The 144,179-nt window shown below is 42.7% G+C and overlaps 2 protein-coding genes and 1 long non-coding RNA gene across 4 annotated transcripts; 1 reads left to right on the top strand and 2 right to left on the bottom strand.

Moving 5' to 3' along the window:
- Positions 1-48,878: 48,878 nt before the first annotated feature.
- LOC121540639 (choline O-acetyltransferase-like) lies at positions 48,879-116,310 on the bottom strand. 2 transcript variants are annotated; one of them, XR_005995537.1, is made up of 3 exons: positions 115,655-115,798; positions 111,600-111,718; positions 48,879-49,008 (listed from the first exon to the last, which is right to left on the bottom strand). XR_005995537.1 is itself a non-coding variant. In XM_041849677.1 (3 exons), the coding sequence occupies exons 1-3, from the start codon at positions 116,308-116,310 to the stop codon at positions 48,960-48,962; spliced, it is 276 nt and encodes a 91-aa protein (XP_041705611.1). In that variant the 3' UTR covers positions 48,879-48,959. The 2 variants fall into 2 exon arrangements, 1 of the variants encoding a protein (XP_041705611.1); XM_041849677.1 differs by lacking the exon at positions 115,655-115,798 and adding an exon at positions 116,203-116,310.
- On the top strand, positions 114,843-140,032 carry LOC121540740. Its single transcript, XR_005995544.2, has 5 exons — positions 114,843-115,128; positions 116,233-116,319; positions 129,115-129,297; positions 137,147-137,343; positions 137,539-140,032. It is a non-coding gene; the product is annotated as an uncharacterized LOC121540740 (long non-coding RNA).
- LOC121540566 (probable vesicular acetylcholine transporter-A) lies at positions 119,636-122,200 on the bottom strand. Its single transcript, XM_041849577.2, has one exon. It carries the CDS (start codon positions 121,768-121,770, stop codon positions 120,196-120,198), a length of 1,575 nt encoding a protein of 524 aa, XP_041705511.1. The 5' UTR covers positions 121,771-122,200; the 3' UTR covers positions 119,636-120,195.
- Positions 140,033-144,179: the final 4,147 nt, after the last annotated feature.

The following is a 144,179-nucleotide window of genomic DNA, read 5'->3' as shown; positions in this document are numbered from 1 at the left end:
ACAGTTTAAATATGGCTCCCAATCAGAGATAACGAGCCGACAGCTGTCACTCGTTACCTCCGATTGGGAGTCACATGAATAATAACCACCACAACATAGAAATGAACACCTAGAAACCAACATAGAAATACACCCAAAAGAAAATGAACAACCCTGGCTCAATAATCAAAGTCCATGGAGCCAGAGTGTCACACCTATATTTTTTAACTTTCTTTTTAATCTATTTTAGTATTCCTCCTATTTATTTATTATTGTATTAGTATTTGTTTTTATTGTTAGACTATTTGTGCTTCTTTGATTATTGTTTGGTTAGAACTTATGTATTATTCATGAGAATTGACAGTCTCCTTATATCATAATAATATTTCCTGATGTCCACTTTTGTGTGGACACCTTATAAATCTTTCTCTTCCTCGTGTTTTTATCTTAGCTTTAAATCACTCAGCTATATTCTTTATGTAATAATAAAATGATTTATCCTGATGTCCACTTTTCCTTTGTGTGGACAACACATAAATCTTCCCTTCCTAGTGTTTTTTTCTTAGCTTTAAATCACTCAGCTATATTCTTTATGTAATAATAAAATGACTTATCCTGATGTCCACTTTTCTTTTGTGTAGACAACTCATAAATCTTTCCCTTCCTAGTGTTTTTTCTTAGCTTTAAATCACTCAGCTATATTCTTTATGTAATAATAAAATGACTTATCCTGATGTCCACTTATCTTTTGTGTGGACAACTCATAAATCTTTCCCTTCCTAGTACAGAGATTTTCACACTCACTTGCACTCTCACTCTTTCACTCTTGGTGTGAAACCGGGTGCGTCTTTCTTACCAGGTCACACTTAAGTAACGGTCCAGAAAAGGTGCGCCAACCTTTCTCCACCCAACACAGAGATTTTCACACTCACTTTCACTCTCACTCTTTCACTCTTTCACTCTCGGTGTGAGACCGGGTGCGTCCTTCCTACCAGGTCACACTTAAGTGACAGTCCAGAAAATGTGCGCCAACCTTTCTCCACCCAACACAGAGATTTTCACACTCACTTTCACTCTCACTCTTTCACTCTTTCACTCTCGGTGTGAGACCGGGTGCGTCCTTCCTACCAGGTCACACTTAAGTGACAGTCCAGAAAAGGTGTGCCAACCTTTCTCCACCCAACACAGAGATTTTCACACTCACTTTCACGCTCACTCTTTCACTCTTTCACTCTCGGTGTGAGACCGGGTGCGTCCTTCCTACCAGGTCACACTTAAGTGACAGTCCAGAAAAGGTGCGCCAACCTTTCTCCACCCAACACAGAGATTTTCACACTCACTTTCACTCTCACTCTTTCACTCTTTCACTCTCGGTGTGAGACCGGGTGCGTCCTTCCTACCAGGTCACACTTAAGTGACAGTCCAGAAAAGGTGCGCCAACCTTTCTCCACCCAACACAGAGATTTTCACACTCACTTTCACTCTCACTCTTTCACTCTTTCACTCTCGGTGTGAGACCGGGTGCGTCCTTCCTACCAGGTCACACTTAAGTGACAGTCCAGAAAAGGTGCGCCAACCTTTCTCCACCCAACACAGAGATTTTCACACTCACTTTCACTCTCACTCTTTCACTCTTTCACTCTCGGTGTGAGACCGGGTGCGTCCTTCCTACCAGGTCACACTTAAGTGACAGTCCAGAAAAGGTGCGCCAACCTTTCTCCACCCAACACAGAGATTTTCACACTCACTTCCACTCTCACTCTTTCACTCTTTCACTCTCGGTGTGAGACCGGGTGCGTCCTTCCTACCAGGTCACACTTAAGTGACAGTCCAGAAAAGGTGCGCCAACCTTTCTCCACCCAACACAGAGATTTTCACACTCACTTTCACTCTCACTCTTTCACTCTTTCACTCTCGGTGTGAGACCGGGTGCGTCCTTCCTACCAGGTCACACTTAAGTGACAGTCCAGAAAAGGTGCGCCAACCTTTCTCCACCCAACACAGAGATTTTCACACTCACTTTCACTCTCACTCTTTCACTCTTTCACTCTCGGTGTGAGACCGGGTGCGTCCTTCCTACCAGGTCACACTTAAGTGACAGTCCAGAAAAGGTGCGCCAACCTTTCTCCACCCAACACAGAGATTTTCACACTCACTTTCACTCTCACTCTTTCACTCTTTCACTCTCGGTGTGAGACCGGGTGCGTCCTTCCTACCAGGTCACACTTAAGTGACAGTCCAGAAAAGGTGCGCCAACCTTTCTCCACCCAACACAGAGATTTACACACTCACTCTCACTCTTTCACTCTTTCACTCTCTGTGTGAGACCGGGTGCGTCCTTCCTACCAGGTCACACTTAAGTGACAGTCCAGAAAAGGTGCGCCAACCTTTCTCCACCCAACACAGAGATTTTCACACTCACTTTCACTCTCACTCTTTCACTCTTTCACTCTCGGTGTGAGACCGGGTGCGTCCTTCCTACCAGGTCACACTTAAGTGACAGTCCAGAAAAGGTGCGCCAACCTTTCTCCACCCAACACAGAGATTTCAAACGACCTCAAACACAGCTTCTCTCCTCAACACAGAAAATGAGCTGTTATCTGCAGAATTTCTTATTATTCTCATTCATATAGATGAGCAGCCACTTGTGCCCAAATGAATCAGACAGTTGAATGACTCACAGCCGCCAAAGTAAACCACTCACTCACATAAGATGAGCAGACCTACTCTAACACTTTATCTAAATGTTTAAGCCCTTGTGACTATTTAACCCGTTCACCTACTCAGGATGACCAGTGTTACTCCAATTTATGGTGTCACCTACGCCGGATGACCTAACTTTTTTACCTGATCGACCCTACCTAATTTTGGCATCACCACAACACAGGATGATGCCCTACCTGCCCGTTCAGTCCTCTGGAATTTTAGCTCTCCAAAGCGTTATCCACAGGATTTATATTTATTTAGCCCCCTAGGTATTACACTTCCTCAACACACCTGGACTTCTACTACGCTTTCCTAAGCGACCTGTCAATTCTGCCCTATTTTTTCTGTTACACTATCTCAACACAGAAAAAGGAGCAGTATTATACAGGATTTCTGCCTACCAAAGCAGCCTATAAACGATACACTTTCGCTACATGTTCATAGCGGTATTCGAAGGACTTAACATGTTATTGTCTGATCACTCAACCAGCTGGACAGCCGCCCGTGTCGAAATGACCCAGACAGAGCGATCAGCAAAATGAATCAAATGAATCGACCGAATCGAACAGACGCATCAGATGAGCAACCGAGTGACCCCGGCGATTGAACACACGAGTTGAGCAGTCGAATCAAACAGATCAATCAGACTGTCCAACTCAGCAACCCGAATGAAACAGATTAATCATCCAACCTGTCCACAATCTATCAAATCTCAATGGATTAAACAGAATTAGTAGCAGGATGAACAATTGAATCAGATGTTTTGAAAAAACGGTTCAGACGAACAACCGAGTGTCATTGACAAGTATAAGACGTGTCAAACCGTCGGTTTAGTCAAACAGATGCATTCATACTGACCAAATGATCAATTCAAACGAGACAGATAAAAAAAAATAAAAAAAACATGCATACATTCCTAACTTTTTTTTTTAGTTCTGCACTCTGCACCACCCCTCTTTTTCAACGTCCAGCTGTTACACATTATCCACTCCAAAATGTCATGAATGCTTTTTTCTATAAGAAGCCTCTCATTCTATCATTCTATTGGCTGCGTGGCTTAGGCCCCTTCTTAAAAAACTAATGTAATGCACACTGTTTAAGAGCCTCTGTGAAAGAACTCATGCATTCATTTAAAACACAGCATATACTTCATGTCTATATTCCTTATTTAAGAATGTATCTGGATTATAAAATATCAAACATGTTTATTATATTTTACCTTTGGCATCTCCCTACATATGCCATAATGATACATAAAATAATCCTATACTCTACGACTGTGGCCTGTTGTCTACCAAACCAGTAAGTAGTCTTTACCAGAGATCTCCAACAGTGGCCTTTTCCCTACCAAACCTGTCACAATTGGTACCCTAACACTAGCATTGACTTGTCTACATAATTCAGTAAGTGCTACTTGTTGGGGTAGTTTGACGTGACTTATGCAACATCTCCTGATAATACTATCCTTCTTCTTTCGATTGAAACACACTCATTATTTCAAACAGAAGCGTTATTTGAATACATAGCGCATAAGTGCTTCTCTTTGCGGTAGTCGTAACTGTTTTACTTAGAGGTCATTTCCTTAGCTCTCTGCTTTCCAGAACATGCTGAATTCTACTTCAACTTGAGCACCTTTCTTTTATCAGGCCACAGAAAGTGCTATTAAGTTGGGGTCTGATTCTGCATTGAATTACAGCAACTACTTTTTAATGTGTCCCTACTTGTACCTACATGTCACAACAGCAACCCTAACAAAGCATTGACCAGTTATGTGTGCAGTAATTTTTTTTTGTTGGGGTAGTTGTTAATGGCCACTTGACGACAAGCATTTTGTGTTGCTTTTCTGAACAGGGGTTTTCTCCTAGCTTCATATTAATGTTACCTTAAATGGAAGCATACATTTTTTGCTGGATGAATAAGTGCTTCTCTTTGGGGTAGGCTTAACTGTGATTTGCCACTAGGATCTGCTCTTGAGTGCCAAGAACGACCACATGAACTGCTTTCAAGTGTTGTGTTCTTGTTAAGTTGGGGTCTGGTTCTGCACTGAATTACAGCAACTACTTTTTAACGCTTCCCTATATGTACCCACATGTCACAACAGCAACCCTAACAAAAACATTGACCGGTTTTGTAAAGTAAGTGCTTTTTGTTGGGGTAGGTGTTAATGGCCACAATCATTTTGTGTTGCTGAACTGGGGTTTTATACTAGCTTCACATTAAAGTTACCTTAAATGGAAGCATACCGTTTTTGCTGGACGAATAAGTGCTTCTCTTTGGGGTAGCCTTAACTGTGTTTTGCCACTAGGCTCTACTCTTGAGTGCCAAGAACGACCACATGAACTGCTTTCAAGTGTTGTGTTCTTGTTAAGTTGGGGTCTGATTCTGCATTGATTTACAGCAACTACTTTTTAATGTGTCCCTACATGTCACAACAGCAACCGTAACAAAAGCATTGACCGGTTTTGTGTGCAGTAAGTTCTTTTTGTTGGGGTAGCTGTTAATGGCCACTCGACTACAAGAATTTTGTGTTGCTTTTCTGAACAAGGGTTTTCTCCTAGCTTCACATTACAGTTACCTTAAATGGAAGCATACATTTTTTGCTGGATGAATAAGTGCTTCTCTTTGGGGTAGCCTTAACTGTGTTTTGCCACTAGGCTCTGCTCTTGAGTGCCAAGAACGACCACATAAAACCTAGCTTCATATGAATGTTACCTTAAATGGAAGCATATATTTTTTGCTGGAAGAATAAGTGCTTCTCTTTGGGGTAGCCTTAACTGTGTTTTGCCACTAGGATCTGCTCTTGAGTGTCAATAACGACAACATATGCTGCTTTCATGTGTTGTGTGCTTTGTTTGTACCTAATCACACACTTATTTTTCATATCAACAATTAGCTGACCATGTGGAATACGACTCATCAACCTTGAGCACCTCAGTCGTAAGCTGCATACTCACATTAGCATTTAGACCAATACTTATTTCACAATAGGTGTGGAAGGGGCTTGGCCGCAAATGGCACAGCTATCAGTTGTTGTCCAAGAATATTTAAAATGAGCACGTCTCAGAATAGAAAATCACTACTCCTTGGAGGACTGCCAAATCAATAAAGGGGCTCCAGTAAAGATAGGAATCAAGGAGTAAGCAGTAAGCAGTCTTTACCAGAGCTCTACGACTGTGGCCTGTTGTCTACCAAACCAGTAAGCAGTCTTTACCAGAGATCTCCAACTGTGGCCTTTTCCCTACCAAACCTATCACAATTGGTACCCTAACACTAGCATTGACTTGTCTACATAATTCAGTAAGTGCTACTTGTTGGGGTAGTTTGATGTGACTTATGCAACATCTCCTGATAATACTATCCTTCTTCTTTTGATTGAAACACAATCATTATTTCAAACAGAAGCGTTATTTGAATCCACAGCGCATAAGTGCTTCTCTTTGCTGTAGTCGTAACTGTTTTACACGAGGTCATTTCTTAGCTCTCTGCTTTCCAGAGCATGCTGAATTCTACTTCAACTTGAGCACCTTTCTTTTATCAGGCCACAGGAAGTGCTATTAAGTTGGGGTCTGATTCTTCATTGAATTACAGCAACTACTTTTTAATGTGTCCCTACATGTCACAACAGCAACCGTAACAAAAGCTTTGACCGGTTTTGTGTGCAGTATGTGCTTTTTTTTGGGGTAGCTGTTAATGGCCACTCGACTACAAGCATTTTTTGTTGCTTTTCTGAACAGGGGTTTTCTCCTAGCTTCATATTAATGTTACCTTAAATGGAAGCATACATTTTTTGCTGGATGAATAAGTGCTTCTCTTTGGGGTAGGCTTAACTGTGTTTTGCCACTAGGATCTGCTCTTGAGTGCCAAGAACAACCACATGTCTTTGTGGTAGCCTTAACTGTGTTTTGCCACTATGCTCGGCTCTTGAGTGCCAAGAACGACCACATATGCTGCTTTCATGTGTTGTGTGTATTGTTTTTACCTAATCACACACTTATTTTTCATATCAACAATTAGCTGACCATGTGGAATACGACTCATCAACCTTGAGCACCTCAGTCGTAAGCTGCATACTCACATTAGCATGAAGACCAATACTTATTTCACAATAGGTGTGGAAGGGGCTTGGCCGCAAATGGCACAGCTATCAGTTGGTGTCCAATAATATTTAAAATGAGCACGTCCCAGGACAGAAAATCACTTTAGTTGGACTCCTTGGAGGACTGCCAACTCAATAAAGGGGACTCCTTGGAGGACTGCCAACTCAATAAGGGGGATTCAAGGAGTAAGCAGTAAGCAGTCTTTACCAGAGCTCTACGACTGTGGCCTGTTGTCTACCAAACCAGTAAGTAGTCTTTACCAGAGATCTCCAACTATGGCCTTTTCCCTACCAAACCTGTCACAATTGGTACCCTAACACTAGCATTGACTTGTCTACATAATTCAGTAAGTGCTACTTGTTGGGGTAGTTTGACCTGACTTATGCAACATCTCCTGATAATACTATCCGTCTTCTTTCGATTGAAACACACCCATTATTTCAAACAGAAGCATTTTTTGAATCCGTAGCGCATAAGTACTTCTCTTTGCGGTAGTCGTAACTGTTTTACTTAGAGGTCATTTCCTTAGCTCTCTGCTTTCAAAACATGCTGAATTCTACTTCAACTTGAGCACCTTTCTCCACAGAAAGTGCTATTAAGTTGGGGTCTGATTCTGCATTGAATTACAGCAACTACTTTTTAATGAGTCCCTACATGTGCCTACATGTCACAACAGCAACCCTAACAAAAGCATTGACCGGTTTTGTGCAGCAAGTGCTTTTTGTTGGGGTAGGTGTTAATGGCCACAATCATTTTGTGTTGCTGAACTGGGGTTTTATACTAGCTTCACATTAAAGTTACCTTAAATGGAAGCATACAGTTTTTGCTGGACGAATAAGTGCTTCTCTTTGGGGTAGCCTTAACTGTGTTTTGCCACTAGGCTCTACTCTTGAGTGCCAAGAACGACAACATGAACTGCTTTCAAGTGTTGTGTTCTTGTTAAGTTGGGGTCTGATTCTGCATTGAATTACAGCAACTACTTTTTAATGTGTCCCTACATGTCACAACAGCAACCGTAACAAAAGCATTAACCGTTTTTGTGTGAAATAAGTGCTTTTTGGGTGATCAGGGGGCACGCGTAGACAAGATGGCGTATTGAATATTAATCGGTACAAAACACCTCAAGATAAAAACATAATATTCAAAATCAGTAAGTTAGACTAAATATTAGCATTTCATATATTCGCAGTTAATATAATTCAATCTGGATAATAACAGAAATAAGATCATAAGGCTAGAGAAATATATCGACAAATATTACTACAACAAGCAACACCCAAACATGACTGAAGACAAGCGTGGAGAGCCGATCCCCAAAAGGAAACGCGACTCATCGACTGATACAGATGATATATGCTTTTCACCACTGGGTATGGTAAGTGTGGAAAGCGACCTGTTGAAGTCGATAAATGACAAATTGGGCATATTAGAATTGGTCAGTAAAGACGTAAAAGAGTCTTCAAATGAGTGACGAAAAAGCTTTGGTAATGGAGAAAGAAACCAAAGAAATAAAAGTGACAGTCTCTAAAATGGAAACGGACGTTAGGGAATTAAAAAAGGAGAACAATCTTCTGAGAGAAGCCTTACTAGACATCCAAACTAGATCGATGAGGGAAAATCTAGTACTTACGGGTATTCAGGAAAAGGAGGGAGAAATAACAGAGAATATTATGAAGGACTTCCTGCATACAGCGCTACAAATCCCACTCGAGGCTGTCGATAAAATCCAACTCGAACGTGTACATCGTTTCGGAAAAAGAGGACAGAAATATGAGCGCCCAATCGTTGCCAAATTTGCTTTTTTTAAGGATAAAGCTATGGTGAAAAGCCTGGGAAAAAGACTTGCTGGCACGAAAATAGGCATGAATGATCAGTTCCCGAAGGAGATTGTAGAAAGGCGCAAAGTTCTGTATCCAATCTTCAAGGAAAACAGATTAAAAGGGAAACGTGTTGCACTAGTGGTGGATAAATTATATATTGACAACCAAATGTTCAGAGACACAAAGACTACTCCATGGCTATTCTAAAAGTTGTAATAGAGGAGTCAAATATTGGAGCACCTGATACTAGCAATGATAGGGATTGTAATATTAAATAACATTTATAGTAAGTATAGTATTTTATAAATGGATAAAACGATATAACAAGCAGAATAATACATCTTTAAATACAAATAATTAGAACATGGCTTTTTTTTTGTTGTTTTGGCGGATGGTTGTTGTGGTTGGTCCTGTGTTCTCTCTGGCGTCCTTTCCCCCTTGCGGCAGATGTGGATGCGGGTGCGTTTGCACGCTCGGCCCATTTCTTCCGCAGTCAACCATGTGGTGTGCATTTTTGTGTTTGAAAAGGTGCGGCGTTAAGTGAGTGAGAGGGGAAATGGTTGCATATCCCAGAGCCGACCGGGGGTCTATGAACAGGGGTAGTGAGAGAGAGAGCTTTCAATTTTGTGTAGATGAGGGATATACATTTTTAAATATAGTATACATCTAATCTAATTATTCATTGTCCTATCATGATGGAAAGATCCCTAACCCTATAACCTGGACACCCACCTGAGCGACCCATACACCAAAGAGAAGTTCCCATCTATTTTATGGACCTGCTGTGAATATGCAGCCTAAACAGAGAAATAAATGCGGTCAGAGACCTACTTGAGCAGCACCGCCCCCTCAAGATTCTGAGCCTGCCTGGCAGGGTTGGTCCTACAAAGCCAGAGCCCCCTGATGGGAGAGCATAATATACAAGGAAATTTTCAAAGCTGCTAATGAGAACCTTGACGACCTTTTACCTAGCCGGTGGGGATTCCGGTGGGGTACGCCCACCCAGGTAGTGGCAGTGCTGGCAACACTGGTTGCAGTAACCCATGGGGAGGGGGTCACACTCGGACAATCAGAGAGGGGGTTTATCATTGTGGCCCAGGTGGCACAAAATAATCAAAGGTCTGACCGCATGGAGATGCTTGGGAAAATGGTTACAACAGGGGATCAGAGTGTTTGTGTCTCAGGTGAAGAGGGTGGATCTGATCTCCATCACCTAGGACTTGACATAGATTAAGTAGATTAATCAAATCTCACATTGTTATCAATTTCTGCTCAATCTGCATGCTTTCTCAATCAGCTTTAACTGTATGTGCACTCGTAGATCAAGTTATTTCTCGAGTTGGGCTCTGGGATATAACAGCCGTTGAGTATCGGATTTTATGGTGGATTGTGGAGGAGGGGGGTTGAGTGTGTTGGAGTATGTGAGTATGTGCGTGTGTGCTTGTCTGGCATCTGTTGTGGAGGGTGGGGATGTTGGGGGGGTATGGGATGGACCGCAGGAATTATTTGCTAGGATAATAATTGCTTGTCAATGAATTAAATGTAATACAATGGCAATCCGGGTTATATGTTAGAATCCTATGCGTGAACTGCCGACATTATTACGCATATTAATTGATAATGATGGAAAATAGGATATGCATAATAAAAAATTTAAAAATAGTTATATAGATATATATATATAGAGGTGAAAGCATTGGAAATGCTTTTGGCGGTTAACCTGCTTCTGTTTTGTGGGTGGCACTGTGTGCTGTTTTCGATGGATGGGTCCTGGCCTCTCGGGGCCTTAGGGATACGGAGGGACGTGGGTGGGATGCTGATCACTGGGATGACGGCTCAACTTGGGATGGGGAGGGGCTTTAGCGGGGGAATTAGTGGAGAACAATTGAAGGGTTACTCCGTAGCAATGCAAATATCATGGTACAGCTATATGGACACTCAATCATTACGCTATTTTTTATTGGTAAATTTACAAACATATATAATGATAAATAGACTTGAAACTTGTATCTCATTATGGTGTATGGTGAAATAAGTATAGCCAGTTATAATTGTAATGGCTTAGCTGATAATAACAAAAGAAGAACAATATTTACATGGCTCAAAGAGAAGGAATATAATATCTATTGTATACAGGAAACTCATTCAACAATTCGAGATGAAGTAGCGTGGAAAAAAGAATGGGGGGGGGGAAATATACTTCTCCCATAGGCAAAGAAATTCAAAAGGGGTGATGATATTAATTAATAGTAATTTCGATCCGAATGTGCAAATTGTCCAAATAGATACGCAAGGTAGATGGATTATTTTAAATATGGTATTGGACCATAAACAGATATGGCTCATTAACCTTTACGGACCAAATAATGATGATCCACAATTCTTTGACAATATATATAATAAATTATCAAGCCTGCAAGCAACTCAAGACAATATTATTATGGTGGGGGATTTATAATACTGTTTTAAATAGCTCAATGGACCGAAAAGGAAATCACACCACAAACAATCACCCACGTGCTCTTAAGGAAATTGTGAATGTCATGGATACATTAGAACTAGTAGATATATGGAGGCTTAAATATGCTGATCTAGTGAGATATACATGGCGGAGACTGAATCAAGCTAGTCGTCTTGACTTCTTTCTTATCTCATTCTCGTTGGCACCAAAAGTAAAAAAAGTGTTGATAGGGGACAGAATGCGGTCGGACCATCATATAATAGGCATATACATTACTCTGACTGAATTTCCACGTGGGCGAGGATATTGGAAATTTAATCAAAGCCTATTGGATGATAATTTATTTATAATTAGAACAAAGGAATTTATAACTGACTTTTTCCAACATAACATAGGTACAGCGAATCCCCTTATTGTATGGGACACCTTTAAATGTGCCTTTAGAGGCCATGCAATTCAGTACTCATCTCAAAAACAAAAGCAATTTAGGTCAAAAGAGTTTATACTAAGAAAGGAAATAGAAAGTCTAACAGAACAGATAGATGGCAATAAAAACTGTAACATAGAGGCTCAGAATAAATTAGAGGAAAAACAAAAAGAAATGGAAAAACTTATTCAAGAAAGATCAAGTGTAATATAATATAAAAATAAAGCAAACTGGATGGAATATGGGGAAAAATGCACAAAATTATTTTTTAATCTTCAACATAGGAATGCTACCAAAAAGAACTTAATGAAACTGGTTACAATTGACGGAGTCACCCATAATTCACCTAATGATATTTTGAAGGAAGAAACAAAGTATTTTAAGCATATGTTTTCTTTTCAGTCGCCTCCATCTCCTCTAACTGAAGCTAATTGTAGAGATTTTTTTCTATTGATAATGTCAAATTAACAGCCACACAGAAAGACTCATGTGAAGGTGAAATTACAGAGGAGGAACTTCTGGATGCAATTAAAGACTTTAAGTCCGGGAAAACTCCAGGGTTGGATGGCATACCAATCGAGGTATACCAAACCTTTTTTGATATACTAAGAGGACTGTTATTAGCATGTTTTAACCACTCCTATGTAAATGGTAGATTATCTGACACTCAAGAAGAAGGTCTGATCTCATTATTACTGAAACAGGATACAAGTGGAAAATATAAAGATCCAGTCCATTTACAAAATTGGAGGCCCCTTACACTTCAGTGTTGTGATGCAAAAATCCTAGCAAAATGTATAGCGCATAGAATTAAAAAGGTATTGTCGGATATTATTCATTCTAATCAGACAGGTTTTTTACATGGAAGATACATTGGAGATAATATAAGGCAAGTATTGGAAACAATAGAACACTATGGAAAATATGGGAAACCAGGCCTGCTATTCATAGCAGACTTCGAAAAAGGCATTTGATAAAGTTCGACTGGAATTTATATATAAATGCCTGGAGCATTTCAATTTTGGAGAATCTCTTATAAAATGGGTCAAAATCATGTATAGTAACCCTAGGTGTAAAATAGTAAATAATGGCTATTTCTCCGAAAGTTTTAAACTGTCAAGAGGAGTGAAACAAGGTTGTCCACTATCGGCATATCTATTTATTGTGGCCATCGAGATGTTAGCTATTAAAATCAGATCCAATAATAATATCAGAGGATTAGAAATACAGGGCTTAAAAACAAAGGTGTCATTGTACGCAGATGATTCATGTTTTCTTTTAGATCCACAACTAGAATTCCTCCACAGCCTCATAGAGGATCTAGATACATTTTCTAACCTCTCTGGATTAAAACCAAATTATGACAAATGTACTATATTACGTATTGGATCACTAAAAAATAAAAATTTTACATTACCATGTAGTTTACCAATAAAATTGTCTGATGGTGATGTGGATATACTCGGAATACATATCCCAAAGGAAATAAATGATCTCACTTCAATAAATTTTAATAGAAAGTTAGCAAAAATAGATAAGATCTTACTACCATGGAAAGGAAAATACCTGTCAATTTGTGGAAAAATCACCCTGATTAACTCTTTAGTATTATCCCAGTTTACCTATTCGCTTATGGTCTTGCCTACGCCTAGCAAACAGTTTTTTAAATTATATGAGAAAAAAAGATTCAATTTTATTTGGAACGGCAAGCCAGACAAAATTAAAAGAGCATATTTATATAATGAATATGAATTCGGAGGACAGAAATTATTAAATATTAAAGCATTAGACCTATCACTAAAATCTTCAGTCATCCAAAAGTTATACTTAAATCCGAACTGGTTCTCAAGCAAATTAGTAAGATTGTCTCACCCACTGTTCAAGAAAGGCCTTTTTCCCTTTATTCAGATTACAACCTCTCACTTTCAGTTATTTGAAAAGGAAATAATCTCCCAAATGTCACTATTTCTAAAACAAGCCATAGAAAGTTGGTTGCAATTTCAATTTAATCCTCCAGAAACGACAGAACAAATAATGCAACAAATATTGTGGTTAAATTCAAATATACTAATTGACAAAAAACCTTTATTTTTTGACAGAATGTTTAAAAAAGGTATAATCTTCGTAAATGATATCATCGGTAGGACTGGTGGAGTTATGTCGCACATGCAGCTAACAAAAACATATGGAAATGTCTGCTCTACCCAAAATTACAACCAAATAATTGCAGCCTTACCGCAAAAGTGGAAGAGGAAAGTTGAAGGGGAGAAAGTAAGGAACTTGTCTGTCGGCCTTGCATTAAAGAACATAATTGGTTAAGGAAAACTGTGATAAATAAAAAAGTATATCAGTTTCACTTAAGGACCAAAGGATTGACAGCCGTCCCATATAGATTGCAAAATAGTTGGGAAGAGATCTTTGACGTACCGATCCCATGGCATAGTGTTTATGAACTGACACGCAAAACGACACCGGATTCAAAAATTAGAATCTTTCAATTTAAATTATTATATAACATTCTTGCTACCAATAGAATGTTATTTATATGGGGGATACAATCTTCCCAGCTCTGCAGATTTTGCTGTGAAGAGATAGAATCATTAGATCATTTGTTTTGGTTCTGTCCATTTGTAGCTTGTTTTTGGACACAGGTCCAGGAATGGCTAAAGGATTGCAATATTTACCTGGAACTAACCTTGCAGATAGCATTACTGGGTGATCTGAAAAGTCATAGTCAATCAATCAATAATATAATAATACTTTTAGCAAAAATGTTTATTTTTAATTCACAATCTGTAGAAGCAATGAGAATAGAAAGGTTCAGAACTTTTGTAAAACATCACAGTACGGTTGAAATATATATGGCAAATAGAAATCCTATATGGATGGTGTTAAGAGATAGATGGGAGGTATTGAATAGAGTTGAAGGATGGGACTAATAACAAATAACAACAAATAATAACAAAGATAGCTAATAATGTAAGCATACTGTGTCCATAATAAGTATATAGGTTGTATGTTGGGAGCTTTTGGGAAAGAGCACAGTTAGAAAGATATGGCATTTAGAAGCAAACCGGATGGACATCATGAAAATGATCGGAGAGGTTGAGAGTAGAAGAAGTTCAGGAGCAAAAAAATCAATAAATATATATATATATATATATATATAGAATTATTGTAAAATTAACTCTGTCCATAAGGTGTAGATAGTAAGTATAGACCGGAAGTAGAGGCCTGGACGTTGTTGTTCACTAATTTACTCCAAGTAGGGAAAGGATGGTGGGGTTGAAAAGTAATAAAGGGGAATATATATATAAAAAATAAAAATAAACATGGGGGATTGGAAGTGATGCAGACAATTACATTGATAGAAGATACAATCTATCTGCAATATTAAGCTGATCCATTCCCCCCAAGAAAAAAAAAAAAAAAAAAGAAAAAGAAATAAACATTAAAAAAAAAAAAAAAAACGTTAGTGCTTTTTGTTGGGGTAGCTGTTAATGGCCACTCGACTACAATCATTTTGTGTTGCTTTTCTGAACAAGGGTTTTCTCCTAGCTTCACATTACAGTTACCTTAAATGGAAGCATACATTTTTTGCTGGAAGAATAAGTGCTTATCTTTGGGGTAGCCTTAACTGTGTTTTGCCACTAGGCTCTGCTCGTGATTGCCAAGAACGACCACATAAACTGCTTTTATGTGTTGTGTGCTTTGTTTGTACCTAATCACACACTTATTTTTAATATCAAAAATTTGTTGACCATGTGGAATACGACTCATCAACCTTGAGCACCTCAGTCGTAAGCTGCATACCCATATTAGCATGAAGACCAATACTTATTTCACAATAGGTGTGGAAGGGGCTTGGCCGCAAATGGCACAGCTATCAGTTGGTGTCCAAGAATATTTAAAATGAGCACGTCTCAGAATAGAAAATCACTACTCCTTGCAGGACTGCCAACTCAATAAAGGGGCTCCAGTAAAGATAGGAATCAAGTAGTAAGCAGTAAGCAGTCTTTACCAGAGCTCTACGACTGTGGCCTGTTGTCTACCAAACCAGTAAGTAGTCTTTACCAGAGATCTCCAACTATGGCCTTTTCCCCACCAAACCTGTCACAATTGGTACCCTAACACTAGCATTGACTTGTCTACATAATTCAGTAAGTGCTACTTGTTGGGGTAGTTTGACGTGACTTATGCAACATCTTCTGATAATACTATCCTTCTTCTTTCGATTGAAACACACTCATCATTTCAAACAGAAGTGTTATTTGAATCCGTAGCACATAAGTACTTCTCTTTGCGGTAGTCGTAACTGTTTTACTTAGAGGTCATTTCCTTAGCTCTCTGCTTTCAAAACATGCTGAATTCTACTTCAACTTGAGCACCTTTCTTTTATCAGGCCACAGAAAGTGCTATTAAGTTGGGGTCTGATTCTGCATTGAATTACAGCAACTACTTTTTAATGCTTCCCTATATGTACCCACATGTCACAACAGCAACCCTAACAAAAACATTGACCGGTTTTGTGCAGTAAGTGCTTTTTTGGGGTAGCTGTTAATGGCCACTCGACTAAAAGCATTTTGTGTTGCTTTTCTGAACAAGGGTTTTCTCCTAGCTTCACATTACAGTTACCTTAAATGGAAGCATACATTTTTTGCTGGAAGAATAAGTGCTTATCTTTGGGGTAGCCTTAACTGTGTTTTGCCACTAGGCTCTGCTCGTGATTGCCAAGAACGACCACATAAACTGCTTTTATGTGTTGTGTGCTTTGTTTGTACCTAATCACACACTTATTTTTAATATCAAAAATTTGTTGACCATGTGGAATACGACTCATCAACCTTGAGCACCTCAGTCGTAAGCTGCATACCCACATTAGCATGAAGACCAATACTTATTTCACAATAGGTGTGGAAGGGGCTTGGCCGCAAATGGCACAGCTATCAGTTGGTGTCCAAGAATATTTAAAATGAGCACGTCCCAGAATAGAAAATCACTGACTCCTTGCAGGACTGCCAACTCAATAAAGGGGGCTCCAGTAAAGATAGGAATCAAGTAGTAAGCAGTAAGCAGTCTTTACCAGAGCTCTACGACTGTGGCCTGTTGTCTACCAAACCAGTAAGTAGTCTTTACCAGAGATCTCCAACTATGGCCTTTTCCCCACCAAACCTGTCACAATTGGTACCCTAACACTAGCATTGACTTGTCTACATAATTCAGTAAGTGCTACTTGTTGGGGTAGTTTGACGTGACTTATGCAACATCTTCTGATAATACTATCCTTCTTCTTTCGATTGAAACACACTCATCATTTCAAACAGAAGTGTTATTTGAATCCGTAGCACATAAGTACTTCTCTTTGCGGTAGTCGTAACTGTTTTACTTAGAGGTCATTTCCTTAGCTCTCTGCTTTCAAAACATGCTGAATTCTACTTCAACTTGAGCACCTTTCTTTTATCAGGCCACAGAAAGTGCTATTAAGTTGGGGTCTGATTCTGCATTGAATTACAGCAACTACTTTTTAATGCTTCCCTATATGTACCCACATGTCACAACAGCAACCCTAACAAAAACATTGACCGGTTTTGTGCAGTAAGTGCTTTTTTGGGGTAGCTGTTAATGGCCACTCGACTAAAAGCATTTTGTGTTGCTTTTCTGAACAAGGGTTTTCTCCTAGCTTCACATTACAGTTACCTTAAATGGAAGCATACATTTTTTGCTGGAAGAATAAGTGCTTCTCTTTGGGGTAGCCTTAACTGTGTTTTGCCACTAGGCTTTGCTATTGAGTGCCAAGAACGACCACATAAAACCTAGCTTCATATTAATGTTACCTTAAATGGAAGCATACATTTTTTGCCGAATGAATAAGTGCTTCTCTTTGGGGTAGGCTTAACTGTGATTTGCCACTAGGATCTGCTCTTGAGTGCCAAGAACGACCACATGAACTGCTTTCAAGTGTTGTGTTCTTGTTAAGTTGGGGTCTGATTCTGCATTGAATTACAGCAACTACTTTTTAATGTGTCCCTACATGTCACAACAGCAACCGTAACAAAAGCATTGACCGGTTTTGTGTGCAGTAAGTGCTTTTTGTTGGGGTAGCTGTTAATGGCCACTCGACTACAAGCATTTTTTGTTGCTTTTCTGAACAAGGGTTTTCTCCTAGCTTCACATTACAGTTACCTTAAATGGAAGCATAAATTTTTTGCTGGAAGAATAAGTGCTTCTCGTTGGGGTAGCCTTAACTGTGTTTTGCCACTAGGCTCTGCTCTTGAGTGCCAAGAACGACCACATAAGCTGCTTGTATGTGTTGTGTGCTTTGTTTGTACCTAATCACACACTTTTTTTCATATTAACATTTAGCTGACCATGTGGAATACGACTCATCCACCTTGAGCACCTCAGTCTTAATTTAAAAACTGACATTAGCATGAAGACCAACACTTATTTCACAATAGGTGTGGAAGGGGCTTGGCCGCAAATGCACAGCTATAAGTTGGTGTCAAAGAATATTTAAAATGAGCACGTCCCATGATAGAAAATCACTTTAGTCGGACTCCTTGGAGGACTGCCAACTCAATAAAGGGGTTCCATTAAAGATAGGATTCAAGGAGTAAGCAGTAAGCAGTCTTTACCAGAGCTCTACGACTGTGGCCTGTTGTCTACCAAACCAGTAAGCTGTCTTTACCAGATATCTCCAACTGTGGCATTTTCCCTACCAAACCTGTCACAATTGGTACCCTAACACTAGCATTGACTTGTCTACATAATTCAGTAAGTGCTACTTGTTGGGGTAGTTTGACGTGACTTATGCAACATAAAATCACCTGATAATACTATCCTTCTTCTTTTGATTGAAACACACTCATTACTTCAAAGAGAAGCGTTATTTGAATCCATAGTGGATAAGTGCTTCACTTTGGGGAAGTAGTAACTCTGTTACTTGGAAGTAATTTCCATAGCTCTACCTTTGCAGAACATGCTGAATTCTACTTCAACTTGAGCACCTTTCTTTTATCAGGCCACAGAAAGTGCTATTAAGTTGGGGTCTGATTCTGCATTGAATTACAGCAACTACTTTTTAATGAGTCCCTACATGTGCCTACATGTCACAACAGCAACCCTAACAAAAGCATTGACCGGTTTTGTGCAGCAAGTGCCTTTTGTTGGGGTAGGTGTTAATGGCCACAAGCATTTTGTGTTGCTGAACTGGGGTTTTATACTAGCTTCACATTAAAGTTACCTTAAATGGAAGCATACAGTTTTTGCTGGACGAATAAGTGCTTCTCTTTGGGGTTGCCTTAACTGTGTTTTGCCACTAGGCTCTACTCTTGAGTGCCAAGAACGACCACATTAACTGCTTTCAAGTGTTGTGTTCTTGTTAAGTTGGGGGTCTGGTTCTGCATTGAATTACAGCAACTACTTCTTAAAAAGTCCTTACATGTGCCTACATTTCACAACAACAACCCTAACAAAAGCATTGACCGGTTTTGTGTGCAGTAAGTGCTTTTTGTTGGGGTAGCTGTTAATTGCCACTCGACTACAAGCATTTTGTGTTGCTTTTCTGAACAAGGGTTTTCTCCTAGCTTCACATTACAGTTACCTTAAATGGAAGCATACATTTTTTGCTGGAAGAATAAGTGCTTCTCTTTGGGGTATCTTTACCTGTGTTTTGCCACTAGGCTCTGCTCTTGAGTGCCAAGAACGACCACATAAGCTGCTTGTATGTGTTGTGTGCTTTGTTTGTACCTAATCACACACTTTTTTTCATATTAATAATTAGCTGACCATGTGGAATACGACTCATCCACCTTGAGCACCTCAGTCTTAATTTAAAAACTGACATTAGCATGAAGACCAACACTAATTTCACAATAGGTGTGGAAGGGGCTTGGCCGCAAATGGCACAGCTATAAGTTGGTGTCAAAGAATATTTAAAATGAGCACGTCCCATGATAGAAAATCACTTTAGTTGGACTCCTTGGAGGACTGCCAACTCAATAAAGGGGTTCCAGTAAAGATAGGATTCAAGGAGTAAGCAGTAAGCAGTCTTTACCAGAGCTCTACGACTGTGGCCTGTTGTCTACCGAACCAGTAAGTAGTCTTTACCAGAGATCTCCAACTGTGGCCTTTTCCCTACCAAACCTGTCACAATTGGTACCCTAACACTAGCATTGACTTGTCTACATAATTCAGTAAGTGCTACTTGTTGGGGTAGTTTGACGTGACTTATGCAACATCTCCTGATAATACTATCCTTCTTCTTTTGATTGAAACACACTCATTATTTCAAACAGAAGCGTTATTTGAATCCGTAGAGCATAAGTGCTTCTCTTTGCGGTAGTCGTAACTGTTTTACATAGAGGTCATTTCCTTAGCTCTCTGCTTTCCAGAACATGCTGAATTCTACTTCAACTTGAGCACCTTTCTTTTATCAGGCCACAGAAAGTGCTATTAAGTTGGGGTCTGATTCTGCATTGAATTACAGCAACTACTTTTTAATGAGTCCCTACATGTGCCTACATGTCACAACAGCAACCCTAACAAAAGCTTTGACCGGTTTTGTGCAGCAAGTGCTTTTTGTTGGGGTAGGTGTTAATGGCCACAAACATTTTGTGTTGCTGAACTGGGGTTTTATACTAGCTTCACATTAAAGTTACCTTAAATGGAAGCATACAGTTTTTGCTGGACGAATAAGTGCTTCTCTTTGGGGTTGCCTTAACTGTGTTTTGCCACTAGGCTCTACTCTTGAGTGCCAAGAACGACCACATTAACTGCTTTCAAGTGTTGTGTTCTTGTTAAGTTGGGGGTCTGGTTCTGCATTGAATTACAGCAACTACTTCTTAAAAAGTCCTCACATGTGCCTACATGTCACAACAACAACCCTAACAAAAGCATTGACCGGTTTTGTGTGCAGTAAGTGCTTTTTGTTGGGGTAGCTGTTAATGGCCACTCGACTACAAGCATTTTGTGTTGCTTTTCTAAACAAGGGTTTTCTCCTAGCTTCACATTACAGTTACCTTAAATGGAAGCATACATTTTTTGCTGGAAGAATAAGTGCTTCTCTTTGGGGTAGCCTTAACTGTGTTTTGCCACTAGGCTCTGCTCTTGAGTGCCAAGAACGACCACATAAGCTGCTTTTATGTGTTGTGTGCTTTGTTTGTACCTAATCACACACTTATTTTTCATATCAACAATTAGCTGACCATGTGGAATACGACTCATCAACCTTGAGCACCTCAGTCGTAAGCTGCATACTCACATTAGCATGAAGACCAATACTTATTTCACAATAGGTGTGGAAGGGGCTTGGCCACAATGGCACAGCTATCAGTTGGTGTCCAATAATATTTAAAATGAGCACGTCCCAGGATAGAAAATCACTTTAGTTGGACTCCTTGGAGGACTGCCAACTCAATAAAGGGGATTCAAGGAGTAAGAAGTAAGCAGTCTTTACCAGAGCTCTACGGCTGTGGCCTGTTGTCTGCCAAACCAGTAAGTAGTCTTTACCAGAGATCTCCAACTGTGGCCTTTTTCCCTACCAAACCTGTCACAATTGGTACCCTAACACTAGCAATGACTTGTCTACATAATTCAGTAAGTGCTACTTGTTGGGGTAGTTTGACGTGACTTATGCAACATCTCCTGATAATACTATCCTTCTTCTTTTGATTGAAACACACTCATTATTTCAAACAGAAGCGTTATTTGAATCCGTAGAGCATAAGTGCTTCTCTTTGCGGTAGTTGTAACTGTTTTACATAGAGGTCATTTCCTTAGCTCTCTGCTTTCCAGAACATGCTGAATTCTACTTCAACTTGAGCACCTTTCTTTTATCAGGCCACAGAAAGTGCTATTAAGTTGGGGTCTGATTCTGCATTGAATTACAGCAACTACTTATTAATGTGTCCCTTTATGTCACAACAGCAACCGTAACAAAAGCATTGACTGGTTTTGTGTGCAGTAAGTGCTTTTTGTTGGGGTAGCTGTTAATGGCCACTCAACTACAAGCATTTTGTGTTGCTTTTCTGAACAAGGGTTTTCTCCTAGCTTCACATTACAGTTACCTTAAATGGAAGCATACATTTTTTGCTGGAAGAATAAGTGCTTCTCTTTGGGGTAGCCTTAACTGTGTTTTGCCACTAGGCTCTGCTCTTGAGTGCCAAGAACGACCACATAAGCTGCTTTTATGTGTTGTGTGCTTTGTTTGTACCTAATCACACACTTATTTTTCATATCAACAATTAGCTGACCATGTGGAATACGACTCATCAACCTTGAGCACCTCAGTCGTAAGCTGCATACTCACATTAGCATGAAGACCAATACTTATTTCCCAATAGGTGTGGAAGGGGCTTGGCCACAATGGCACAGCTATCAGTTGGTGTCCAATAATATTTAAAATGAGCACGTCCCAGGATAGAAAATCACTTTAGTTGGACTCCTTGGAGGACTGCCAACTCAATAAAGGGGATTCAAGGAGTAAGAAGTAAGCAGTCTTTACCAGAGCTCTACGGCTGTGGCCTGTTGTCTGCCAAACCAGTAAGTAGTCTTTACCAGAGATCTCCAACTGTGGCCTTTTCCCTACCAAACCTGTCACAATTGGTACCCTAACACTAGCAATGACTTGTCTACATAATTCAGTAAGTGCTACTTGTTGGGGTAGTTTGACGTGACTTATGCAACATCTCCTGATAATACTATCCTTCTTCTTTTGATTGAAACACACTCATTATTTCAAACAGAAGCGTTATTTGAATCCGTAGAGCATAAGTGCTTCTCTTTGCGGTAGTTGTAACTGTTTTACATAGAGGTCATTTCCTTAGCTCTCTGCTTTCCAGAACATGCTGAATTCTACTTCAACTTGAGCACCTTTCTTTTATCAGGCCACAGAAAGTGCTATTAAGTTGGGGTCTGATTCTGCATTGAATTACAGCAACTACTTATTAATGTGTCCCTTTATGTCACAACAGCAACCGTAACAAAAGCATTGACCGGTTTTGTGTGCAGTAAGTGCTTTTTGTTGGAGTAGCTGTTAATGGCCACTCGACTACAAGCATTTTGTGTTGCTTTTCTGAACAAGTGTTTTCTCCTAGCTTCACATTACAGTTACCTTAAATGGAAGCATACATTTTTTGCTGGAAGAATAAGTGCTTCTCTTTGGGGTAGCCTTAACTGTGTTTTGCCACTAGGCTCTGCTCTTGAGTGCCAAGAACGACCACATAAGCTGCTTTTATGTGTTGTGTGCTTTGTTTGTACCTAATCACACACTTATTTTTCATATCAACATTTAGCTGACCATGTGGAATACGACTCATCAACCTTGAGCACCTCAGTCGTAAGCTGCATACTCACATTAGCATGAAGACCAATACTTATTTCACAATAGGTGTGGAGGGGGCTTGGCCGCAAATGGCACCAAGCAAATGGCACCAAGCTATCAGTTGGTGTCCAAGAATATTTAAAATGAGCACGTCCCAGGATAGAAAATCACTTTAGTTGGACTCCTTGGAGGACTGCCAACTCAATAAAGGGGATTCAATGAGTAAGCAGTAAGCAGTCTTTACCAGAGCTCTACGACTGTGGCCTGTTGTCTACCAAACCAGTAAGTAGTCTTTACCAGAGATCTCCAACTGTGGCCTTTTCCCTACCAAACCTGTCACAATTGGTACCCTAACACTAACATTGACTTGTCTACATAATTCACTAAGTGCTACTTGTTGGGGTAGTTTGACGTGACTTATCCAACATCTCCTGATAATACTATCCTTCTTCTTTTGATTGAAACACACTCATTATTTCAAACAGAAGCGTTATTTGAATCCGTAGCGCATAAGTGCTTCTCTTTGCGGTAGTCGTAACTGTTTTACTTAGAGGTCATTTCCTTAGCTCTCTGCTTTCCAGAACATGCTGAATTCTACTTCAACTTGAGCACCTTTCTTTTATCAGGCCACAGAAAGTGCTATTAAGTTGGGGTCTGATTCTGCATTGAATTACAGCAACTACTTTTTAATGTGTCCCTACATGTCACAACAGCAACCGTAACAAAAGCATTGACCGGTTTTGTGTGCTTTTTGTTGGGGTAGCTGTTAATGGCCACTCGACTACAAGCATTTTGTGTTGCTTTTCTGAACAAGGGTTTTCTCCTAGCTTCACATTACAGTTACCTTAAATGGAAGCATACATTTTTTGCTGGATGAATAAGTGCTTCTCTTTGTGGTAGCCTTAACTGTGTTTTGCCACTAGGCTCTCCTCTTGAGTGCCAAGAACGACCACATAAAACCTAGCTTCATATTAAAGTTACCTTAAATGGAAGCATATCTTTTTTGCTGGAAGTATAAGTGCTTCTCTTTGGGTAGTCTTAACTGTGTATTGCCACCAGGATCTGCTCTTGAGTGTCAAGAACGACCACATATGCTGCTTTCATGTGTTGTGTGCATTGTTTTTACCTAATCACACACTTCTTTTTCATATCAACAATTAGCTGACCATGTGGAATACGACTCATCAACCTTGACCACCTCAGTGGAACTCTGCATACTCACATTAGCATGAAGACCAATATTATGCAACATAAAATCACCTGATAATACTATCCTTCTTCTGCAACTACTTTTTAATGTGTCCCTACATGTCACAACAGCAACTGTAACAAAAGCATTGACCGGTTTTGTGTGCAGTAAGTGCTTTTTGTTGGGGTAGCTGTTAATGGCCACTCGACTACAAGCATTAGGGTTTTTGTGAATGAGTTGTTTTATTAGAGTTGTGTTGGAAATCCAGCACTGACATTATTTTGTAAAATTCAGGTACTTGGGTGATTATTAAGCAATTGGTTTGTGAGTGCTGTAGTGTTGCTGGATTACAGGTCTTTTATTTTTTGGGTTGCTCTGAAGTTGACTACTTTCATTTATTTTCCTGATCGGATGTGGTAAGATTGCCACTTATCAATAATTTGGTAAAATAAAATAAAATAAATAATTATATTGATGAATACATTATTTAATTGATTAATTCATTATTTTGGGGAAGGAAAAAAAAAAGAGGGAACTATAAGCTACATAGTCTAAAATAATAAAATCATTCACATTAAAGGAATATAAAAGAGTTGTTACAAGGGGAAAAAAGGGGAACAGCGTAAAGAAGAGAGACAGAGAGCTGGGTGTTCTTAAGCTGTTTGAAAATGAAGGACAAGAACTGATAAAAGATACAAAAGATAAAAGAGACAGAGGTATAGAGAAAATGGCAAAAGAGGTGAAGGTAACAGAAAAACTAATGGCAGAAGTCAATACACCTTTCTCACATATGGATTCAGCAAAAAGACCCCCACCTTACGAGGAAGAAGTAGAGTTTAAGGACGTCTATCCTCAGCTTCCAGTGATCATTCAGGAGGGTGATTATTGCATCAGAGATGAAGATGAACAAATAATAGAGAGAGGACAAGCAGAAACGACCATATAGATGAATCCAAACTCCAAAAGTAGGAAGAAAACGAGATGTCTGGAAACTAAGGTTGGAGTGAGGTTCAGGAGGATGGAACTTGAAGATGATGATGATGATCAGAGTGATTGAGAAGAGATCATGGGTGGATATGACTGTGATCAGAAGGAAGTTGGCAAGAGAGGAAAGAAGGGATGATGGAAGTTGGAAGAAGGATACAAGAGATCTGATCTCTGATGAAAGTGAAGATGGAGAAAGCAATGAAGATTTGGAGATTAAAGGCGCTTAATGTTAAAGAGGATTTTATCCTACAATGTTTAGCACAGAAGAAATAGAAAGAGATATAGACCGATGCGTATCATGCCTGGATAAAGGGAATAATTTAGAAGAAGTAAGAGAACTGGAAGAACAACTCAAGAAGCTGAAGATACAGAAGAAAAAAACTGCTGAGAAAAGGATCCCAAGAATTGGAGAAGAAGTATACATTGAGGCCAAGGAAAGAGGGCACCAGTAAGAAGATGATGCCAGTGATCATTCGAGGACAAAACCTAGAGTATAAGCCTTTGCAGAAACCGATATGTCAGATATACTTGAGAAGCTGCCTACTCTTCAAGATGGAGCATATCCTTGGATTTCAAAATTGGAAGAAATTACGGTGGGAACACAGTCTGCCATAGGAGACATTAAGAGACTTTTGGCTAATCTCCTTGGGATTCCAGGTATGGAAGAAATGTTTCAGAGAGCTGGACTTCATCGATATGTGGGGACTGCGGTGAATGATCCTGAATTGTTGGCTGCAAGTAGAAATCGGCTGTGGAGAGCACTGAAAGATACGTTTCCAACAAATGTGCATCCTGACAACATTCTGATTGACCCACTAGGACAACAAGAAAATCAGAGAGCCTATGTGTCAAGAGTTCATCAAGTGTGGAGAAATATTACCGGAAATGATCCAGATATGAGTCAAATTGAGCAGTCAATTTTGAGAGCTAAACTGCAGATGGCACTGCCCTCACCAGTAAGGAGCAAACTGGCAGAGGTGGTTGGACTTGGAAGCATGACAAAAGGTGTCTATACAGATCATATAGCCCATCAAGTGGATCTGTACCGGAAAAGGGAACACAACCAGAAAGAACAGGACCAAGAAACTCTCAGAAAACTCAATCAAATACAACTCAATCAAGAAGGAGAAGAAACAAGCTTTGGTTATGCAGAATCAGTGTGCACCAAATCAACAATCACTGCCACAGCTTCAACCGAACCAGTTCCAACCGCAATTGTACCAGCCACCAATAGCGGTACCAGTTGTTTCATATCCACAGCCAGTTTCTGGACAGAGACAGAATTGGAGAGGAAGAGGACAAGAAGGCTTAGGAAGAGGAAGAGGAGGAACATTTAAGCCATACTTCCAGCAATCTTCAGAAGTGTGTTATAATTGTGGACAGGTTGGTCACTTTGCCCGTGAGTGTAATGGGCCAGGAGGAAACACCAGAGGGAATTTCACAGGAAGACACAGGGGCCAGTCAAGATCATCTGGAGGACCGGTGAACCCTTATAGGGGCCCGGAGCAAGGATTCTAGAGGTGCCCAGAAGATCCGAAAGTGGGGTGTCAGCTGGTAGCATTAGGACCTGAAAAATATCCAACAATTGAGGTGAAAGTAAACAAACAACCATTGGAAGTGATGGCGGATAGCGGAGCTGCTTTTACCTGTGTTCGGCCTGAAGATGCTACACATCTCCCTATGTCCAATCAACTAATTAGGACTATCGGATTTGAGGGAGTGAAACAGCTGATTCCTCTTATGGAACCAATTGAGCTCTGCTATGAAAATCAGAGAATTACAATACCCATACTGGTATCAGAACATACACCTATCGCATTGTTGGGAAGAGATGCATTGTGTAAATTGAACTGTACAATAAAATGTACACCAGACGGCTGTCTGGTAGAATTGCCAAAGGAAAAGGTTTACCAATTGTTGATGACGACAGAGATGGATTCTTCTTCAGTATTCTGGATTGGAAATCTCAGTGAAGATTTTTTGAAGCAGGTGTAGTGTCGAGTCAAATGTTGCTAGTCATTGCTGATAAACAAAGGAGTCCGCTCATACTGAACCCTTGATCATAAGTTTTATTCATATCACAAGATTCCAGCATAAGTTTTACAGATGTCATGACACCCGGAGAGCGGCGTCCCAGATTGCAATGGCCGCTCTAACCTCTTCTTCGTTTTTACCCAGTGTATATATAATCTTCCCAAGATATGGGTGGTTCCCTCTACTGTCCAATCCCCTGTCTACAACACACAGACTTCTCTGTCCTATCCGGGGTGTCACACTAAAAGCGGCTCTCTTTCTGCTAAATAAACATCCTTTCAGGTTCCACTTAAAAACATTAACAAAGTCATAATCTTCATATACTACATTCCCCCCTTCGAGACTAACTAAAAGTCTCGAAAACAAAAAGAACAGGATTATGACAAGTAACAATTTATCTTATCTTTAACCTTAAACCAAAAACATTTCCCTCTGGAGTGTAAATACCTTTCTATGAAATATGAACAAATCTTTATGAATTGTGAATACATTACTATGAAATATGAACAAATCTTTATGAAGTGTGAATACATTACTATGAAATATGAACAAATCTTTATGGAGTGTGAGAGCGAAAAACTGTCTGGCAGCCTTCGTTCCAAATATCCATCCATCAATCAAGACAGTAAAATTCTCTCACGGTCCCTCTGCCCCAGGCAACCACCTAGGTACTCCAGATCAACTCATACATCTTTATCAATGCATTTGAAACTATGATGCCATTAAATACACATGAAAGCCCCAGCAAACAAAATACTATCCAAAATGTCCACTCTCAGGCTGGTCGACCCATCGGACCCTACAGTGGATCTCTATCCCTGCCTAAACTCCATGTCCCTAAACATTCCCGAAATAAACAAAAACATCTAAGATCCCCACATGTATCCAATAACATCAAATATCATTCTACAAAAATTAATACCTAAGAATATGACACACATTATGTATTACACATGCAAATATGTCTATATTTCATTGCAGACACTGGAATGTAGTCAACTACACTTCATCTCCTCCGTAGTCTCCTCTTCCAATGCATCGTTGATGATGGAATCGGAATCTTTCCACACCTTCCTTGTTCCATCTCCTCCAGTTCCCTTCATATTGTCCTTTCATATTGTCCTTGTTTGAGTATTTCAATCTCTACATATTCCCCCAAATGCTTCTGGAAGAAAAGAAAAGACCAAACAGTATCTTTTGCAAAACAACACTTTCAAATTAAAACATCAATATCAACTAAGAATATAAAAAATGATATAAAATGATATATGAATCACATTATCCTATTTCCCCCCTTTGATTCATAACATCATACTAAAATCACACTAATATTGAAAAAATTTTGGGAAAAATGATCAAATAATCAAAAAGGATATTTATCCATCAATACTCCATCCAGTCCCACTTGTCCCTCTTCATCCAGATCAGGAACAGTCAACAACGGCATCTGAGTGTTGTCTCCAGGCATCACTACTCCAACCTATCTCAATATCATAGCTTTCTCAAAGGTCAGTAACAAATTACAAAAGAAAAACATCACACACAGTGCTATGAGATCTGCTACTAAAATCTGAACCATCACTGCTCCCACTGGGCCTAACTAATCTTTCAACCAAGACTTCACTGACCATCCAGCTCCTTCAGATCTACCAAATGCATCCCTTATATTCTTCAATGCATCTATACTATCTGGAATCAAAGTATAGGTAATATTATCAATATGATCTGCCAAAAATGTTACACCATACCATGGAAAAAGTCCCCCCTTCTCTCTTAGACTTATCCTCCAATGATAGGCTTCAAGACTATGAAATGTCGCCATGTCTCTTTTCACCCTACTTCCAAACCTAGATTCAGATTTATCTGTGTCCGGTGCTACCCCTCTTTTAATGGTAGAAACCTCATATGGAAGCTTCAACGTTGACATGTAACAACATCCTGTCCATCCATAGGGTAAGAATATATACGCTTTATCACCACAAACCCTCCAAATATCTCTAAAATTCCCAATAGTCACATTGTCAGGCAAAAGCTAATCTTTCACCATCAAAGTCCTGCTCTTCTTACTAACTGGAACATAAAAAGTAACATTATATTTCTCATTACTACCCTTAAGGTCATGCTTACCTAAAGTCATCATATAATCATCACAATCTGATATTCCCATAAACATACCCCTTACATCATATGTTTTATTAGAACAAAAACAACTTTTAGCCCTCACTGGCTTCACCTCCAATGCTTCAGGGTTCGCTGTTACCTGATTTTCCTTCCCATCTAACAAATTCACATAGGGTAATTCATTTAACCAAGAACACTTAAATCTAGGCTTAAACAAATGTTTTGACAACGACATTATTTTATCTGTTACTGATTGTTGCTGATACAACAGCCATGACAAAGCATAAGATTGACACGTACTTGATAGAGGTCGAGCGACCATCTCTAAAATGGAACCCCACGTGTCTGGTGCTGGAATTCTCAACAGACATGAACCCTCAAGATTCCTCACTGATCTTACAGAATGAGCTAGCTGCTGGAACCAAAGATTCCTACCTGCCCATCCATCTTTAATTTTCACAACAGAAGAATCAAACCCATATGCCTTCCATTTAGTTTCTCTCTTCCCTAACGAGCGGTACTGATCAAATACCGCTCCTTGTCTGTCATTAAAATCAAAGAACTCATCCTGTACCTCCATGATAGTATCCTTCACTATTTCAGATGAATCTATATTCTTCTCTACCACCATCTGCTCTCCTATTTTAACCCTATCCTTACTACCATTGACAGCACTCTCCATCCGTAACATAAACTCCCGAGTCACTCTTGCTACATCCTTTAATTTCAGAAAAGTTGTTGTTGGTGTCTGTGTCATACTTCCTACATTTGTTATTGCCGTCGTACCATTAATCCCTTTCAAAGTTACCATTAAAGTAGTTGATTTAGTTGATGTATTAACACCCTTAACTACTTCTAGTGGGAAAGTTGCTGATATCCTCTGTGTATTATTTACTGTTGGAGTGGCTACTGTAATATACTTCTCCTGAACTCCTTTGGTGACTGTGGAAGCTTCAACAGACTTCAAATCTTCCATTATAAGCGTCACTTTACGAATTACATAGCCTTTTAACCAATAATTCTTAACCGGAACAAATTTTAATGCTTGCACTAGATAAGTACACATATATTCTCCCTGATCTTTCTCTGTAACATTACGCAAAATAAATGAACAATCACTCATAACCCTCTTCCACTTCATATCGTTGTACAAACTATACTTCCTTTGACTAGGTGCAACAGCTTCTACTTCTGGTCCTGATAACAATACTTCTTCTCCATAATTATCTCTCCATGTGGGAGGAACGTCACCATCCCCACTCCATCTCTCACAGCTACAAGGAAGATGAGCTGTATCACCCATCCTAACCCAAATAACAGTATTTTTTCCCCCTAAAATTGGTGCTGGAGCTATTGGTTCCCTTGTAATCAAATGCGATATATTTATGGCTTTAATAACTATCAATGTTGAAAGAGTTAAATTGCTTCTCACTGTTGTTTTAATATACTGAAGTGTTGATGTCCTTATTGTTACTTCATCTAGTTTCCCCAAAGCTTTGAACTCTTTACTTGTACTTCCATCGATCACCACTAGTGTCACTACATTCACTCTCTCTTCCTACTCTAAACCCTCACTTTCAAACTTTTGATTATAAAAAATACACCTACAATTACCTTGATCTTCCTGCTGGGAATTGTAAATATAGATACTCAATCACCCTCAATCTTCTCTTATCATTCAGCAACGCATACTTTCTCAATGCATCTGCTCCTAACAGATCTAAACTCCTGCCATATCTATCTTCCCACTAAACTCTAAATTTCCTTCACCACTGTTCTCTCTCTCTTACTACTAACTTTGAAACTTAGCTTACTGTCCTAGAGTTCCTTCAATCTTAGTTTTCTTAACTTTTTAATCTAATCTTTTCTCCTAACTTTTAAAAACCTTTTTCCACTGATTTATTCACAAAATCCTTTACCACCAATTTTTAGAATATGTGATTGGGAAGTCCCCACCTGCTTCTGACTTCTTCACACACAGACTTGGGAAACGACTAAACATCTTTTAGCCTAGTCTGAAATCTCTTGGTGTAGGAATGTAACCAAGAATAACAGTCACCCCTTTTAACTTTATTTTTCAGACAGATTGTCTAATAGGCAGTCTAATAGATTGTCATCCTTCCTATGATATTATCTTTTCAAGCAAATATGATTCCCAAAAACCCTACTAAAATCTTCTACCAGACAGCCGTCTAGTGTACATCTTATTGTACAGTTCAATTTACACAATGCATCTCTTCCCAACAATGCAATAGGTATATGTTCTAATATTAGTATGTCTATTTTAATTTCTCTTTGATTTTTTATAGCAGAGCTCAATTGGTTCCTTAAGAGTAATTAGCTGTTTTACTACCTCAAATCCCTATCCTAATTAGTTAATTTTACATAGTGAGATGTTTAACCTCTTTAGGCTCAACACAGATAAAAGCTTTTCCTCTATTCACCATCACTTCTCATAGTCCTTTTTATTTTCACTTCAATTGTTGGATATTTTCTTCCTCTCCCTAAATTGGTGCTATCAGCTGACACCCCCCTTCGGATCTTCTAGGCACTCTAGAATCCTTGCTCCTTTAAGGGTTCACCTGGAGAACAGGTGATCTTCACTTGCTCCTTTATCTTCCTCAGAAATTTCCTCTGTTGTTTCCTCCTGGCGCATTGCACTCACAGGTAAAGTGACCAACCTGTCCACAATCATAACACTCTTCTGAAAGTTGCTGGAAGTGTGGCTGAAATCTTCCTCCTCTTTCTAAGCCTTCTCGTCCTCTTCCTCTCCAATTCTGTGTCTGTCCAGAAACTGGCTGTGGATATGGATAACAACTGGTACCGCCATTGGTGGCTGATACAATTGCATTTGACCTTGTTCAGTTGAAGCTATGGCAGTGATTGTTGATTTGGTTCACCCTGATTCTTCATAACCAAAGCTTGTTTCTTCTCCTTCTTATTCTCCACCAGTTGTATTTGATTGAGTTTTCTGAGAGTTTCTTGGTCCTGTTCTTTCTTGTTGTTGACATATCAGTATTCTTCAAAAGGTTATATTCTAAGTTCTGTCCTCGAAATATCATCTTCCATCATCTTCTTACTTTTCTCTCTTTCCTTGGCCTCAATGTATTCTTCTCCTCCACTTCTTGGGATTCTTTTCTCAGCAGTTTTTCTTCTCTTCTGTATCTTCAGCTTCTCGAGTTGTACTTTGCAGTTCTCTTACTTCTTCTAAATTATTCCCCTTATCCAGGCATGATATGCATCAGTCTATATCTCTTTCTATTTCTTCTGTGCTAATCATTGTTGAATAAAATCCTCTTGAACATAAAGCACCTTTAATCTCAAAATCTTCATCGCTTTATCTTCATCTTTCCGAACCTCATTCTTCTCTTAGTTTCCAGACATCTCGGTTTTTCTTACTTCTGGAGTTTTGGATTCATCTTTCTGGTCGTTTCTGCTTGTCCTCTCTCTATTATTCGTTCATCTTCATCTCTGATGCAATAATCACCCTCCTGGATGATCACTGGAAGCTGAGGATAAACATCCCTAAGCTCTACTTCCTTCTCATAAGGTGGGGGTATTTTTGCTGAATCCGTATGTGAGAAAGGTGTACTAACTTCTGCCATTAGTTTTTCTGTTGCCTTCTCTTCCTTGTTTCACAATTTTCTCTATACCTTTGTTTATCTTATCGCTGGAATCTTTTATCAGTTTTTGTTTGAGAATGAAGGGCAACTTAAGAACACCCCGCTCTCTTTGTCTCTTTTCTTTACGTTGTTCCCTTTTCCCCTTCTTTTGATCTGCTTTATGAATTGACAGAAGCACTTTCATTATGATGATGACGTCAGGGTTAAGATTCCCTCTACTAGCTATGGTTTGTTCAATGTCAGGCCAACTTTTGTTTCATTTGCCGGATAACCTAGCAATACTTTTATTAAAGGATTACTATTTTGTACTATATCAACAGGTGTAATTACCTTCATAGCCTTGATGTCGTTTTTCCCTATTGTAACAACCCTTTTATATTCCTTTATTGTGAATTATTTTATACTATATAGCCTATGGCTTCCTCCCTTTAATTATTAATATAAACGCACAACATTTTTTAATCCGTCAACATATCTCTCTCATTTATCAATTCAATATGTCTCAAGAAATAGTTTCATCTTCAAACAACAGCCGATGTAACAACCAGAACATTCCATTCGTGTTCAAATCTCTTCTCTTTGTTCCTTCGTCTGTGTCTCTGTCTCCCCCCCTTGCACCCAGTGTAACAGAGGATTGCTCCCTACGTCACTCTAGTGTCGTAAAATCACACGTGTTGTAGTTTAGTAAAATCCCACGTGTTGTAGTGTAGTGCCGTAAAATCAAACGTGTCATAATCTAGTGCCGTAAAATCACACGCATGCGCAGTACATTTATCAATACGATTTCACCATGGAAGGGAGCCCTCAAGCAGCTCCAGACAACAGAACGTTAGCATTCTGCTATAGCTCCTCTCTTTTACCCCTTATAGTCAAACAATAACACTTAACAGAGCTCACAAAGCATAGAACCTAAATTCTACACACACAAACATAATTTAAGAGGCTTTATTCCATCGCAGTGGCCCTCTAAGGTCACATATTAGCATGCAGCATATTAGCATTTAGCATTAGCATTAGCCTGTATGCAACATGTGGCATGAAACAATGTACCCGACATTGCGCCTTAAATTACTTTTTCCTTTGTCACTAACTTTATTCTGCCGTGAGTTATGGATATCCTATGAGAGGTTACATCAAACAAATGCTTCGTCAACCACCAGCTGAGCGGTAACATGCAATAAAATGTATATTCCAAACTCGAGTTCCCAGAACACACCTAATCACACCGAATGCGTTATCAGGATTTATGGCCCACCCTAGGGGTCGCCTCGTTCCGAGGGCTTACCAAATCCGCAATGTTCTAAATTGTATACATATCTTGGCCTTATTCACTTCCATCGATTGTTCTTGAATTCCTATTCAAGCAACATATCTCTATAGCCAATCTATAGGCTCTCCCCCCTTTTGCGCTGTTTACCAGTGCAACATTTTTTATAATGATTAGCCAGACCCCCAGTTCTCAGCAATAAAGCAACACGAGCCACACATCGGTCCTAACGGTACATCTCTCCAGTGCACACTCAAATAGCATCCAAACTAACAAACTCCCAAAGTGGTGAGAAAAAACTCACCCTTATCTGGCCATGACTTCAGAACGAGTCAGCTTGGCGCTTGAATGGAACAAAGAAGAGATGCAGACCCTCCCTTTTCGTGACGCCATTTGTAGTGTTGAGTCAAATGTTGCTAGTCATTGCTGATAAACAAAGGAGTCCGCTCATACTGAACCCTTGATCATAAGTTTTATTCATATCACAAGATTCCAGCATAAGTTTTACAGATGTCATGACACCCGGAGAGCGGCGTCCCAGATTGCAATGGCCACTCTAACCTCTTCTTCGTTTTTACCCAGCATATATAATCTTCCCAAGATATGGGTGGCTCCCTCTACTGTCCAATCCCCTGTCTACAACACACAGACTTCTCTGTCCTATCCGGGGTGTCACACTAAAACCGGCTCTCTTTCTGCTAAATAAACATCCTTTCAGGTTCCACTTAAAAACATTAACAAAGTCATAATATTCATATACTACACAGGCTAAGATATGGGAGAAATTCATTGTGACAAACATGCCAGATGCGAGGCTTCCGGAATATCCATTTCATTGTACGCTCAAGTATTTCAAGAATGCTGCCCAATCAGACTCAGAGGAATGGTTGAGTCATCAACCAAAGAAAGTTCAACTTAGCTCATGTTGCAAGGGGGGAGGTTAGGAGAAAGATCACAAAGGAGTATGGTTTTTGGGCACCATATTTGCTTTAACAGGTTGACTATGTCATAGGCAGGTGCACAATCTGTCTGAAAAATAATGTTCGCAGGGGTGTGACTGTTATTCTTGGTTACATTCCTACACCAAGAGGTGCATAAGATGTCCAACTAAGCTAAAAGATGCTCAGTCGGTTGCAAAGTTCTTGTGTAAAGACGTCATAAGCAGGTGTGAATTTCCCGATTTAATATCCTCAGAAAATGGGAAAGAGTTTTGTGGATAAATCAGTTAAATGGTTTTTGGAGAAAAAAAAAACTGGGGAAAAAGTCAGACTAAAATGTTATGAAAACTAGGGTTGAAGTAACTCTAGGAAATGTTCAATATCTGATTGTGTGATCATTTTTCACGTCTTTAGTATTTTCTTATGAATCAAAGGGGGGAAATGGAATGTGATTCATTTTATATATCATTTTATATATCATTTTTAAGTTGATATTTATGTTTTAATTTGAATGTGTTGTTTTGCAAAAGATACTGTTTGGTCTTTTCTTTTCTTCCAGAAGCATATGGGGGAATGTGTAGAGGGGATTCAAATACTCAAACATGGACAATATGAATGGACTGGAGGAAGTGGAACAAGGAAGGTGTGGAAATGTTCCGATTCCATCATCGACGTTGCATTGAAAGTCGACACTGTGGAGGAGCTGCAGTGTAGTGGACTACATTCCAGTGTTATATTCTTTCTGTATACATTTTTTGAAGAATTATGTTTCTGTTGTTGGGTACATGTGGGGACCTCAGATGTTTTTGTTTATTTCGTTGAAGCTTAGGGATATTGGGTCTAGGCAGGGACAGAGAGAATCCACAGGAGGGTCCGATGGGTCGACCAGCCTGAATGTGGACATTTTTGATTGTATTATTTTTTCTAAGGTTTTCATGTGTATTCAATTGCATCATAGCTTAAAATGCATTGATAAAGATTTATAAATTGATCTGGAGTACTTAGGTGGTCGCCTGGGGCAGAGGGGCCGTGAGAGAATTTTCCTGTCTTGACTGATTGATGGATATTTGAAATGAAAGCTGCCATACAGGTTTTTCGCTCTTACACTCCATAACAATTTATTTACACCCCATACAAAAATGTGTCTATATAAACATGTGTTTACTCTCCATAAATGTTGGTTTATTGCTGAAGTTACTCAAGAACAAAACAATTTATTTGTCATAATCCTATTCTTTTTGTTTTCGAGACTTAATTAGTCTCGAAGGGGGGAAATATGTAGTTTCTGAAGGTCTATGATTTTGCTGACATTTGCAAATGGTGTAATAGATGAACTTTACTCTGCTTTGCTGAAACATCTGGAAAGCATTACTACATAGGCTTCTTGGAATAGAGGACATTTGGAGATATGTGGAGGCCAGGGATTGGTGTCAGCTTCCTGCCTCCTGTTTGTCTCCGGGCCTCTAGAGGTCATCTGTGTTCCCCTCTGCCTTAGTTCTTCCTCGTGTGTCCTTATTAGCTTTATCCAGGTCACCTGTGCCTTGTTTCCCCTAGAGTATTTTAGCTGTGTTTTTTCCCCTTGTTCCTCACTTGGTCGTTGAGTCCTGGCTATGTGTCTCCTGCTGGGTCCCACAGAGTCTTTCCGAGTAAGCTTTTCTAAGTTATCTTTATTTTGTTTTTCTCCCCTCGTGGAGTTATTTTGTTTTGTCCTCCTGTTTTGTTTACAGTACCTCTGTTAGTATACCTCTTTCTGAGAAGAACTTTTGTTGGATTATTTTTGTAGTGCAAAGAAATACCTTTTTTTATATTAAACCTACTTTGCCTGGAGTATTGCCTTGGGTGTTTCGTTTGGGTCCTACTATACCTCCTCTGTGGCTATGGGGTAGAACACCCAACTCTCCACATCTGAGACCTGAGTTCAAGCCTAGCTTGTGACAGAAAAACCAAGTCAATCATGGACCCAGAAACACTCAGTTCCAAGGACCTGTTGGCGGTGATCGCTCGACATGAGGCATCTTTCCAGCGCCATGAAGCCGTTCTCAGCCGACAGGAAGAGCTGATGGCTAGTCATTCTCAACTCCTGGCCGATATGATGAGTTCCCTCCGCCAGCTCTTTGAACGCCTCCCTGGTCCTTCCCCTTACTCCAGGTCACCCCCCAGTGACGACAGGCCTTCTCCATCGGCGGAGCCCCGACTACCACCTCCCAAGCCCTTTTCTGGGGATCCAAGCTCTTGCCAGGGTTTCCCTCACCCAATGCTCCCTCACCTTCGAGCTCCAACCCTCAAGTTTTCCCACCGACCGTTCCAAGATTGCCTACATCATTACCCTTCTTTCAGACAAGGCGCTCTCCTGGGCCTCTGCGGTGTGGCAGTCCCAGGAGGCCTGTTGTGACTCCTACGCTGCATTTGTAGAAGAGTTCAAGCGGGTGTTCGATCATCCTGTCAGTGGGCGGGAAGCTTCCAAGCGCCTACTGTCTCTCCGTCAGGGTCCCCAGAGCACGGCAGATTTTGCCATTGAATTCCGGACCATAGCAGCAAGGAGCGGATGGAATGATGAAGCGCTGAGGGTCTGTTTTCAGGGAGGGTTATCTGAGCCCCCTTCAAGATGAGTTAGCCACCCGAGAACCAGCTGGGGATCTCGAGTCCCTCATAGCCTTGGCCATCCGCCTGGACAATCGTCTAAGAGAGCGGAGAATGGCTCGCCGCCAGGGGTCTCAGTCCCAAGTTCCTCTGAGCAGCTCTGTTTCTCCTGTTTGGGCTCCGTCATTCAGAGCTTCCCCGGCTCCTGAACTGCTCCAGGATTCCCCGGAGAACATGCAGTTAGGCCGTTCCAGGCTTTCTCCCAACGAAAGGGAACGTCGCATGAGGGAGCGTCGGTGCCTCTACTGCGGGGTTGCCGGCCACTTCCGCTCCACTTGCCCCGAGCTTTTGGGAAACGCCTGTCCCCGCCTAGCTACAGGAGGCCTGTGATGGGGAAAATTAGAGCTCCTCCTACTAACGCTGTCTTAGCTATCCCAGCCACTCTGTCCTGGAAGGGCCACCAGCATCGGGTCCAGGCTATGATTGATTCCGGTGCCGCAGGTGATTTCCTGGATTTAACCTTGGCTAAGGAACTTAAGATCCCTACCCAACTACTTCCTCAACCCCAGGCAGTTACAGCCTTAGATGGCAGACCTCTGGAACCAGGAAAGGTTACAGAGGCGACTCAGTCCCTGCGACTTACCATCTTTCAACACCAGCAGGAGGAGACCTTCTATCTCATTGACTCCCCGAGTATCCTATTATCCTGGGTCACCCTTGGCTATGCAGACATAATCCCCAGATCGACTGGCCTACTGGCACCATTCTAAGCTGGGGTCCCACTTGCCAACTCACCTGCATGCTTCAGAGTCCCTCAGCCCCTAGTACCCAGTTTCAAGAGTCTGTTGACGTCTCCGAGTCCCCAGTGTTTACCATCGGTTCAAGGCAGTGTTCAGCAAGTCCCGGGCTACTTCCTTACCGCCTCACCGCACGTATGACTGTGCCATTGATCTACTCCCTGGTTGCTGCCCTCCTAGAGGTCGGATCTTTTCCTTATCCTCCCCGAGCACTCAGCTATGGACACCTACATTAAGGAGTCCTTGGCAGCCGGCCTCATCTGTGCCTCTACTTCCCCGGCTGGGGCGGGCTTCTTTTTTGTTGAAAAGAAAGACGGGGGTCTTAGGCCTTGTATTGATTACCGGGGACTCAACAAGATCACGGTTCGGAATCGATACCCCCTTCCTCTCATGGCCACTGCTTTTGAGCGGCTTCAAGGGGCTTCCATTTTTACTAAACTGGATCTCCGCAATGCTTACCATCTCGTGCGGATCCGGCCAGGAGACGAATGGAAGACGGCCTTCAACACGCCCACGGGGCACTATGAATATTGGGTGATGCCGTTCGGGCTCACCAATGCCCCCGCAGTATTCCAAGCCCTGATTAATGATGTTCTCCGGGATATGCTTAATCTGTTCGTCTTCGTGTACCTGGACGATATCCTCATCTTCTCGAGGTCACTGAAGGAGCATGAGGGGCATGTTAGCAGGGTTCTCCAGAGGCTCCTTGACAATCACCTCTACGTTAAACCTGAGAAGTGTGAGTTTCATGTTTCCCAGACTCAGTTTCTCGGGTTTATTGTCACTCCCGGCCACCTAGAGATGGATCCCAAGAAGGTCAAAGCGGTCCACAGCTGGCCCACACCTGCCACGGTCAAGGAGGTTCAACGGTTCATTGGCTTTTCTAACTTCTATCGGAAATTCATTAAGAATTTCAGCTCTGTGGTAGCCCCTTGACGACGCTTACCAAGGGAGGAGGGACCAAGATTCACTGGGGTCCGGAAGCAGCAGGGGCCTTCGAGGATCTCAAGCGCCGCTTCACTTCTGCTCCGATTCTGGTGATCCCTGACCCAGAAAGACCTTTCGTGGTGGAGGTGGACGCCTCAGAGGTGGGGGTGGGAGCCGTCCTGTCACAGAGGGGGTGAGGATGGGAGATTACACCCTTGTGCCTTCATGTCTCGCGCCTGTCTGAGGCCGAGCGCAACTACCACGTGGGGGATCGAGAGTTGCTTGCGGTAAAACTGGCCTTGGAAGAGTGGCGCCATTGGCTTGAGGGGGCTCAGCATCCTTTCCAGGTTCTCACAGACCACAAGAACCTGGAATATCTCCAACAGGCAAAGCGGATGAACCCTCGGCAAGCACGATGGTCCCTTTTTTTAATCGATTCCAGTTTCTCCTGTCTTACAGACCTGGCACCAAGAACGTCAAGCCGGATGCCCTGTCTCGAGACTATTCTCCCGAGATACAAGAGAAGCCCTTGGCATCGATTATTCCGAGGTCTAGGATCGTCGCACCTCTTCAGTGGGAACTAGAAAGAGGGGTACGAGAGGCTCTTGTCCATGAGCCCGATCCAGGCGGTGGTCCTGCCGGACGCCTGTACGTTCCTCTCTCTGTTCGGGCCGCGTCTTGCAGTGGGGTCATGAGTCGCCCTTGACATGCCATCCGGGTAGGGCTCGCACACTGGAATTCCTCCAGCGGCGGTTTTGGTGGCCGTCCATCAAGAAGGACGTGCAGGTCTATGTTGGGGCCTGCCCTGTGTGCAACCAGGGGAAAGTCGACACGTCAGCGACCCCAGGGACTGCTCCATCCCTTACCTGTTCCTCGCAGGCCATGGTCACACCTTTCTCTGGATTTTGTTACGGGACTTCCTCCATCCCAGGGCAACACAGTCATCCTAGTGGTTGTTGACCGGTTCTCTAAGGCTGCCCGGTTTATTCCCCTGCCCAAGCTGCCCTCGGCCAAGGAGACTGCTGAGCTCCTCATGAACCATGTCTTCCGGATATTTGGTATTCCCCTGGACGTTGTCTCCGACCGAGGTCCCCACTTCTGCAGGCTTATTGGGGCCACAGCCAGCCTATCGTCTGGGTTCCATCCAGAGTCTAATGGCCAAACGGAACGGATTAATCAGGATCTGGAGACCACCCTGCGGTGTATGGCGGCCAGTAATCCCACGTCTTGGGCCACCTATATCATTTGGGCTGAATATGCCCACAACACCCTCCAGTCCTCAGCCACCGGATTGTCCCCCTTCGAATGCCAGTTCGGATACACCCCTCCATTATTTCCAGAGGAAGAGGCGCAAGTTGGTGTTCCCTCGGCCCAGCACTTTGTCCAACGCTGTAGGCGGACCTGGAAGAAGGCCAGGCGTACCCTCCTTCGGACCTCCCAGAGATACCAAAGTCAGGCTAATCGCCGCCGCCGGACGGCCCCTAGTTTCCGAGCTGGTCAGAGAGTGTGGTTGGCCACCAAGAACCTGCCCCTCCGGGTCGAATCCAAGAAGCTTTCCCAGAAGTACATCGGCCCTTTCCGCATAGCAAGAAAAGTTAACCCTGTTTCTTATCGTTTGGTTCTCCCTCGCTCCCTTAGAATTAACCCCACTTTCCATGTTTCACTACTAAAACCTGTCTTGTCTTCTCCCTTTGCCCCCCACGCAGGCCCCCGCCACCTCCCAGGATCATTGACGGCCAGCCAGCCTACACAGTGCGCCGGATACTGGACTCCCGGAGGGTCCAGAACTCTCTGCAGTATCTGGTGGACTGGGAGGGCTACGGGCCAGAGGAGCGCTCCTGGGTTCCAGCCAAGGACATCCTGGACCCAGGTTTGATCCGAGAGTTTCGCACCCTGAGGCCAGGGTGTTCTGGAAGGAACGTCAGGAGTCGTTCCTAGAGGAGGGGGTCCTGTCAGCTTCCTGCCTCCTGTTTGTCTCCGGGCCTCTAGAGGTCATCTGTGTTCCCCTCTGCCTTAGTTCTTCCTCGTGTGTCCTTATTAGCTTTATCCAGGTCACCTGTGCCTTGTTTCCCCTAGAGTATTTTAGCTGTGTTTTTTCCCCTTGTTCCTCACTTGGTCGTTGAGTCCTGGCTATGTGTCTCCTGCTGGGTCCCACAGAGTCTTTCCGAGTAAGCTTTTCTAAGTTATCTTTATTTTGTTTTTCTCCCCTCGTGGAGTTATTTTGTTTTGTCCTCCTGTTTTGTTTACAGTACCTCTGTTAGTATACCTCTTTCTGAGAAGAACTTTTGTTGGATTATTTTTGTAGTGCAAAGAAATACCTTTTTTTATATTAAACCTACTTTGCCTGGAGTATTGCCTTGGGTGTTTCGTTTGGGTCCTACTATACCTCCTCTGTGGCTATGGGGTAGAACACCCAACTCTCCACATCTGAGACCTGAGTTCAAGCCTAGCTTGTGACATTGGTCTGTCAATAAACCACCCATCTTATGTTAGATAGGATAAATACCATGTTTTGAACAAAGGACGGGGAGAAATAACATATCAGAGATTGGGTCCGGTTATTCTCCAGATATCTGCAGATGTCTGTAAATTGATACTGTGATCTTTGATACAATAAACCTTTATAATCAAAGTACAGCGTCAGCGGAATTCTTATCATCACAGCATAATCGGCATCGTTGTCTCAGACACTACAGGCACAAATGGCACAGCTATCAGTTGGTGTCCAAGACTATTTAAAATGAGCACGTCCCAGGATAGAATATCACTTTAGTCTGACTCCTTGGAGGACTGCCAACTCAATAAACGGGCTCCAGTAAAGATAGGAATCAAGGAGTAAGCAGTCTTTACCAGAGCTCTACGACTGTGGCCTGTTCTCTACCAAACCTGTCACAATTGGTACCCTAACACTAGCATTGACTTGTCTACATAATGCAGTAAATGCTACTTGTTGGGGTAGTTTGACGTGACTTATGCAACATAAAATCAGCTGATGATACTATCCTTCTTCTGCCGATTGAAACACACTCATTACTTCAAACAGAAGCGTTATTTGAATCCATAGCGCATAAGTGCTTCTCTTTGGGGTAGTCGTAACTGTTTTACTTAGAGGAACTAGCAAACACCAGACACAGATGAAAGGGCAAACCTATAGCCTAAGTATCTTTGACATAGATGAATAGTGGAAATCGTTAATTATATTTGCTGGCGCCCTGCAGTCAAATTTTGGCACCAGTAGACTAGATAGCTAGCTATGTAAATCACACCCCTCTGTGAAAACATGTTCTCCGATAATAATAATAATAATAATAAGCCATTTAGCAGACGCTTTTATCCAAAGCGACTTACAGTCATGCGTGCGTACATTTTTGTGTATGGGTGATCCCGGGGATCGAACCCACTACCTTGGCGTTACAAGCGCCGTGCTCTACCAGCTGAGCTACAGAGGACCATAATGGTTACTAGGTGGTACTTATTATAATTAGGCTGGGGTTTTTTCTGGATCAAAAAGGGGCTTAGGTGGGGCGCGCGGCTGAATTTTAGGGACAATTTTAGAGCTCCCCCAAGTTTTTTGTTTGTTGCAATTGTAGCATTTCTAAGCCAATTTCCTGCAATTCTCTGAATTTCTCCACAGAGCTGCGATTTTTACAGTTTTAATGTTAATTTCCTCCAATTCTACACATGTAGCTATGGAGCTGAGAGAAAATGTTGCAGTTTTAAATACAATTTCCTGCAATTCTATGCATTTTGCCATTGTTAATGCTGTGTTATTTTGCTCAAACTTAATAACAAAATCAATTATTTACGTTTTTTTGAGTTTTTAATTCCACTGACTGTCTAGCTTTTATTTTGGTAATTGTTAGTTTACTGACATCATGACACCATAGCCTTTATGACCAACAGGGAGGAGGGCTGCATGTGCCTCTTTAGTTCTAGGCTAGTACACAGAGGATCGATTTCCCTGGGGCCCCCGTCAATAATATTGGCTTTTTGATCTCTTATACATGGACACTCCAGAACGGTCCTAAGACACACAAAAATACACACTCTTTGAGTGTTTGGATATGGGTGGAATCAATTCAAATCCAGAATTGACTGGTTTAGTGACTTGGCATTTGATCCCCGGATTGCAGGCGTTTTGGCGTGATCATAGAATGAATAGAACAGACATTCCCATTCCCATCCTGAGTCATTCTGGATGTTCTATTTCTGTGGTTGTAATTACATTGGGGGGAAGTTTAGGGGCACAGGTTTCAGCCATAGCGGTGGTACGATGGAGGAATCTCCCTATCGGGGTTCTTACAGTTACCAAAGAAAGTGGTTGAAGCTGATTTAGCTCCCACTCCCAGATGGATCGTCCACCCCCCCGTCCTCCCTCCCTTCTTTATTAATCACCCAGACGAATGCCCGGTCCCATCTAAGTGCTTTTCTTTCTCTGCCCCCATCCCGAAATAATTTCTCGGAATAAGGGAGAGAGGGAGAGAGCTCTCTGGGGCGATCAATAGCTGTCGCAGCTGTTTTACGGCTCAGTCCAATTTAATTAAAAAAGGGCCCATTAAATCTACGAGGACGCTAAGTAGGGCAGCAAACCAATCACGCTCTGTCGCGTCAGCCACTCCAACTGACTCCAACTGTCCACTTAAGGCCATGAGCGATGTGTTTTTTCATCCCTCGCTCCACTCGTCCCTCTCTTTTCCTTCCTCCTTCCCTACTCTCTCCTCCCTCTCTCTTCCCTCTCTTCTCTCCCTCCCTCAATGCTCAGGCATTTAGCCATGGAGGACTTATGCCACGTTCATGACATGTTGAAAACTCGTAAATACAACCTTCCTATTGGAACGGCCCTCCATCTCGTAATTACAAGTGGGAAACTTGGGTATCATCCCTGTGCTCTGAGTTTTGGGACAAGGTTTGGGGAAACACTACACCAAGAATCTCTCCTTCCTTCTTAAGTTTGCACTTGTTAACTAATTCCAGCAAATGTAAAAGCATTGGATTAGGCATGGGCTTCCTAGAGGAAGTTTCCATATAACAGTCATTTCCTTTCATTTTTCATTTTAGTCATTTAGCAGACGCTCTTACCCAGAGCGACTTACAGGAGCAATTAGGGTGAAGTGCCTTGCACATCGACAGATTTTTCACCTAGTCGGCTCGGGGATTAGAACCAGCGACCTTTCGGTTACTGGCACAACGCTCTTACCCACTAAGCTACCTGCTACCCTTTCAAATCAAAGTGCCCACTTCAGGAGAAATGAGAGCTTATTGAGAGTTGGGACGCAACCACTGCTACGCACTATGACATTCATTATGCTGTAGTTTCCAAGCAGCAGGGGGATCCAAAGGCAAAGGATGACTTTACTGGTTACTCATAAATAACCAGCAGTGGTGTAATGCTATTGTTTTACAGTGCTTTCGGAAAGTATTCAGACCCCTTGACTTTTTCCACATTTTGTTATGTTACAGCCTTATTCTAAAATGGATGAAATTGTTAGTTTTGTCCCTCATCAATCTACACACAATACCCCATAATTTCAAAGCATAAACAGGTTATTAGTAATTTTTGCTAATTTATAAAAAAGAACAAAAAAATATCACATTACGTAAGTATTCAGACCCTTTGCTATGAGACTCGAATTCGAGCTCAGGTGCATCGTGTTTCCATTGATCAGGTTTTCGATCTACCTTTAACCCTTCATTTTTTTACCGGAGCATGATTATCCACAATCGTATTGAGGACATCTGCAAAAAGGCTGAAAGCTAAATCCGGTTCAGGGATAGCTGAAATACAATTGTCTTAATCATAATTTAGGTCACCAAGGATAATAACTTCTGATTTAGTAAAATAAGACAACAAACTAGTTATTCTACACCTGTTGTTTATGAAGCATGTGACAAATAATTGTATTTGCCGGTGTAGGACAGATACTCGCACACCAGGGTTTCTGTTGGGAAAATGTGTCGCCGGACATTTGACTGGCAGCATTTCAATTTACCAGACAGTTGAGAAATCTACCGGACCCATATGCATTGGGTGCGTACCCTGACTAGGGCGTCCACCCACAATGCTCAGAATGACAGAAATCACATTTAGATTATGGTATCCATTTTAACAGAACATGCAACTCTTGGATGCAACAACGTGCGTCCTTCTTACCGAATTCCGATGTGCCTATACAAAATACAAATACATTTACTTTTCCTCAGCCAACAAGACGAGTAATGAACAGCAAAATCAATAGTCTATGTAGATCTACTATCCCCCATAGTAGAAAAGTGTAACTATTCTATTGGTCAGCTTGTCATTCTGTGTGAGAAATACATAGCCTATTCCAAACAAACTCTGTGTGATGGGTGAGTTGAAGGAATCAGGCGCAGGAGGGTAAATCACAGAATAACAGGATTTATTCCGGAAAACAGAGTTACACAGTAATGCGTGAAAACAGTCCAGTGAGAAAAACAGGCGAACTGAAACCAACAAGGCACAAGGGGAAAATAACCCAGTGATACAAAATACAAGGAGCTCCAGCGAGCTTCACTATCCTCACAATAAACAATCACACACAAAGACAAGGGGGCAGAGGGAACACTTATACAGGTACTGATGAGGGGATATGAACCAGGTGGTGTGTGTAATGAACAAGACAAAACCAATGGAATAATGAAATGAGGAGCGGCAGTGGCTAGAACGCCGGTGACGACGAACGCCGAAGCCTGCCCGAACAATGAGCGGTGGCAGCTTCAGAGGGAGTCATGACAGGAGTAATAACCTATATAGAACCTCGTTTATCCTCCTCAGGACTTTGAACGGCCCCACAAACTGCGGGCTCAGCTTCCGGTAGGGCAGGCAGAGGGGCAGATTACGGGTCAAGAGCCAGACCCGATCACCAGGCCCCAAGACCGGGGCCTCACTGCGGTGGAGGTAAGCATTGGCCTTCTGGCGACGCACGGCGCACTGGAGGTGGACGTGAGCAGCGTTCCACGTCTCCTCTGCTCGCCGAAACCAGTCATTCATTGCAGGAGCTTCGGTCTGGCTCTGATGCCACGGTGCCAGAACCGGCTGATAACCTAAAACACATTGAAAGGGCGATAGGTTAGTGGAGGAGTGGCGAAGAGAGTTCTGGGCATTTTCTGCCCATGGCAAGAACACTGACCACTCCCCAGGAACCTACCCACATCCTGATTCACCCGTTCCATCTGCCCATTACTCTCGGGGTGAAAACCTGAGGTCAGGCTGACCGAGACCCCCAAACGTTCCATGAATGCCTTCCAGACCCTGGGTGTAAACTGGGGACCCCGGTTAGACACTATGTCATCTGGCACCCCGTAGTGCCGGATGACGTGAGTAAACAGGTCCTCCGCAGTCTGCAGGGCTGCGGGGAGACCGGGCAGAGGAAGGAGGCGGCAGGCTTTTGAAAAGCGGTCCACAACGACCAGGATGGTGGTGTTACCCTGAGAGAGGGGAAAATCAGTGAGAAAGTCAATACACAGGTGGGACCATGGCCATGTGGGCTGTAACTTACCCGCTGGGAGGTGCCTAGGTGCCTTACTCTGGGCGCACACCCGAACAGGAGGAGACATACACCCTCACAGCCAAGGTAGGCCACCAGTACTTTCCGGTCAGGCAGCGCACTGTACGACCGATACCTGGGTGACCAGAGGAGGGGGACATGTGTGCCCAATAGATCAGATGATCATGGACAAGAGACAGCACGTACTGCAGCCCAGCTGGACACTGAAGGGGAGATGGCTCTAAGTCCGCGTCCATCGCCCATACTACCGGCGCCACAATACAGGAGGCCGGAAGTATGGGGGTGTTGTCTATGGGCCTCTCCTCTATGTCATACAGCCGTGACAGTGCATCTGCCTTCACGTTCTTCGTACCCAGGATGTATGATAGAGTAAAATCAAACCGGGTGAAGAATAGGGCCGACCTGGCCTGGCGAGGGTTCAGCCTCCTCACTGCCCGGATGTACTCCAGGTTACGGTGGTCCATCCAGACAAGGAAAGGGTGCTTCGCCCCCTCGAGCCAGTGCCTCCACACGGTCAGGACAATAGCCAACAGTTCTTGGAGAAGAAGGCACAGGGTGGTGTGCCCGAGCGTTGAGATAGCGCCTATCCCTACCTCGGACGCCTCCACCTCCACTACGAACGGTAGTGATGGATCGGGATGGGCCAGTACCGGCGCTGAGGTGAACAGAACCCTCAGGTTACTGAAGGCCCTGTCAGCCTCAGCAGACCAGCGGAGCCGGGATGGCCCACCCTTCAACAGAGATGTGATGGGAGCTGCATTTGCAAAGCCAATAAAGCGCTGCACCTCCATAACCGTAGTTGGAGTAGGCCAATTACGCATGGCTGAAATGCAATCTCCCTCCATCTCCACACCTGAGGTGGTAATGCGATATCCGAGGAAGGAGACAGACTGTTGAAAAAACAGACACTTTTCCCGCCATGGCATAAAGGTCATGTTCCAACAGTGGGGGCAGCACTTTGCGAACCAGGGACACGTGCTCGGCGCACGTGGTGGAATACACCAGAATGTCATCGATGTAGACCACTACACCGTGACCAAGCATGTCCCGAAACACCTTGTTCACAAAGGACTGGAAAACTGATGGAGCATTCATCAAACCGTACGGCATCACCAGGTATTCGTAATGCCCCATGGTTGTGCTGAATGCTGTCTTCCAGTCGTCCCCCTCTCGGACACGCACCAGGTTGTAAGCACTCCGGAGATCTAATTTTGTGAAGAAGCGCGCTCCATGCATTGATTCAATCACAGATGGAATGAGGGGTAGAGGATAACTGTAACATATTGTCCCCTTGTTCAGTGCTCAGTAATCAATGTAAGGGCGCAGACCTCTGTCTTTCTTCTTCACAAAAAAGAAACTTGAGGAGGCGGGCGAAGTGGAGGGACGCATGAACTCCTGACGCAGGGACTTGGAGACGTATGTCTCCATCGCCTCCGTTTCAGCCTGCGACAGGGATACACATGACTCCTGGGAGGCACAGTGTCTACCTGGAGGTTCATCGCGCAATCCCCCGCCCGATGAGGTGGTAATTTGGTCGCCTGCGTTTTGGAAAAACGCGTGTGCCAAATTGTAGTATTCGGGGGGAATTTGCACAGTGGCGGTAGTGTCTGGACTTTCCACTGTGGTTGCACCAACGGAAACACCTAGACACCTACCCTGACACTCTCGCAACCACCCCGTGAGAACCCTCTGCGGCCATTAAAAGATGGGGTTGTGTAGTGCTAACCAGGGAAGACCTAACACAACAGGGAAATCAGGAGACTCAATAATAAAAAAAGGTGACTTGCTCTCTGTGGGTCTCTTGCGTAACCATAGTGACTGGTAATGTAACTTCCCTAACGAACAAGGACCCTAGTGGTCGACTGTCTAGTGCTCTGATGGGGAGTGGAATGGATAGGGGAACCAATATAATGCCTAGACTATGTGCAAATGACCTGTCCATAAAGTTACCAGCTGCGCCTGAATCGTCCAGCGCCTTACACTGGGGAACTACTGTGTAATCAGGAAAGTGGACGTGTAGGGTACAGTGTGCAGCAGAGGGCTCTGAACGAGTGTGGGTGTTTTTTTACCTGGGGTGACGCGAGTGTGCCCTGCCTGCCGCCTCCAGACCCAAAAGAACACAGACGACAGCGTGCAAGAGAATGTCCTCTCGTGCCACTAGAGTGCCACTGGCGCTGTGGTCCTCCGCTCTCCCAGATCGCCGCACCTGTGATGGGTGAGTTGAAGGAGTCAGGCGCAGGAGGGTAAATCACAGAATAACAGGATTTATTCCGGAAAACAGAGTTATGCATTAATGCGTCAAAACAGTCCAGTGCGCAAAACAGGCACACTAGAACCAACAAGGCACACGGGGAAAATAACCTGGCAATACAAAATACAAGGAGCTCACACACAAAGAGAAGGGGGCAGAGGGAACAGGTACTGATGAGGGGGTATGAACCAGGTGTGTGTAATGAACAAGACAAAACCAATGGAATGATGAAATGAGGAGCGGCAGTGGCTAGAATGCCGGTGATGACGAACGCCAAAGCTTGCCCGAACAAGGAGAGGTGGCAGGCTTCAGAGGGAGTCGTGACACTCTGGGACAGTTGTGGGACAAGACAGCCCAAATCATAAAACCGGTAGGCCTAGGCTCCATTTATTTTATTTTTTAAGCAATGAGGCTGATGCAACAGATCAGAACGTTTAGCTTAAAATGTATTCACTTTGTAAGTGTTACATGTGAGTGAGAGTGTGAGTGCCATAATGCAATTAGTGGAAAAACACCTTTGTCAAAAGCATACTGCACATGCGAGCGGTTTCATGAGACATTTTGAAAGAGGGGAGATCTAATGCATGGGTTGCTAATATGACTCGGATTGTGCCTTTTGGCTACTGGAAAATTAAAAACAGTTGATTTGAAAAAAATTGAACATGAGAGAAATAGGCTCCTGGCTTCAATGGCATATGGAAGTTTATAAAATAAATGCCTCCACGTTTGGTCATATTTTGGCTAGGCTACTTTGAAGCAAAGTTAAACATGCTACATAATATATAGTAAAACGTTCAGGTTTCAAACAATTAAGTACAGCCGTGGCCAAAAATATTGGCACCCTTGCGCTTTTTTCAAATAATGCACAATTCCTTCCAGAAAACGGTTGAAATTAAAACATATTTTGGTATCCACATATGTATGTCTTTGGTTTGCAGTTGAACAAAACAAAAACATCAGAACAATCTACTAAATGTTACCTTATTCCACAAAGAAATCATAAAATGGCCTGGACAACATTATTGGCACCTTCTAGAAGTAGTTAGAAATAATTAGATTTCAAGCAGATGATTCTCCTTTACTTTGGAATTGAACTCACCTGTGGTGAGTTGCAGGTGCCTGCAATATAACAATCTATAATTCAACCAGTTTGAATAGAGAAAAGGACTCATTCTCCTGTTTTGTGTCACTGTGAGCACTACAATGACCATGGAGAAAATAAAGAAAAACAGATAATTATCTGAGGAGGTCAGACACAAGTCCATCTCCAGAGATGATGATGTTCCTGTTTCCACTGTAGATAATGTTATCAAGAAGTTTAAGGTCCATGCCACTGTAGCCAACCTCCCTTGATGTGGCCACAAGAGAACTTGATGGAAGATTGCAGCGAAGGATTGTTCGAATGGTGGAGAAAGCACCTCGATCAACTGCCACACAGATTCAAGCTGACTTTCAGACACAAGGTACAACAGGTTCAACTCGCACCATCTGTCACCAATTCAATGAAAGGGGGTTATATGGTAGGAGACCTAGGAGGACTGCAATTTGCCAAAACACACCTGAACATGCCAAAATCCTTCTGGGAGCTTTTGTCACAGAAAACAAAATGAAGCCTTCAAAGAAAAGAACACCTTCCCTACAGTCAAACATGGAGGAGGTTCAGTGATGTTTTGCTGTTGCCTCTGGCACTGGGTGCCTTGAACACGCGCATGGCATCATGAAATCAGAAGAATACCAAGGCATTTTGGAGCGCAATGTCAGACCCAGTGTCAGAAAGCTGGGTCTCTGTCGAAGGTCATGGGTCTTCCAGCAGGACAATGACCCCAAAGACACTTCAAAAAGCACCCAGGAATGGTTCAAGACAAAACACTGGACTGTTCTGAAGTGGCCAGCAATGAGTCCAGATCTCCCGAGTGGCGCAGTGGTCTAAGGCTCTGTCGTAGCCGGCAGCGACCAGGAGACCCATGGAGCGGCGCACAATTGGCCCAGGGTAGGGGAGGGAATGGCCGGCAGGGATGTAGCTCAGTTGGTAGAGCATGGCGTTTGCAACGCCAGGGTTGTGGGTTCGATTCCAGTATTTAAAAAAATATATATAAAAATGTATGCACTCACTAACTGTAAGTCGCTCTGGATAAGAGTGTCTGCTAAATGACTAAAATGTAAATCTAGATCCCATTGAAAACTTGTGGAGAGATCTGAAAGCAGCGGTTGGGAGAAGGCACCCTTCAAATCTGGGAGAACTGGAGCAATTTGCACGAGGAGTGGGACAAACTGCCAGTACAGCGGTGCAGGAAGCTCATCGATGGCTATAGGAAGCCCTTGATTGCAGTTATTTTGACCAAAGGCTGTGCTACCAAATATTAAGTCTAGGGTGTCAATCGTTTTGTCAATGCAATTTCTGTTTAGTTTCTGATTTAAATGAATATATTAAGTTCTGAATCAAAAACAAAGGTTCTGTAATATTAACAGTGAAATAAAGAATTGTGGAGACCAATTACTTTGGTAAATTTCAACTAATTTTTGTGGGAAATTGTGAGTTACTTGAAAAAAGTGCAAGGATGCCAATATTTTTGGCTACGGCTGTATATGTTTTCAAAATACATACTGCCTCCAGCTAATTGCAAAGTGGTGTTTGACGCACTGAAGCCTGCCTACCATCATATGCACTTGAATGGCGAATGAGAAGTGCGCTTCAATTACCAGTTGAGAAATAAAACACAGGATTTCATTTACAATTGCTTCACTCGAGCAGCAACAGTAGCTGTAGCAGCAAATCTTGCGCTGTCTGACAGATTTTCCACTTAAACTAGGCTCTGTATCTGTACGCCAATTTAATTCCAATAATCATGCAAATGAACCCATAGACGGATAAACATGGTCAAATGTATTTACATCTACTGGTATTTTCATAAATAAATAGGCTGAAAAGCATTATTTTGCAATGGGAGTTATTTTTTCTCCCGGACAATTGGGCCAATTTTATTTACCGGCTTGTAATGTTTTGGGGGGCCAAAAGCCAGCTATTACCGGCTAATGGAAACCCTGTCGTACACAGAAACTAACATGTTGACACCCACACACACACACTCACATGTAAGCACACACACTCACATGTAGGCACACACACTCAGATGTAGGCACACAAATGCACACAAACTCGCATGTAGGCACACCGATGCAGACACACACAAGTTGAATGCATCCTTGCCCCAAAAACATTGGAAAACATGAAAACAACCCTGCTGTTTTGTGAAAACAGACTAATAAAAACGATCATAAATATTTGTAAATATTGACTAAATATTGCCTAGTGTCAGGCTGTATCAACACCTGGTATGACAATTGCACCATCCGCAACCGCAGGGCTCTCCAGAGGGTGGTGTGGTCAGCAGCTCATATTTTCACATGCAAATTAGTTTTGTGGCAAACTGTGCGGTAAATTTGCAGCAACTTGTGAACTTCTGGCAAAGACATTCTGGCCAACTTGTGGCGAACATTCTACTGTTTGCTGCTAATTTGCTGCAAACTCAAAATGAATATGCAAATTAGATCAGGTTTTTGGTTACTGTGCGTTAACAACATTGAAATGTTGTATCTACATAAACCATAACTTTAAATGAACTTACTTCTCAGAGAAAAAAACGAAACATTAAATATAGTAAATATGCAAAACAACGTATTCAATGTCTTACCAGATAAAAAATAAAAAATAATCTAATACATCTTGAAATCATCAGCATGGTAATGAAGAAAAGGACAAAGACAGGATATTACCCAAATAAATTATTTATTTAATATTTTTATGTAGCTACAACATTTACATAAGAGAAATGTGAACACTATCAGGATGTTGACCGTAGGATGTTTAAAGGGGCAACTACATAATTATTTACATGACCCAAGTGATAACTGATCAATAGATTAACCAATGAAAGTTTAAAAGATATTTAACAAAATGTCAATAATTAAAACAACAAAAACCCAGTTCAGAGCTATTGCCTTTTTGAGTGAACTTTGGAGATGGTGGCCCTGTGGAAGTCCTTCGTCCAAAGCTTGTTTAATGCATGCACCGAAACAATCAGAAAACTGAAAACAAACAAAATTTGGATACTGAAAACAATGACTGAAAACATTTCATTTTGGCATCTTAAAAAAGAAACAATTGAGTTAACCCTAATATGGCGTTTCATATTATTTTTTTCCAGAATTAATTATTGTTATACAAAAAAAATGCAGGGTTTAAAATTACCATATTTGGGTAATCGCTGGGTCAATATTGGACAAACACAGCATTGTTAATTCAACCCAGCAGGGTTGGGTTGTGCTTCTAATCCAGCACCTTGGGTTAAGCACTTGACCCAGCTGCTGGGTAAATTAGACTATATTGCTGGGTTAAAACAACCCAGTGTGTGGAGCTTGTGACATAAACCCAGCACATTGGGTTGGGTGATTGACCCAGCAGCTGGGTAATTCCTTATGTAATCCTTGGGTTAGTTTCAGAATTAATTTTACCCCACAAAAGGGCTTTATTACAGACATAAATACTCCTCAATTTCATCAGCTATCCAGGGTGCTGGTCTCAGACAATCCCGCAGGTGAAGAAGCCGGCTGTGGAGGTCCTGGGCTGGCGTGGTTACACGTGGTCTGCTGTTGAGAGGCAGGTTGGACGTACTGCCAAATTCTCTAAAACGACGTTGGAGGTGGCTTGTGGTAGAGAAATTAACATTCAATTCTGGTGGACATTCCTGCAGTCAGCATGCCAATTCCACACTCCCTCAAAACCTGAGACATCTGACATTGTGTTGTGTGACACAACTGCACAAATTAGTGGCCTTTTATTGTCCTTAGCACAAGGTGCACCTGTGTAATGATCATGCTGTTTAATCAGCTTCTTGATATGCCACACCTGTCAGGTGGATGGATATCTTGGCAAAGGAGAAATGCTCACTAACAGGGATGTAAACTAATTTATGCACAGAATTTGAGAGAAATAGGCTTTTGGAAAATTTCTGGGATCTTTTTATTTCAGCTCATGAAACATGGGACCAACACTTTACATTTTGCTTTTATATTTTTGTTCAGTATATTTTTGCCTTCCTTACCATCTCATCCCCTCCCTTTCCTTCACACAATCAAGATACAATGTTGAATTTCAAATAATTAATTTGTATTGCCTGCATTTCAGAACATACATCACGTCAGAGAACTGTACAAAATGTACAAGAATATAAATTTTTTAAATAGCACATTGAAACGAAGCCCTATTACCTTTAAAGGTCACTCTACTAAGGACATGGACTAATGACTTTTTCACTCATTAAGGACTTTTCACAATTCTCAAAATGTAACATTTGAATTTAAAATAAATTGTGATAGAATGAAAGTGTAGCGAAACATCATTATATACAGTACCAGTCAAAAGTTTGGACACACCACCTACTCATTCCAGGGTTTTTCTTTATTTTTTACTATTTTCTACATTGTAGAATAATAGTGAAGACATCAACACTATGAAATAACACATGGAATCATGTAGTAACCAAAAAAGTGTTAAACAAATTTTTTCATAGTAGCCACCCTTTGCCTTGATGACAACTTTGCACACTCTTGGCATTCTCTCAACCAGCTTCATGAGGAATGCTTTTCCAACAGTCTTGAAGGAGTTCCCACAGGCTGAGCACTTGTTGGCTGCTTTTCCTTCACTCTGCGGTCCGACTCATACCAAACCATCTCAATTGGGTTGAGGTCGGGGGATTGTGGAGGCCAGGTCATCTGATGCAGAACTCAATCACTCTCCCTCTTGGTAAAATAGCCCTTACACAGCCCGGAGGTGTGTTGGATCATTGTCCTGTTGAAAAACAAATTATAGTCCCACTAAGCCCAAACCAGATGGGATGGCGTATCGCTGTAGAATGCTGTGGTAGCCATGCTGGTTAATTGTGCCTTGAATTCTAAATAAATCAGACAGTGTCACCAGCAAAGCACCCCCACACCATAACACCTCCTCCTCCATGCGTTATGTTGGAAAATACACATGCAGAGATCATCCGTTCACCCACACCACGTCTCACAAAGACACGGCGGATGGAACCAAAAATATCCAATTTGGACTCCAGACCAAAGGACAAATTTCAACCGGTCTAATGTCCATTGCTCGTGTTTCTTGGCCCAAGCAGGTCTCTTCTTCTTATTGGTGTCCTTTAGTAGTGGTTTCTTTGCAGAAATTCGACCATGAAGGCCTGATTCACACAGTCCCCTCTGAACAGTTGATGTTGAGATGTGTCTGTTAAATTAACTCTGTGAAGCATTTATTTGGGCTGCAATTTCTGAGGCTGGTAACTCTAATGAGCTTATCCTCTGCAGCAGAGGAAACTCTGGGTCTTCCATTCCTGTGGCGGTCCTCATGAGAGCCAGTTTCATCATAGTGCATGATGGTTTTTGCGATTTCAAAGTTCTTGAAATGTTCCGTATTGACTGACCTTCATGTCTCAAAGTAATGATGGACTGTCATTTCTCTTTGCTTATTTGAGCTGTTTTTGCCATAATATGGACTTGGTCTTGTACCAAACAGGGCTATCTTTTGTATACCCCCCTACCTTGTCACAACACAACTGATTGGCTCAAATGCATTAAGAAGGAAATAAATTCCACACATTAACTTTTAAGAAGGCACACCTGTTAATTGAAATGCATTCCAGGTGACTACCTCATGAAGCTGGTTGAGAGAATGCCAATAGTGTGCAAAGCTGTCATCAAGGCAAAGTGTGGCTATTTGAAGAATCTCAAATATAAAATATTTTTTTATTTGTTTAACACTTGTTTGTTTACATGAATCTATATGTGTTATTTCATAGTTTTGATGTCTTCACTATTATTCTACAATGTAAAAATAAAGAAAAACCCTTGTTTGAGTAGTTGTGTCCAAACTTTTGACTGGTAGTGTATGTGTTGTGTGTGTGTGTGTGTGCGTGACTGTCTGTATGAGTGCATGTGCAGGGCTCCGTCCAGACTAACATTTTCCCCTGGAGGCACTGGTGCCGCTAAGTTTTTCAGTTGTTGGTACCAGCCCCTGATTTGGTAACACCAAATTTTTTTCGTGGTGTCACGCAATATAATTTTTTTGTATTCATCTTATAAAGTCATTCACAGTGCTTTATTAAGAATTATAAACTGGGTGGTTCGAGCCCTGAATGCTGATTGGCTGACAGCCGTGGTATATCAGACCATATTCCACGGGTATGACAAAATTTTTGTACTGCTCTAATTACGTTGGTAACCAGTTTATAATAGCAATAAGTCACCTCAACAACGTTGTTGTAGAGAATTTGGCAGTACGTCCAACCGCCTCACAACCACCGACCACGTGTAACCACGCCAGCCCAGGACATCCACATCCGGCTTCTTCACCAGCGGGATCATCTGGGGGGGGTGAAGAGTATTTCTGTCTGTAATAAAGCCCATTTGTGGGGAAAATCTCATTCTGATTGGCTGGAACTGGCTGCCAAGTGGGTGTGCCTATGCCCTCCCAGCCCCACCTATGGCTGCACCCCTGCCCAGTCATGTGACATCCATAGATTAGGGTCTAATTTATTTATTGAAATTCACTGATTTCCTTATATGAACTCTAACTCAGTAAATTATTTGAAATTGTTGCATGTTGTTTTTATGTTTTTGTTAAGTATAATTACTGATTTTTATGAATTTTGGGCTGACATGCTATATTTTATATTTTACTGTTGAAATACAGTGCATTCGGAAAGTATTCAGATCCCTTCCCTTTTTCCACATTTTGTTACGATACAGCCTTTTTCTAAAATGGATTTAAAAAATGTTTTTCCTCAATCTACACACGATACCCCATAATGAGAAAGCAAAAACAGGTTTTTAGATTTTTTTTTAGATGTTTCTACAACTCGATTGGAGTTCACCTGCGGTAAATTCAATTGATTGGACATTATTTAGAAAGGCACACACCTGTCTATATAAGGTCCCACAGTTGACAGTGTATGTCAGAGCAAAAACCAAGCCATGAGGTTGAAGGAAATGTCCGTAGAGATCCGAGACAGGATTTAGTCGAGGCACAGATCTGGGGAAGGGTGCCAAAACCTTTCTGCAGCATTGAAGGTTCCCAAGAACACAGTGGCCTCCATCATTCTTAAATGGAAGAAGTTTGGAACCACCAAGACTCTTCCTAAAGCTGGCCGCCCAGCCAAACTGAGCAATCGGGGGAGAAGGGCCTTGGTCAGGGAGGTGACCAAGAACCCGATGGTCACTCTGACTGAGTGCCAGAGTTCCTCTGTGGAGATGGGAGAACTTTCCAGAAGGACAACCATCTCTGCAGCACTCCACCAATCAGGCCTTTATTGTAGAGTGGCCAGACAGAAGCCACTCTTCAGTAAAAGGTACTTGACAGCCCACTTGGAGTTTGTCAAAAGGCACCTAAAGGACTCTCAGACCAAGAGAAACAAGATTCTCTGGTCTGATGAAACCTAGATTGAACTGTTTGGCCTGAATTTATTTTTTATCTTTATTTAACTAGGCAAGTCAGTTAAGAACAAATTCTTATTTACAATGACGGCCTACACCGGCCAAACCCGGACGACGCTGGGCCAATTGTGCGCCGCCCTATGGGACTCCCAATCACAGCCAGTTGTGATACAGCCTGGAATCGAACCAGGGGGTCTGTAGTGACGCCTCAAGCACTGAGATGCAGTGCCTTAGACCGCTGTGCCATTCGGGAGCCCATAATGCCAAGCGTGGCCCAGCCAGAGCCCGGATATGAACTTAATCGAACATCTCTGGAGAGACCTGAAAATAGCTGTGCAGGGACGCTCCCCATCCAACCTGACAGAGCTTGAGGATCTGCAGAGAAGAATGGAAGAAAGTCCTCAAATACAGATGTGCCACGCTTGTAGCGTCATAGCCAAGAAGACTCGAGGCTGTAATCGCTGCCAAATGTGCTTCAACAAAGTACTGAGTAAAGGGTCTGAATACTTACGTAAATGTGATATTTCAGTAATTCAATTTTTTTTATTAGCAAAAATTTCGAGAAAAAAACGGTTTTTGCTTTTCCATTATGGGGTATTGTGTGTACAGTCATGGTCAAAAGCTTTGAGAATGACACAAGTATTGGTCTTCACAAAGTTTTCTGCTTCAGTGTTTTTAGATATTTTTTGTCAGATGTTACTATGGTATACTGAAGTATAATTACAAGCATTCCATAAGTGTCAAAGGAAAGGAGGACGCGATGGGGTGAAGTTGTGTTTCTCTAAGCGGGATGTAAGCTTGGCTTCATCTTTATATGGTGTCGGGTAAAGCTTAAACCATGTATTTAGATTGAAGGTAGGTATTGTAGTTAGGTATTGTAGGTAGTTTATCTAGGTAGTTATTGTAGGTAATTATTGTAAGTAAGTATTGTATTCGGCTGAGCCCGGTGAAGCACGAGGCTAGCTAACCCACTACCTGGACCAATAAAGCTAGCTAGCTAGTGGATAGCTACTGGTAACTATTAGCAACTGTGGATAGTTGTTTCCAATGTTATTTCACGCTTAAGAGTACCTGTAATTATGCCAGCTAGCTACCTACCATTCAGCAGTTTTTCAAACCTCATTATCTGAAGCGTTAACGTTAGGTAGTTAGTAGCTACTGTACTCGAAATGTAGCTAGCTTGTTGCTACCTGGATAGCTAACTAAACAATAGCTCGAACGACCTAGCTGTAATGTTTGGAGACGCTTTCTCTCCGTTGGGACAGACGCGAACTGGCTAAATCGATTCAGTAGCTAGCTTTACACTTAACTAGCTAACAGTAGCTACTAAGGGTCAGTTATAACCTACATTTATTTTAATTTTATTTTTACATACTGGTAACCAGAGTCGTTCAAAAGGAATTCAAGACATGGGTGACTAGTTAACGTTAGCTTGGATCTCTCTTTGTGTTTCATACCGTGGGGGGAGGGGTTGGTTCGTTGACAGAGAGCAATGGCTAGCTAATATGCTAACTATTCTAGCTAGCTAACTAACTGGCTGAATAAGTTGACGACGTACTCACTCAAACTGTCAAAACTAACCCCAAAACTTTACACAACGTTAGACACGGACACGAATGATCTGTTTAGCGTGTTAACACACTATTGGTAGTTTGTTGTAACCGAATATTGGTGCTAAACCGTGTTATTGGAAGCTAGCATGCTAGTTAGCTATGGCGTCATAGGATACAGTGCCCTGGGCGGTTTTCACGGAAGAATACTGTACCAAGTTAGCTAGCTGAATAAAATAAGTTAGTCTATTCCTAGAAAACATTGAACCGCTGTAGTTTACAACAATTATAATTTCTAAAGTGGAAGTTGGGAGAGTTATATTTGAGTGTTTCAGTGAAACGTAAGTGAGGGAGGCCCCGCTCTCTCGCTTTCCCAAATGTTTAGTTAATTTTATTCCGATCTCCTTTGCATTATTGTAGCCTTTTCTGTAGCCTGTCAACTATGTGTCTGTCTATCCCTGTTCTCTCCTCTCTGCACAGGCCATACAAACGCTTCACACCGCGTGGCTGCTGCCACTCTAATCTGGTGGTCCCTGCGCGCACGACCCACGTGGAATTCCAGGTCTCCGGTAGCCTCTGGAACTGCCGTTCTGCAGCCAACAAGGCAGAGTTCATCTCAGCCTATGCTACCCTCCAGTCCCTCGACTTCTTGGCGTTGACGGAAACATGGATTACCACAGAAAACACTGCTACTCCTACTGCTCTTTCCCTGTGTGATCATGTATTCTCGCATACCCCGAGAGCATCTGGTCAGCGCGGCGGTGGCACAGGAATCCTCATCTCTCCCAAGTGGACATTCTCTCTTTTCCCCCTGACCCATCTGTCTATCTCCTCATTTGAATTCCATGCTGTCACAGTCACTAGCCCATTCAAGCTTAACATCCTTGTCATTTATCGCCCTCCAGGTTCCCTTGGAGAGTTCATCAATGAGCTTGATGCCTTGATAAATGCCTTTCCTGAGGATGGCTCACCCCTCACAGTTCTGGGTGACTTTAACCTCCCTATGTCTGCCTTTGACTCATTTCTCTCTGCCTCCTTCTTTCCACTCCTTTCCTCTTTTGACCTCACGCTCTCACCGTCCCCCCTACTCAAAAGGCAGGCAATACGCTTGACCTCATCTTTACTAGATGCTGTTCTTCTACTAATCTCACTGCAACTCCCCTCCAAGTCTCCGACCACTACTTTGTATCCTTTTCTCTCTCGCTCTCCTCCAACACTACTCACTCTGCCCCTACTCAGATGATAATGTGCCGTTGCAACCTACGCTCTCTCTCTCCCGCTACTCTCTCCTCTTCCATCCTATCATCTCTTCCCTCTGCTAAATCCTTCTCCCTCCGATCTCCTGATTCTGCCTCCTCAACCCTCCTCTCCTCCCTTTCTGCATCTTTTGACTCTCTATGTCCCCTATCCTCCCGGCCGGCTCGGTCCTCCCCACCTGCTCCATGGCTTGACGACTCATTGCGAGCTCACAGAAGAGGGCTCCGGGCAGCCGAGCGGAAATGGAGGAAAACTAGACTCCCTGCGGACCTGTCATCTTTTCACTCCCTCCTCTCTTACATTCTCTTCCTCTGTTTCCGCTGCTAAAGCCACTTTCTACCACTCTAAATTTCAAGCCTCTGCCTCTAACCCTACGAAGCTCTTTGTCACCTTCTCCTCCCTGCTGAATCCTCCTCCTCCTCCCCCTCCCTCCTCCCTCTCTGTGGATGACTTCAACAACCATTTTGAAAAGAAGGTTGATGACATCCGATCCTCATTTATTAAGTCAAATGACACCGCTGGTCCTGCTCACACTGCCCGACCCTATGCTTTGACTTCTTTCTCCCCTCTCTCTCCAGATGAAATCTTGTGACTTGTGACGGCCGGCCGCTCAACAACCTTCCAGCTTGACCCTATCCCATCCTCTCTTCTCCAGACCATTTCCGGAGACATTCTCCCTTACCTCACCTCGCTCATCAACTCATCCTTGACTGCTGGCCATGTCCCTTCCGTCTTCAAGAGAGCGAGAGTTGCACCCCTCCTCAAAAAACCTACACTATCCCTCCGATGTCAACAACTACAGACCAGTATCCCTTCTTTCTTTTCTCTCCAAAACTCTTGAGCGTGCCGTCTCTAACCAACTCTCCTACTATCTCTCAGAATGAACTTCTTGATCCAAACCAGTCAGGTTTCAAGACTGGTCATTCAACTGAGACTGCTCTTCTCTGTGTCACGGAGGCTCTCCGCACTGCTAAAGCTAACTCTCTCTCCTCTGCTCTTATCCTTCTAGACCTATCTGCTGCCTTTGATACTGTGAACCATCAGATCCTCCTCTCCACCCTCTCAGAGTTGGGCATCTCCGGCGCTGCTCACTCTTGGATTGCGTCCTACCTGACAAGTCGCTCCTACCAGGTGGCGTGGCGAGAATCTGTCTCCGCACCACGTGCTCTCACCACTGGTGTCCCCCAGGGCTCAGTTCTAGGCCCTCTCCTATTCTCTCTATACACCAAGTCACTTGGCTCTGTCATATCCTCACATGGTCTCTCCTATCATTGCTACGCAGACGACACACAATTCATTTTCTCCTTTCCCCCTTCTGATAACCAGGTGGCGAATCGCATCTCTGCATGTCTGGCAGACATATCAGTGTTGATGTCGGATCACCACCTCAAGCTGAACCTCGGCAAGACGGAGCTGCTCTTCCTCCCGGGGATGGACTACCTGCTCCATGATCTCGCCATCCCAGTTGACAACTCCATTGAGTCCTCCTCCCAGAGTGCAAAGAACCTTGGCGTGACCCTGGACAACACCCTGTCGTTCTCCGCTAACATCAAAGCGGTGACCCGATCCTGCAGGTTCATACTCTACAACATCCGCAGAGTACGACCCTACCTTTCACAGAAAGCGGCACAGGTCCTAATCCAGGCACTTGTCATCTCCCGTCTGGATTACTGCAACTCGCTGTTGGCTGGGCTCCCTTCCTGTGCCATTAAACCCCTACAACTTATCCAGAACGCTGCAGCCCGTCTGGTGTTCAATCTTCCCAAGTTCTCTCATGTCACCCCGCTCCTCCGCACACTCCACTGGCTTCCAGTTGAGGCTCGCATCTACTACAAAACCATGGTGCTTGCCTACGGAGCTGTGAGGGGAACGGCACCTCCTTACCTTCAGGCTCTGATCCTACACCCAAACGAGGGCACTACGTTCATCCACCTCTGGCCTGCTAGCTCCCCTACCTCTACAGAAGCACAGTTCCCGCTCAGCCCAGTCAAAGCTATTTGCTGCTCTGGCACCCCAATGGTGGATCAAGCTCCCCCACGACGCCAATACCTTCCGGAGACACTTGAAACCCTACCTCTTTAAGGAATACCTGGAATAGTATAAAAGCATTCCTTCTACCCCCCCTCCCCCAACCCCCCCCCCCCCCATAAAAAAATTAATAAAGTGGTTGTCCCACTGGCTATCATAAGTTGAATGCACCAATTTGTAAGTCGCTCTGGATAAGAGCGTCTGCTAAATGATGTAAATGTCAAAGGCTTTTATTGACAATTACATTACGTTTATGCAAAGAGTCAATATTTGCAGTGTTGACCCTTCTTTTTCAAGACCTCTGCAATCCGCCCTGGCATGCTGTCAATTAACTTCTGGGCCACATCCTGACTGATGGCAGCCCATTATTGCATAATCAATGCTTGGAGTTTGTCAGAATTTGTGGGTTTTTGTTTGTCCACCCGCCTCTTGAGGATTGACCACAAGTTCTCAATGGGATTAAGATCTGGGGAGTTTCCTGGCCGTGGACCCAAAATGTCGATGTTTTGTCCCCGAGCCACTTAGCTATCACGTTTGCCTTATGGCAAGGTGCTCCATCCTGCTGGAAAAGGCATTCTTCATCACCAAACTGTTCTTGGATGGTTGGGAGAAGTTGCTCTCGGAGGATGTGTTGGTACCATTCTTTATTCATGGCTGTGTTCTTAGGCAAAATTGTGAGTGAGCCCACTCCCTTGGCTGAGAAGCAACCCCACACATGAATGGTCTCAGGATGCTTTACTGTTGGCATGACACAGGACTGATGGTAGAGCTCATCTTGTCTTCTCCGGACAAGCTTTTTTCCGGATGCCCCAAACAATCGGAAAGGGGATTCATCAGAGAAAATGACTTTACCCCAGTCCTCAGCAGTCCAATCCCTGTACCTTTTGCAGAGTATCAGTCTGTTCCTGATGTTTTTCCTGGAGTGAAGTAGCTTCCACGCTGCCCTTCTTGACACCAGGCCATCCTCCAAAAGTATTTGCCTCACTGTGCGTGCAGTTGCACTCACACCTGCCTGCTGCCATTCCTGAGCAAGCTCTGCCCTGGTGGTGCCCAATCCCGCAGCTGAATCAACTTTAGGAGACGGTCCTGGCGCTTGCTGGACTTTCTTGGGCTCCCTGAAGCCTTCTTCACAACAATTGAACCTTTTCCTTGAAGTTCTTGATGATCCGATAAATGGTTGATTTAGGTGCAATCTTACTAGCAGCAATATCCTTACCTGTGAAGCCCTTTTTGTGCAAAGCAATGATGACGGCACGTGTTTCCTTGCAGGTAACCATGGTTAACAGAGGAAGAACAATGATTTCAAGCACCACCCTCCTTTTAAAGCTTCCAGTCTGTTATTCTAACTCAATCAGCATGACAGAGTGATCTCCAGCCTTGTCCTCGTCAGCACTCTCACCTGTGTTAACGAGAGAATTACTGACACAATGTCAACTGGTCCTTTTGTGGCAGGGCTGAAATGCAGTGGACATTTTTTAGGGGGATTAAGTTCATTTTCATGGCAAATAGGGACTTTGCAATTAATTGCAATTCATCTGATCACTCTTCATAACATTCTGGAGTATATGCAAAATGCCATCATAAAAACTGAGGCAGCAGACTTTGTGAAAATTAATATTTGTGTCATTCTCAACTTTTGACCACGATTGTAGATTGATGAGGAAAAAAACAATTACATCAATTTTAGAATAAGGCTGTAACGTAACAAAATGTGGAAAAGTCAATGGTTCTGAATACTTTCCGAACGCACCGTAGGTCTCCAGAATTATGATTTTTATTTGGTTCTATAGAGATGAATTTGTCTGCATCTTTATGTGCACTAATGTTAACCTTTTGACACGTACAATCACATAATTGTGATCATTGTTGAGTGATCTCTGCAGTGTACCATCGCAAATATGTGATTGGAACAGTAGCAACAGAACGTCTTCATGTGATGCAACAAACACGTTTAAATAGCATTGTTGTCTGAAGAGCATCTAAACAATGTTTTGTACTGATTGAAAATAAAGTTAATCACAACTTTATTCTTTAACCTTTTCACACGTGAGTTCCAAATATCTCTAACGGTCACCCAAGCATGAGTTGTTTTATGCACGTGATGTCAGAAAGCACTCACTGTTCCAAAATGTGATTGTTACGCAACAGGACAGTTAACACACGCTGCCTGTTAATTAACTATAGGCTTTGTTACAACTTGTCAATTTAAAATTATTTTCTAACAAGTTGTGAATTGAGGTGTGTTCCGCCTCTTCATTAATTCACATAGAAGTAGCCCATTTCAGTGTTGCGGACAATTTATGTTTGAGGCTTTACTGACTTCCCTCTTCGAGGAGAGCCCTTCTCCGCACATCAAGTATGCAGATATTTGCGCAGTCTTGCACGAATTGGCATATTTTCTGACTAGCGCTCACATTGTTGCATTGTTTTCTTTACAAATAATAACTTTGGACATGTGTGCGTTCCTATCAACATAAGTGCCTTATTTTCTGTGTATCGTGTTGTCGTTTCTACTGTAGCATAGAGTATGTATGTATGTATGTATGTATGTATGTATGTATGCACAGAACCAGTCAAAGGTTTGGACACACCTACTCATTCCAGGGTTTTTCTTTATTTTTACTATTTTCTACATTGAAGAATAATAGTGAAGACATTAAAACTGTGAAATAACACATATGGAATCATGTAGTAACCAAAAAAGTGGTCCTCTGTAGCTCAATTGGTAGAGCATGGCGCTTGTAATGCCAGGGTAGTGGGTTTGATCCCCGGGACCACCCATACGTAAAAATGTATGCGCACATGACTGTAAGTCGCTTTGGATAAAAGTGTCTGCTAAATAGCATATTATTATTATTAAACAAATCAAAATATATGTTATACTTGAGATTCTTCAAAGTAGCCACCCTTTGCCTTGATGACATCTTTGCACACTCTTGGCATTGTCTCAACCAGCTTCATGGGGTAGTCACCTGGAATGCATTTCAATTAACAGGTGTGCCTTTATAAAAGCTCATCTGAACGAGTGTGGGTGTTCGATACCTGGGGTGACGTGAGAGTGCCCTGCCTGCCACCTCCAGACCCAAAAGAACGCAGACGACAGCGTGCAGCAGAATGTCCTCCCATGCCACAAGAGTGACACAGGCCCTGTCGTCCTCCGCTCTCCCGTATCGCCGCTCCACCCAGCTCCATCATCTTGTGATCCGGGTTGGGGGGGTAGAACGGGCAGGCCCCTTCCAGGACGTCCTCTAGAAGCCAGCAGGTTGTCCAACCGGATGGCCGTGTCCACCAGTTGATCGAACGACAACGTGGTGTTCCGGCAGGCTAGATCCCTTTGGACGTCCTCTCATAGATGGCACCGGAAGTGGTTGATGAGGGCCCACTTGTTCCACCCGGACCCAGCCGCTAGAGTACGAAACTCCAGGGCGAAGTCCTGCGCGGTCCTCATCCCCTGCCTCAGGTGGACCAGCCACTCGCCCGTCTCTCTACCTTCGGGCGGGTGATCGAAGACGGCCGAAAGAGGCGAGCGAACTCCCCGAAGTTGTCTTCACTCCAGACCACGTTGACCCACTCCAGGGCTTTCCCCGAGAGGCAGAAGACGAGGGCGGACACTTTTTCCCGCTCCGATGGAGCCGGGCTAATGGTCGAGAAGTATAAATCCATTTGTAGGAGGAATCCCTGGCAGAGGGCAGCTGTCCCTTCAAAATCCTGTGGTCGAGATATATGAATCCCTCTGGATGCTGGGGTGTGGGTGGCTGGATCCTGTCGCTCAGCTGGTCCTGAATGATCCTCTCCTCTCCAGGAGTTGGACGACCTGGAGAACCCGATCCATCGCTTCTCCCAAGCTGGTTAGCATAGTCGAATGCTCCCGGACCCGTGCCACGACTCCAGGCAGGTGCTCCTCTCCTGCTGACTCCATGTTCGGGTATGTTATTCTGTGATGAGGTGATTTTGAAGGAGACAGGCGCAGGAGGGTAAATCACAGAATAACATGATTTATTCTGAGCCACATAGTTATGCAGTAATGCGTATAAACAATCCAGTGTGCACTGGAAAATACAAGGCACACAGGGAATATTCCCGGAAATACAAAATACACGGAGCTCCTCTTTCCTCCACAATAAACACTCACACACAACGACAAGGGGACAGAGGGAACACTTATACAGGTATTGATGAGGGGATATGAACCAGGTGTGTGTAATAAACAAGACACAATAAATGGAATAATGAGATGAGGAGCGGCAGTGGCTAGAAGGCCGGTGATGACTAACGCCAAAGCCTGCCCGAACAAGGAGAGGAGGCAGCTTCGGAGGACGTTGTGACAGAATGATGGCTCTGAGTTTTCATTTTTGCCCAAAATGTCATTTTAAGGTGCTCCAAAGCTTTTTACTATCATCCTTTATATAATGTATCTTTGTTTCATAGTATAGTTTCTTCTTTTTATTCAGTTAGTCACATGATTTCTCAATTTGCAGTACATTTGCCAATCGGTTATGCATCCAGACTTATTTGACATTCCTTTTGCCTCATCCCCCTCAACCATACAATATTTCAATTCCTCATCAATCCACAGGCATGCTCCTCTTGCTGTGCTTCTTCGACTCCGCTATCAGATGGAGGAGGAGAGGGAGATGGCTCCCTTGGCGAACGAACTCCAGGCAAAACCGACCAGTCGGACAACGACAAACGGATAGGGGGAGATGCATCCAACAAGGCTGAACGCCGTCCAGCCACCGGCGTAAAAAAGGTAAACATTCCACTTTGTTGCTTTGTAACCATTTTCATTTAGACTTGATTGTGTGTTTTGGATCATTGTCTTGCTGCATGACCCAGCTGCACTTCAGCTTCAGCTCACAGACGGATGGCCTGACATTCTCCTGTAGAATTCTCTAGTACAAAACAGAATTCAAGTTGTCCAGGTCCTGAGGCAGCAAAGCATCCCCAAACCATCACACTACCACCACCATGCTTGACTGTTGGTATGAGGTTCTTACTGTGGAATGCAGTATTTGGTTTTCGCAAGACATAATGGGTGCATCAGGACCTGGACGACTTGCTAAACTCAGGTTCCCTTTATCTAATATTAGGTTTTGGTTGAAGATCTGCTAACATTCAGCTTGAAAAATATGCAGAAATAGAGAAAATCAGAAAGGGGGCAAATACTTTTTCACAGCACTGTACATAGAAAGCTGTATTGGTATGTATTCTCCGAAAAGTAGTTATTAGTTAGTTGACCCGGAGACTGATGGGAGCTTGGGTTATGTAACAAGTTGCGGGTCGTGACTAGTTTTGCTGCATTTTGGTGGTGTTGATAGAGAGCGAACTGTGCTTGAGTTGGTACCTACATATTTTCTAAGTGAATTGGCATTTAACCAGAGGAAATTCCTTCCTGTGATATAGGCCTAGAGCAATAAGATTTTCAAACCCCTGCTTCCTCTTTAATTTCTAGGATATGAGACAGCTATATGTCACGATCGTTGATGAACGGGTCAGACCAAGGCACAGCGTGATATGCATACATGTTTATTTGGAACGAATAAACAAGCGACAAAACAACAAACTAAACGAAACGTGAAGTCCAAGGCAGCACAACACAACATACCTTAACTGGAACAAGATCCCACAACCCACTAGTGCCAATAGGCTGCCTAAGTATGGTCCCCAATCAGAGACAACGAGCGACAGCTGCCTCTGATTGGGAACCACACCAGCCAACATAGATCTAGAACATACTAGCTCCAAACATAGAAAATACAACATAGAAAATCACACCCTGACTCAACAAATAAGAGTCCCCAGAGTCAGGGCGTGACAGTACCACCCCCCCCAAAGGTGCGAACTCCGACCGCACAACATAAACATAACAGGGTAGGGGCCGGGTGGGCATTCCGCCTCGGAGGCGGATCCGGCTCAGGGCGTGATGACCTCTCACTCTTCGTCTCTTGCGCCCCTGGTCTGGTCTAGACCTCAGCGCGTTGCTTCCCCTCTCCTTCCTCCCACTATACTCCAAGCCCTGTCTGGACCCTGGTGTGGGAGACCCCAAACCTGGAGAGGGGCTGACGTCTGGGTCTGGACTGAAGCCGCTGACCGGAGCTGGACTGGGCACCGGTGGAGCGGACTGCTCAGGCTCCGGACTGGAGCCGCTGACCGGAGCTGGACTAGGCACCGGTGGAGCGGACTGCTCTGGCTCCGGAGTGGAGCTGCTGACCGGATCTGGACTGGACCCCGGTGGAGCGGACTGCTCTGGCTCCGGAGTGGAGCAGCTGACCGGAGCTGGATCAGGCACCGGTGGAGCGGAATGCTCTGGCTCCGGAGTGGAGCCACTGACCGGAGCTGGACTGGACCCCGGTGAAGCGGATTGCTCTGGCTCCGGAGTTGAGCAGCTGACCGGAGCTGAACTGGGCACCGGTGGAGCGGACTGCTCTGGCTCCGGAGTGGAGCAGCTGACCGGTGCCGGACCAGTCACCGGTGGAACAGGCACCGAGGGGCAGGAACAGGCCGGACCGGGCTGACGACGCGCACCACTGGTTTGGTGCGGGGGGCAGGAACAGGCCGGGCTGGGCTGGCGACGCGCACCACTAGCTTGGTGCGAGGGACAGGAACAGGCCGGGCTGGGCTGGTGACGCGCACCACTGGCTTGGTGCGAGGGGCAGGAACAGGCCGGACCGGGCTGGCGACGCGCACCACTGGCTTGGTGCGAGGGGCAGGAACAGGCCGGACCAGGCTGGTGACGCGCACCACTGGCTTGGTGCGAGGGGCAGGAACAGGCCGGACCGGGCTGGCGACGCGCACCACTGGCTTGGTGCGAGGGGAAGGAACAGGCCGGGCCGGGCTGGTGACGCACACCACTGGCTTAGTGCGGGGAGCAGGAACGGGCCGGACCGGACTGGCGACACGCACCACTTGCTTGGTGCGATGAGCGGGACTGGGTTCCTTTATTAACCCCCGCTCCTTCTGCTGCCTAACCAGCTCCTCTCGCCGTGCCTCTACACTTTCCTTCTCCCTTTTAGTCTCCTGTAGCCTCGTCATCCACCCCGTGTGCCCCCCCCCAACATTTTCTAGGGGTTGCCTCTCGGGTCTCCGTCGTCGGCACGGTTGCCGCCGTTTCACCTCTCCTGCCTGGGCATCTACCTTCGCCCATGGCCCTTTCCCCGCAAATATCTCCTCCCATAACCACCATTTGCCCACCTGTGACATGGCTATTCGCTCTTCCTGGGCACGCTGCTTGGTCCTCGTTTGGTGGGATCTTCTGTCACGTTCGTTCATAGACGGGTCAGACCAAGGCGCAGCGTGATATGCATACATGTTTATTTAAACTTAATAAACACTCGACAAAACAATAAACGAAACGTGAAGTCCAAGGTAGACACAAACAACATACCTTATACGGAATAAGATCCCACAACCCACTAGTGCCAATAGGCTGCCTAAGTATGGTCGCCAATCAGAGACAACGAGCGACAGCTGCCTCTGATTGGGAACCACACCGGCCAACATAGATCTAGACATACTAGATATAAACATAGAAAATACAACATAGAAAATCACAACAAGGAATATACACACCCTGACTCAGAGGACGCTTATATGTTGAGTCAGGGAGTGACTCTGCCTCAGATATTGGCCTTTCACGGTGTTGTACTGTTGTAATGCTAATTTCCTGCAATTCTATGCCATGGCTAATGCTGTGTTCCTCTGCTCACACATTATAACAAAATCAATGGGTGTGTGCCCTGAATGCTCAGTTTTTTAAATTTTTCGATTCTCCCTGACTAGCTAGGTTTCTATCCAATTGGCGACAAATATGCACATTTTCACACCAGAAATGTGTTACCATCAACTTGACTTGTTGCGGATAAAAGTCTGTGTGTGATGATAACTTAAAAATAACTTTTGCAGTTAAATTCCCATGTACCGAATAAAAAATACAAGTTCAATGGGTTTCCATCGCATATTCAACTCTACTGATGGTTTTGTCAGAATTTTTGTTTTTTTTGTTATATAGCGAATGTGCCAACTCTGGTATTGCCACGTGCACTCTAGCCAACAGCTCGCAGATACAGTACGGGGATATCCTACACGACGAGCAGCCAAGCATCGATCATCATGTCACCAGAATAAGACCCTCAATATTTATTGGAAAGGAGCATCAAGCTCATCACCTTGCACTTTCACCACCCTGTAAAGTCCATCATAACTTATTTCATCTGTAGCCTAATAAGCTGCATGCTTTCCCGAGTAGTAGTGGTAGGACCACACAACATGTCATCGCATGGCTATTATATCAATATTTGCGCATAAAAGTGTTTCCACCGCCATCTATCGCATAATTAATTTTACAAACACAAAAAGATCCCACCTTGTCTAGCGTATTTTGTTTTGTAGATAATTGGAAAGTTAGCGGTTTCCATCAGGCCTGTCGTGACATTTTTTTTATCCAACATGTACTTTACTCACATACAAAGGTTGGATAGAAACCTGGTTACTGTCTAGCTTTTATTTGATTGCTAGTTCTCAAATATTGTATTATTTAAAAATATATATAGTTCAATATCTTTTCTATCTGCTTTTGGTCATTTAATTTGACACTGAAATGGTTTTTCTATCCTGAAAATTACCACTTAGACAGCCCGCCTAAGAATGTTCTATACAGAAAACCCCATGTAGATAGCTCCAATGACTGTAATTTTGTGTAGGGTCTATATGCTACATGCCGCACCCACTACATGTCACTACAAGCCGCTTACTGCCATTGAGGCTGCTAGCTAGCTAGGGCACAGTAAACAGTGTTCTTCACGGCTTTACGGTGAGGGTAGTGCCACGCGAGAGTTGGGTTGGCTACACTAGCTAGCTTGCTACTTCCCTCGCCGTAACGTTAACATAACTGTGGGAAAGCAGTGCTCAGCAGGCAAGGGTGAAGGACACGGTGTACTGGTGACCCCTAGACAGCTAGCATCCTCCTCCTTCTTCAGTGGGGTTTTTCGGCAGTTGGCATCCAACGTTATTGGTGCATTACCGCCACCTACTGTGCTGGAGTGTGGGTCAGAGACAGCGCTAACAGTCTCAATGGCAGTGGGCGGGGCATGTAGTAACCGCAGTCCGTAGATAGACATTGTTGGTCATTTTTCCATATTAAAGGGATAGTTCAAGAAATATGATTGTCTCATCATGATTGTCTAAAAAAAGGTTTGTGATACAAATGTAAAAAGCATGTCAAACAGCCTTCCTCCCAATGAAGTTTCTATGTGAGAATTGCCAGAACAATCTGAGATACCCAAAATATTTGAGAACTAGCAATCAAATAAAAGCTAGACAGTAACTAGGTTTCTTTTGTCAAGCAGACTATTGGTCAGGGCCTGATGTCACACAGTGACTGATTAGAATGGAGCAGAGCTGGAGCTGAGGGAGAACACCATGCACTGTGTGTGTGCGTGAATGGCATTCAGAGGCTCAATTGTCTATTTTCTTTGGTTTGACAATTCTAAGACCAGCTCACAGGAAGACTCATCAGAGAGAGAAAGAAAGAGCAGGAGAACATTTATGAAAAATAGCAATTTAGTAGTTTGTGTGAGACTGTACTATGCTACAGTACAACACCGTGAAAGGCCAATATCTGAGGCAGAATCCACCTATAGCTATCTCATATCCTAGAAATTAAAGAGGAAACAGAGGTTAGGAAAACCTTATTGCTCTAGGCCTATATCACAGGAAGGAATTTCCTCTGGTTAAATGCCAATTCACTTAGAAAATATGTAGGTACCAACTCAAGCACAGCTCGCTCTCTATCAACACCACCAAAATGCAGCAAAACTAGTCACGACCCGCAACTTGTTACATAACCCAAGCTCCCATCAATCTCCAGGTCAACTAACTAATAACTACTTTTCGGAGAATACATACCAATACAGCTTTCTATGTACAGTGCTGTGAAAAAGTATTTGCCCCCTTTCTGATTTTCTCTATTTCTGCATATTTTTCAAACTGAATGTTAGCAGATCTTCAACCAAAACCTAATATTAGATAAAGGGAACCTGAGTTTAGCAAGTCGTCCAGGTCCTGATGCACCCATTATGTCTTGCGAAAACCAAATACTGCATTCCACAGTAAGAACCTCATACCAACAGTCAAGCATGGTGGTGGTAGTGTGATGGTTTGGGGATGCTTTGCTGCCTCAGGACCTGGACGACTTGCCTTAATAGAAGGAACCATGAATTCTGTTTTGTACTAGAGAATTCTACAGGTGAATGTCAGGCCATCCGTCTGTGAGCTGAAGCTGAAGTGCAGCTGGGTCTTGCAGCAAGACAATGATCCAAAACACACAATCAAGTCTAAATGAAAATGGTGTCTGCATGTGTAGTTCCCACCTTAAAGCATGGAGGAGGAGGTGTTATGGTGTGGGGGTGCTTTGCTGGTGACACTGTCTGTGATTTATTTAGAATTCAAGGCACACTTAATCAGCATGGCTACCATCGCATTCTGCAGCGATACGCCATCCCATCTGGTTTGGGCTTAGTGGGACTATCATTTGTTTTTCAACAGGACAATGACCCAACACACCTCCAGGCTGTGTAAGGGCTATTTTACCAAGAAGGAGAGTGATGGAATGCTGCATCAGATGACCTGGCCTCCAACATCCCTGGCCTCAACCCAATTGAGATGGTTTAGGATGAGTCGGACCGCAGAGTGAAGGAAAAGCAGCCAACAAGTGCTCAGCCTATGTGGGAACTCCTTCAAGACTGTTGGAAAAGCATTCCAGGTGAAGCTGGTTGAGAGAATGCCAAGAGTGTGCAAAGCTGTCAACAAGGCAAAGGGTGGCAATATGAATAATCTCAAATATAAAATAGATTTAGATTAGTTTAACACTTTTTTGGTTACTACATGATTCCATATGTGTTATTTCATAGTTTTGATGTCTTCACTATTATTCTACAATGTAGAAAATAGTAAAAATAAAGAAAACCCTTGAATGAGTAGGTGTGTCCCAACTTTTGACTGGTACTGTACCTTTACCTCTCTAGCTAATAGGCTACATTAGAGTTTACACATCCTCTTCAAAATGAACTGTGGGGAAGTCAAAATAATGAAACTGTTTACCAAATCTATTAATTTTAAAATGGATTACTTCTGCTTTCCATGATCATTTACCTGATGATAAGACAATACATTACTTTTTAAATGTTTTTTTAGCATATGATGGGGGCCCTGGGTCGCCGGTTTGCCTAGGCAGGGGTCCCTTGGCAAAGTTTTAAATCTAACATAAGGAGTATGTCTAGATTCTGAATTACAAATGTTCACATAAATGTATTCAACATAAACAAATATGAATATGAATATCTCAAAACCACCCTTTTTGATTTTGTTAATTTTAAGACATATTGTTTGGAACAATATACTCTACAAGTACATTACATATCCAGAGTGGGCTTTCTGCTAATTATTAACTTATGATCTGTTTTATGAGCACCATGTACACAGTGAATGGGAAAATGAATTCAAAGGGAACTCCCTCTGCTGGTGATTGGCTGAATATGCAATAATAAAGGAGGGCTGTGATTGATTGGTTAATGACCTATAATGTCAATTTAAATGTATAAAATGGGTCGTACCATTAAAATTACCAGAGAACCCACTGAAAATTTTACTGGAAATCTGACATTTTTTAAGAGTATATTGTTCCCAACAATATGTCTAAATTGTAGCAAAATAAGCAACCTCAAAAAGGGTAGTTTAGAGATATTCATATTAATATTGTTTTATGTTGAATAAATTCATGTGAAAATGGTATTTCAGAATCTAGACAAACTCCATATTTGAGAGCAAACTATAATGATTATAATGACACCAATATGTCATAGGGTCTTACAGGAGGGGTGTATAGGTCTAAAAAGTGCCTAAAATGCCCACTTTCATCATGATTTTCAAAAAAATGGTTTGTGTTACAAATGGAAAAAAGCATGACATCCTTCCTCCCAATGAAGTTCGTATGTGAGAATCACCAGAACAATCTGAGACACCAAAAATATTTACAAGCTATGCTGGCATGGAATCACCCTTTGTGAAAGTCAGCATAGCCTTCTCCCTCTAGAATGAACGATATGCATCTTCTAGTGATCTATTGATAGGACAGGCACATGTCAGTGACAACGCGAGCAATGACCAGGAAACACTGCTGGTTTGTCAGTCTACTGTCTGTCCCGCCTCTCTGTACCTTTATTATTTTTGTGCTCTGTGGTTGGCTGCAGTCTAATTTATTTTCACAGAGGAGGGAGAGCATGATTCTTCTCCGTCTTCTGTGAGTGAATTTACATATCCAATGTAATGTAAGTGGTAACGATGAGTTTAAATCCACTGAATTATTGTTTTGTGGCACATTTTTATTTTTTATTTTGCGTGTTTCATAGGCCTATAAACAGCCATGGAGTCGGGGTGCATAGGCTAATTACTGTTCTTTGATTGACGACTGAACAAATCAAATCAAATCAAATCAAATTTTATTGGTCACATGCGCCGAATACAACAGGTGCAGACATTACAGTGAAATGCTTACTTACAGCCCTTAACCAACAGTGCATTTATTTTAAACAAAAAAGTAAGAATAAAACAACAACAAAAAAGTGTTGAGAAAAAAAGAGCAGAAGTAAAAATAAAGTGACAGTAGGGGAGGCTATATATACAATAGAATAAAGTGACAGTAGGGAGGCTATATATACAGGGGGGTACCGTTGCATAGTCAATGTGCGGGGGCACCGGCTAGTTGAGGTAGTTGAGGTAATATGTACATGTGGGTAGAGTTAAAGTGACTATGCATAAATACTTAACAGAGTAGCAGCAGCGTAAAAAGTATGGGGTGGGGGGGCAGTGCAAATAGTCCGGGTAGCCATGATTAGCTGTTCAGGAGTCTTATGGCTTGGGGGTAGAAGCTGTTGAGAAGTCTTTTGGACCTAGACTTGGCACTCCGGTACCGCTTGCCGTGCGGTAGCAGAGAGAACAGTCTATGACTAGGGTGACTGGAGTCTTTGACAATTTTGAGGGCCTTCCTCTGACAGCGTGTGTTGACTAGTTTATAAAAGGTGTTGAACTGACTGAATAGAGTACATCTCCTATAACCCTTTGCTATTCATAAATCATACAACATAGTTACAGTGGGGAGAAAAATAATTTGATACACTGCCGATTTTTCAGGTTTTCCTACTTACAAAGCATGTAGAGGTCTGTAATTTTTATCATAGGTAAACTTCAACTGTGAGAGACGGAATCTAAAACAGAAATCCATAAATTCACATTGTAATTAATTTGCATTTTATTGCATGACATAAGTATTTGATCACCTACCAACCAGTAAGAATTCCGGTCTCTCACAGACCTGTTCGTTTTTCTTTAAGAAGCCCTCCTGTTCCCCACTCTTTACCTGTATTAACTGCACCTGTTTGAACTCGTTACCTGTATAAAAGACACCTGTCCACACACTCAATCAAACAGACTCCAACCTCTCCACAATGGCCAAGACCAGAGAGCTGTGTAAGGACATCAGGGATAAAATTGTAGACCTGCACAAGGCTGGAATGGGCTACAGGACAATAGGCAAGCAGCTTGGTGAGAAGGCAACAACTGTTGGCGCAATTATTAGAAAATGGAAGAAGTTCAAGATGACGGTCAATCACCCTCGGTCTGGGGCTCCATGCAAGATCTCACCTCGTGGGGCATCAATGATCATGAGGAAGGTGAGGGATCAGCCCAGAACTACACGGCAGGACCTGGTCAATGACCTGAAGAGAGCTGGGACCACAGTCTCAAAGAAAACCATTAGTAACACACTACGCCGTTATGGATTAAAATTCTGCAGCGCACGTAAGGTCCTCCTGCTCAAGCCAGCGCATGTCCAGGCCCGTCTGAAGTTTGCCAATGACCATCTGGATGATCCAGAGGAGGAATGGGAGAAGGTCATGTGGTCTGATGAGACAAAAATAGCTTTTTGGTCTAAACTCCACTCGCCGTGTTTGGAGGAAGAAGAAGGATGAGTACAACCCCAAGAACACCATCCCAACCGTGAAGCATGGAGGTGGAAACATCATTCTTTGGGGATGCTTTTCTGCAAAGGGGACAGGACGACTGCACCGTATTGAGGGGAGGATGGATGGGGCCATGTATCGCGAGATCTTGGCCAACAACCTCCTTCTCTCAGTAAGAGCATTGAAGATGGGTCGTGGCTGGGTCTTTCAGCATGACAACGACCCGAAACACACAGCCAGGGCAACTAAGGAGTGGCTCCGTAAGAAGCATCTCAAGGTCCTGGAGTGGCCTAGCCAGAAAATCTTTGGAGGGAGCTGAAAGTCCGTATTGTCCAGCGAAAGCCCCGAAACCTGAAGGATCTGGAGAAGGTCTGTATGGAGGAGTGGGCCAAAATCCCTGCTGCAGTGTGTGCAAACCTGCTCAAGACCTACAGGAAACGTATGATCTCTGTAATTGCAAACAAAGGTTTCTGTACCAAATATTAAGTTCTGCTTTTCTGATGCATCAAATACTTATGTCATGCAATAAAATGCAAATTAATTACTAAAAAATCATACAATGTGATTCTGGATTTTTGTTTTAGATTCCGTCTCTCACAGTTGAAGTGTACCTATGATAAAAATTACAGACCTCTACATGGTTTGTAAGTAGGAAAACCTGCAAAATCGGCAGTGTATCAAATACTTGTTCTTCCCACTGTATATGTCCATGGTATCGCATCTGGACATGCAATCTTGTTTGTATTTTCCTAGGATTCAAGTTTCATGTTTTAATGTCACATGAAAAAGTACAGTGAGATGCCATTCTTGCTAGCTCTAAACCCAACATTGCAGTAATCAAGATCAATGTAGTACTAAAAATAACATAAGGTAGAACAAAAACACACAATAAATTAAAAATAGAATTAAGAAGAACATGAGAAAGTAAGACAGCTACAGTTGAAGTCGGAAGTTTACATACACTTAGGTTGGAGTCATTAAAACACATTTTTCAACCACTCCACAAATGTCTTGTTAACAAACTATAGTTTTGACAAGTCGGTTAGGACATCTATTTTGTGAATGTCACAAGTAATCTTTCCAACAATTGTTTACAGACAGATTATTTCACTTATAATTCACAGTATGAAAAAAATAATGTACGCACTCACTAACTGTAAGTCGCTCTGGATAAGAGCGTCTGCTAAATTACTAAAAAAAGTTACAAAAGAAAACTGTATCACAATTCCAGTGGGTCAGAAGTTTACATACACTAAGTTGACTGTGCCTTTAAACAGCTAGAAAAATTCCATAAAATGATGTTATGGCTTTAGAAGCTTCTGATAGGATAATTGACATAATTTGAGTCAATTGGAGGTGTACCTGTGGATGTATTTCAAGGCCTACCTTCAAACTCAATGCCTCTTTGCTTGACATCATGGGAAAATCCAAAGAAATCAGCCAAGACCTCAGAAAAAACATTGTAGACCTCCACAAGTCTGGTTCATCCTTGGGAGCTATTTCCAAACGCCTGAAGGTACTGCGTTCATCTGTACAAACAATAGTGTGCAAGTATAAACACCATGGGACCACGCAGCCGTCATACTGCTCAGGAAGGAGACGCGTTCTGTCTCCTAAAGATGAACGTACTTTGGTGCGAAAAGTGCAAATCAATCCCAGAACAACAGTAAAGGACCTTGTGAAGATGCTGGAGGAAACAGGTACAAAAGTATCTATATCCACAGTAAAACGAGTCCTATATCGACATAACCTGAAAGGCCTCCCAGCAAGGAAGAAGCCACTGCTCCAAAACCGCCATAAAAAAGCCAGACTACGGTTTGCAACTGCACATGGGGACAAAGATTGTACTTTTTGGAGAAATGTCCTCTGGTCTGATTAAACAAAAATAGAGCTGTTTGGCCATAATGACTATTGGTCTGTTGGAGGAAAAAGGGGGAGCTTGCAAGCCGAAGAACACCATCCCAACCGTGAAGCACGGGGGTGGCAGCATCATGCTGTGGGGGTGCTTTGCTGCAGGAGGGACGGGTGCACTTCACAAAATAGATGGCATCATGAGGAAGGACAATTATGTGGCTATATTGAAGCAACATCTCAAGACATCAGTCAGGAAGTTAAAGCTTGGTCGCAAATAGGTCTTCCAAATGGACAATGACCCCAAGCATACTTCCAAAGTTGTGGCAAAATGGCTTAACGACAACAAAGTCAAGGTATTGGAGTGGCCATCACAAAGCCATGACCTCAATCCTATAGAAAATGTGTGGGCAGAACTGAAAAAGCGTGTGCAAGCAAGGAGGCTATTGTATATGAAGATTATGTCTTTGTTAAATGTTTTTCATGAAGAAATGGAATGTTGTTTATGTTAGTATATGTTTTAGTGTAACATCACGTACAACAGACAGGAAGTGGGTTGTAGACAGGGGAGACTGGTGATTGGCCAGAAGAGGGAGCTTCATTGTTTATAAATAGGGGCTAGACTACAGAAAGGGCAGAACGAGCAGCCATTCTGAGGCGTCACTCTCCGGGTGTCATGTCACCTGTAACTTATGCTGTAACCTCGTGATTTTAATAAAAGCCTCTAACACGGTGCAGCCTAAGCTGACTCTTTGTTGACAGCAATAACTGGCCACCACTCATCTGATACGACATAATGGCGCCCAACGTGGGGCTGGTCTGCGCCTCTCCTTTGTTTCAGTCAACCGCCAGGCTAACTCGCTTTGAAGCATGGCCAAACAAGGGTGAGTTTTTCTTACCGCTTCGGAGTTTGTTAGATTGGATACGACTTGTGTACACTGGAGAGATGTACCATTACGACCTTGCCTCGGGTGGCGTTATTGCTGATGACTAGAGTCTGTTAAAATATATTCCATTGGAAACGGCAGATAATTGGAAGTTTTTAGAGCATTAAACGGTAGGAATTAAGTATTGAAGTGTACAATTAAGGCAGATATGCGCATTCTTTAGGGCACTGTACCGCTTAAGACCCCCAGGGGGGGCCATTTTAGATGTTGGGCCGGCAAATCCGTTTGCACGATAGAATGGGCAGACGGTGGGTTTTTTAAGGGAAAACTCTGATTAATGGGATTTATCTGATTGTGATTATGATTCGACTCTCGTCCGACGGGGGGTTTGATTGGGTCTAATTTCTCGGTGTAATGGTCATTAAGTCACGGTAGCAAAAACGGTAGGATAAATATGTTTAAAGGGAATAAGGGCAGTGCAGGATATTTATTTGTATGGTAGGCCGCAGTTAGCTAAAGGCTAAGGCTAATTCTAAATGCTTGATTATGTTTCAGGCCATGTGGTACATCGTGGCTAAGGCTAATTCTAAATGCTGAAGTGTGGGTCATGCTACATTCTACATAGCTGCTAAGGCTAATGCTAAATGCTAATTGTGTTGCGTGCTACATGCTAATGGATATCCTTAGAGACCCCATTGCGATGGATTAAAGTCTCTTAAACTTGTCTCTGTGTCTGTAAGTCAGGTTATATGTTTTGTGAGCGCTGTTAAATGTTGTTTGATTATGAGGGGGAAACGGGAGTTACAGCTGGACTGTTATTCTGTCTGTTTGGGGAGGGAGTAGAGAATCTCCCTTCCACGGTGAAAAGTATTTTTGAATGGATTTGCGCATGCGTTTAATTTTGCGACACTACACTACAGAAAGGGGGAGTTTATGGCACGAGATTAGGACACGTTTTGTTTTACGGCACTAAACTACAACACGAGGGTATAGTAAAACTACAGAACACTGCATTGTGGGTAAAGGTCATAGGTCCTAACTGGGGTTACCCTGCAGGGGGAGACAGAAATAGACAGACAGAGGAGAAATTTTAAAACGAATATTCTAGTTGTTACATCGGCGGTTGGTTAAAGATGAAACTTGTTTTGTGACCTATTGAATTTATAAATTAAATATATGTTGACAGAGTATAATGAATTAAATTAAATGACGGATTAAAATAAAATAAAAATGTTTTTGAGCGATCTATTTAGTTCTGAGTTTAGTCTTAGAGTGAATAATGGGTGAACGAAGGAATGTTGAATATGGTTGAGATAACTCAGTGATTGCATTAACTACTAAAATGTTATTCTGTGTCTATGTTTTTCTGTCATATGAGAGGAGCAATACGATACGACAGGAGAGAGGAGGGGCTAACGTGTGACTGACGTGCGTCACGTGACAAGGTGTGACGAGACGATCGGATCAGATATCAGGCTAGTTCACAAAATCATCCCTTACAAAATATGTGATGTTATGACAATTTTACATAGGCTTGGCAAATTATTCATTAAAAATTGCATTTTGGAGGCTCTGTGCATCACTGGGGTTTGATTGGAATTGTGTTGGAAATCAGGTACTGACATTATTCTGCAATTAAGATACTTGGGTGCATATTAAACAATGGAATTTATAAAAATCAAAGGGTTGTAGGGTTAGAAGGCTTTGTTTATGGGTATTTTAGTCTGAAGTTGACTACTTGCATTTGATGGGTTGTGGTAAGATAGCCAACACTAATTGATAAATTGGTGACATAGGAATAAAAATTGGTTTTAATTATTCATGATTTTTAATTGAATTGTACAATAAGATTTTTGGAGGTGTTAGGATTATATTAATAATTAGAGGGGGGAAGCCATAGGCTATACAGTCTAAAATAATTAACAATAAAGGAATATAAAAGGGTTGATATAGGGAAAAAATTGTAATCCTTTAACTAAAGTAGTGTTAGAAAGTAGTGTTAGAAAAACTAATGGCAGAAGTTAGTACACCTTTCTCACATACGGATTCAGCAAAAAGTACAGCTTAGGGATGTTTATCCTCAGCTTCCGGTGATCATCCAGGGGGGTGATTGTTGCATCAGAGATGAAGACGAATAATAGATAGAGGACAAGCAGAAACGACGATCACAGAAGAAAAGTAAGAAGATGATGGAAGATGATATTTTGAGGACAGAACTTAGAATATAAGCTTTTGAAGAATCCTGATATGTCAACAGCAAGAAAGAACAGATCAAGAAACTCTCAGAAAACTCAATCATACAACTGGTGGAGAAGAGAAGCTTTGGTTATGAAGAATCAGAGTGAACCAAATCAACAATCACTGTTACAGCTTCAACTGAACAATATCAAATGCAATTGTACCAGCCAAGGGGGGGTACCAGATGTTCCATATCCACAGCCAGTTTCTGGACAGACACAGAATTGGAGAGGAAGAGGACGAGAAGACTTAGAAGGAGGAGGAAGATTTCAGCTACACTTCCAGCAACTTTCAGAAGACTGTTATAATTGTGGACAGATTGGGTACTTTACCTGTGAGTGCAACAAGTCAGGAGGAAAAACAGAGAACATTTTTAAGGAAGATACAGGGGCAATTCAAGATCACCTGTTCTCCAGGTGAACCCTAAAGATTCTAGAGTGCCTAGAAGATCCGGAAGGGGGGTGTCAGCTGAGAGCATCGATTAGAGAAGAAGAGAAAATAGCTAACTATTGAAGTAAAACCAGAGGACTATGAGAAGTGATAGTGAATAGTGTAAAAACTTATCTGTGTTCAGCCTAAAGAGGTTAAACATCTCACTATGTAAAATTAACTAATTAGGATAGGGATTTGAGGTAGTAAAACAGTTAATTACTCTTAAGATACTAATATTAGAAGATACTGTTATTGCAGTATTGGAAAGAGATGCATTGTTTATTCTGGGTTACATTCTTACACTAAGAGATTTCAGGCTAGGCTAAAAGGTGTTTAGTCGTTTGCCAAGTCTGTGTGTAAAGAAGTCAGAAGCAGGTGGGGACTTTCCCAATCACGTATTCTAAAAATTTGGTGGTAAAGGGATTTTGTGAATAAATCAGTGGAAAAAGTTTTAAAGGTTATGAGAGAAAAGATTAGATTAAAATAAGTTAGGAGAACTAGGGTTGAAGGAACTCTAAGACAGTAAGCTAAGTTTCAAAGTTAGTAGTAAGAGAGAGAGAACAGTAGTGAAGGACACTTTAGAGTAGGGAGATCAAGGTAATTATAGGTGTATTTTTTATAATCAAAAGTTTGAAAGTCAGGGATTAGAGATAGGACTGAGAGTGGGAAAAAGTGACACTAGTGGTGATAGATGGAAGTACAAGCAAAGACAACTTTTCTGTGGAAAATGGATGAAGTAACTAAGGACATTAACACTTCAGTCTATTAAAACAACAGTGAGAAGCAAGTTAACTCTTTCAACATTGATAGTTATTAAAGCCATAAATATATCGCATTTGATTATAAGGGAACCAATAGCTCCAGCGCCAATTTTTAGGGAAAGATACTTATTAGGGTTAGGATGGGGACGTTCCTCCCACATGGAGAGATAATTATGGAGAAGAAGTATACTTATCTAGTGCAAGCATTAAAATTTGTTCCGGTTAAGAATTATTGGTTAAAAGGCTATGTAATTCATAAAGTGATGCTTATGATGGAAGATTTGAAATCTGTTGAAGTTCCACAGGCACCAAAGGAGTTCAGGAAGAATATGTTACAGTAGTCACTCCAACAGTGAATAATACACATAGGATATCGGTAGTGAAGAGTGTTGATACATCAGCTAAATCAACTACTTTAATGGTAACTTTGGAAGGGATTAATGATAATATTAGGTCAATAGTAAATGTAGGAAGTATGACACCGACAACAACTTTTCTGAAATTAAAGGGGGTAGCAAGACGAATAGGATTAAAATAGGAGAACAGATTGTGGTAGAGAGAATATAGATTCATCATGGAGGACAGGATGAGGTCTTTGATTTTAATGACAGACAAGGAGAGGTATCTGATCAGTACCGCTCGTTAGGGGAGAGAGAAACTAAAGGGAGTGGTTTGATTCTTCTGTTGTGAAAATTAGAGATAGATGGCCAGGTAGGAATCTTTGGTTCCAGCGGTCAGCTCATTCTGTAAGATCAGTGAGGAATCTTGAGGGTCCATGTCTGGTGAGAATTCCAGCAACAAACATGTTAGAGACGGTCGTTCGACCTTTATCAAGGGTGTGTCAGTATTATGCTTTGTCATGACTGTGGTATCAGCAACAGTCAGTAACAGATAAAATAATGTCGTTGTCAAAACATTTGTTTAAGCCTAGGTTTAGGGGTTATTGGATTAAGTGAATTAACTTGTGTGAATTTGTTGGATGGTAAAGAAAAATCAGGTAACAGCGTAACTGAAGCATTTGAGGTGTAACCATAGAGGGCTAAAAAGTTGTTTTTGTTCTAATAAAACATATGAGGTAAGGGGTATGTTTATGGGAATATCAGATTGTGATGTTATATGCATGACCTTAAGGGTAGTAATGAGAGATATGTTACTTTTTATGTACCAGTTAGTAGGAACAGCAGGACTTTGATGGTTAAAAGATTAGCTTTTGCCTGACAATGTGACTATGGGGAATTTTAGAGATATTTAGAGCGGTTTGTGGTGATAAAGCATATATATTCTTACATTATGGATGGACAGGATTTTGTTACATGTCAACGTTGAAGCTTCCATATGAGGTTTTTACCATTATAAGAGGGATAGCACCGGACACAGCTAAATCTAGGGTTAAAAGGGTGACATGGCTACATGTCATAGTCTTCAAGCCTATCATTGAAGGATAAATGTAAGGGAGAAGGGGGGATTTTTTCCATGGTATGGTGTAACATTTGGGAAGATCCTATTGATGATAATAGTTATACTTTGAGTCCAGATAGTTCAGATAGTTATATAGGCATTGAAGAATATAAGGGATGTGTTTGGGAGATCTGAGAAGATTTGGTTGCAAGATCAGGGAGGCCAGTAGGGGCAGTGATGGGTTACATTTAATGGCAACTTTGATAACACTGTGTGTGAGGTTTGTAATTTGTTACTGACCTTTGAGAAAGCTATGATATTGAGATAGGTTGGAGAGCGATGCCTGGAGACAACACTCAGATGCCGGTGTTGACTGTTCCTGATCTGGATAAAGATGGACAAGTGGAACTGATGGATAAATATCATTTTTGATTATTTGATGATTTTTCCAAAAAAAAAATCTTCAATATTGGGGTGATTTTGGTATGATTTATGAATCAAATGGGGGAATAGGTTTATGTGATTCATGCATCATTTATATATCATTGTTATATTCTTAGTTGATATTGATGTTTAATTTGAAAGTGTTTGTTTTGCAAAAGATACTGTTTGGTCGTTTCTTTTTCTTCCAGAAGCATTTGGGGGAACATATGGAGATTGAAATACTCAAACAACGACAATATGAAGGGACAATATGACTGGAGGAGATAAAACAAGGAGGGTGTGGCCGATTCCATCATCAACAGTCCATTGGAAGAGGAGACTACAGGGAGATGAAGTGTAGTGGACTACATTCCAGTGTCTGCAATGAAATATAGACATGTGTAATACATAATTGTGTCATATTCTTAGGGATTAATTTTTGTAGAATGATGTTTGATGTTATTGAATACATGTGAGGAACTTAGATGTTTTTGTTTATTTCGTGAATGTTTAGGGACAGGAATTTAGGCAGGGAGAGTTCCACTGTAAGGTCCAATGGGTTGACCAGCCTTACAAGTGGATATTTATTGGATAGGATTTTGTTTGCAGGGGCTTACATGTGTATTTAATTGCATCATAGTTTCAAATGCATTTACATGGTTTATGAGGTTATCTGGAGTACCGAAGGTGGTTGCCTGGGGCAGAGGGACCGTGAGAGAATTTTACTGTCTTGATTGATGGATGGAAGGTTGCCGGGCAGTTTTTCGCTCTTACACTCCATAAAGATTTGTTCATATGTCATAGTAATGTATTCACACTTCATAAAGATAGTAATGTATTCACACTTCATAAACAGATATTCATATTTCATAGAAAGGTATTTACACTCTAGAGGAGAATGTTTTTGGTTTAATGTTAAACCTACTCAATAAGATAAATTGTTACTAGTCATAATCCTATTCTGTTTGTTTTCGAGACTGTTCGTCTCGAAGGGGGGAATATTGTATATGAAGATTATGTCTTTGTTAAATGTTTTTCATGAAGAAATGGAATGTTGTTTATGTTAGTATATGTTTTAGTGTAACGTCACGTACAACAGACAGGAAGTGGGTTGTAGACAGGGGAGACTGGTGATTGGCCAGAAGAGGGAGCTTCATTGTTTATAAATAGGGGCTAGACTACAGAAAGGGCAGAACGAGCAGCCATTCTGAGGCGTCACTCTCCGGGTGTCATGTCACCTGTAACTTATGCTGTAACCTCGTGATTTTAATAAAAGCCTCTAACACGGTGCAGCCTAAGCTGACTCTTTGTTGACAGCAATAACTGGCCACCACTCATCCGATACGACAAGGCCTACAAACCTGACTCGTTTACACCAGCTCTGTCAGGAGGAATGGGCCAAAATTCACCCAACTTATTGTGGGAAGCTTGTGGAAGGCTACCCAAAACGTTTGACTCAAGTTAAACAATTTAAAGGCAATGCTACCAAATACTAATTGAGTGTATGTAAACTTCTGACCCACTATGAATTTGATGAAAGAAATAAAAGCTGAAATAAATCGTTCTCTCTACTATTATTCTGACATTTCACATTCTTAAAATAAAGTGGTGATGTTAACTGACCTAAGACAGGGAATTTTTACTAGGATTAAATGTCAGGAATTGTGAAAAACTGAGTTTAAATGTATTTGGCTAAGGTCTATGTAAACTTCCGACTTCAACTGTATATATACAGGGTCAGTTCCAATACCATATTTATAATGTGCAGGGATACTGGAGTGATATAGGTAGATATGTATAAGGGTAAGGTGACTAGGCATCAGGATATATGATAAACAGAGTAGCAGCAGGGTATATGATGATTGTATGTGAGTTTGTGTAGAGTCAGTATAAATGTGTGCGCATGTTATATGTGTGTGAGCAAATGGTGTGTGTGTGTGTTGGAGTGTCAATGTGCGTAAGTGTGTAGAGTCCCATGAGTGTACATAGAGACTGCAAAAATATAAATAAAGTATAAGGGTCAACTCAGATAGTCAGTGTAGCCATTTTGTTAGCTATTTAGCAGTCTTATGGATTGGGGATAGAAGCTGTTCAGGAGCCTGTCGGTGTCAGACTTGATGCACCGGTACCGCCTGCCATGCGGAAGCAGAGAGAACAGTGTATGGCTTGGGTGGCTGGAGTCTTTAAAGATTTTCCAAGCCTTCCTTTCACACCGCCTGATATAGAGGTCCTGGATGGCATGTACTGGGCTGTCCACACCATCCTCTGTAGCGCCATGCGATCGAGGGTGTTGCTGTTGCCATATCAAGTAGGGATGCAGCCAGTCAAGATGTTCTCAATGGATCAGCTGTATAACTTTTTGAGGATTTGAGGGCCCATGCCAAACCTTTTCAACCTCCTGAGGGTGCCATCTTCATGACTGTGCGCATGTGTGTGGACCATTTTAAGTCCTTAGTGATTTGGATGCCAAGAAACTTGAAGCTCTCGACCCGCTCCACAACAGCCCTGTCAAAGTGGATGGGCGCGTGCTCTTCCCTCTTTCTCCTATAATCCACGATCAGCTCCTTGGTTTTACTGATGTTGAGGGAGAGGTTGTTGTCCCGGCACCACACTGCCAGGTCACTTACCTCCTCCCTGTAGGCTGTCTCATCATCGCCGGTGGTCAGGCCTCCCACCATCATGTCATCAGCAAACTTGATGATGGTGTTGGAGTGTCCTCAAAGGCAATTGGATGCACCTGAGCTCAATCTGGAGTGTCATAATAAAGGGGTGTGAAATTTCATTTTCAATAAAAACATGTTTTCACTTTGTCATTATGGGGTATTGTATGTAGATTGGTGAGAGAAAAAAATATTTAATCAATTTTGAATTCAGGCTGTAACACAACAAAATGTGGATTAAGTCAAGGGGTATGAATACTTTCTGAATGCACTGTAGGTATTCATCTTATTTAGGTGTGTGAGGTCAGTGTGGAGTGCAACTGAGATTGCGTTGTCTATAGATCTGTTGGGGCGGTATGCGAATTGCAGTGGGTCTAGGGTGCCTGGGATGTTGGCGTTGATGTGTGCCATAACCAGCCATTCAAAGCACTTCATGACTATAGATGTGAGTGCTACAAGCCGGTAGTCATTGTGGCATGAAGCCTTCGAGTTCTTGGGATCAGGAATGCGGGTGGTCAGTTTAAGACGTGGGGATTACAGACTGGGACAAGGAGAGGTTGAAAATGATCGTGAATATGCCTGCCAGCTGTTCTGCGCATGCTCTGAGAATGGGCCCTGGAATATAGTCCGGCCTTGCGAGTGTTGACCTGATTAAAGACCTTACTAACGTTGGCCTCGGAGAGCAAGATCACCCAGTCCTTTGGGTCGGTGGGGGCCCTCACGCATGGCACGGTGTTGTTATTGTCGAAGCGTGCATAAAATGCATTGACTTAATCTGGTAGAGAGGCATCATTGGGCAGATCACAGCTGGGTCTTTCTTTGCAATCTGTAATGGATTGTAGTCCCTGCCACATCCGGTGGGATTCAGAGCCTGTGTAATATGATTCCACCTCATTTCTATATTGGCCTTTTGCTCATTTGATGACTCTGCGGAGGTCGTAGCGGGACTTCTTGTACTTGTTCCTGTCCTCAGCCTTAGCCTCAGGGTAGGCTATTCGAGACTTGCCAGTGACCGCTAAAGTGACTCGTCAGTGTAGTATAGTGATGGGTTGTTTGTGAACAGATATTTTAGGTGAATGGAACCGAATTGCATCGGTGAGAGAGCCATCCATTTGGCTCCCTAATTTGCATACTGTTAGGCTACTACTGCTTTTTGGTGATTATCTGCAGATACATGTTGAAAACAAGATGTTGAATCCTCTCTGGAGGAACAATAGGTAATGGAGAGAAAGCCTCATTCTGGTCCAAAATATGATAAAAGAAAACAGATTGAAGGTTATAAAAGCTCATGATACTTATATGGTATTATATAAAAAATATTGATATAGGTCTACTGATTTGAAGTGAAGTGTCGACAATGGAGTAGTCAATTGCTGCTTTCTGTGTAGCAAAGCCCATGTATAACACCTGTTTAAAGCCTTTTTCTTTGCAACTCTGCCTAGAAGGTCAGCATCCCGGAGTGGCCTCTTCACTGTTGACGTTGAGACTGCTATTTTGCAGGTACTATTTAATGAAGCTGCCAGTTGAGGACCTGTGAGGCATCTGTTTCGCAAACTAGACACTAATGTATTTGACCTCTTGCTCAGTTGTGCACCGGGACAGTTTGCGCTGTTCTGTGAAGAGAGTAGTACACAGCGTTGTATGAGATCTTCAGTTTCTTGGCAATTTCTCGCATAGAATAGCCTTCATTTCTCAGAACAAGAGTAGACTGATGAGATTCAGAAGAAAGTTATTTGTTTCTGGCCATTTTGAGCCTGTAATCGAACCCACAATTGCTGATGCTCCAGATACTCAACTAGTCTCAAGAAGGCCAGTTTTATTGCTTCTTTAATCAGCACAACAGTTTTCAGCTGTGCTAACAATAATTGCAAAAGGGTTTTCTAATAACCAATTAGCCTTTTAAAATGATAAACTTGGATTAGCAAACACAACGTGCCATTGGAACACAGGACTGATGGTTGCTGATAATGGGCCTCTGTACACCTATATTGATATTACATTTAAAAAATCAGCCGTTTCCAAGCTACAATAGTCATTTACAACATTAACAATGTCTACACTGTATTTCTGATCAATTGATGTTATTTTAATGGACCAAAAAATTGCTTTTCTTTCGAAAAAAAATACATTTCTAAGTGACCCCAAACTTTTGAACGGTAGTGTATATATTGGATACTGCTTTAAAACAGTGATCACAATATAGTAGCCATATGTAGGAAAACCAAAGTTCCAAAGGCTGGGCTTAAAATAGTGTATAAGAGGTCATACAATAAGTTTTGTACTGATTCATATGTTGATGATGTAAAGAATATTTGCTGGTCTGTGGTGTGTAATGAGGAGTAACCAGATGCTGCACTTGACACATTTATGAAATTGCTTATTCCAGTTACTAATAAGCATGCACCCATTAAGAAAATGACTGTAAAAACTGTAAAATCACCTTGGATTGATGAGGAATTGCAAAATTGTATGGTTGAGAGGGATGAGGCAAAAGGTATGGCAAATAAGTCTGGCAGCCCAACTGATTGGCAAACGTACTGCAAATTAGGACATCATGTGACTAAACTAAAGAAAAAGAAAAAGAAATTATACTATGAAACAAAAATAAATGTTATAAAGAATGAAAGTAAAATGCTTTGGACCACCTTAAATGACATTTTCGGGAAAAAGGCAAACTCGGCTCCATCATTCATTGAATCAGATGGCTCATTCATCACAAAACCCACTGATATTGCCAACTACTTTAATGACTTCTTCATTGGCCATATAACCAAACGTAGGTATGGCATGCCAGCAACAAACGCTGACACTACACATCCAAGTATATCTCACCAAATTATGAAAGACAAGAACTGTACTTTTGAATTCCGTAAAGTCAGTTTAGAAGAGGTGAAAAAATAATTGTTGTCGATCAACAATGACAAGCCACCGGGGTCTGACAATCTGGATGGAATATTACTGAGGATAATTGCGGACGATATTGCCACTCCTATTTATACATTTTCAATTTAAGCCTACTAGAAAGTGTGTGCCCTCAGGTCTGGAGGGAAGCTAAAGTCATTCCGCTACCCAAGAATGTAAAGCCCCCTTTACTGGCTGAAATAGCCAACCAATCAGCCTGTTACCAACCCTTAGTAAACTTCTGTAAACTTCTGGTGTTTGACCGGATACAATGCTATTTTACAGTAAACACACTTGACAACAGACTTTCAGCACGCTTATAGGGATGGACACTCAACAAGCAGGGCAACAAACCTTTTAGGCAGAGTTGCAAAGAAAAAGGCATATCTGGCCAAAAAAAAGAAAATATTAAGATGGGCAGTCTGAGATATGTCTTTTTCTTTGCAACTCTGCCTAGAAGGTCAGCATCCCGGAGTCGCCTCTTCACTGTTGATGTTGAGACTTGTGTTTTGCGGGTACCCAGGCGTTCCATGAGCGCTTCCATACGCATGAGGTGAACTGAGGACTACGGTCTGACACAATGTCCTCTGGGATCCCGTAGTGCCGGATGACCCTCCGCGGTTTGCATGGCCGACGGGAGCCAAGGCCGAGGAAGGAGGCGACAAGCTTTGGAAAACAGGTCCACAATGACGAGAACGGTGGTGTTCCCCTGGGAGGGGGGAAGGTCAGTGACAAAGTCCACCGAGAGGTGAGACCAGGGTCGTTGTGGAACCGGCAAGGGAAGGAGCTTTCCATAAGGGAGGTGTCTGGGTGTCTTTGACTGGGCACAGATGGAGCAGGAAGAGACGAAAACCCGGACGTCCCTAGCCAAGGTGGGCCACCAGTACTTCTCAGTCAGGCAGGGAATGGTACGGCCTATCCCAGGATGACCTGACATAGGCGCTGTGTGCGCCCAGGAAAGGAGGTGGTCCCGCACACCCGTGGGCATGTAGGCGGTGTTCTCCGGGCACTGTGCAGGTGCAGGTTCCGTACGCAGGGCCTGCCGTATGTCGGCGTCCACGTCCCACACCACTGGCGCGATGATACGGAATGGAGGGATGATGGGAGTCTCCTCAAACTGCCTCTCCTCTGCATCATAGAGACGAGACAGGGCGTCCGCCTTCACATTCTTCGAGCCTGGCCTATAGGAAAGCGAGTATTTGAACCTGGCGAAGAATAGAGCCCACCTGGCCTGTCTCGGGTTTAGCCTCTTTGCTGCCCTGATGTACTCCAGGTTGCAGTGGTCCGTCCACACCAGGAATGCCAACTCAACCAGGGGAGACCTAGAACAATGGGGTGCGTGATAGTGTCTATAATCAAAAAGGTGATCTGTTTCAAATGATTGTCATAGGTCAGCAGAGAAACTGGAAAAGTGATGTGATGTACAAGCCCCGTCCCTATTGGACGATTATCCAGGGCTCGAACAGGAATGGGTGACTGTAGGGGAACCAAAGGAATACATAATGCAGTGGCCAGTGCGCTATCTAAAAGATTCCCGGCAGCTCCGGAATCAATCAGAGCTAACGGGAGTGAGGGGCTAGTGTATTCAGGGAAATTTATGGAAAAATACACTGGTTGACTTGACAGAAAAGGAGAGGAGATCTTGCATCCTACCTGGGTTAAAGCAAGGGAATTCCCTAGCTTGTCACCTCCTCGCCTATTAGTGGATAGAGGGCAGGTCAGGGAAAACGGTGACCAGAGCCAACTTGTTCCTTCCGGTGGAGGCCGCGATGGTCTGGAACTCCACGGTGAACTCCGAGGCGGTCCTAGATCCCTCCACAGGATGATCAAACATCGAGCAGAAGAGGGGGGTGAAGCACTAATAGGACTCGACCTCGGGTCCACCCGTTTCCCAGACCGCAGCACCCCAGTCCAGGGCCCTTCCGGTCAGTGTCGAGATGACTGTGGCAACCCTGTCTCTCCCGGAGACAGCCTCGGCATAGCGAGCGAGGTACAGGTCGCATTGCAGAAGGAATCCCTTTTATCTCGCTGCCGCACCATCGATGCGCTCCAGGAGGGACAGGGGTATTCCGCGGACCGGCTCAGACGGAGGCAGGTAGTGGTGGTGTGGGGGCTGGTGCCAGAACCGGTGTTGGAGACTGGAGGGACTGCACATTCCTCTCCAAATGCAGGATGGTTGCCAGCACGCTGTCCATGGCGCTGCAGAGTCTGGAGAGACAGGCCTTGTGATGCTGGACTGTCTCTACGATGGTCGCCAGCTCAGCCTTTCCCGCTGTCTCCATTTTGCTGGGCGATTATTCTGTCATGTTGTATAATATTTAGAAGACAGGCGCGGGAATACGTATTAGGAGTTTTTATTTCTCCACCCAACGCCTAGAAGACCGGTGACGTAGAATGAGCAGCAGTTCTGGGGGGATCTGTGACAAAGGCCCATAGGAAATAGGATGCCAATTGGGACACAGATATGGAGATCCTGATAAGAAAGTTCCCTATATGTCCAAGCTCCAAAGTGAAAATGTACTATATCATGAAACCTTTTTGAACAAACTTTTAGATCATAATTTAAGGACAGGGTTAGACATAAGGTTAGGGGTGCGGTTAAGGATAGGGTTGGTACATTTTTGCCAGGATGGCTTTGGAATAATTGGCAGTGAAGTTGTTTTTCAGGTTTCTAAATCTCTTCTGACTCTCGTTGCCATTAGATTCACCATTGTCTTCTAGAATCTATCTCCATCAAGCAGACAAAACATGTGTTCTATCTAATTAAAGATTTCTCCATCATAGTAGATTTGATTTGATTTTCCCTCATTACCCCTGCTGTACGGCGTTAGTAAGACACTGTTTAACACACACCCGATCACATTGGCTACCAGAATATTTGGACAAAACACACTAACACAATTTGGACGGGGATGATTATAGCAAGTAACTGAATTTCCAGCGTTGATTCGGCATTTGTTACTAGCTCTGCAGACACACATGGGCTGTTAGCCCCCCTCCAAAATACACTGGACATTCTCCTATACCTACAAACTCCGCTTTTACCAGGGTTTAGAAGCCCAGGTTTTTTTTATCATATACTTGCTCCAAATACACCAAACTAAGGACCCAGGAGTGTCTAGACTCTCTGCAAGTGCCTCTACACAAGAGATCTGCTTAAAGACTAAAATGTAAGATGACACATTGATTTTGGAAAGGGCAGAACCTGTTATATAGATCTGTCTGTGCCCTCTGATCTAGTCAAAATGCCATGCCTTATCTTAACCGTAAGCCCACTTTGCCAAACATATTTTCGGTCGTCTTATTCTCTGTCTGGAAGTAGCAGTGCATAGCTAGCATCTCCTTCAGTGTCTCCCTCCACATCAGCTAGCTATCGGTGACAGTCTAAGTGGGGAGGCCTGTGTAATAATGTTAGCATCGATTCAGATGGAACTGGCTCTACCCTTCTGCTCCATCCCCCTCTTCTTCTCCTCTAATTGAGTGAGTGTTTGTCACTTTGCTTATTGCCTACAGTAGCATTGTCTTGGGCCCGGGTTAGGCGGGGAGAGGCAGCGCAGTAAGGCAATCTGCTGATTGCTGTTTTGGCACAACTGTCAAGATTTGTCCTCTGTGGAGTGAAGGATGGTGGGATGGATGTGTTTTTACTCAGTTTTAGGATCGAGAGTGTGCACAGGGAAGCTGTCTCCCTCCCAACCCAATCACCTAATGAAGCAGTCAGCCAATCAGTGGGGTTTAATGAACCAGGAATGAGTAAGCAGTCAAAAGACTTAGACTTGAAGTTCTATTTGCTGTAACAAATTAAATGGGACTGAAGACAATTTCTTACCCCAGCAACACGTGATTTGAATTGATAACTGTCATGATAGTTACTCACAGAGTACTGATTAGACAAAGCAACACTTTAGCCATTGTTGGATTACTGTGGAAGTAGGCCTGATCAATTGCAAGTTAAGCTGTATTTATTAATGGCCAAATCAGAACAGACAGAAATCCAGATTGGCAAAAATAGCGGCTTTCCTTTTGGCATTTCATTTGTTCCCCCTGTTTTTTCTCCTCCCTTTGTGGTGTAAGGTGGAGGGAGGGTGAATGCAGGTCTGTGATTAGCTATTAGCAATGCCCCCCTCGCACTCTCCCTCTCGCTCTTCTTTCTTTTTCCCACTGCCTGTGGTCTTTGTGTGCTTTTATTGGAGTTGAGACAGGGGGCCTGTCGGCATTGTTCAGATGAGGGCTTAGCGTGAAAAATAAAAAGTAGAGAGATGGAGGGAGGGAGGGGGAGAAAGAAGGAGGGGGAGAAATCATCTTAGATTGAAAGCTTGACTTCACTCACGCACATGTCAAAACATGGGGGAGCCAATGTGCCATCCAAGTGACTATAGGATGTATGAACAATTATTGTAATGTTTTAATGACCTAATTTGTTTACAGAAACATTTAATAAAAACCTGGTCACAAATAAGTAGAAAAAAAAGTAGAAATAATTTATAATTGTTGTATAACGCAGGGCTTATGGTTGTTAAAAATTATTTGAAGGCTCTTCGTCGAGGAAAACGGAGAAACTGAAGAATCTGCTGTGCTACTTCCGAAGAGTGACACAGTCCAGTAAGCATCATATCATACCTGTACCGAACGACTCCAGTTATTTTCCATATGGTAGGGTGTTAGGGGCCAAAATGAAACCTTGGTTCTGGTGTTATACTTTGTATTCCATGTTATAGCTTCTCAGGAACACAGAACACTTCATTTCATGAGGATAGGACTTACCAAGGCTGAGATCTTATTTTCAAGTTATCGGAAAAGAAAAAAAAGGTCACAGACAAGTCAATGATAATCCCTTGTTAATAATGCCACCAAATCACCTGTCTGATTTCTTTAATTCAACACATTATGTCCAATATCTCAAGATAGGGTGGTCATATTGTTATGACATTTCCAGGGCTGATGTAGAACACAGAGATGATTCAAATAAAAGTAAAATGTATCAAATTAAAATGTGGTATTATGCAAATTCGGTACATAATATGCAGATTAGGCATGACAGAATACATAATTACAGTAATTTAAGGTAGGGTGGTAGGTCTAAGCCCTCCGATCGCAATATCTACTAAGCTCACATATGGAATTGTTTTAAGATGGTCATAAAATGTATAATTTTGCATTTGATATAGAATGTTAGGTCTAAAAATATATATATACTTATTTATATATGAAACAGTGAATTTGTCATTTACTGCTATAGCCTATAGAAGCACATTGAATAACACATTTGTAAATGGCAAAACAGACAGTCAAACATTTAATCATAAGGAATACAGTTGTTAAGTATACTGAACAAAAATATAAACGCAACATGCAACAATTTCAAAGATGTTACTGAGTTACAGTTCAGATACTAAATAAGAGCATCTGCTAAATGACTAAAATGTAAATGTAAATAAGGAAATCAGTCAATTGAAATAAATGCATTAGGCCCTAATCTATGGATTTCACATGACTGGGAATATAGATATGCATTGGTTGTCACGTTTCAGGAGAAGACCCAGATGCAGACAGTTTTGAAGTAAGAAACGTTTATTACAAAAACAGGGGGCAGGCAAATGACAGGTCAAGAGCAGGCAGAGGTCAGTGATCCTGATCAGAGTCCAAAAGGTACAGAACGGAAGGCAGTCTCAGGGTCAGGGCAGGCAGTGGTCAATAATCCAGGGTGGTGTGACAAGGTACAGACGGTAGGCAGGCTCAGGGTCAGGGCAGGCAGAATTGTCAAAACGGGAAAACTAGAAAACAGGAACTTGAGAAAGACAGGAGCAAGGGGAAAACCGCTGGTAGGGTTGACGAAACAAAACGAACTGGCAACAGACAAACACTGTGGATAATGGGGAAGATGGGAGACACATGGAGGGGGGTGGAGACAATCACAAAGACAGGTGAAACAGATCAGGGTGTGACAGTACCCAGGAAGAGTGGGGGCTGATAACCCAGGGAACACTCAAAGGGCGAAAGACCCGTGGCAGAGCAGGGAAGGGTGTTGCGGGCGTATTTGACCCACACTAGCTGCTGGCTCCAGGTGGTGGGGTTGGCGGAGACCAGGCAGCGCAGAGTCGTCTCCAGGTCTTGGTTGGCTCGCTCCGACTGGCCGTTGGACTGAGGGTGGAAACCGGTGGACAGGTTGGCCGACGACCCAATGAGTGTGCAGAACGTCTTCCAGAACCGGGACGAGAACTGAGGATCCAGGTCGGAGATCATGTCAACTGGGAGTCCATGGATCCGGAAGACTCGCTGGGAACGCTGCACCTCTCGGACCTGCTTCCTATTCCCCAACTGAGTGCCGTCGCCAAGCACGAGGTGGTAAGGATTCTGGGGGTGTAGCCGCAGGGCTATAATGGCGTGATAGACATTTACATTTTAGTCATTTAGCAGACGCTCTTATCCAGAGCGACTTACAGTTAGTGAGTGCATACATTATTTTATTTTTTATTTTTTTCATACTGGCCCCCCGTGGGAATCGAACCCACAACCCTGGCGTTGTAAACACCATGCTCTACCAACTGAGCTATATCCCTGCCGGCCATTCCCTCCCATACCCTGGACGACGCTGGACCAATTGTGCGCCGCCCCATGGGTCTCCCGGTCGCGGCCGGCTACGACAGAGCCTGGATAGCACATCTGGCTTGACATTCTTGGATTCCGGTCGGTATGAGAGGGAGAAGTTGAACCGGGTGAAAAGCAGGGCCCACCTAGCTTACCTGGAATTGAGACACTTGGCGGTGCGGAGATATTCCAAGTTCTTGTGGTCTGTCCACACAATGAACAGATGTTCTGCCTCCTCCAGCCAGTGCTTACACTCCTCCTACGCCATCTTCACCGCGAGAAGCTCATGATTCCCCACATCATAATTCCTCTCCGTGATGTTGAGGCAATGGGAGAAGAAGGCGCAGGGATGTAACTTGAGATCCAGGGCCGAACGCTGGGACAGGACTGCCCCCACTCTGACATCCGAAGCATCGGCCTCCACCACAAACTGGCGGGATGGGAGCAGTGGTGAAATGGTGTTTGAGGTCCCGGAAGGCCCGGTCAGCAGCTGGGGACCATGTGAATGGAACCTTGGGAGAGGTGAGTGGAGACAGTGGGGAAGCCAGGATGCTGTAACCCCGGATAAAGCGATGATAAAAGTTTGCGAATCCCAGGAAATGTTGCAGCTGCACTCTGGACGTAGGCTGGGGCCAATCCACCACTGCTCTCACCTTCCCGGGATCCATCTGTACACTCCCTGCAGCAATGATGTAGCACAGGAAGGGGATGGTGGAGCGATGGAATTCGCATTTCTCCACTTTCACAAAAAGCTGGTTCTCCAGGAGGCATTGGAGGACCTGTCAGACATGGAGCACGTGTTCTTGGGCGGAGCTAGAGAAGACGAGGATGTCATCGAGGTAGACTAAGACAAACCGCTTCAACATGTCACGGAGAACATCATTAACCAGGGCCTGGAACACAGCTGGAGCATTGGTAAGGCCAAATGGCATGATCAGATACTCGTAGTGACCGCTGGCTGTGGTGAAGGCAGTCTTCCACTCATCCCCCTCCCGTATCTGCACCAGGTGGTAGGTGTTCCGTAAGTCAAGCTTGGAGAACACGTTGGCCCCCTGGAGTGGCTCGAAGGCCGAGGAGATGAGTGGTAGTGGGTAGCGGTTCTTCACCGTGATGTCGTTGAGGCCCCAGTAGTTGATGAACTGGCGTGGGAGGCAGAAAGAATAATGAACCCGGCAGCTAGGGAGTCCTCAATGTAGGTCTCCATAGCCTTGGTCTCTGGACCCGACAGCGAGTACAGTCGTCCCCGGGGCGGAGTGGTACCTGGGAGAAGGTCGATTCCGCAGTCATAGGGTCGGTGCAGTGGGAGCGAAGTGGCCCGGGTCTTACTGAAAAACTCCCGGAGGTCCTGGTATTCCGCGGGAATGGCAGAGAGGTCCGAGGCAACTTCTGAGCCTCCAGGAAGACGTCCTGGGGCAGGCTGCGATGACTTCAGGCAATGAGCGAGGAAGAACAGGCTCCATCCCATGATGGCACCAGTATACCAGTCAATGGGGTTGTGTCACTGGAGCCAAGACCACGGGAACCTGAGGAGACTTAATTAGCAGGAATTGGATCGTCTTGTTGTGGTTCCCTGATACTCGTAGGTTGATGGGGGTGGTATTGTGGGTGACCCGGCCTATAGAGCGCCCGTCCAATGCTCTAACGTCCATGGGAATGCCAAGCTCGGATGCCAGGGTAGAGTCCATAAAGCTCTCATCGGCCCCGGAGTTGATGAGTACCCGGAGAGATTTCCACTGGTTCCCCCACAGCAAGATGGCATGAAAGGGGGTGCGAGTAAGGGGAGAGGAAAAGTTATACGTATGGTCCACCAGAGGAGTCGATTCCTACCGTTGAGCCTGGTCTTTTAGTGGACAGGTGGACACAAAATGACCAGTAGTCCCACAATACAGGCAACTCCTCATGTCAAGCCTATATTGCCATTCGGCTGGAGACAGCCTAGCTCTGCCAAGTGCATTGTCTCGGGAAGAGGTGAATCGGCAGACTTTGGAGGCTCTCGGGGGAACTCGGGTAGCCTCGGGTTCTCTCAGAAACATTTATTTTTTTCGGAGGCGAGGTGGAACCGGACTTCCTCTCCTTCCTTCATTCCCGTAGTTGCCCATTGATCCGAATGGTCAAGGCGATGAGCGAGTCGAGATCATCGGTAGTTCCCAGGCTGCAAGCTCGCCCTTTACTTCCTCCGATACTCCATGCAGGAACGTGTCGAATAGCGCTTCCGGGTTCCAGGCACACTCAGCTGCCAGCGTGCGGAAATCCACTGCATAGTCTGCCACACTGCGTGATTCTTGCCGAAGCTGGAGTAAATTCCGGGCAGCCTTTCTCCCGGACAATGGAGCATCGAAAACCTTCTTTACCTCCTTCACGAACTCCTCCACACTGAAGCATACGGCTGACTGTTGTTCCCAAACTGCCATAGCCCATGCGAGAGCCCTCCCGGACATCAGAGTGATGAGGTACGCTTCTTAGAGCGGCCCGAGGGAAAGGAGGAGGGCTGCAGCTCGATGATGAGCGAACACTGAGCGAGAAATGCCCGACAGGTTCCTGACTCTCCAGCGAAGCGTTCCGGGGGAGGTAAGCGGGGTTCTCGGGAAGCCGGGGTGGCTGGGGAGGCCGTGCTGCTAACAGCCGGGTTACTGAGGGGCTGGGAGGTACCGTTGTGGTAGGCTGCCTAACAGACACCCCGCGGCATTGTCCCAGCAATGTGTTAAACGCTCGGTCACGGCGTTCGGCCAAGGTCTGGAACCCTTCCATGAGACCATGAAGCAACTCCTCGTGCCTTCCAATGGTGGTTCCTTGGGACGAGATGGTGTTACAGAGCTGTTCCGAGTCTGCCAGTTCGTACTATCATGTTTCAGGAGAAGACCCAGATGCAGACAGTGTTGAAGTAACAAAAGTGTATTACAAAAACAGGGGGCAGGCAAACGACAGGTCAAGGGCAGGCAGAGATCAGTAATCCAGATCAGAGTCCAAAAGGTACAGAACGGCAGGCAGTCTCAGGGTCAGGGTAGGCTGAGGTCAATAATCCAGGATGGTGTGACAAGGTACAGAATGGCACGCAGGCTCAGGGTCAGGGCAGGCAGAATGGTCAAAACCAGGAAAACTAGAAAACAGGAACTTGAGAAAGACAGGAGCAAGAGGAAAAATGCTGGTAGGCTTGACGAAACAAAACGAACTGGCAACAGACAAACAGAGAATGGGGAAGATGGGCAACAACTGGAGGGGGGTGGAGACGATCACAAAGACAGGTGAAACAGATCAGGGTGTGACATTGGTTGGTCAAAGATACAAAAAAAAAGGTATGGGCAGGGATCAGAAAACCAGTCAGTATCTGGTGTGACCACCATTTAACTCATGCAGCGCGACACATCTCCTTCGCATAGAGTTAATCAGGCTGTTGATTGTGGCCTGTGGAATGCTGTCTCACTCCTCTTCAATGACTGTGCGAAGTTGCTGGATATTAGGTGAGTATGCAGGCCATGGAAGAACTGGGACATTTTCAGCTTCCAGGAATTTTGTACAGATCCTTGCGACATGGGGCTGTGCATTATCATGCTGAAACATGAGGCAGATGAATGGCACGACAATGGGCATCAGGATCTTGCCACGGTATCTCTGTACTTTCAAATTGCCATCGATATAATGCAATTGTGTTCGCTGTCCATAGCTTATGCCTGCCCATACCATAACCCCACCGCCACCATGGCCACTCTGTTCATAACATTGACATCAGCAAACTGCTCGCCCACGTGACGCCATACATGTGGTCTGCGGTTGTGAGGCCGGTTGGACGTACTGCCAAATTCTCTAAATCAACGTTGGAGGTGGCTTATGGTAGAGAAATTAACATTAAATTATCTGGCAACAGCTTTGGTGGACATTCCTGCAGTCAGCATGCCAATTGCCACTCCCTCAACACTTGAGACATCTGTGACATTGTGTGGTGTGACAAAACTGCACATTTTAGATTGGCCTTTTATTGTCTCCAGCACAAGGTGCACCTGTGTAATGATCATGCTGTTTAATCAGCCTCTTGATATGCCACACCTGTCAGGTGGATGGATTAATTTGGCAAAGGAGAAATGCTCTCTAACAGGGATGTAAACAAATTTGTGCACAACATTTGAGAGAAATAAGCTTTTTGTGAGTATGCAACATTTCTGGGATCTTTTATTTCAGCTAATGAAACATGGGACCAGCACTTTGCATGTTGCATTTATATTTTTATTCAGTGTATAAGAAAACCCACCCTTTGCACGTTGTGCCATTTTTACCTTCAGACGACTCCCCTGAAGCTTGTGTGTGTCGTAGAGCAAAACAACCGACACCTTCGTGTTCGTGAGAGTCATCTTTCGATGGTGGTGACTGGTGACTTATTAGTTTGTAGCTCAAACGATTCGGGTTTTACATACTATTTCGTGACTATTTTCTTGTCCGTATCCTCTCGTGTAGAAAAAGACCGCTTTCACAAGTCCCATGTTATGGAATAGGCAAAAACTTTATATAGGCGGAAAGAGTCTCTAGCATAAACACACAGAGAGCTATTCAATACTCGAAATGACGTCACCGTGTGACGCACGGGTGAGTGAATCGACAGCAGGGGGTTAACAAATCTTAATGCTTTATAGAAACTGAGAGTTTGTAACAATTTCTAACAATTTATGAAATCAGAATACAACTTTCTATATATTAATCAATTAATATTGACTAAAAAAAATAAAGAATGCAGCATGTTAAGCCAATTCATTAATGTGGTCATATTAACATATAGTGATGTTTTATGTAGAACTGGGAGTTTGTAACAACAGACTAGGTTTTTTAACATGGGGGTGTGTGGAAGTTTAAGCACCATGGACAGTGGCAAAATCTGAATACCCTAAATCTGATGTTCAGCACCACAGGACCGTTGACAGCTACCGTCTGAGGTGCAGCCAGTCAGCCACTCCCCACTGGGAGCAAATAGTGGTGATTTAAGATTTCAGCACCATGGACAGTGGTGAAACCGGCATCCTGGGATCTGATATTCAGCATCACGTGACTGTCTCAGACACTCCCAACTAGGAGAGTCCCTGGGAATAATGCTGCATTCATAACAAGTGGGAAACTTGGAAATACTACTTGTAAACTGGGAGCTACGAGTTGTGTGTGTTCACGTGCTTGGACTCGTTGAGAACACCAATTGGCTAATGGCAAACAAGCCATAAACTAAAAGTACAGCTATCATGCTTGCAAACAAAAACATATTAATAGATAGTTTTTCATAAATATTGTTTTGTTGCATTTAATTCTAGAAAATGCTGTTAATTCCTTAGCATGTGACATCATAGTTCACCATGATACAGTTCCCCACTAGTAATTACCAGTTGCAGGGGCATTCAAGTGGATTTTGTATGCTGGTATTAAACAATGTATGAGATGTAATGAACGCAGCATTAAACCAGGAAGGCCTAACCAAGAAGTATTACGTCTAAGGGGAAGTCTCCACCTGAACTCTCTGGCTGAATCCCAAATTAGTCCCATCCAAATTAGTCCCCACGTTATATTATTTACATGTACATTTCAGTCATTTAGCAGATGTGTCCGAAGTTGATGAGTTTATTGATCCCCTCACCACTTTCTGGAAGTCTCCCTCTGAGTTTCGTCAGCAACACATGGCAGCGGAGGGCCCTTCGAGGGAGTTGGTACAGGGCGAGGGGCTGGTTTGGGATTCACCGTACAGCTGCTTCCTCAATCCGTTACTCAAGCCCATTCTGCCTCACCTAAAGCCCATTCTGGTGGGAGGCTACTATAGACCACCAAGTGCTAACAGTATGTAATATCAATAGAGAGGTATACTTTATGGTTGATTTAAATATTGATTGACTTTCATCAAGCTGCCCACTCAAGAGAAAGCTTCAAACTGTAACTAGTGCCTGCAACCTGGTTCAGGTTATCAATCAACCTACCATGGTAGTTACAAACAGCACAGGAATGAAATCATCAACATGTATTGATCATATCTTTACTATTGCTGCAGAAATTTGTTTGTAGTCATCACAATATAGTAGCCATATCTAGGAAAACCAAAGTTCCAAAGGCTGGGCCTAATATTGTGTATAATAGGTCATACGATAAGTTTTGTAGTGATTCCTATGTTGTTGATGTGAAAAATATTTGTTGGTCTGTGGTGTGTAATGAGGAGCAACCAGACGCTGCACTTGACACATATATGAAATTGCTTATCCCAGTTACTAATAAGCATACACCCATGAAGAAAATGACTGTAAAAACTGTTAAATCCCTGTGGATTGATGAGAAATTGAAAAAGTGTATGGTTGAGAGGGATGAGGCAAAATAAATGGCAAATAGGTCTGGCCGTACAACCGATTGGCAAATGTACTGCAAATTGAGAAATCATGTGACTAAACTGAATAAAAATAAGAAGAAACTACACTATGAAACAAAGATAAATGACATAAAGAATGAGAGTTAAAAGCTTTGGAGCACCTAAAATGGAATTTTGGTTTAATCAGATGGCTCATTCATCACAAAACCCACTGATATTGCCAACTACTTGAATTATTTTTTAATTGGCAAGATTAGCAAACTTAGGCATGACATGCCAGCAACAAACGCTGACACTACACATCCAAATATATCTGACCAAATTATGAAAGACAAACATTGTAATTTTGAATTCCGTAAAGTGAGTGTGGAAGAGGTGAAAAATTATTGTTGTCTATCAACAATGACAAGCCACCGGGGTCTGGCAACTTGGATGGAAAATTACTGAGGATAATAGCGGACGATATGGCCAATCATATTTGCCATATCTTCAATTTAAGCCAACTAGAAAGTGTGTGCCCTCAGGCCTGGAGGGAAGCAAAAGTTATTCCCCTACCTAAGAATAGTAAAGCCCCTTTAACTGGCTCAAATAGCCGACCAATCAGCCTGTTACCAACCCTTAGTAAACTATTGGAAAAAATGGTGTTTGACCAGATAAAATGCTATTTTACAGTAAACACATTGACAACAGACTTTCAGCACTCTTGTAGGGAAGAACATTCAACAAGCACAGCACTTACACAAATGACTGATGATTGGCTGAGCGAAATTGATGATAAAAAGATTGTGGGGGCTGTTTTGTTAGACTTCAGCACAACTTTTGACATTATCGATCAAAGTCTGTTGCTGGAAAAATGTGTGTGTTATGTCTTTACACCCCATGCTATATTGTGGATAAAGAGTTACCTGTCTAACAGAACACAGAGTGTGTTCTTTAATGGAAGCCTCCAACAAAATCTGGGTAGAATCAGGTATTCCCCAGGGCAGCTATCTAGGCCCCTTACTTTTTTCAATCTTTACTAACGACATGCCACTGGCTTTGAGTAAAGCCAGTGTGTCTTTGTATGCGGATGACTCAACACTATACAGGTCAGCTACAACAGCGACTGAAATGACAGCAACACTTAACAAAGAGCTGCAGTTAGTTTCAGAATGGGGGGCAAGGAATAAGTTAGTCCTAAATATCTCAAAACTAAAAGCATTGTATTTGGGACAAATCTTTCACTAAACCCTAAACCTCAACTAAATCTTGCAATTGGCTCAGAACAGGGCAGCACGGCTGGCCCTTGGATGTACACAGAGCGCTAACATGAATAATATGCATGTCACTCTCTCCTGGCTGAAAGTGGAGGAGAGATTGACTTCAACACTACTTGTATTTGTGAGAGGTATTGACATGTTGAATGCACCAAGCTGTCTGTTTGAACTACTGGCATACAGCTCGGACACCCATGTGTACCCCACAAGACATGCCACCAGAGGTCTCTTCACAGTCCCCAAGTCCAGAACAGACTATGGGAGGCCCACATTACTACATAGAGCCATGACTACATGGAACTCTATTCCACATCAAGTAACTCATGCCAGCAGTAAAATACACCTTATGGAACAGCGGGGACTGTGAAGCAACACAAACATAGACACATACATACAAACACACGATAACATACACACTATACACACGTACACATGGATTTTGTGTTATAGATATGTGGTAGTAGAGTAGAGGCCTGAGGGCACACATATGTTGTGAAATTTGTTATGAATGTATTGTAATGTTTTTAAAAAATGTATAATTGCCTTAATTTTGCTGGACCCCAGGAAGAGTAGCTGCTGCCATTGGGGGGGCAGGATGGATTGTCTGTGTCGTTTTGTTCTGGCCTTAGTTGGATCAGTCTAAGATTTTGTTTAGTTTTGCACGCATCTATTTTGGTAGATGCTTGTCAGGTCCTCCACACTGATTCCAATGACTTTGCTTGCTTGCCTGGCTATCAGCTTACAGTGAGGGAAAAAAGTATTTGATCCCCTGCTGATTTTGTACGTTTGCCCACTGACAAAGAAATGATCAGTCTATTATTTTAATGGTAGGTTTATTTGAACAGTGAGAGACAGAATAACAACAACAAAAATCCAGAAAAACGCATGTCAAAAATGTTATAAATTGATTTGCATTTTAATGAGGGAAATAAGTATTTGACCCCTCTGCAAAACATGACTTACTACTTGGTGGCAAAACCCCTGTTGGCAATCACAGAGGTCAGACGTTTCTTGTAGTTGGCCACCAGGTTTGCATACATCTCAGGAGGGATTTTGTCCCACTTGTCTTTGCAGATCTTCTCCAAGTCATTAAGGTTTCGAGGCTGACGTTTGGCGACTGGAACCTTCAGCTCCCTCCACAGATTTTCTATGGGATTAAGGTCTGGAGACTGGCTAGGCCACTCCAGGACCTTAATGTGCTTCTTCTTGAGCCAATCCTTTGTTGCCTTGGCCGTGTGTTTTGGGTCATTGTCATGCTGGAATACCCATCCACGACCCATTTTCAATGCCCTGACTGAGGGAAGGAGGTTCTCACCCAAGATTTGACGGTACATGGCCCTGTCCATCGTCCCTTTTATGCGGTGAAGTTGTCCTGTCCCCTTAGCAGAAAAACACCCCCAAAGCATAATGTTTCCACCTCCATGTTTGACGGTGGGGATGGTGTTCTTGGGGTCATAGGCAGCATTCCTCCTCCTCCATACACGGCGAGTTGAGTTGATGCCAAAGAGCTCCATTTTGGTCTCATCTGACCACAACACTTTCACCCAATTCTACTCTGAATCATTCAGATGTTCATTGGCAAACTTCAGACGGGCATGTACAGTGGGGAGAACAAGTATTTTATACACTGCCGATTTTGCAGGTTTTCCTACTTACAAAGCATGTAGAGGTCTGTAATTTTTTTTATCATAGGTACATTTCAACTGTGAGAGACTGAATCTAAAACCAAAATCCAGAAAATCACATTGTATGATTTTTAAGTAATTCATATGCATTTTATTGCATGACATAAGTATTTGATACATCATAAAAGCAGAACTTAATATTTGGTACAGAAACCTTTGTTTGCAATTACAGAGATCATAAGTTTCCTGTAGGTCTTGACCAGGTTTGGACACACTGCAGCAGGGATTTTGGCCCACTCCTCCATACAGACCTTCTCCAGATCCTTCAGGTTTTGGGGCTGTCGCTGGGCAATACGGACATTCAGCTCCCTCCAAAGATTTTCTATTGGGTTCAGGTCTGGAGACTGGCTAGGCCACTCCAGGACCTTGAGATGCTTCTTACGGAGCCACTCCTTAGTTGCCCTGGCTGTGTATTTCGGGTCGTTGTCATGGTGGAAGACCCAGGCACGACCCATCTTCAATGCTCTTACTGAGGGAAGGAGGTTGTTGGCCAAGATCTCGCGATACATGGCCCCATCCATCCTCCCCTCAATACAGTGCAGTTGTCCTGTCCTCTTTGCAGAAAAGCATGCCCAAAGAATGATGTTTCCACCTCCATGCTTCTTGGTTGGGATGGTGTTCTTGGGGTTGTACTCATCCTTCTTCTTCCTCCAAACACGGCGAGTGGAGTTTAGACCAAAAAGCTCTATTTTTGTCTCATCAGACCACATGACCTTCTCCCATTCCTCCTCTGGATCATCCAGATGGTCATTGACAAACTTCAGACGGGCCTGGACATGCGCTGGCTTGAGCAGGGGGACCTTGCGTGCGCTGCAGGATTTTAATCCATGACGGCGTAGTGTGTTACTAATGGTTTTCTTTGAGACTAAGGTCCCAGCTCTCTTCAGGTCATTGATCAGGTCCTGCCGTGTAGTTCTGGGCTGATCCCTCACCTTCCTCATGATCATTGATGCCCCACGAGGTGAGATCTTGCATGGAGCCCCAGACCGAGGGTGATTGACCGTCATCTTGAACTTCTTCCATTTTCTAATAATTGCGCCAACAGTTGTTGCCTTCTCACCAAGCTGCTTGCCTATTGTCCTGTAGCCCATCCCAGCCTTGTGCAGGTCTACAATTGTATCCCTGATGTCCTTACACAGCTCTCTGGTCTTGGCCATTTTGGAGAGGTTGGAGTCTGTTTGATTGAGTGTGTGGACAGGTGTCTTTTATACAGGTAACGAGTTCAAACAGGTGCAGTTAATACAGATAATGAGTGGAGAACAGGAGGGCTTCTTAAAGAAAAACTAACAGGTCTGTGAGAGCCGGAATTCTTACTGGTTGGTAGGTGATCAAATACTTACGTCATGCAATAAAATGCAAATTAATTACTTAAAAATCATATAATGTGATTTTCTGGATTTTTGTTTTAGATTCAGTCTCTCACAGTTGAAGTGTACCTATGATAAAAAATTACAGACCTCTACATGCTTTGTAAGTAGGAAAACCTGCAAAATCGGCAGTGTATCAAATACTTGTTCTCCCCACTGTATATGTGCTTTCTTGAGCAGGGGGACCTTTCGGGCGTTGCAGGATTTCAGTCCTTCACGGCGTAGTGTGTTACCAATTGTTTTCTTGGTGACTATGGTCCCAGCTGCCTTGAGATCATTGACAAGATCCTCCCGTGTAGTTCTGGGCTGATTCCTCACCGTTCTCATGATCATTGCAACTCCATGAGGTGAGATCTTGCATGGAGCCCCAGGCCGAGGGAGATTGACAGTTATTTTGTGTTTCTTCCATTTGCGAATAATCGCACCAACTGTTGTCACCTTCTCACCAAGCTGCTTGGCGATGGTCTTGTAGCCCATTCCAGCCAATCTTGTCCCTGACATCCTTGGATAGCTATTTGGTCTTGGCCATGGTGGAGAGTTTGGAATCTGATTGATGATTGCTTCTGTGGACAGGTGTCTTTTTTACAGGTAACAAACTGAGATTAGGAGTACTCCCTTTAAGAGTGTGCTCCTAATCTCAGCTCGTTACTTGGTTGTCCTTTAAGTAGACCTGTATTTGAAAGGATTACTATACTTCATGAAAATTCACTTCACACAATCTTCACACACAGATTTCCACCAATGACCAGCCACCCCTTCCAGTTTCTTACAGGGGTGGGCCTTCTTTCCCCAATACACATTTTACATTTACATTTTAGTCATTTAGCAGACGCTCTTATCCAGAGCGACTTACAGTTAGTGAGTGCATACATTATTTTTATTTTTTCATATTGGACCCCCGTGGGAATCGAACCCACAACCCTGGCGTTGCAAACGCCATGCTCTACCAACTGAGCTACATCCCTGCCAGCCATTCCCTCCCCTACCCTGGACGACGCTGGGCCAATTGTGTGCCGCCCCATGGGTCTCCCGGTCGCGGCCGGCTACGACAGAGCCTGGATTAGAACCAGGATCTCTAGTGGCACAGCTAGCACAGCGATGCAGTGCCTTAGACCACACCTTGATTCTTATCTCAATTCATATTTTCGTGATTCCTTGCATCCTATCGCTTCGCCTCCTTCTCAACCATATTGGAAGAAAAGGTCAAAGGTCCCTCCTCTCGTCCCTCCTCCAATGCATTTTGAAAAGGAGGCTAGGAGAGAGGATGATAGGAAATGAGGAAAAATGTATTGAGAAACACCTCACCTGCTTCCAATCAAGGTGGCCTAATGGACAAGAGAGATAGCCAAAATAAAATATTTTGACTTGAAGTGCTAAGGTTTTTGAAAACATACATCAATTCAGGGATGGAAGGTGTCACTGTACTCCTAATTATCCCACAACAATTTACAGCAAGAGAATATTGAAATAATGAAACTGCCTCATACTAGATAGCTAATGCTAAAGTAGCCCGTTTAATTCCACAACACTTCTGTCAGCTACTCACCCTAACACTAGGTATCGTATTTTCATGGACTCCAATTGGCTGCTTTAGCATTACCTAGCCTAGTATGCTGACAAAAAAAGTTTCATTAAAAAGTAGCAGTATTTCAATCTTCTCAATTTGCCGTAAATAATTGTGGGATAATTAGGAGTACAGCGAGACCTTCCATCCATGGATTGAGGTAAATTTTCAAACCATTTCACTTCAAGTTCATCGAAGTGCAAACATCTTGGCATATGGTAGTTTCGACTAGAAGGAGAGTATACATTCTAGTTTAAATATTTTGGCTAGTGTGTTTGGATAATTTTTTATATGTAGTTTATAGTCCTGTGACCTTGACATTTGTTCCATGGATGCGTTATTGATTAAGTAAGTTCTTTAATTTATACTTATCTATTTGGTGTTGAGAACTTCCATTTGTTTATTAGAAGATACAGTATATTCCTGTGTTAGTTAATGCCATATGTTTTCCTAGCCATCCTTGAGTTGTTAGCTCATAATCATTTATCATTTGTATAGAACTTGATGGGTCGATTGCAAAGAACAGGCAGAACTTAACGCGCTCCTGCAGGTTACTGCTGGATTTCTTAAAACGCTACTAATGGGAGATTACATGCACCTGCGTGTTAAAACAAACTTGATTGCAAAGAATAAACCAGCAGATCAGTTGATCTCTAAATGTTACCATGTCAAGTGATTAAGATACTAGACAGCTGTGTCTACGTTCTCTACTCCCGCCACCAATAAAATATAAACCTATCAAGAGTATCAAAAACCGATGAATTTAAAGTAGTAGGCCTATATTTCATTCAAACATTACACCTTAAATGGCAAAATATGTGCTATTTTATAAAAAAGATAGGTCATATAGGCCTAACTCATCACGATTGATTTGATTTAATACACATTTCAAATATGGACAGTCCAGGGATATTTTCCCCCGATCTTGATAAGAAACTTTCTAAAGACAAGTTGTAATTAATGGATTACATCAATTGTCAACAAAGGCCCAGGAGGATGCAACGTGGCATGATGGTAAAGGGCCAAGGGCCACACCCTCTCATACGATGCCATGCCAATTGACCAGATGGTGGCGCTATCACAAGCGATTGAAAATACACACTTTGAAAGCTCCCGCCCCTCACCCCATGTGACGTAGAGTCCCAAAATTTTCCGCCATTTCGAATTTTGTTAAAAACACTTAAAATGCTACTCCTCTGGCACCAAATAACCGATCTGCACGAAACTTGATATGTGGCATCTATGGACCAAGTTCTCTCAATGCAATATTTTCCAGGCTAGCATCTCAAACAACACGCTACTGACCAATAAACATTCAGATGGGCATGACCTGGCACATAAATGCATATACTGCAAATCCAACATGAAACTTGGTACACATGTTCCAAACACTGTGACGACTTAACATATACAAACACTTTCAGATCAACGACACGGTGGCGCTATAATGGGCACATGTTTATATTGCTTGATCTGTTTGAGTTAGTGGTGACTCGAGGAACCCTGGAGATCCTCAAGGAACCCCTGGTTCATATCTGGTTCATATTTGCACCTTCAGTTAGTTGAGGGGTTCTTGGAGGAACCTTTAATGGTTCAATCTAGCAATGGGTTCCTGGAAGAACCCTGGAGTGGAGGCGTGGCTTAGTATGGGCGTGGCTTTAAGATGTAAAAAAATGGCTACCTGTTAGAGTAAATGTAATTCCTGTTCATGTGTTCTGTTGTATTGTCATCACGTGTTAAGGTTGAACACTGACACTTTTGTAGCTTTAATGAGGTTTAACAGCAGTGTGTGAGTTCCTCAAGAGCCTATACAAATCTCAAAGTTAGAATAGTTACCACTTTATTACCATATGTAATCAGCAATGTTAATATTATACAAGAATATGTAATATGCATATATATATTCAAGGTAGGTTTATATTTACAGTTTACAAACTTAACATGATGAACAGGAATGAAATTTACTCTAACGGGTGGCCAAAAAGAACTATCTGACAGCCACGCCTCCAATAAGCCATGCCTCCAATCTGATAGGCTGCCACTGCCACAATATATTATTAAAAAGGTTCCAAATTAAACCCCTCCCATCACAAAAAGGTTCCGGTTTCAACCTTTACACAGGGGTTCCTCAAATACACTTTTCAGAGGGGTTCCTCAAGGAAACTTTTTGAACTGGAAAGGTTCCACTGGTGTGGCAACCCAAAATGTTCTTCCAGGCACCTTTGCTCCTATGAGTGTAGGAAGGCAGGCGTGTGTCCGGAACAGTAAAAAGTCTGATAATGGGTGAGTTCGTTTTGCATCGCCTGGTGCTATAGTTATGCCATATATTCTGATATTATTGCGTAAGTAAATCGCTGCATGTAACTCAGCAGCTAAGAACCTGAAATCGCTAGACTGCCTGTTTGTGTCGTATTTATGTTTGCAATACTGACAACAAAGTTTGTATGAATATGTCGATAATGTATTTTGTGTAAAGCATTTAAATAGCTGCATATACCCTACTCCCCTACTGAACAAATAACATTAAATTGCGCTTATGCTTACTGAGGCATGGAATGCAATAGTTTGAACAGTTTTGTGTATAACATGAAGTTAGTAGGAAATTGTGCTTATGCTTAAAAGCTTTTTGAGGGAATGGAATAGTTTGAACAGTTTTGTGTACAACATTAAGTTTCTAGGCTACACCAGTGACCAGACAAAGGCAATCAAGGAGGGGGGAGTGGCAGCGAAGCAGACAGCACAGCAGCTATGTAGGCAGTGGAGTGGGCACTCCTGCACATACGCAGAAATATCTGTATTTTCAGCCTGCGCAAATTTGGATACAGAAAGTCCGTATCCGTAGTCACTTCGATTTTTCAATACTGTCAGCATGTAGAATCCCTTACCTGAGGGAGTCAATGGGAGCCCCGAAGTTCTGCTTGGGGAAGACCATAACAGAGCTGGAGTTGACAGGCAATGCCATTCTGTTATTCAAGTACATGTCCTCCAGCCAGTAGTCATACACCTAAGGGTATGAGAGTGTTTACTTTATGTAAATTATGGATCTTTGAAATGGAACTGTATGGATCAACCTAGCCAACGAATGTAGGGTAAGATGACCAAGCATAGGACTGGTCCTAAACGAAACCGTGTCAGAGGTAACACCTCTCTCGTATTAGACATGGGATTGTATGGATCACTGTGTAAAGGTCATCATGTACAATGACCCCTGGGTTAGAGGTGAGGGAGGGGGAATTTATTGTCATGTCCGGCACATCATTGGATTTAGTGGAAGCTAGTGGGAGGAGCTATAGGAGGATGGGCTCATTGTAATGTCTGGAATGGAATCAAAGGAATGGAGTCAAACGTGGTTTCCATATGATGTGTTTTACATTTGACATTTTAGTAATGTAGCAGACGCTCTTATACCTTGCCATTAATTCCATTCCAGCCATTACAATCAGCCCGTCATCCAATCAGCCCGTCCCCCACCAGCCTCCACTGATTGGATTTAATAACATGATGTAGATGACATTGAAACAGATCATATCAGTTTTATGTGAATCGATCTTTGTCCCATTTCTAAATGAACCTATAGCTCCATAAAGTTTATGGATGAAATGGTGAGAACCAGGGACGGCTTGTTCAATAGGGCGATATGGGCGACGCACTGCCAAACGGGAAAAGGAAGGGATTTTTTTTCTAATCAATTATATCACGGCAACAGCAGTTATCAGTGTTCACGTCTGATCTGCCAGCCACTAAATGTCAAATCAGGCTAAAGTCGTGCTTCAAATGGCCCCGCCCGTTTTTGGGGCGATTTCAGTCAAGTTGAAAATCGCCCAGAAGTCTCTCATAGCCTGTCATGTAAAATCTATTTTTTTCACATTTCAAAGCTTTCAATACATTCTCTATGGGTGTCTGTGGGCTTGCACTTACGCGTTTCGTCATACGTGACGTAACGTTGAACGTAACTAAGACAATGGCGGCTAGAAGCGTCTCTGTTGCGACCTGCAGTGCGGCGTTATTTTATGTTTTTAATTTGTAGACTTAGTTTACAAACATTCTGCCAACCATGGATTTCCAGTGGTTGGTTTTGGACTGATCTTGTTGATCGTGTACATACCCGCTACGAACGGACTAAATAATGAAAACGCTGCTGGCAGCTGAATCCCAATACAGCTGGGAGACTTGGCTGGATGAGTCCCGGACAGAGAAGTGGAGCCGGCCACCTTCACCCTGGTCAGAGCGGACCGTGATCCTGGTAAGAGAGCGACTCTGTACCCCGACATTGAACTGCTTTCTGTGTCATTGCGACCTTACTATCAATTCAATTCAATTTAAGGGCTTTATTGGCATGGGAAACGTGTGTTAACATTGCCAAAGCAAGGGAAGTAGATAGTAAACAAAAGTGAAATAAACAATAAATATTAACAGTAAACATTACACTCAGAAGTTTCAAAAGAATAAAGACATTTCAAATGTCATATTATGTATATATACAGTGTTGTTACAATGTGCAAATAGTTAAAGTACAAATGGGAAAATAAATAAACATAAATATGGGTTGTATTTACAATGGTGTTTGTTCTTCACTGGTTGCCCTTTTCTTGTGGCAACAGGTCACAAATCTTGCAGCTGTGATGGCACACTGTGGTTTTTCACCCAGTAGATAAGGGAGTTTATCAAAATTGGGTTTGTTTTCGAATTCTTTGTGGATCGCCGTAATCTGAGGGAAATATGTGTCTCTAATATGGTCATACATTTGGCAGGAGGTTAGGAAGTGCAGCTCAGTTTCCACCTCATTTTGTGGGCAGTGTGCACATAGCCTGTCTTCTCTTGAGAGCCAGGTCTGCCTACGGCGGCCTTTCTCAATAGCAAGGCTATGGTCACTGAGTCTGTACATAGTCAAAGCTTTCATTAAGTTTGGGTCAGTCACAGTGGTCAGGTATTCTGCCACTGTGTACTCTCTGTTTAGGGCCAAATAGCATTCTAGTTTGCTCTGTTTTTTTGTTTGTTCTTTCCAATGTGTCAAGTAATTCTCTTTTTGTTTTCTCATGATTTGGTTGGGTCTAATTGTGTTGTTGTTGTTGTTGTTTCCTGGGGCTGTGTGGGGTCTGTTTGTGTTTGTGAACAGAGGCCCAGGACAAGCTTACTTAGGGGACTCTTCTCCAAGTTCATCTCTCTGTAGGTGATGGCTTTGTTATGGAAGGTTTGGGAATCGCTTCCTTTTTAAGTGGTTACTATCTGCCCCGTGAGTTCCCCCAATTGTTTGTTACCGTTGTGTACTGTTGATAATCACAAGTTTACTGGAGAACTGAGACCAAGTAGAGACTTTGGACAGGGTGGATATGGTATAATAAAGGCAGTTTATTCAGAGGTAAAGATATCTGGAATCGCGTGCACGGACTCATGCACGTGTGTAGGTCACCTAAATCATCAGAAAAATTGCCCCTCCTGAGAATTTTTTCAGGAGCCGCCACTGGTGAGAACTTGTGCATGGCTTGAACTATTGCACAAGTCCCACTCTGATAATAAGATATTAGTGTACCTCGCCAAATTCTACCCAATGCAATTAATTGCTCATTGAAGCTCATTAAAGTGGTAATACATAGAGCCATGGTGTTTGTTTTCTCAAGACAAAAAAGTAGGGCTGACAAAATTAACGCATTAATAACGTGTTAAAGCGTGACATTTTGAACGGCGTAATAACTTTTGAGCCATTAATCGCATCTCCATTTCTCCACCGCATGGACCCTTTTAAGCGCACGTGTTTCCGCACAGACCCTTTTAGGCGCAACACACAACACACTCTGAGCCCGTGCCGTGTGCAGATTTTCTCACCTCTTGCGCCCTCTCTCCTCCTTTCTCTAACCTCCTTTTGAAAAAGGTCAAAGTTAATCGAGGAGAGTCAGCGAGGAGAGTGAACGTGGATGGAAATGCACTTGCTTGAAATGAGACGGTCCTTCTCCACTCGCGTGTCATTAGGCAAATGACGTTTACAGGGGTGGATCTCAAAATAAGTGTGTAAAGTGATCAAAACAAATTAAGATAGTTGTGCAAGACATTTTATAGATAAAACAATAAGTAGCATATTGTTTTTAAACATGTGCATGTTTTTCTCCTCTGACAATAACAAAACTCTTCCGCGGTAGGATACACATGAGTATCCTCGATGAAAGGTGGCTATGGAAGAGGGGAGGACACTCTTCCGTTTGCCTACTAATTAATTGACACAATCCTCAACCACTTGACCACTTATCTGTTTCCGGGTCATGGAGGAGAGAGGACGGAGTATGGTCTTTTGCCCAAATGAGAAAACCCCTCGATCTCAGTAGCGCTGTTTGTCTCTATCGTGGTGCACTATGCGCGGAGCTTTGAGCAACAATTTTGAAGGAAAACTTACAGAAAGTTCAACCATAAACACATTCTCAGGTATTTCTTTAGATAAAAGCAAAAACATCATTTGTTCAGAAGTTGCTAGCTAGTTATGCTAACGTTAGCCCGCTAGCTAACCAAAATAATGTTTATAATGCCATGGCTGAATGCCTCTTGATTCAACTAACTTCCCACAATGATTTTAACCAGAACAAGACATCCATTCCATTTAGCTACTATTTTTGTTGTAGTTCTCAGGTCAGAAGATTTAAGCAAATTATCCCAATTGTAGTATTAGCAGTTTGTGACTAGTTCATGTTGAAGAACATGGATAGGCTAGATCTAATAGCTGTATTATATTTTACATGAACTCAGACCTGGCTGATCTTTTGTTATTGTCTTCTGTTGGACAAGTTTAAAAGCTCTTTGTTCTTTGTATCCATAGAGCCAGTTATTTGTTCCTATAGTCAACCCTCCAATTTGTCAGAAGATGCCGACCCCACAGTTACGCTTGTTTACACTGCAATCATGGTTACATTAAGACACCGTGAAGCCGGTGCGAGATATGGGTCAGAAAACATACCTCAATGCAGAGATGGGATACGCCACTATACTCCAAATTGTACCTTTATCCACACTGCTCCTTCGAGAACATTGAAATACTGCTAGTTTACCCAGAAAACTGCCCTTTTTGCCCACATGCTAGCTAGCAATTAGCCACGGCAGCCATTATGGAATGCCACGTCACGTTGGAACAACAAAGGAGCTGATTGGCTGACACTGACATTCCAAAATGGCTGCAGTGGCTAACGCTAGCTAGCATGAGGACGAAAAGGGCCGTTTTCCTGGTAAACTAGCAGTATTTTAATCTTCTCGATGGAGTAGTGTGGATAAAGGTAAAATTTGGAGTACAGTGGCACATCCCATCCCTGCATTGAGGTACGCTTTCCATATCTCGTGCCGGCTCCACGGTTTCTTAATGTAACCATGATTGCATTCTGACCTCAGTGGAGCTCAGTGTAAACAAATTCTAAAATTATGATTAATCACGATTAACTAATGCCATTAACTCAATTCATTATTTTTAAATGTTTGACAGCCCTACAAAAAAAAGTATTTTGGTTTATTTACCCAGTTTGCTTTGCTGTCTCTTCTCGCCAGCAGTTTATTCTGTAGTTGCTCCCCCACACCACCGGGGGCAACAAACTTCTCCACGATGTCCGTGACCAGGTGGCTCATACATCTGAGGTAAGTATCCAGGGTCTCCCTCAAGGCAGGGACCGGCAGCCTGGGCAGGCCCTGACCAAATGGGCCGAGAACTTAAACGTTGTTGTGTTCTTTCATCCATACTGCAACACATTGGGGACTAACATAGCAGCGCAGGCCTACATCAACCTCAATAACATCCGTTTTTTCTACAGGGGGTCCCTTGGTATGTGTTCATTAGCCAATGAGTTGACTCTCAATGTCCTTTCTGTAGTTTTCTCTTGAGAGTGTATTGTATAGAATATGTACAGTATGTATAAGAATATATCTGAATATTAAATGTACAAGCTTAGTTAAGATCTAGTCCTAAAATAGAGTATCACATAGAAATTACATTATGAAACTGAAATGTATTTTTTCTGACTTGCATCATATTTCATTACTCTGTGATGATGAGTAATAGCCTCAGGACAAATGTTAGATATTTAGTGAATATTTTGATACATTTGCCTAGATTTTCAACTTTAGAGATATGTCCCTAATAGGCTACAGACCATAATTGATCAAAGTTCATGGAACATTTAAGAATGTGTGTAAAAACTGTTTTCCGTCATTATCTGCCGTGATGTTTTGACATCACTGCCATATTGTACCAGATCCTGCTCAAAATAGAAGCCATCTGATATTTCAGATGCCAAAAAATGTTTTTTTTACACATTGACATGGAGTTTTGAAGGGGCTACACTCATATTCATAAGAGTTGCATGTATTTACATTGCTGTCCCTGGGGTCCTTCGATGGGTCTTGTTCCAAAACTGGCATTCTGGAACTTTGGAAGTCCAGTCAAGCATGGAAAATTGGATATGGCTCTCCACACTCCCTGCATGTGTGAATAAAATAGATATGACAATGTCAGACTTTGCTCCCTTATTCATTGACTCCTTTTAAAAACATCAAAATAAACTGAAATAAAATGAGATTGTAAAAGTATATATATATATTATTTGTTGGGGTGGGGGGGGGTAGATCAGCTTTAATATTGCAGATAGATTGTGGCTTCCATCAATGTAATTGTCGGCATCATTTCCAATCCCCCCAATAAATTCCCCTAACCTTACCATCCCTCCCATAATTGGAGTAAACTAATGGACAACAGCACTTAGGCTTCTACTTCCAGCTTATACAGACTATATACATTTTACGGACACAGTATATTTTACAATAGTTATCTTTTGTTTGTTTTTAGTCCCATCCTTCAGCTCCACTCAACCCCTCCCATCTATCTCTGCACACCATCCAGTTTTGATTTCTATTTGCCATATATTTTTAAACTGTGCTGTGATGTTTCACAAAAGTTCTGAACCTTTCTATTCTCATAGATTCTACATATTGCAAATTAAAGATAACAGTTTTGCTAAGAGTATTATGATATTATTGATCAATTGACTATTACTTATTAAATCACCCAGCAGTGCTATTTGCAGAGTTAGAACCAGGTAAATGTAATTATTCAGCCATTCCTGAACCTGCGACCAAAAACAAGCTACATATGGACAGTACCAAAACAAATGATCTAATGATTCTGTCTCTTCGTAGCAGAATCTGAAAGTATATTGTTGATATTGCTGAAATAATTGGATTATTGTTGTAATATCGCAAACTCATTAAAACTGTAGCTAAACAATTTATCATATCATATAGAAATGTGATTATTCAACTAGGACAGTGAGGGTGCTGTTTAACAAGCTTTGAGTTGAAGAATTCTAAACACTGTAAGCACAATCTGTAAGCTTTCCTTCTGTTCAATGGTCAATTAATGTTATAAATTATTATTAACTTATAAAACTAAATGCTTTTTGGGCTTAGAATAACCAGGAATGTAAGGTTGTATTACTCCATTGGTAATTTTTTTGTCATTGAGTCTTTGTAAACAAACAATGTCCTTGCTTCCTGAAGTCTTCCAAAACAAAGTGGCAGGGTTCCTTTATTATAGTAGGGAGTCCCATTGTTGAAATAACAGCTTGTGCCTTTAATAAGTTTACCTCAAGAAGCATAATATTTCAAATGTAATTCAGTGCTGCCATTTTTTAATTGGCACGATATAGACTACTAGAAATATTAAGGTTTTTCTCTTACTCACCTCGGCAGTTTCAGAAAGTTCAGGTGTGATCTCGCCTATTATCAATGGCTCCGGTAGATAGACAGTCTACTGTTAATGTTTCTAGTTCTCCTAAAAACCAACCCCTTATCGTCCAGTGTCAGTTTCAGCATCCCTGCATTCCATCCACAGCACCTCCGTTAGCTTAGGAGGGACGCTGAAGGAACGTAGTCCTGTTGGCAACAAGGCTCCTTCCTTTGCGAGCCATTCACGGAGAAGTATATTTGGTAGTTTGAGTCTTCAGCCCACCTGTTTAGAAAAGGGCTAGAGACCGTGTCCAGTATGCTATACGCACCGTGTGCAGGTAGACCTACTGGTAGCTCACGCCGAGGTGTATGGAAGCTTTTTATTCCTTCTTTGGCTTTCTGAATTTTCTCTGAATGTGCGCCATAATTTCTCTTTTTTGTTGTTGTTCTTTACAATATAGCCTACATTAGGCCTACAAGCTTACATTTACGCACGTGTAGCCTAGACTGCAGTGTGTTTTTGACTGTTTATGGTTTTATATGATATAGCAGCCTATGTTTGGGATTGTTTATATACTGCAATAGCCCATTGTGCTACTAGGCTACATAAATCATTCTCCAATCCTGTCACATTAAATATGGAATGAAAGAAACAAATTCTCTGAATTTGAGGGTTAGGAAAATTGAAGAATAGGATAAAAGGTTTACTGGTAACCTGCTAAACCAATACCAAAAAGTTTAACCAAAGCGCCTGATACAATTAGTTTTGGCATTTAAAAAAAAAACGTTCATATTGGGGGTTATTTTTGTTTTTAATGGCATAAAACACAGATAACTTAAATGGTGGTTAACGTGATTTTTGGACTAACTTTCTCCATTTCAAACGTTCACTAGTTCAGTTGATAAAACTTGTAGAAATGCTTATATTTTTCATAAGCTCTCAAATCAGACATTAATTGTTGATATTTAATTGTGCATCAACTATTTTGATGTAAAAAGAAAACGAATTAAACCTTCCATATTATCTATAGCCTATTTGTCTTGATTGAGAATTATGTTAATATTACATTTTAATTTGATGTGAATAATGTGTTGCGATTTTTGTGACTTTGACTTGTGAAATTATTACGACCCTTTCAACAACTAATGACTGTTAAGTAAGCGACGCAGACTGGTAGCTAAAGGGAGTTCGCCTATCATTGCATGCATATTAGACTTTTGACAATAACGCACATGAAGCACTGGTACATTCACATACTCTTGATTTAATATGTACATTAATATACACATATAAACAATTGTTGAAATGTCCTATCATACATTTAGGATATGCATTCCAGATAGCCTATACATCATCCAAATTAAGTTAAATACAGAATACACGTAGTAAGACGGGGGATTCAATTCCATCTATTCCCCCCTAAAAGTGTCTTGTGACATATTGCATGTTGATTTTAGCAGCACAACTCTTGCAAAATAAATATAAGGTATATTATATTGAATGGCGAATACATTTCATTTGTTCTTTTTTATTATAAAAGTATTATGTTCCATTTACACACATCCATGAATATGATATGGAATCAATGTTTTGGCACAATGCACACACTTTCAGCTTTAACAAACACCCTAGCGCAGTCTACTGTGAATGCTACTTCAGATTACATTGTCCGATATAATTGGTCTTGAAAGACAGGAGATTGATCTGGAGTTATCTTGTTTCCTAATTAGATTATGTAAATGGTTGGGTCAAAGGAGTATGACATTGAGAGTATAGCTAACATTTTTTACAGTTCATGCATACTCGAGCTCGCCCCCAGATGACTCCTCTTCAGAATAGGTGTCTATGCCATTCTCATCAACTACATAACTTAACCCCTTCCTCTTCCTCTCGCGTTCCTGAGTTTTTATTGTGTCGTAGAGACCCGTGGGGCCTTCCTCCAGTAGCATGCCTCTCTCCGAGTTTGAAGGTTTAATTTGGCACACATTCTTTAGTAAGAGGAGCGCTGGTGCGTAAAGCACGTTGGCGAGGCCCATGCCCAGGTTGAGCTGAACGAAGCCCAGGTCGTGGACTATCTGTCCGGCCACCACAGGGCCCAGGGCGTAGGCCACGCAGTAGGAGATGTCCGCGATGGCGTACACACTGCCATACACGGACACATGACGCACGTCCACCAGGAACGCGAGCGTGGGCAGTAGCGCCGTGTCCACCAGGGCGATGCCAAAGCAGATACCACACAGTGGGCCCATCAGCTGGCCGAAGGTCTTACAGGCTGGCACGGTGCACGAACTGGCACCGATGATCACCATGCCCAAGGCCCCGTAGAACCACTGCAGGTGTGGGTACTTGGCCGCGAGTTTGACGGTGATGTACACACCCAGGACATGCGGGAAGAAGGCGGGGAGCCAGGCGAGGCCGATCTCCCATTGGGAAGAGTGCATGGTTTCTTCCATCCAGTTAGCGATGGTGGGCTCCAGGAAGGCCAGCGGGATGTTGCAGGTGGTCAGGGCACCCGCCACCACAGCTATGTAGGGGTCGATCATCAGTTTGTAGATGGGGGTGCCCACGGGCATGTTCTCTCTCTCCCCTCTGGAGAAGGGCTTTAGCACGGTGAGGCACAGCATGCCGTCCGTAAAACAGATGCAGGCCAGCACAATGAATGGCATCCGCTTCCCACAGAACTCGTACAGGATGCCCCCGAAGGGAGGCGCCACTAGGCTCCCGAAAGAGATGAATGCCAGGGCGATACCCAGGGCTCTGCTCCTCTCCGCCTCCTCCGTGTACTTATCCGCTATCATGGCGATGCCTGATGTATCTGCGAACGCTGAGCCCAAGCCCTGCAAGCTCCGCGCCGCAAACAGAGCCACGTAATTATCGGCGAAGGCGAATATACAAGTGGAGAAAAACATGATGATGAGTCCGATGAACAGAGGAAGTTCATAGCCGACCCGATCAATGAACGTCCCGGTCAACGGGTTGACCAAAAGCTGCAGTATGGCTTTGGATGCAAAAAGTACACCAATCTGCAGTTCGAAGTTGCCTTTGGTGGCTTTAAAGATTGTATGGTTCGAGGAATTCCCTGCGTTTATAACTCGTGCCTTAAACGAGGCGTGATCTGCCTCACTTTGTAATTCTGCCAAATAGTCTGGTATGATCGGCACAATTACCATGTAAAGCATGTTATCTAATAGAAGTGCAACACAGACAATCACTAGAATAATCCGTCTCTGTCGCTCAGGGTCTTTGAATGTAGTTTCTAATTGTTTACTTCTTTCGCCTATCTCGGACAGTTTCATAGCCGCATATTGCGCCAGAACCCCGGCTCTGTGGTCGGCTCCGTGGTCCTCCGTGATTCCCTCTGTATCCATGATTCTTTACGTTTTCTGCTGGCTTCTCTCTTTAAAAAACGAAACATAAACTCTTTCCACCGACTGCAATGTGTGCCTCTCAGATCACGAGCTCTGTGTACATTTGTTTTGGTCTTTTGTCAGGTTCACTCATTCAGTTCACTTATTCGGCAGCAGTCTAATCAGATGGCCAGCTTTCTTTACCTTTCCCTGATCGCTCATATTTCCTCTCTCGTGACATGGACACGTTTTATCCCTGTCTTCCATTGTTGTTTCATTGTCTCATACCCCGTCATTCAGGTGACGCGCTGGCGCCAGATACTCACTCCCAGGTTAGGGATTCACCTGCAGCTCACTCGCACACTGCCTTCATCAGCGCACGGTCACTAGTTTGAGCTCTTTCCTAAGCCAGACTGCGCCCCCTCAGTGCCATGGGCTCTCCGCCATCTGCTCTCACGTCTTCAGCCACCTGTATGTCATCATCTCACATCAACTAGACCCCTTAAATGCCACCCCTCCTTCCCTCCCTCCCTCCCCTCCCCTCGCCAGCTCCCCCCCTCCCCTCTCCCCTCCCCTCCCCCGTCGTTTCCAAAAGCTATATGATGCAATCCTTTCTTGCCTTTCAGTGTTTCCACAGATGGGACAGTCTTTTGTGCTTGTCCGAGAATGATCCTGCAGTATAATATGCATTATATGGACGGTTTCAAAAAGTCTGGAGAGCTAAACATTGGGCAACATTTGAACAATGTGTTTGGAAACATTTAAACAAGGAGTTATTTTTATCTTTTAGATGTAGGCTATATTTGTTTCAATGCAGGTATTTAATGCAATGTAGTTCAATACAATATGCACTGTGTGGTTAACGTTTCTAACTTTCATACCACAAAAGATAGAATATTCGATGAATTGAAAAGTACCCTAATGTTTTAATAGTGAAACCTGTTTAGTTCAGACAGTGGAGTGATCCACTACACTGATCTCGACTGAGTCTTCACTCAGCCGCAACAAGGATGCCATTTTTACGCACAAGACGCCTTTACGCACGGGCACAGGGAATTCCAATAAGGGAGTGAACTATTTATAATAAGGGTTACATGGAGAAAATAGTACCTCTCTGAAATTAAAATGATGGCCCTTCCTGAACGCTTGAAAAAAAACAAGTAACCCTCCCCTATACCCAAAATAATAATTAAAACAAAGTGGATAGCAGAGAACATGTCTACCGTTTACCATCACTTGTCCTGTAAGCATTACATGGCAACGAAAAAACATTTTAATAGTGCACAGGGCTGCGGGCCAGATGGTAGTTAGTTTGCTGGGCACAGGCCACCGTGGACGAGAGTAGGGGTGGAAAGATCTCCTTCATAGTAAAAGCATTGCATACATCTATCATTGTATTCGCAGGTCCGAGAAAAAATAGCCTTTTATTTAAAAAAATCATGCAATTCTACATCATTTTACATATTAGCAGAATATTTTTAATACCACAGAAATTACCTAAATTACAGCCTAAGAATGGACAGAGAGAGTTTTTATTTAACCTTTATTTAACTAGGCAAGTCAGTTAAGAACACATTCTTATTTACAATGACGCCTACCAAAAGGCAAAAGGCCTCCTGCGGGGACAGGGGCTGGATTTAAAAAGAATAATATATATAAATATTGGACCAAACACACATCACAACAAGAGAGACAACACAACTACATAAAGAGAGACCTAAGACAACAACATAGCATGGCAGCAACACACGACAACACAGCAAGTTAGCAACCCAACATGAAAACAACATGGTAGTAACACAACCTGGCAGCAGCACAACATGGTAGCAGCACAAGACATGGTACAAATATTATTGGGCACAGACAACAGCACAAATGGCAAGAAGGTAGAGATAACAATAGATCACACGAAGCAGCCACCACTGTCAGTAAGAGTGTCCATGATTGAGTCTTTGAATGAAGAGATGGAGATTAAACTCTGCTGGCTTCTCTTCTTCTATGGCCTATGTGTTCATCTTATCATATTTCTCCAATGCCAAATCAGTGTGTCTTGATTGCAGCGAAACTGTCCCTGTTTGCAAATAATTCAATCTTAAAGTCATTAGGAATCTGAGCATGGTACTAAAGTTAGGCCTACCTTTCCACCCTAGACAGAGTAGGCCTACTGACCCAGAAAAGTGTACGCTTTAACTCTGCTGGCTACTCTTCTTCCATGGCTTTAGGTCACAAGCATTTCCCTAAAAGCTGTCTGGGTTTAAACATCTTCTATTGTATAGAAAATGAATAGCTTAATCAATTGATTGTGACAGAATTAGATTACTTCCCAAGCAAAGTCAATGTTTTGTCTCCCCAGCTATAAATGGTTGTAGCTCAGCCTCAATGTCAATGGCAAAGAAAATAAACAATGATATCCCCCTATGCATCAGAGTCACGTCTTTCAGGGGGATTTAAAAGCTTGTTATAGATCACTTTTTATAATCGGATCCGTTTTATTTTCTTCAAAATCTTAAGCTAAAAAGGGGTAGGTAGGCCTGTGCTTTTTGCCATTTTCTTTAATAAAAGGTAGGCTTATGGCATACCCTCTCATACTCCCTCAACTCGAGTCTTGGTTTTAACTTAACAGCCCTTCACTGACTTGGAGGTAGGCTATTTAAAGAGTACATGGTGGGTGGAGGAATTGACCAACAAATCTATGCATATAGCAGCCTATAGCCTAATTTCGTCCATCAAACAGGTAGGCCTACCTCATATTTCTTAAATAGGAAGAAATAGGCTCCAACACAAAGCCCTCTTGTTGTTAGTAAAGTCTAATTAAAATGAAGATGGTTGAAATGAATGATGCCAACTCGATTTTGCTTACTTTCAGCACCATGAGCTGTCCATTTCTGATTGATTGTGCCAAGGCTGCTGCTTAAAGTTTCAGCACCACGATATAAGTTACTAGAATCTGGCTTATTGTGAGGTTAATAACTCTGATAAATACATCATGGGCAAGAAACATATTGTTTTTAATAAAATCTATTATAGTAGTAGCAAGCTATCAAAGTTGACCTCCAGTCCTCCTTCTCATTTTCGCACTCTCCTTCTCAAACTGAACAGAACATAGGCTAGTTCGCGCGCAATATTGTGAATTTTTTGGACTAGGCCTAATCAACAAAAATTAATCTGAATAAGCCTTGGACTCTCCTCCTGAACTGCCACCGTAGGCCTACACAGCACAGCCATTTTGGTAAGGCAGCAAAAAAAATTTTTTTTGATCAGCAAGAGCAGAGCAGGCCGGGGCTCAGTGTTGGAATATTCATTGTGGTGTGTAGTGCAGCCTAGTTTTATTTACACCATCCCAGCAGCTATCTTAGAAATATAACTTTGCTCTGTGCTTCTCTGAGCATGCACTTCGTAGCCTATAGCCTATAGGTTATGGATCATTTGATTGAGACCACACTAAATAACCTATAAGCGCACTTTATATTGTGTGCCCAGCGGAGAATCAGAGATGAGATTCTCAATAAGCAACTAAATTATAAAACTCTGAGAAATATTGACATTTCATCAATTACAAATTACATGACCCTCCCCTAGACTAGATTTAAAAAAAAACTTGACTGAAATTGAAAAAGCATGACCCTCCCCCGTTTTCCTTTCAGGTAACCATTTTGTGAATTTCGATCCATTCCTAATATCTCACAGCTCCCAGTAACAGGGATGTGAGTCTGTGTCCAAATCAGATGCAAGCCTTGGAGCACATTAAATCAAAGTTAATAGAGCACATTAAATCAAAGTGTAATTTATTAAAGCATACTTGATCAAACTTGGAATGTCCTTCACAGTCAAAATCATGTTTTTCATCAAATTGGATGATATCTGGACGGAACCAGATGAAAGTAGGATGACCAAAGTATGAAAAATTACTGTTGCTGGTACATTGATAAAGTTTGATCATTAACTTACTGGCTTCCTCCTCTGTGTCAAAAACTGTAATTCAGGAGGCGGGGTTAATTGAGGCTTTATGTTACATCACATACAGCCACTCATTTTAACCTTTTCACATGTGAGTTGCAAATATCTCTAACAGTCCCCCCAGCATGAGTTTTTTTTATGCGAGTGATGTCAGAATGCACTCACTAACCAGCCTACCTTTTATTAAAGAAAATGGCAAAAAGCACATGCCTACATACCCATTTTTAGCTTAAGATTTTGAAGAAAATAAAACGGATCCGATTATATAAAGTGATCTATAATAGGGCTTTGTTTCCGTGATGCTTTATGCTAGAAACAAGCTGTAAAATCCAACCTTTTTATGCGAGTGAAGTACATTTCTGTTAAAAATGTCACAACAGGCCTGATGGAAACAGAACATTTGTTGGTAAACTTTCCAAATGCAGACAAAACAAAAAACATTAGACAAGGTGGGATCTTTTTGTGTCTGTAAAATGAATTATGAGGAATGCTTTTCCAACAGACTTGAAGGAGTTCCCACAAATGCTGAGCACTTGTTGGCTGCTTTTCTTTCACTCTGCGGTCCAACTCATCCCAAACCATCTCAATTGGGTTGAGGTCGGGTGATTGTGGAGGCCAGATCATCTGATGCAGCACTCCATCACTCTCCTTCTTGGTCAAATAGCCCTTACACAGCCTGGAGGTGTGTTTTGGGTCATTGTCCTGTTGAAAAACAAATGATAGTCTCACTAAGTGCAAACCAGATGGGATGGCGTATTGCTGCAGAATGCTGTGGTAGCCATGCTGGTTAAGTGTGCCTTGAATTCTAAATAAATCACAGACAGTTTCACCAGCAAAGCACCCCCACACCATAACACCTCCTCCTCCATGCTTTACGGTGGGGACTACACATACAGAGATCATCCGTTCACCCACACCGCGTCTCACAAAGACACGGCTGTTGGACTCCAGACCAAAGGACACATTTCCACTGGTCTAATGTCCATTGCTTGTGTTTTTTGGCCCAAGCAGGTCTCTTCTTATTATTGGTGTCCTTTAGTAGTGGTTTCTTTGCAGGATTTGACCATGAACAGTTGATGTTGAGATGTGTCTGTTACTTGAACTCTGTGAAGCATTTATTTGGGCTGCAATTTCTGAGGCTGGTAACTCTAATGAACTTATCCTCTGCAGCAGAGGTAACTCTGGGTCTTCCATTCCTGTGGCGGTCCTCATGAGAGCCAGTTTCATCATAGCGCTTGATGGTTTTTGCGACTGCACTTGAAGAAACTTTCAAAGTTCTTGAAATGTTCCGTATTGACTGACCTTCATGTCTCAAAGTAATGATGGACTGTCATTTCTCTTTGCTTATTTGAGCTGTTCTTGCCATAATATGGACTTGGTCTTTTACCAAATAGGGCTATCGTCTGTATACCTCCCCTAGCTTGTCACAACACAACTGAATGGCTCAAGCGCATTAAGAAGGAAAGAAATTCCACAAATTAACTTTTAAGAAGGCACACCTCTTAATTGAAATGCATTCCAGGTGACTACCCCATGAAGCTGGTTGAGAGAATGCCAAAAGTGTGCAAAGCTGTCATCAAGGCAAAGGGTGGCTATGTGAAGAATCTCAAATATAAAATATATTTTGATTTGTTTAACACTTTTTTGGTTACTACATGATTCCATATGTGTTCTTTCATAGTTTTGATTTCTTCACTATTATTCTACAATGTAAAAACTAGTCAAAATACAGAAAAATCCTTGAATGAGTAGGTATGTCGAAACTTTCGACTGGTAGTGTAAGTATCCAATTTCACTGTGGCGGACAATTTACGTTTGAGGCATGCTATGCTAATGTAAGGTGAGGATTAGCTAGATGAGCCTGACTAACTTCTCTTTTCGATGAGAGCCTAAGCATTCCCCCTGTTTTTCCTCAGGTCAAGTATGCAGACATTTGCGCATCTGCAGTCAGAACAGAACCTGCACAAACTTTTTTCCACCTGCCGCATTTTCTGGTTTGCGCCCGCATTGCCTTCATTGTTGTTTTCCTTAATAATAATAACTTTGGACATGTGTGCGTTCCTATCAAAGTAAGTGCCATTATCATAATAGATCCTATATATTTTGTTATGTCATTTCTACTGGAGCACACCGTATGTATGTATGTATGTCTGTCTGTATGTAGCATAATGCATTCTGTGGGTATTCCTTAATAACCGCGGACATTCGAGGTACTAACTTCATAACCTTTATGGTGTTATACTCAATTGTGCTTATATAGCTAGCTACATTCTTCTATTAGCTCTGTAAAGCAATGCTAATGGCGTCAGAGAAGCATTAGCTTGTGTTTAATCCTTTGAAGCTTCCCTGGCCTTATGACCATGGCCTGTGTATTCATTTGCCCTGGCTTTATGACCATGGCCTGTGTACTCATTTGGCCTCTGCCCATGTGGAGCTCTTCAGTTACTGTTTCTTACTGTTTCATTCATAATTGTGATTTTGTCAATGCAAGTTATTATTTTTATAGCAGTGTTATTATCTTACTTCATTGTAATATTGTTTTATTGCTACTGTATATCCTGATATTATATTGTAATTACTAATAATTACTCTTCATTCTGTATTTTCAGAAACCACACACACAAACAGTATTGAACATTATTTGCCAAAATCATAACTAGAACTGGACATCTTTCTGTCGAAGATTGAGGCCAGCTTTTGTATGCTAGCAACATACTCTTTGAACATGCACTCCTTTACAGTTTTACTAGAGGAAAAAAACTGCAAGAAAATACATAGGCCTATATGTAATGGTTCTCTATTTTATTGAAGTATTGGTAGTGCTTGAACAACGAAAACAAAAACTAGTTTTACTACAACAACAAAAAAACAGCAAGAAAAGACTGACAACTTATTAATATGCATAACCCATATTTCAATATTCATGCAGTGATTGAACAACAACTGCATTCCCACCCCTAAAGGCATACACTCTTAGAAAAAAAATTACTTTCTAGAACCAATAAGGGATATTTGGCTGCCCCCATAGGAGAAACCTTTGAAGAACCCTTTTTGGTTCCAGGTAGAAGCCTTTTGGGTTCCAGGTAGAACCCTTTTCACAGAGGGTTCTACATGGAACCCAAAAGAGTTCTATCTGGAACCAAAAATGGTTATACCTGGAACCAAAACGGGTTATCCTATGGGGACAGCCAAAGAACCCCTTTGGAACCCTTTTTTCTGAGAGTGTAGTATCATGGCAGGTCACCTGTCAAGCCAGTCAGTCAGTCAGTCAGTAATTGCTGCAGATGTGATCAATAGTGCTTGAGCGTGTGGTACTCCCCAAAGCATGGTGCAACATACATGGGTGTGTCACAAGCTAAACACGTACTTTGTCAACCTCCTCTGCTTCCTTCTCCTGGTTCCGGACAGACAGACTTTGCAGTGCCTCCGTGTGCAACTGCCTTGAGCAGCAGTTTGCGGGACTTCGGAGGGAAAATGTTGTGCAGTGAGGTGTAGGGGATAGTCTGCAGCAGGACGACCCCCAGTGGATGGACACCGAGGGGTGTGGTGCTCTTCCAGCAGCTCTCTTTTGAGGTTCTCTCTATACGTTTGGTAGGTAATCACCTCACCTATGGGGGAGAGGGAGTGGGGAGGATGAGGGAGTAGAGAGGATGATGAGGGAGTGGGTAGGTGGGTGAGATATTGTCAATATAATTGTATAATGGAATTGTATGTGATTTGTATGTGAACTGTATGTCCAATTACAAAAAAAAACATTCAGTAATCATCTCACCTGTTAGCTGGTGGTGAACGATGTGGCCACTGAGGACAGCAGTGTCGATCAGATGGAAAAATATATTCTTATTCCACCTGGTAGTTTTCTGAGCGCATTCCACAAAGCTGTTTGTCCTGTCCGCCTTATCCACTGCCCCCATTCTGCCTTGTAACCATCATCGCAGAAAGTGTGTTTGCCGAGGGATGTGGTTTACATAGCTAGCAAGCTATTCTACTGGTGCCAGAATTTTACTGCAGGGTGTCAGCAAATATACACTGAATAAAAATATAAACGCAACATGTCAAGTTTTGGTCCCATGTTTCATTAGCTGAAATAAAAGATCCCAGAAATGTTCCATACGCACAAAAAAACGTATTTTTCTCAAATTTGGTGCCTACATTTGTTTACATCCATATTAGTGAGCATTTCTCCTTTGCCAAGATCATCTATCCACCTGACAGGTGTGGCATATCAAGAAGCTGATTAAACAGCACAATCATTACACAGGTGCACCTTGTGCTGGGGATAATAAAAGGCCACTCTAAAATCTGCAGTTTTGTCACACAATACAATGCCACAGATGTCTCAAGTTTTGAGGGCGCGTGCAATTGGCATGCTGACTGCAGGAATGTCCACCAGAGCTGTTGCCAGAGAATTGAATGTTAATATCTCTACCATAAGCCCCCTCCAATGTTGTTTTAGAGGATTTGGCAGTACATCCAACTGGCCTCACAACCGCAGACCACGTGTATGGCGTCATGTGTGCGAGCGGTTTGCTGATGTCAACGTTGTGAACAGAGTGCCCCATGGTGGCGGTGGGGTTTTGGTATGGGCAGGCATAAACTACGGACAATGAACACAATTGCATTTTATCAATGGCAATTTGAATGCACAGAGATACCATGACGAGATCCTGAGGCCCATTGTCGTGCCATTAATCCGCTGCCATCACCTCATGTTTCAGCATGATAATGACGGCCCGATGTCGCAAGAATATGTACACAATTCCTGGAAGCTGAAAATGTCCCAGTTCTTTCATGGCCTGCATACTCACCAGACATGTCACCATTGAGCATGTTTGGGATGCGCTGGATTGATGTGTATGACAGCGTGTTCCAGTTCGCTCCAACATCCAGCAATTTTGCACAGTCAATGAAGAGGAGTGGGACAACATTCCACAGGCCACAATCAACAGCCTGATCACTCAATGCGAAGGAGATGTGTCGTGCTGCATCAGGCAAATGGTGGTCACACCAGATACTGACTGGTTTTCTGATCCACACTCCTACCTTTTTTTAAGGTATCTGTGACCAACAGATGCATATCTGTATTCCCAGTCATGTGAAATCCATAGATTAGGCCCTAATTAATTTATTTCAACTGACTGATTTCCTTATATGAACTGAAATTGTTGCGTTTATATGTTGGTTCAATTACGTTCCTCTATTCATCTATGGCAAATATACTTAGAGGTTTCTGGTGTTAGCTAGTTACTAGCTAGCTAGGTCTTCAGCCAGCATGGAACAAAAGGGGGAGAAGGGTCGTTCAAATCTCCAATGCATTTGTCATGTCGAACACATCTGTCAATGCTGCTGCGAACTACAACAGAAGAGACATGCGAAACGGGAGATGTATAACAATTTCTTGATAGTCATTAACATGGTCTGGCAGTCAATATATATATATTTTATCAGGGGCGCAACTTTGGCTTTAGATTATTATTATTATTATTATTATTATTTTTTTTTATCCAGTCGGATTAAGACTCGAAACAGCCTACCCGATAACCCGGAGGCATCCGCATGGTCCTAAAGCACACCGTTGCCTTGTTTTGTATCACATTCCAATTATACAATTATAAAACCCCCGTCCCAAGTGAAAGCCCCTGTATTTTATGCAATGTACCCAGCCTCACCCCATCCAGTTTCAATTGAATTTGTCCAAGATTAACTCGCTGGCTAGCTTGATAAAACAGTGCTGTCAATTTCATTTTGGCTAGCTAAATTATACAGCCAGCGTTTTGTTTATATTAATGCTGCAACAATAACCAAACAGTTGGATAAACAAATAATTTGTGAAACCATGATATGATGTATGACAGGATTGGATGTTGCATGCAATTTCAATGTTGTTTGAGTTGCTTTGTGCTTTGAGATGATCTCAAAGAACAGTCAGTCAAGGTGAGCTCCCCGCCCACTCAGCCTATTAGCTCTCCACACACTCAGCCTGTCTTTTCAGCCTTACTGATGGTTAAACAATAGAGGAAAAGTGAATTTTCTCGCAATTCTGAGCATTTCTATCGCGAAAACATATTATGAGTGAAGTTAAAATCATATCAAATTTTTATTATGGGTGATGTTTTGGTCACTCAAAATACTATTTTACATGGGAATCAGGATGACTGTGCGGGACCTAAAAAAAAAGGTGCCACCACATTTGTGACTCGTTTCAGGAAACTAGGCGTATGTCGCACGTCACTACTTCACAAGAGAGGCGTTTGAACGTAAACATAAATCTTTTAATCAAAATGCATTTTTTTTAGGCAGAAATGCCTTCTGGAACATGTGAACTTTCATGTGCCTTAATAAGAAACTTGTATGCCATCTGTAAATACGAATAACATTGTTAAATTACGAGCCTAGTTGGTTTAGCTATGTAAAAAGACAGGAACCTTCCCGCTAGCCATGATTGGCTGAGATAATGGATGGGCTGGACATGCCAAGAGATGAGTTTGGATTGGTCTACCATGTAGCATGCTTCTGTCTATAACATGAGCTGCTCAGTATGTGTAGGTAATCCTTTCTAATGCGGCTTTTTTGAAAGATATCATGAAGAACTGCAAAAGTGTTGCTAATGCTCTCCACTTTCTGGAGGACGATTGTGCCATGCTGACTCTCTCTGACTCTGAAAATGAATAAGACAATGAAGAAATCCCTGATTTAGGTAAAAACATTTTCAATGAACCAGACATTGTAGACTCTTCTGAAACGGCGATCAACAGTGTTGATGTCACGGAAGAAGTTGACCGAGTTTTGAGATCAGTGGAATGCCCTATGGAAGCAGAGTATGATAGCTAAGGAAATGGAGAAAATTCTGGCGTTTGATCGCAAATATGCGGAGGGAGTCAAAAAGAGAACACACAGAAGGCTGTATAAAACACGTCTCTGGATTACATCTTCAAACTAAGGGCAACCATGGCATCTGTGACAGAGAGGGAGAAGCGTTCATCCATGTATACGGGTAAGAGAGTCAAGCTAGCTACATTTTCAGATATTATAAGTTTCACATTTTGTCTAAAAGCCGTTTTCATTGCAAGTTAAAGCATACTGTTAGCTAATTAACGTTAGCTGGCTGGCTTGCTAGCTAACGTTACGTGTATGATCTGTGTAGTAATATTATTCTTATCTCAGAAAGCCATTTGCATTGGTAGTTATAGCCTAATGTTAGCTAGCTAACATTGAACCTGGATAAGAGCATCTGCTAAATGACTGAAATGTAAATGTAAAAAGTCAAGGGGCCTGACTACTTTCCGAATGCACTGTATACAGCACCAAATTCAGTAGAAGGGTGATGCTGCCATCCTTAGGCGAAGTTGTGTAGGCTGCTATGTCCACTGCTGTCCGTGGTACACTATGAGGAAGAGTGTTGGAGACATCTAGTGGCAAAATGATTAACAGCATAATGATGCTGAGTCACCTCTGCTCAGCAATGCATGTGTATTGTGTGAATATTTGGGGTTTTATAACAAATGGCAGTTTTTTAAAGCTTTTATATACAGTATAACAGACTTTAATGCCTTATAATCATCTCATGATCTTGACTAAATACCCGTCATTATTAGTCTGTTGATGTTTATACATAGAAAGCATTAACATACAGTGAGGGAAAAAAGTAAATGTTGCAACTTCTCTGATCTGGGGCCATATGCATCAATATGTATCAAGCATCTCAGAGTACGAGTGCTGATCTAGGATCAGGTCCCACCTGCCTGTGTAAACTTACTTAATGTGATCTAAAAGGCAAAACTAATCCTAAATCTGCACTTTTACTCTGAGAAGATTGCTACATAAGGCCCTCCTGCCTTTGGGTTCAACATTTCCCACAATATGGCCACTAGGAGTCCCCATAGACATTTTATGTGAATAATAACCTTCATGAAGCAAACCTCTACAACACAATCTGTAAGAGTTCCTGCTGTTCAATAGTCATTTAGTTTAATAATATAGTTATTGTCTTTTTGATGTTGATAAAAAATCTTATGAGTTTAAGGTTCTTGCCCTATCTTAACCCCAGATCTTAGGTTGTATTACTATGGTTTTGTTGTCACTTGAGTCTGTGTAAACAAACAATGTATAGCTTTAAAATATGTTTTGTCGAACGGTCCGTTCATAGCCCAATCTATGGATATGATAGTCATAACATTTCATTATCCCTATCCCAAATCTTACCAAACAAGAAAGTGTCCGTTTAATAAGCAAAATGTGAATATTTAATAATACTGAGTTAGAGATGTTGAAAATATTGATTTGTGACATTACTCTCCTCAGTCCTCACCAAGACGATTTAATGGCCAATTATGGCAAAATCTTTTAGATGTACATTTGTCTAATTCAGTGTAATGTGTTCATAATGTAGTGTTGAGCAATCCAATACGGATTATAATCGATGATACCATCACTATGTAGGGCATTTAAACTTGAAATATATTGTCCATGCATAGTACCCAAATAAAGTTTTTGCAGGAAGAATTATTCTAAAAATAACCATGACTTTGTACATTATGTGCATCATAAATGATCCAAATCTTCACGTATTTTTGTAATAACTGTAGTCTGTAGTCCTTGACATCCAAAAAAGGCATCATGGCGTAATGTCTCTCTCTCTCTCTCTCTCTCTCTCTCTCTCTCTCTCTCTCTCTCTCTCTCTCTCTCTCTCTCTCTCTCTCTCTCTCTCTCTATATATATATTTCTCCCTCTAACCCCATCCTCCCCAATTCGCTCCCTCTTTCTCACTTGCCCCACACTCACTGTCCTAACTGTCTTTCCTCTCCGTCTTTTTATCCGGTGGAAATACTTATTTTTTTAAATTCTATGTCCTGGCTGAATAAGGGAGGGTGGAGCTCAGCCCTGTCGCTATAACTGGTTTTAAACCAAGCTCCGGAGATGCAATATCACCATGTAATCTTGTACGCTCGCCAAAGTATTCCCTTGCCAGTGCAGCCCAAACAGCAGAATTAATGCCTGGATGGCCTTTCAATTACTATAGAATATGGGCTATGTTTTTATGTGAATTAATATTTGTAGAAAAACTGTCACACTCAATAAAGTACTACTACTTCTACTACTTCTACACTCTTAGAAAACATGTGTTGTTAAACAACAGAATTTACACTGAGTGTACAAAACATTATGAACAACTGAGGTGCGTTCAACAAAAAACTCTGTCAGCTTGCTTTTGGCCGTGAACGTTTGCCAATGTTAGCTAACAGTTTGAAAAGTTTGTGTGTGGTGAACAAAGATTTTGAAGATGGAGAACAGCGGAAGTGCTACGGGTGTGTAAAGGCCCTATTTGTCAATTAACTTGTAATTAAACACTAGCAAATGTTGAATGTTGTTAGTTATGAAGCAACAAGAGCCTCCTGAGTGGCGCAGCGGTCTAAGGCACTGATCAGTACTAGAGGCGTCACTACAGATCCGGGTTCGATCCCGGGCTTTGTCGCAGCCGGCCGTGACCGGGAAACCCATTAGGCGGTGCACAATTGGCCCAGCATCATCCGGGTTAGGGGAGGGTTTGGCCGGCTGGGATGTCCTTGTCCCATCGACCTCTATCGATTCCTTGTGGCGGCCGGGCGCATGCACGCTGGCTTTGGTTGCCAGCTGGACGGTGTTTCCTCCGACACATTGGTGCGGCTGGCTTCCGGGTTAAGCGAGCAGTGTGTCGTGTTTCGGAGGACGCATGGCTCTCGACCTTTGCCTCTCCCGAGTCCGCACGGGAGTTGCAGCGATGGAACAAGACTGTAACTACCAATTGGGGAGAAAAAGGGTTATAAAAAATAAGAATATCTTTTTTTTAAAGTTATGATGCGACAAAAATATAAACGCAACATGCAAAGTGTTGGTCCCATGTTTCATGAGCTGAAATAAAAGATCACAGAAACGTTCTATACGCACAAAAAGCTTATTTCTATCAGATTTTGTGCACACATTTGTTCACATCCCTGTTAGTGAGCATTTCTCCTTTGCCAAGATAATCCATCCACCTGACAGGTGTGGCATATCAAGAAGCTGATTAAACAGCATGATCATTACACAGGTGCACCTTGTGCTGGGGACAATAAAAGGCCACTCTAAAATGTGCATTTTTGTCACACAACACAATGCCACAGATGTCTCAAGTTTTGAGGGAGCGTGCAATTGGCATGCTGACTGCAGGAATGTCCACCAGAGCTGTTGCCAGAGAATTGAATGTACATTTCTCTACCATACGTCCCCTCCAATGTCATTTTAGAGAATTTGGCAGTACGTCCAACCGGCCTCACAACCAAAGACCACGTGTAACCACACCAGCCCAGAACCTCCACATCTGACTTCTTCCCCAGCGGGACCAGTCACCCGGACAGCTGATGAAACTGTGGGTTTGCACAACCGAAGAATTTCTGCACAAACTGTCTCAGGGAAGCTCATCTACGTGCTCGTCGTCCTCACCAGGGTTTTGACCTGACTGCAGTTCGGCATCGTAACTGACTTTAGTGGGCAAATGCTTTCCTTCGATTGCCACTGGCACGCTTGAGAAGTGTGCTCTTCAACTGTACTGGGAAGATGGCAGACAGCGTGTATGGTGTCGTGTGGGCGAGTGGTTTGCTGATGTCAACTTTGTGAACAGAGTGCCCCATGGTGGCGGTGGGGTATGGTATGGGCAGGCATAAGCTACGGACAATGAACACAATTGCATTTTATCGATGGCAATTTGAATGCACAGAGATACCGTGACGAGATCCTGAGGCCCATTGTCGTGCCATTAATCCGCTGCCATCACCTCATGTTTCAGCATGATAATGACGGCCCGATGTCGCAAGAATATGTACACAATTCCTGGAAGCTGAAAATGTCCCAGTTCTTTCATGGCCTGTATACTCACCAGACATGTCACCCATTGAGCATGTTTGGGATGCTCTGGATCGACGTGTACGACAGCGTGTTCCAGTTCGCTCCAATATCCAGCAACTTCGCACAGCCATTGAAGAGGAGTGGGACAACATTGCATAGGCCACAATCAACAGCCTGATCACTCAATGCGAAGGAGATGTGTCGCGCTGTATGAGGCAAATGGTGATCACACAAGATACTGACTGGTTTTCTGATCCACGCCCCTACTTTTTTTAAAGGTATCTGTGTCCAACAGATGCATATCTGTATTCCCAGTCATGTGAAATCCATAGATTAGGGCCTAATGATTTTATTTCAATTGACTGATTTCTTTATATGAACTGTAACTCAGTAAAATCATAGAAATTGTTGGATGTTGCGTTTATATTTTTGTTCCGTGTAGCAGAGAAACTAACTAGCTACGTTAGCTAACTAGAAACTTAAGCAGCCTCGTCCTACTAGCTAGCTAGCTTAGCTGGCAAACGTTCGCTAACCTAGCTAGGCGAATTTATCTAATGTAGTTTGTTTTGTTGTATTTCAGGATTTAACTGGACCTACTCATTTGTAATGCTGATTGATACATGGAAAAATTCTAAAGACAAATTTGATAACCCCATGATCAAGAAGAGAGTGGCCTGGGAAATTGTAGCTTGAATGCAGCAAAATAAAAGTTATCCTGTGACCTGGGAGACGTGATGCGAAATGGAGGAGTCTGAAGCACATGTGTGTGTTGCTACAGTATGTACCAACCTCTCTTTGTCTTTCTCCTCTTTCTTTCTTTTGTCCTCTTTCTTTCCTATTGTTAGCTTGTTCTCTCACTATTTAAATTACTTACACACACAAACATGGAAAGGGAGAGAGCAGCAGCTGCTGCTTAGTGTCATGTAACTATTGTTAATGTTCACTCATGATGCCAAATTGTGTCTCACACAGGTAGAAGGCCATCCTTGATGGGCATCAGAAGACGGGGCAGGGGAGAAGGATTTGGGAGTTCTACTCCATCATGTTGATCATGCGGTGACCCCCGCAGTCATTATATCATATTTTCCCACATGCAATACTCACACTGTCACCCACAACACTCACACCGCAACCTACACCAACCCCAAGATCACTACACACACACATCATACAGCACACAATACTAATTACACTGTCACAACCCAGCACCTCCACAGACACCCCACACAGCACACTACAGTAACACTGACACCATCTCCCTCTACTACAACACCTTATAACCCTCATGCCAACACCAATCCCCGCACTCAACCCAAAATAAAGACCAAAAGAGATGCTCTTAAGGCAAAACTGGACAATATCATCGCACTTCAGAAAATAACACTTCAAGCACAGAGTGAGAGGAACGATAGCTTAAATCTATTTATTTATTTATTTATTTATTGTTTAATTGTACACTAATAATTTATTATCCTGAGATTTTCCTTGATTGTATGTTCTCCCTCATCCGCCATTCAGCAAATCAGATCATGACTCCGTACTCCTGCTTCCTGTTTACAAGCAGAAACTTAAACAGGAAGTACCCATGACTCATTCTGTTAAGAAATGGTCACCAGAAACAGAGATAATGCTACAGGACTGCTTGTGAGAGGTTCCTGTCATATGCATAAAAAAACATTACCAAGTACATCACGTTGATGAAAGTGGTGCACGGTGCAATAACCTCGTTCTATCATTTGAACTTCAGACATGTTAACAGGGAATTCATATTATTATGGCCATGCCAAAGGGCACATACTACAACAAGAGTATCCAAGGGGATCTAAGTGTAGTTGGAACACAGGATTTTTAAACATTGGCATTCACGTCCAATGATATTGGCCATTTTCTATAAAGGATTTGTACCTTCCTGTGAATTTTGAAACCGTAATGTAAAAGCGAACTGGAAATACAGTATATTGAGGATGTAACTAGGACATGACTGTTGGTTGAATAGGTTATGTTTGTAAGAGTATACTACATATGTTTTTTTAACTATTGAAACTAGGAAAATCAGAATAGTATGAATATATTCTTTATTTCTTCTCTGGTGCTATATTTTATTATATACCCTGCACCTAACATTGTGCTGGAAGTGTGTATACCACCTGTAACAGATACATTTATCAGCTGACCAAATTTGGCTGGTGTACTGTCTTGCCTCCATTAATGAAATTGTATTCCCAGATGAGGATGATGTAATCCTTGGTTTACAGTTCATTCAGCTGCATGAATAATGCATTTGTTTTTAATAAACTTCTGCATATTTGAAATGTCAGAATATTCTCTTAAGTCCACTTAGCATGCAATGCACCATGTTCAACTTGCATGCTATACTATCCTGCATAGCTATCCTTCACCCTACTTTGACTACCTTGGAGTACTGTCACCTATACAGTCACACAGCTTTGTTCAAACTGCAGGCCTTAATGCTCAAATCAGTTTTGTTTTTAAAATCCGTTTTGGAATACTGACTGTCCTAACAGCAAGTTACAAGTGACCAAATCGGAGCTTTCTAAAGAGCAGCGTGACGCAAACCTCCTTAATCCAGATTACTGTAGAATTGCTAATCCTTTAAAAAATATACAATTTCTAAAAAAAACTAAAACATGACTGAGATTTGTTAAAATGTTTGTGTGTGTAAAAAAACAGTTTAATTTTAATATAATAACTGTATATTCCACCGGCATCTACGGAAATAATGTTCAGACACCTTAGTGGGGTTTGTGTATAAATATGGTGGTGTATTTACACTTGGAAGCAGCTGTGATGAATGCCTGTGTGGATTGTCCTGTTCAATAGTGTGTGTGTGTGTGTGTGTGTGTGTGTGTTTGTGTGTGTGTGTGTGTGTGTGTGTGTGTGGCGGGGATTGTGTAATCAGCTTCAGGGCTTCAGATCTGACAGGGTAGATCACGGTCTAGATCACTAATCAAGTAAGAGAAGGGTAGTAGAATGACTTCTCACCCTGATCTCACGCCTGGCTGAGGCTGGAGCTGGGGCTGATTTCGAGGCATTAGAGCCAGTGTGTGATATCCAAAAATATTGTAATTTCAGCAGTTGCTGGTGTATAAAACCGAAAGTAAAAGACGCAAAAACGAAACGGGTTGTGCCGCAGAGCACCATGTGAGTTGTTTATGTTGAGATGAGCACGTTCTAGATAAATGGTTGAACTGATTCCTGTCTCCCATGTCATCATTATTTAATTGTTATAAAAATGTGGTTATGAAACCCAAGAGAACGGTTTGAAAATCTTGTTCTTGCAAATGACATTGATGAAGATAAAATTGTGCCTAAATTTTTTTGTGTAATGGGGCCAAAGACATTTCATTTACTATGCAACCTGCTACAGCCAGATAGGGTAGGTAAAAAGGCTTATGGGTATATTGTGGAAATACTTAAAGGGATACCTGTGGATTTTGGCAATGAAGCCCTTTATCTACTTCCCCAGAGTCAGATTAATTTGTGGATACCATTTTATGTCTCTGCGTGTAGTTTGAAGGAAGTTGCTAACTAGCAAGCAGATACTATAGACTTCCAGTCATTGTGCTAACGCTAGTTAGCATTGGCTTGCGAAACTACCTCTAACGTTCTTCCTACTGGACACAGATACATACAAATGGCATCCACAAGTTAATCTGACTCTGGGGAAGTAGATAAAGGTCCTCAATGCCAAAATCCTAGTTATAGCTGAAAGGTTTAGGTTCCACAGAATAAATCAGGAAAAGGGAGAATCAGTGACAATGTTTTCTGCTGCGTTAAAGAAACTATCAGAGCACTGTGAGTTTAATTATGTTCTAAATGACACCATTAGAGACAGACTAGTATGTCGGCTACGGAGTGAAGCTATTGACTGAAAGTAATCTGACCTTGGCAAATGTCACGCCCTGGCTCTGGGGACTATGTTATGTTGAGCCAGGGTGTGTAAGTCTATGTTTAATTTTCTATGTTGGGCTGAGTGACTCCCAATCAGAGGCAACGAGTGTCAGCTGGGTGTCTCTGATTGGGAGCCATATTTAACTGTTTGTCTTGCACTTTGTGTTTTGTGGTTTCTTGTTCCTTTTGGTTTGGTATCGAAGGACTTCACGTTTCGTTCTTTGTTTTGATCGTGTGATCTAGTAATAAATATAAATATGTTCACCCGCAGCTGCGCCTTGGTCTCCCTCATTAGACGATCGTGACAGAAGAAACCACCTTAACCAGACCAAGCAGCGTGTTCAGGAGCCATCGCTGGCAGATCTCCGTGGCAACCTCGACTGGATCAAGCAGCGGGACGAGGAGAGAGGATGGACGTGGGAGGAGATGATTGCGAGTCTGGCAAGAGGGAGGAGAGACCCCCAGGGAAATTTTTAGGGGGGCTCACGGCGTCGGGCCAGCAGGTGTACGGAGTTAGAGCGGTGCAAAGCGTTGGCAGAGAAGGCCGCCAGGTTAGGGGGCCACTGGGCACAGAGGAGAGGGAAAGTGTGGAGGCACGGCGAGAGGTACTGGGGTGTGTTACCAGTCCGGTCCGGCCCGTTCCTGATCCCTGCGTGGGGCCAGTGGTGTGTGTCCCCAGTACGGTCCGGCCTGTTCCTGCCATTCCCACCAAGTCAGTGGTGCGCGTCGTCAGCCCAGCCCGGCCCATCCAAGCTTCCCGCACCAAGCCAGTGGTGTGCGTCGTCAGTCCGGCACGGCCCGTTCCTGCTCTCCGCACCAAGTCTGTGGTGCGCGTCGCCAGCCCAGTCCGGCCCATCCAAGCTTCCGCACCAAGGCAGTGGTGTGCGTCGTCAGCCCTGTCCGGCCCGTTCCTGCTCTCCGCACCAAGTCTGTGAGTGCGCGTCGCCAGCCCGGTCCGGCCCGTCCAAGCTCCCCGCACCGGGTCAGTGGTGTGCGTCGTCAGCCCGGTCCGGCTCATTCCTGCTCCCGCACCAAGTCAGGGGTGCGCCCGTCAGCCCGGTCCGGCCCGTTCCTCCTCCACGCATCAAGCCAGGAGTGTGCGTCGTCAGTCCAGCACAACCCGTGCCTGGGTCATGTCCGAGCCGGATCCGCCGCCGAGGCGGAGTGCCCACCCGGTCCCTCCCCTGTTGTGGTTGTTTGGCGCGGCCGGAGTCCGCGCCTTTGGGGGGGGGTACTGTCACGCCCTGGCTCTGGGGACTATGTTATGTTGAGCCAGGGTGTGTAAGTCTATGTTTAATTTTCTATGTTGGGCTGAGTGACTCCCAATCAGAGGCAACGAGTGTCAGCTGGGTGTCTCTGATTGGGAGCCATATTTAACTGTTTGTCTTGCACTTTGTGTTTTGTGGTTTCTTGTTCCTTTTGGTTTGGTATCGAAGGACTTCACGTTTCGTTCTTTGTTTTGATCGTGTGATCTAGTAATAAATATAAATATGTTCACCCGCAACGCTGCGCCTTGGTCTCCCTCATTAGACGATCGTGACAGCAAAGGCCATTGAAGTCAGTGTAAAGGCCAATTAAGTCAGTGTGTCCATGGAACTAGCTGCTAAAGAGGCTCAGCAGTTGAGTTAATCAGGACGAGTGCAAAGAGTTGCAACGGAACATCAGAGAGGAAAATCAAGGCACATGCTTCCACTGTGGCAAGGAGCAACATCAGGCGTCTACATGCTGGTGTATTTGTATTTATTATGCATCCCCATTAGCTGCTGCCAAAGCTGCAGCTATTCTTCCTGGGGTCCAGCAAAATTAAGGCAGTTTATACAATTTTAAAAACATTACAATACATTCACAGATTTCACAACACACTGTGTGCCCTCAGGCCCCTACTCCACCACTACCACATATCTACAGTACAAACTCCATGTGTACGTGTGTGTATAGTGCGTATGTTATCGTGTGTATGCATGTGTCTGTACCTATTTTTGTGTTGCTTCACAGTCCCCGCTGTTCCATAAGGACATGGATTGCCGATCCTGTGGTAAAAAGGGCCACATTGAACGAGCCTGCAGAAACAAAAAGAGCTCAGAGAAAATGACAAAGACTGAAAACAAGAAAGAGACATTCCAATGAAACAGGAGAACACTGAGGTGAGTGACTCATCAGGCGAAGTCACACTGAATATACTGGCTGATGCTGGGGGGGGGGGCGCACGGCTACGACGTCTCTCCCTTGCTAGAGGGGCAGCCAATGCGTATGGAGATTGACACAGGGGCAGCTTTAGCTCTTCTGTCACACACAGTCTACAAAAAGACATTGAAACACCTTCCACTTCAGCCAGCACACATGTTAAAGACTTGGTGAATCTGTTGCCGTGAGAGGTATCACTGAGGTCACAGTTAAACGTTTCAGTTAAACTGACAAATTGAAAAGCTGCCACTCTACGTCGTGAAAGGAGACTACCCATCACTACTGGGGCATTCGTGGTCCTACTCTCTGCTCAATGAAATCAAAGAAAATACTATGTCAATACTATATCAACTATGTCATTGCATGGCAAATATATCAACTATGTACATGCTCAAATATTCACATAAAGTTATTAGCTTACTCAAACTCCTGATGTTAAAGTTTAAACACTGAGGTAAACACTAATGCTAAGGCACTATTTAAAATAAATGTAAAGAATACAATAAAAAAGCTTATTAAGATTCAGAAGGGTTCTATGTAGAACCCTTAATGCCTTCCAAAGAATCCTTCTTGCCGTCCAAAGAATCATCAAAGAACCCTTTATTCCAAAAACGGTTCTTAGGATGTTAAAGGTTCTAGATAGAACCCTTTGCCTTACAAAGAACCCTTGTCTTCCAAAAAGGATTCCTCAGGTGAAAACGGTTATTGGTAGAACCCTACCTCTCCGCAAAGAACCCTTTTGGAACCGTATTTTCTAAGAGTGCACCCTTTTTGCACATTGAGCACCTGCCCCACCAGAATTCTGTGCACAGCCCTGCAACCAACTACACCCATGGCTAGATTTAATTTCTCCTTAAATAGGCTTCAAAATGGAGAGGTACTTTATCAGCCTAACAATATGCCACAATATTTCAAATTAACTGCCCTGTGGTTTCTAATTTCGGCACATTCCATTCCCAATAGTACGGTCTTTCTCTTAAAGGGGCAATCTTTGATTGCTACATCAATTTTTGGACTTCTAAATTAATTGTATAGCCATTCTCTTCAAGAATATAACTTATACATGCCACATGAGCTTACTTCAACTGTCTAACCCCATCAGAACCCAAAATCCAGGCTTGTATTACTACATTACTTACAGAATAAACAATGTAATTGTAAACAAACTCTGTATAGCTTCAAAACATGGTTAAAACCTTTCGGCCAACTGTGTTGCGCTGGTTTTCTTATAACGACATTTACGGATTACATGCACCTGTGTGCTAAAATAAGCTTGATCGCAACGTAAAACGCACAGGGCCAATTGCAACCACTGATGGTCCCTAGAGTATTGCCATCTGCTCTCTCGTTAAACCACCAATACGAGAGAAAAATCACCTGCACAGCTGATCTCAATTGCAACCATCATCCACCACCGATTTACCGCTCCATAACACGGATGTCGGGGTTATCTTTTAGTCCGGATTGCAGGCAAAATATTTCAATACAATTTCGCCCTCTGGTGGGTATTATCATAG

The sequence above is a fragment of the Coregonus clupeaformis genome, chromosome 1 (genome assembly GCF_020615455.1).
Source record: "Coregonus clupeaformis isolate EN_2021a chromosome 1, ASM2061545v1, whole genome shotgun sequence".
NCBI classification, from domain to species: domain Eukaryota; kingdom Metazoa; phylum Chordata; class Actinopteri; order Salmoniformes; family Salmonidae; genus Coregonus; species Coregonus clupeaformis.
This window is presented reverse-complemented; position numbering and strand designations above follow the sequence as displayed.

Excerpts from the sequence above, each read along its gene's own strand:
- LOC121540566 (XM_041849577.2), bottom strand. The coding sequence starts at position 121,770 with ATGGATACAGAGGGAATCACGGAGGACCACGGAGCCGACCACAGAGCC.
- LOC121540639 (XM_041849677.1), bottom strand. The coding sequence starts at position 116,310 with ATGAGCCACCTGGTCACGGACATCGTGGAGAAGTTTGTTGCCCCCGGT. Across the intron at positions 111,719-116,202 it reads GAGACAGCAAAGCAAACTGG|GTGTATGACTACTGGCTGGA; the intron begins GTAAATAAACCA and ends TCATACCCTTAG. Across the intron at positions 49,009-111,599 it reads GCTCCCATTGACTCCCTCAG|GTGCGGCGATCTGGGAGAGC; the intron begins GTAAGGGATTCT and ends CACCCATCACAG.